Source organism: Sus scrofa, chromosome 13 (genome assembly GCF_054392235.1).
Source record: "Sus scrofa isolate SSC_HxYL_T2T_F1_AM1 chromosome 13, Sscrofa_HxYL_maternal_Yorkshire_Landrace_v2.0, whole genome shotgun sequence".
NCBI lineage: Eukaryota > Metazoa > Chordata > Mammalia > Artiodactyla > Suidae > Sus > Sus scrofa.
Window position 1 is genome coordinate 65,229,900 of NC_139395.1, and position 114,507 is coordinate 65,344,406.

Here is a 114,507-nt window from a genome sequence, read left to right on the forward strand (position 1 = left end):
CCCTGCTGTAAACAGCTTCTTCCATGCTAACAGTGCGCATGACATCTTTCGCCGTGCCCCAAAAAGCTAAAAGAGGTAGGTGATATTAAAGTGTCTGGCAATAGCCCTTGATCGGGAATAGGTTATTTTATTATATTTTCGGCTGCACCCAAGTTATGTGCAAGTTCTCAGGCCAGGGATTGAACCCTTGCCACAGCAGCTCCCCTAGACATGGCAGTGACAGTGCTGATCCTTAACCCCCTTCACCACAAAGCAACTCCTGGGAATAGGTTACCTTAACCACTGGTTCCTTCAAAGCAACTGTTGATTTGCTTCTGTACTCCTAATTTTGAAAAAGCTAGTGTATGCCAAATTCTCTCACCATTGACTATGCTTCAAAGAAAATAATATGTATTTTTTTCTTTTTAGGGCCACACCTGCAGCATATGGGAAGTTCCCAGGCTAGGGGTCGAATTGGAGCTGCAGCTGCTGGCCTACACCACAGCCCTGACACCACCAGATCCTTAACCCACCAATTGAGGCCAGGGATGGAACCCACATCCTCATAGATACTAGTCAGATTCTTAATCCACTGAGCCACGAGAATATCAAGAAAACTATATCGTAGCTGCAAGACAGGTCTTAACTCCAGGGCTATTTTCTCTCTTTTCTTCTCCCCCTAATCTCTCTCCTCTCTTTTCCAGTCTCCCTTCCCTCCCTCCTTCCTTCATTACCTTCCCTGTTTCAGTTCCTTTACAAAGAAAGCTCTATAGCCAATTCATCTGTTACTTACTGGCTGTGTGTGGCTTTGAGTTTAAATATCCCAGGAGTTCCCCTGTGGTTCAGTGGGTTAAGGATCCAGCATTGTTACTGCAGCAGCTTGAATCCCTGGTCCTGTAATTTCTGCCTGTTGCAGGCATGGCAAAAAAAAAAACAAAACAAAACAAAAAAACAAACAAACAAACAAAAAAAAAACACCCAAAGACTGGTTTTTACATTTTTAAAAGATTAGGCAGGGAGTTGGGTGGGGATGGGGGGCCAATATGTTTCAGAGAACACTTATGGCCCAGAGGGCTCACTCTAGCTTGCTATCACATAAATATCACCTCTAAGTAGTCTTTAAAACAAATAAAATTAGAATCTGACTTTCTTCATATTAAAAATGGAACAATTCTCTGTGGCACAATGGGATCAGTGGCATCTCTGCAGCACTGGGATGTAGGTTCAATCCGCCACCCAGCACGGTGGGTTAAAGGATCTGGTGTTGCCATAGCTGTGGTGTAGGTCACAACTGCAGCTCAGATCTAATCCCTGACCTGAGAACGCCATATGCTATAGGGCAAACAAAAAAGAAAAAACAGATAAACAAAAAATGCAAATGGGAAAAATTCTGGAGTTCCCTGGTGGCTCCATGCATTAAAGATCTGGTGTTGTCACTGCAGTGGCTCAGGTCACTGCTATGGCAGAGTTCCATCCCTAGCCCAGGAACTTCCACATGCCACGGGCACAGCCAAAAAAAAAAAAAAAAAAAAAAAAAAATTCTTACATCGTTTTTGTATAAATTATGCAATATAAACATTTATTAAAGCATCTTAAACTGCTAAATAACTGTAAGATACCATTTTTCCTTAAACAGAAATTTTCGTCAGTGAGCCACTCAATTTGTATAACCTCCAGCTACCAGACTGCCAGAAAAAGCTACTAACATTCAGACACAAAAAACCCTGAAAACAGCCCAGTGTTCAAATAAAATATAAAAAGATTTATTCCAAAGCCATATCCAACAGGTATAAATGGTGAAATGCATCTGTTTCAAAGACTTAATAAAAAGCACAATCATTACATTTTACATTTTCTAACAATTCCAATAAAGTGGCTAACGTATTTACTTGTTTCTATAAAACGTATTTTCTTTAAATGCAAAATAGGCAAATGCAAATGTAGTACTTTATTATGAAATTATCCTCAATGTGGGAAACTCTCACTCATGGACAGAATCACACTGCCACCTGCTTCTTAAAATGAGATAAGGAGATAAATGTTGAGACTGGTTTTTTCAGGCCACTTTCAGATGTTTATGCCTCTCTGACTAAAAGTACAACACAGCCTGGACAATTCCTTTCCAGTGAATTGTCTTCTTAGTGTTTACTCAGTATTCTGGACCAAGAAAAGCAGCAATACCACTCACTTCAAAATTCATCTGTTGGAGTTTACGTTGTGGCTCAGTGGAAATGAATATTACTAGCATCCATGAGAATGCAGGTTCGATCCCTTGCCTTGCTCAGTGAGTTAAGGATCCACCATTGCTGTGAGCTGTGGTGCAGTCTGCAGAGGCAGCTCAGATCTGGTGTTGCTGTGGCTATGGTGTAGGCCAGCAGCCACAGCTCTGATTGGACCTCTAGCCTGAGAACCCCTATGTGCTGCAGGTGTGGCCCTAAAAAGACAAAAAAAAAAATCTGTTATAAGTCTTTTTAAACAATATTAAGATCACAAATCAAAGCTATCACTACAGTAACTATTTCCTTTACAGGTATTTTAATAAAGATTCCTAAACTCTAGAAGACTTTTCATAATCCTTTAATGCAAAAGTCAGCAAACACGTTCTGTAAAGATCCAGATAATAAATATTTTAGGTTTTTTGGGTCACTTCTCTGTTGCATATTCTCCCTTTTTCATTTTTTTACAACTTTAAAATACATTAAAAAAATTAGCTCTGCTGTACACTGTTAGTCCTCTACTTAAAAAAAATAGGAGTCATTAGTCTCTAAATTAGACTACTCAAGTGTTAATAAAATGTAAACTTCATATTTTGCAGTAAAATAAATCCATGGTTGCCAACCACTAAATTGAAATTTCATAAACAGTAAGAAATGATTTCCATTCAAAGAGTGAGGCTGCATTTCAGATAGCCATTTTAATCACTGGCACTTTCTTATGGCTTCTTTTTTGTGTTGAATTAGATTATTTACGTGTGTCCTTACCCTTTTTTTTTTTTTCTTTTTGTCTTTTATAGGGAAAAATAATCTTCTGGCAGCTAATTTGATGTTTGCAAAATCAAAGATTAAAATACTTCCACGCTAAAAGAGGTAGACGCATACACACAGGCAAATACAGTTACAAATATGTGCGCAATGGAGCCACTATTTGAGATAATAAATGCTCTTCACAGCTAAGAAGGAACCAGCTAAAAGGTACATCAAACGGTCCTAAAGAACATTCTCATTTGTTTTTATCATATGTGGTTGTTACATTTGGGGAAAACATGATGTGCATATGAAATGTGTGAACAAGAATTAATGCAAGAGCATGGTTTATTCAGGTTCTTGATGCATATAACCTGGTGTTGACTAAAAAGATTATTGCAGAGATTTCAATGGAGGTTAGTTTGGACTCATCGAGTAAAAGAGATCTGTTTATAATACTGTTTGATCTATAACAAGGTCCTATAGCTTGGTACTGAGAACCACAACCGTGTGTGTGTGTGTGTGTGTGTGTGTGTGTGTGTGTGTGTGTGCATGTTTTCCTTTTCTACTATACACAGTGCTATGAACAAACCTTGGCAAATAAACAAGTTGTGAATTGACTCAAATACATCATCAAATACATCATTAATAAGTTGGAAGCCTCTAGAATGATGATCCCATGATTATTTGATTAAAAACATTTACAAATTGTAAAGCGAAGAAAGTTGCCAACTTTGGTATCCCCTAAGAAGGCTCCATTACATCTTGAGCTCACGCTCAATTTCTGAACTATATACAAATTACAGTTTTCAGTACAAAAATAGTATTTTGATAAATAGTAATGACACAAAAATCACATGAAACAGTTAAAGACTATAAAACACATAAGTAATATCCTGAAGGCATGTTTTGGTATTTAAAAAAAGGTAATTTGGGGCTAGGAAATAAAAGCCTGGTTTACTGATTTAACTGGAAGGTGAGTGGGGTCGGGGACCATTTAAATACTCCCTTTTGGCAAAAAGACTCAACACATTTAGAGCTCATCATGTTTGTTCTTAAAAGGCCACTTTGGGTGTTGCAATACATGGTCTGCAGCCTGAAGGACAAGGAACATAAATTCTTCTACATCAAAAGAGTAGTTGGTAAATTTTGGATGTTCCCCCAGAGTTGGGTGGTGACCCTGCAAAACCAAAGCAAAAGACAAATACATAAGCCATTAAGGACATAGTTTTCTGAACCAGAAGACAATTATTTTGCTTCAGGCAAAGCAACTATTTTAATTTATGCTCTATCTCGGAGGTTGACACATTTTTTCCGTTAATGGGCCAGAAAACGTGTATTTTCTGCTCTGCGGACCATATATATGGTCTTCACCACAGTTAGTCAACCCTGACACAGAAGTGCTCAAGCAGCCCCAGATAACACATAAAAAGAGCAGCAGGACTGTGTCCCAATAAAACTTTATTTATACAAACACATGGTGGGCCAGATTTAGCTCCCTCCTCTATGGTTTGCTGACCCCCTCCTCTAAATAATTTAATAGATCTCTCTAGGCTCAGATTTCACAATGTTGTCTTTTCCACGTAAAGATAGTAGTTAATTTCCGTTTTCCCCCGGTTTTCGAATAGAAAACATAACAATTCACAATTCCAGAGAAGACCAGTCTATCTTCCAAGTTCAAAGGCAGTTTGTCATGTTATCTCAATTAAAAAGCAAAACAATAGGGAGTTCCCGTTGTGGCTCAGGGGTAACAAACCCGACTATTACCCTTCAAGATACAGGTTCAATCCCTGGCGTCACTCAGTGGGTTAAGGCTCCTGCGTTGCCATGAGCTGTGGTGTAGGCTCAGATCCCACATTGCTGTGGCTGTGGCTGTGGCTGTGGCTGTGGCTGTGGTGTAGGCTGGCAGCTGCAGCTCCAATTCAACCCCTAGCCTGGGACCTCCGTATGCCATGGGTGCGGCCCTAAAAAGACAAAAAAAAAATGCAAAACAAGGTGAATTTTGTCATTGAACTTTACCTTATCTTGAGGAAAGACTTTGTTCTGCCTTCGCCAAGTGATGTAGTGGACACCTCTCAGCCTGGCCAGGTCCAAGTAACAGCGTTCGTCCCCACAGTTGTACCTAAGGATACAAGGGCATCCCCAGAGGGGGCTTTTGCCTGGGATTTCTGGCCAATCCATAGTTCTCTAGGGAAACAAATGCACCTCCCAAATATGTCCTTGCAAAAGGTATTATAAACAGTGAAGAAGAGCAAAGAGATTCACATTCATGGCAGCAGTGTTCACAAGAGCCAAAGGGTGGAAACAACCTGGATCTCCATCAACTGATGAATGGATAAATCAAGCATAGTATAGCCATTCAAGGAAGAACTGCTGACAATAAAAAGGAATGAGTCCTGGTTATGCTACAGCAAGGATGAACCTTGAAAACATGATGCTACGTGAAAGATGCCAGTCAGAAAAGCCATTATATTGTATGACCCCATTTACAGGAAATGTCCAATAGGCAAATCTACAGAGACAAAGTAGATGAGTGGTTTCCAGAGGCTACGGGGAGGATGGAATAAGAAATAACTCAGCGTACTGAGATTTTTGGTGGGTAATGAAAATATTATAAAACTGCGGTGGTTACACAACTCTATCAATATTCTAAAACCAATGAATTATACAATTTAAATGAATGAATTGTCTGATATGGTCATTATGTCTCCATAAAACTGTTTAGAGAAAAACACATTAAAAAAAAGACAGCAACATGGATGGAACTAGAGACTCTAATACTAAGTGAAGTAAGAAAGAGAAAGACAAATACCATTTGATATCACTTATATCTGGAATCTAATATATGGCACAAATGAACCTTTCCACAGAAAAGAAAATCATGGACTTGGAGAACAGACTTGTGGTTGCTAAGGGGGAGGGGGAGGGAGTGATATGGATTGGGAACTTGGGGTTAATAGATGCAAACTACTGCCTTTGGAATGGATAAGCAATGAGATCCTGCTGTATAGAAGTGGGAACTATAGTCACTCAGGATGGGGCATGATAATGTGAGTAAAAAGAATGTATACATGTATGTGTGACTGGGTCACCTTACTGTATAGTAGAAAATTGACAGATCACTGTAATCCAGCCATAATGGAAAAAATAAAAATCATTAAAAAAGAAAAAAAGTGAGAGGGAGTTCTTGTTGTGGCTCAGCAGGTTATGAATCTGACTGACTGGTATTCATGAGGTTGCAGGTTCAATCCCTCGCCTCACTGAGTGGGTTAAGGATCTGGCGTTGCCATGAACTATGGTGTATAGGTTACAGACACAGCTCGGATCCAGTGTTCCTGTGACTGTGAGGTAAGCTGGCAGCTGCAGCTCTGATTCAACCCCTAGCCTGGGAATTTCCATATGCCACAGGTGTGGCCCTAAAAAGCAAAAAAAAAAAAAAAAAGTGAGAGATTATTTTTTAAATAATACTGTAACTAGATTACCTTAACTTCCAAAAATTAGAAGAAGATCAAGGAAGGGAAGGGACCTTTATCAAGAGGCCTGTAACCTTGGTATTAGCTTCTAACACCCTGGTCTTTGTGCACATGGACATGGTCGTCTTGGGGCAGGTAACACATCCCGCAAAGACCTGACATTTTTCAATTACATTTCTTTCCTTCCCTCCTTCCCTCCTCCCCTCCTCCCCCTTCTCTCTGAGGAGAAAAGAGGAATTGAAAGAGAATCCACAAGTAATCCAGCTATTTCCCTAACATACATATTTTTTAAATGTTTTCTCAGGTTGTTGGAAGTTCTTGACAGTCTCCCATTTAAATGCCAAGTCAAAGAGTTCCCACTGTGGCACAGTGGGATTGGCAGTATCTCTGAAGTATTGGGATGCAGGTTCAATCACTGGCCTGGCATAGTGGGTTAAGGATCTGGCATTGCCACATCTGTGGTGTAGGTTGCAACTGCAGCTCAGATCTGATCCCTGGCTGGGGAACTTCATATGCCACAGGGCGGCCAAAAAAGAAAAAAAATAAAAAGTAAATGCCAAGTCAAATCATTTTTAAAGTGCAACCATAAAATCAAGATTTTTATTTTATTTTTGCTTTTTAGGGCCACACCTGAGGCATATGGAAGTTCCCAAGCTAGGGATTGAATCAGAGCTACAGCTGCTGGCCTATACCACAGCAACAGCAACAGGGGATCTGAGCCGTGTCTGCGAACTTCATCACAGCTCATGGCAATGCCAGATCCCTGACCCACTGAGTGAGTCCAAGGATCAAACCCACACCCTCATGGATACTAGTCGGATTCATTTCTGCTGAGCCATGATGGGAACTCCCAAAATCAAGATATTTAGATGCAAGGGGAAGAATCAGGTAACAGTAAACGCTCTTGGTCTTCAGAGCAGAATTATTATGGGAGAGAAGGCCCTGTCTCTAAAACGAACCACTGAGTTAAAGGAACACTAGGAAAGTCAGTTCGCCTGGAGGCCTCAGTTTCCCTGTGTATGGAATCAGAGATTCCTAGGCAAAGGGATCAGCTTATGTTCTGGAATGGTGTTCTCTACCTAATATGTACATTGTACATGTCCTCAAATTCCTTCCCTCTCTCTCTTTTTTTTTTTTTTTTTTTTTTTTTGGCCATGATCAAGACCAAAAACATTCCTGGAAGTTACCAGGCTAGGGATTGAACATATGCCACAGCAGCAACCCAAGCCACAGCAGTGACAACGTTGAATCCTTAACTCACTGAGCCACCAGAAACCTCCAAATTCTCTCTTTATTTCTTATTTTTTTTGAATTTTAAAATTATAGTTGATTTTCTTTTTAAATTGTGGTAGAAAACACATCACATAAACTTGACCATCTTAATGATTTGTTAAGAGTGCAGTGCAGCTATTGTGTAACCAATTTCCAGAACACTTTCATCTTACAAAAGTGAAACCATCCCCATTAAACACTAAGTTCCTGTTCAGGCCTTGCCAGTTGCCCGCCTACTTTCTTTCTCTATAAATCTGACTACTCTGCGTAGCTCATGTAAGTGAAAGCATACAGTATTTGTGCTTATGAGAATAGTTTATGTCACTTACCATAATGTCCTCAAGGGTCATTCCTTTCGTAGCATAAGACAGAATTTTTTCCTTTTTATTTTTTTATTTTATTTTTTTTTATTTTTTGCTTTTTAGGGCTGCATCCATGGCATCTGGAGGGTCCCAGGCTAGTGGTCAAATCAGAGCTACAACTGCCAGCCTATAGCACAGCCACAGCAATGCCAGATCCTTAACCCACTGAGTGAGACCAGGGATTAAACCCGCAACCTCAGGGTTCCTAGTGGGATTCGTTTCCGCTGTGCCATGACAGGAACTCCCAGAATTTTTTCCTTTGAAAGTCTGGGTGCGTGTTTGAGTGTGTGTGTGTGTGTGTGTGTGTGTGTGTGTGCATGCGCTCGCGTGTGTAACATGTTGCTTATCCATTCAGAGGTCAATGGACACCTGGGTTGCTTCTGCCTCGGCTACTGTGAATAACACTGCCATGAACATGGGTGTACAACACACAGCTCCTCTTTTAACATAATAATGACACTGACTGCAGGGAAATGCTTTCAGTTTGAGAGGCGCAAAGCAATGCACTCAGGAAGGAAACAACAGAGTCACATCTCCTGCATGATGCTGAGATGAGGGAGGAAGGGGATATTTGCTTGCTAAGTGCAATGGCAGGCTGCAGACTTCACATTTTTCAAGTCTCTTTTTCTTCCTAGACGCCTATACGATGTGACTTCTTTGTAATGATTAAATATTAAGCCTTCAGAGGCTCTGAACAAAAGTCTCAGCATGCATAAAATGCATTCTCAGCTGCCTCTGTGTAAAACTGTCCCCAAACACTTACAGTTCAAATACAGCAGCCCAATCTGGAAGGAAAAGTAAGTGGGTAAGGCCAGCTCCGTGCATTCCAATAAATATGTCCGTGTTATGTGTGATCCTTAGCTGATCTAAAAACGCAAGTTCTCTGGACACATAAAGAACAACAAAAGAAAGAAGGGGAGAAAAGTATTGAGTAAGCTTTTGACTCATGATGTCAACATTTATACAAGTGTCTTTCCCAACTTAAATCCCATTCCGCCATGGTTTTTTGCCAATTTCAAGCCTACGCCAGGAATTAACAACTTAATTGCTTAATAACTTAACAGACTTGTGGTTGCCAAGGGTTGGGATAGGTTTGGGAGAGGGATGGAGTGGGAGGTTGGGGTTAGCAGATGTAAGCGGTGATACACGGAGGGGATAAAAAACAAGGTCCTGTTGTATAGCACAGCTCACTCTACTCAGTGTCCTAGGATAAACCATAGTGGAAAAGAATACTTTAAAAAAGAACATATACATGTATAACTGAATCACTTTGCTATAGAGCAGAAATTAAGACGACAGTGTAAATCAAATATACTTCAATTTTTTAAAAAAGATACTCTGAAATAAATAAACAAATTTAACTAAATAAGACAATTTCTCCTAGGCCAAAAAAAAAAAAAAAAAGATAGTGTAGCAACATCAGTCCACCTACAACTAAAGGGCTTCTAGCCCCTGTGCCTGGGCTCCTCACCCACCCACTTCACTCACTGATGGCATCTCCTTGTCCCCTTTGGGGTCTATGACCACCAGCAACTCCCATTTGAAAAGCTCTTCCTCTCCCCCATTAACTCATCCAGCAAAAGATGACAGGGTCTGCCCAAGAGTAGGTTATTACTTACTTATATTTATAATCGACAATCCGGACCTCAAAGGTAGATACCGTCTTCAGTGCATTAACAAGCTGGCGGGGGGGAAAAAACAAAACAAAACAAAAAACAGAAACATTTAGAATTACTTTCCCTTCCTTCTCGTCTGTTTTACTTACCTTGGAGTTTCCAAATTTCTTATTTTTGATATAAAATATTTTTCACATGTGAAATATCCTTCCAGTCTATTGTTTTAACACTTAACTGAGTTCAAATGCTGGTTCCACCCCTACTTTTTTTTTTTTTTTTTTTTTTTGGTCTTTTTTTGCCTCTTCTTGGGCCGCTCCCGTGGCATATGGAGGTTCCCAGGCTAGGGGTCTAATCAGAGCTGTAGCCACCAGTCTACACCAGAGCCACAGCAATGTGGGATCCAAGCCGCATCTTCGACCTACACCACAGCTCACGGCAACACCGGATCCTTAACCCACTGAGCAAGGCCAGGGATCGAACCCACAACTTCATGGTTCCTAGTCAGATTTGTTAATCACTGAGCCATGACGGGAACTCCTCAACTTTCAACACATATTTGTTGGGCACCTATGTTGTTCCAGAATTTTCTTCGTACCCATTATCTCATTTCAGATAAACTCCTAGTGCTTTTCTTCACCAACTGAAGATCCTAAATTATTGGCAGAAAGACACTTTCAACATTTCTTCATAGGAAAACAACTATTCTTTTAGCAAAGAGACAGCAACTAAGCCTGATTAATACACCATAAATACATCGCCATGGTTCTCTATGTCCCTCACACCTAAGCTGTCTCAACCCAACACCATGGATCACTGTTTTTAGAAACATTCTGCGTTTGTATCCTATTGCCTCGAGACACACACTATTACTGCAACAGCAATAGTTTCAGAAGCGGCACTGAGTATACACATAAATTGTGTCAGCATTTCTAAGTGCTTTTGGTACATGCCACTTAATGCTCATAAAAATCCCATCAAGGAAGTATGATCATTGTGTGTATTTCACAGATGGTGTAATGAGATCTTAGAGAAGTTAAATAACTTTCCCAGGATCTCCAAGCTAACAAAAGGAAGAACCAAAATTAGGTCATCTGACCCCAGAACCTGTGTTCTTAACCAGCACATTCCATGCTCCTGCTTATAAAAAGCAACAGGCAAAAAAAGCAACAGGCAAAAAAAAAAAAAAAGGGAAAAGGCAATGGCCAAAATCCAGCCCCCTCCCCCTGTGTCTCTCTCTGTCTCTCTGTCTCTGTCTCCCTCTCCCTCACACACACACAGTCATAAAATGGAAGTTTCTCTCACTAGACAACCCCTGGAATTCCACAGGCACACTCCTCCTATCAATGAGTTGGAGTGAGATGTCTAGAATTCCATTTTCCAGGGGAGAATTAATCAGGGGGCATGAGCCTGGTCTTTCAATGAGATGGGCCCACAGAAAAGGAATCACGTGTCTCTGTGGGTCCCACAGGAAACACGCTCTTCTTCAGAATTTCTAGTCACACCTGAGAGGTGTGGCATGATTATTCTAGCCATGAGGTTGGGCAGGATGGCATGTCCCACCATTTAACAAGGGTACCTGAGTTTTGTTAGCTATTCACAAGCCAAGGGCAAGGTGCCTTCCTATCTGCTTGGGAGCAGCCGTTCCCAGGGATGCCAATCCAGGGATGCAAGCAGCCGAGTGGGCGCTCTTTGGCTCAGAGATGGAGCTGAATTACCAAATCCCACCAAGTGGGCAACCTGAAGGTGGGTCCAAAAACATCGATGGCTGCAGTGTTTCTTTTCTCTTTCTTTTTTTTTTTTTTTTTTTGCTTTTTAGGGCCATACTTGAGGCATATGGAGGTTCCCAGGCTAGGGGTCGAATAGGAGCTGTAGCCGCTGGCCTACATCACAGCCACAGCAATACCAGATCTGAGCTGTGTCTGTGACCTACACCACAGCTCATAGCAACACCAAATCCTTAACCTACTGAGTGAGGCCAGGGATCGAACCTGCATCCTCATGGATACTAGTCAGATTCCTTTCTGCTGAGCCACGATGGGAACTCCAGTTGCTACCTTTCTAATGGACTTCTTTCCAGAGGTCGATGCTGTTCCTTAGCCTGCCCCTTCCCGATGGCCTGGGAAGCAAGGTGGGTCAGCCTCCTCCAGGGTCCTCTTGTGTTAGAGCAATGGAGCACTCTGCTTAAGGAGGCTCAGAGAGCTCCCACTGTGGATCCAGCAACTAGCATCCAGGAGGACGCAGGTTTGATCCCCGGCCTCACTCAGTGAGTTAAGGATCCAGCATTGCCAAGAGCTACCATGGTGTAGGTCACAGATGTGGCTCAGATCCCACGTTGCTGTGGCTGTAGCACAGGCCAGCAGCTGAAGCTCCAACTTGACCCCTAGCCTAGGAACTTCCATGTACCATGGGTGCAGCCCCCAAAAGACCAAAAAAAAAAGAAGAAGAAGAAGCAGGCTCAGGAGTTCCCTGATGGTTAAGGATTCAATGTTGTCACCTCTGTGGCTCAAGTTCCATCGCTGGCCTGAGAACTTCTGCATGCCATGGGCATGGCCAAAAACAAAAGAGAGAGAAAGAGAAGCAGGCTCAGAGTCTGACTACCAGAGTCCACCCCCCATCACTCTGCTCACTAGCTAGGGGACCTTGGGCATGTTTTCTGTTTTTGTTTTTTCAATTTTATTTGCTTTTTGTTTTTTGTTTTTTGGTTTTTTTTTAATTTATTTTGTCTTTTTTAGGGCCATACCCTCAGCATATGGACTTCCCAGGCTAGGGGTCCAATCGGAGCTGTAGCCTCTGGCCTACATCAGAGCCACAGAAAAGTGGGATCTGAGCCACATCTGTGACCTACACCACAGCTCACGGCAATGCCAGATCATTAACCCATTGAGCATGGCCAGGGATCGAACCCAAGTCCTCATGGATGCCAGTCAGGTTCGTTAACTACTGTGCCACAACGGGAACTCCTTAATTTTTTTTTTTTTTAATTTTACGGCTGCACCTGCAACATATAGAACTTCCCAGGCCAGGGAATGAATCAGAGCTGCAACTGTGACCTATGCCACAGCTATGGCAATGACCTTGGGCATGTTTTTTAATCTCTAAGCTTCATTGTTCCTGTATAAAATAGAGAATAATAATAAAATACCTATATTCCAGGTTTTCTGGAAGAGTTGGAAGACATGTATGGGGGACACAGAGCAATACGCTTGGCCCACAATTGCACTCAATGAGTGTTACTTCTGCCAGTAAATACTGTTGATCGGCCTGCTAATGAGGCTTCCCATCCATATACCCCAACATTGTATTACTTGATATATTTTTATTTCCAGGTCTTTAAACCTCCCCCACCCCATCCCCCACACACACTGTTCATTTCTTCCAACCACACTGCCTGCAATCAGTGCCTCATTACACCATATGTCGAACTCCTCCATAATCCATATGGGTCTCAAGAAGAGATGCTAATTACATAATGTGGATCAGCCTGCTAGGCATCCAAACTAATTTATGTACATTTTACCCATCAAACCCCACCCCCACCTCCCTCCCACTAAGTTATTTCTGGCTCAAGTCCACTGAACTGCTCAAGCTAAAAGCCCAGGAGTTCACACTTGATTCTCAATATCTCTCCTGGTCTTACCTGACACGCTACCTGTAAGTAACACAGGCTTTATCTCCAAGACAGATCGTGAAACCATTTTTTTTTGGTCATTCCCACTGTCATCCCCTTCATCTCAACTCTGATCGAGGTGACAGCTCTTAATCAATCTCCCTGCTCCTACTCTTGCAGCCAGAGTAATTTAAAAATAAATAAGTCAGCTCATGCCTCTTTCTGTGTCTTCATCTTCTGTTTGCTGCTATGACAAATTACTACAAACTTAGCATCTTAAAACAACACGATTTATCCTCTTGCAATTCTGGGGGACAGCAGGCTGACACAGGGAGCTAGAAATCTCACTGGGATGTAATCAAGATGTAAGCAGCATTGCCCTCCTTCAGGAGTCTCTAGGTGAGATGTTTGCCTTTTCCAGCATCTAGGAGCCATCCCTGTTAGAATACATCTTTTTTTTTTTTTTTTTCCCTTTTTAGGGCCACACTAGCGGCATGTGTAGGTTCCTGGGCTAGGGGTCAAATCACAGCTACAGATGCCAGCCTATACCACAGCCACAGCAACACCAGATCCGAGCCTCGTCTGCGACCTACACCACAGCTCACGGCAATGCCAGATCCTTAACCCACTGAGTGAAGCCAGGGATTGAACCCGCAACCTCACGGTTCCTAGTTGGATTCATTTCTGATGCGCCATGACAGGAACTCCCAGAATAAATCTTAACTAATGCAAGGACATTGTTCAGCTATGCCGTCACAGGGAGGGGCCTTCCAAGATGATCTTATTGGGGTTAAGTATAATTTATGAATTGATAGTGTTGAAATGAGTCAGGGAGCCTAAGAGATGAACCACTTCTAAGATACATGAAAAGGATAGAGACTTTTCCAACTTAATCTGCTGTTGATGCCACCATATTACTGCACTTAACAATCTCCCAAAAGATACTCTCCCAATTGCTTGGCTGCTAGCTTGTCCAGAGACAAAGTGTTTGGCAATCCATGGCAGCAAAAGCAGGACTCAGAGGCAGTTTTTTCTGTTTCCACTCTGAGTTGGTGCAGATGAATGTCAACACTAAGCAAAGCTTGCTTAGCAGTGGGTGATTTGATGACTTCCAGGAGAAATCCAATTAAGTGAACTGGGCATAGCCATCACAGTTTTCAAAACATTAATAATTTCAAATCAATGCATTCAGAATGATGTGAAAAAATAAAACACTTCAGTCATAGGAAGTTAAATTCAATATGATGATATTGAAAATGCACACCAAACACTAACCTCATTTTGGTTGAGTATTTTCCGGTATTCTGTGCTCCGTGCAAGAATGGTGACTCGAATTTTTCCATCCTGTGGAAAAGGCAAAATAATGCTATGTATGCCTCAACAGATAAATGAAGACCTGAACTTAAAATGTGATTTTTACCAAGAGATGAAACTCAATAAGGGAGACTCATATTTTTTTAGCCCGATTTCTTCAGTTTTCTCAGGGAGTAAAAATGTATCCACCTTAGCTACAAAGGAAAACCTGTTCATTCCACTACATCTCTTTGGTTGGTTGGGTGGCTTTGGGGGCAGAGGTTATATGCGGGAGGTAGAGGGTTTGGGGAGGACAGGGAGATACAGAGAAAGGAGAAAAAAGGAAAATAAAAGGAGAAAAAAGCACATTCTTCCATTATCTCTTAGTTTATCGAAGTTTCCTAGGTTTCTGACATGATTTCAGATCACTCCAGGTGAGAAAACATTAACCCAGAAAACACTGTCTGCTGATGATCTCCCGTTTCTGAAGTGTTGGTAGTGATTTTTTTTTTTTTTTTTGGTCTTTTTTAGGGCAGCACCCGTGGGATATAGAGGTTCCCAGCCTAGGGGTTGAATTGGAGCTGTAGCTGCTGGCCACAGCCACAACCACAGCAGCTCAGGAGCTGAGTCGAGTCTGTGACCTATACCACAGCTCACAGCAACACTGGATCCTTAACCGACTGAGCAAGGCCAGGGATGGAACCTGCGTCCTCATGGGTGCTAGTCACATTCATTTCCGCTGAGCCACAACGGGAACGCCTGGTAGTGATTTTTATTTGGGGTGAAATGTCAAACCCACCTCAGAGCCAATAATGTATTCATTACCTTGGGACCCTGTTGTGTGATATTCAGTCTGTGTAATACATGCTGGGAAAATGCCCTGAATAATCCGGTATTTTGACAGCCAGATATCTAAAACAAAAAACAATTATTTCCTATTACAATGAATAATTTCCGCATTACTATTTAAGATGTTCTTAAGTTATATATGTTATCTTAAAATCTATCAAGAATAAAGTCTAAGAATATGAATGTAAATCACAGACAGACTTACCAGAGGGGTGTTATAAAACAGCCCATATCTCATCCGAGGAAGTAAGGAAAAAACAGCATCTTTAAAACATACCTAAGAATGAAGATATTTTAAAAGGTAAGAGAATACAATTTACACCCTTCATGCCAAAACATAAAAGAATGAATTAATATATTTTTCATTAAAATATTTTGAGAGTTCCCACTGTGGTGCAATGGGATTGGTGGCATCTTGGGAGTACTGGGACTCAGGTTCGATCCCCAACCTGGCATAGTTGTTTAAGGATCCAATGTTGCTGCAGCTGAAGCTTAGGTCACAACTATGGATCCAATCCCTGGTCTGATAACTCCATATGCCACAGGGTAGTCAAAAAAGAAAAAAATGAAATATTTTGAATGGCCAATTATTTCACTCAAGTGGCCTTCATATTTTTGGAAAAGCTATGGGAAAACGTTTTTAAATGCTACATGATTAACAAACAGGATGACTCTGGTTCTAAAAAAAAAGAAATATAATCAGAAATCAAAGGTAATAGCTCGTAGAAACTCAGATTAAAAATGGATTTGAGGAGTTCCTGTCATGGCTCAGCAGAAACAAATCTGACTAGTATCCATGAAGACTCGGGTTTGATCCCTGGCCTTGCTCAGTGGGTTGGGGATCCGGCATTGCCATTAGCTGTGGTGTATGTCACAGATGTGGCTCAGATCCTGCGTTGCCGTGGCCGTGATATAGGCTGGCAGCTATAGCTCAGATTCAACTCCTAGCTTGGGAACTTTCATATGTCATGAACGTAGCCCTTAAAAAAAAAAAAAAAATTGATTTGATGAGTAAGTCTTTCTGTAATGACAATTTTTTACAGACATTTCAGCAAAGTTTCCAGTACCCTTTTGGAATCATAAGTTTTCAAATGGATAACATCATAATCAGTAAATGCTTTCCATGTGTCGGAGAACAGGTCACCATATCCATAGGAGCTCTGAAAGCAGAAACAACATAAGTTAGGGAATTAAAAGGCTATGACATGGCTTTTCAAAAATGCATCGAAATACCTGAATTAGCTTGTTAGGGTTAAGAACCAATAAACCGAAACAAAGTCATAAAATCCACAGAAGAAAAATGGATTTTCAGCTTGGACCTGATCATGTCCCTAATTTCATGTAATATGAGAAATAATCTCCACAATTCTGGTCTGCTAAAAGCTTTTTGATTTTCCCTCCTAGCCTGTTTACTCTCATGTCTTTGAAACTGCAGTTGCTGTGGAAATTTTTGCCAGTGAATTTTCTAACCGAATCACAGCTACATACAACACACACATACTCTTCCTTTTGTACACACCGTGATACACTCAGGGAGCAAAACCCATCAAGGTAGACAGAACATATTTTTGGCAAGAAATGGGAGAGCAAGAAGATGCCTTGAGTTCCCATGGTGGCACAGTGGAAACAAATCTGATTAGGAACCATGAGGTTGCGGTTCGATCCCTGGCCTCACTCGGTTAAGGATCCAGCATTGCCATCAGCTGTGGTGTAGGTTGCAGACGTGACTCAGACATAGCATTACTGTGGCTGTGGTGTAAGCCAGTGGCTACAGCTCCAATTAGACCCCTAGCCTGGGAACCTGCATATGCTGCGAGTGCAGCTTTAAAAAGCAAAGTAAATAAGTAAATAAATAAATAAAATAAAATAAAATGCCTTGAAGGTTTTAACGCTAAAAATATAATGAATGTAACTCTAGGAAATGATCTCCCAATTGCCTAATGAGTAAGGTGATAGTTCCCCTTTAACATTAATAAGAGTAATAATGATAACAATAATAAAAATATCCTCTTACATACTTCCTATATCCCAGGCACTGGTCTAAAACCTTGACATTATCAACACATTAAAACACCCCCACCAACTTAGGGAGTTCCTCTAGTAGTGCAAAGGGATGGGCAGTGTCTCTGCAGCACCAGGACAAAGATTTAATCCCCAGCCCAGCACAGTGGGTTAAAGGATCCAGTGTTTCAGTAGCTGGCCAGATCTGATTGCTGGCCCAAGAACTTCCATATACCTCAGGGGAGGGCAAGGGGTTGGGGGCAAAAATGAAAATGAAACAAAACAAAAAGACAAGACCACCCCACTAAATTAATGAGCAAGGGAATATTATTATTCCCATTTTACAGATGAGGGAAACTGGAGGCAAAGTTTAAGTCATTTGCCTCAACTGTAGAGCTGGTTTGTTTGCAGGGCTGGGATTAAATTCAGTCTCTTTGGTCCCAGACTCCAGGCCTGTAACCTCTATATGGCAGTTCCCTTTCCATGGGGATTAGTTCTTTCTGGTACATTTACCTGATGCATTTCATTTTCGAAAAATAGAAATTAATTACACGCTCCTTCAGCTAAAGGAAGAAGGTCAATTTATGTTGAAATGGTAGAAGGTTGATGGGGAAACTCAACCAAAAAAAACAAGAAATACATATTTGTAGGGTTACACTCAAGGTCTGCAGTTAGTTATACATTGTGTTCATTATGCTCTTACCTTTTTATCTTTACAACATTCTTTTTTTCAGATTTTGAAAATTTTATGTTGCACATATTACTGTTATTTCAAAGTTACTGAGAACAGTTAGATGTGGTGATAAAAAATAAAAATTCTTTCCTTCAATGTTTCACCAGCACTGTTCTAATAAAGCTCCTTCTCAATACCATCGAAAATTAAATGTTCCTGTTCTGGTTCAATAATAAATAAAGAACAATTAAATGAAATGATCCTAGACAGTTTCCTGAGAAAAAATACTTGGATAAAATAAGATACCTTTGAAAGGAAATTTTAATGATAAAACACGGTAATCCTGACTGATCCCACTTGAGAAATTTTGTATTATTCAGTGATAACCACTTCTAGAAGCTTCTTTTTTTTCCATGTCCCTCAAACTCAAATTATCTGCCAAAAGGGAAGGAGGGATTTTTCTAGTCTTATGTAGAAGAATATTTGGATATTCTTAAAGACAACATAAAATTGTCTCCTGTGTATGTCTCAAACTTAAACATGCACATAACCTATGACAAAAATTCAACTGAGAGCAATGTGCCCTACGGAAATGCTAGGATGAGAGTTCCCTTCATGCTGCAGAGGATGTGGGTTCGATCCCTGGCCTTGCTCAATGGATCAGCAATCCAGTATTGCTATGAGCTGTAGTAGAGGTGGCAGACTCAGCCCAGATCCCCCATTGCTGTGGCTGCAGTGTAGGCCAGTAGCTGTAGCTCCAATTCGATCCCTTAGCCTGGGAACTTCCCTATGCTGCAGATGCAGCCCTAAAGAGCAAAAAAAAAAAAAAGAAAAGAAAAGAAAGAAAAGAAATACAGAATGACTGTGTGTAAAGACATATATATACAAAAAGCATGTTCAGGGTAGCATTTCTGTAAAGAGCAAATAATTAGAAACAAACTAAATCTGATTGGGATGGAAGCAGATAAATATGTGCCTTAAGGCATCCACCAAACATACATATGTGTGTGTGTGCTTGTGTGTGTGTGTATCCTTATACAAATCCTTATAAAAATATTATATGAGAATATATTTACATATTAAAATAAAGTCCTGCCGGGGACTCCTGTTAACTACAGTTACCCTAAAAGGAAATGGAATTGGAGAAGACAAAGGAGGTGACTGTTTTTTTGTTTGTTTGTTTTTTTTACTATATGCACTTCCGTGTTGTTGAATTCATTATAACCTGGTCTTACTTGTGTAATTAAAAACAGTAAGAGTAGGAGTTCCCTGGTGGCCTAGCGGTTAAGGATTTGGTGTTGTCACTGCTGTGGCTCAGGTTCCACCCCTGGCCCAGGAAACTTCTACATGCCACAGGCACAGTCAGAAAAAAACTAGTAATAATAAAGCTATATGACTTCTCTACTACCTCTCAGCATAACGAGGTGTGGAAACCCTGCAGGGCTTACTCTTTTTTTTTCTTGTTATGGCTGCACTTGCAGCATACAGAAGTTCCTGGGCCAGGGCTCAAATGGGAGCTGTAGCTGCCAGCCTGCACGACTGCCATTAGCAACACTGGATCTGAGCTGCACCTACAATCTATGCTGTAGCTCACAGCAATGCCAGATCCTTAACTGACTGAGCAGGACCAATGTTCATACCTGCAGCTTCATGGATACTAGTCAGTCTCTTAACCTACTGAGCCACAATGAGAACTCTGTGCCCTTCTGTTCCTTGTGTTAGTAAGAGCAGCCCTGCTGTGCCCAGAAGTGCGTCTACAGGAGCATCCCTCAAGGAATCTCTGCAAGTTGGTGGCCCTGTCCATCTCGCCAAGGAAGCCACGTGCTGGAAGGATGGCCAGACTGCTGAGCTTCTTAAGGACGAGAGGAACGGCCTCAGAGACTTTTTGTGGGGACAGTCTATAAAATGTCACTAGGGTCTGAACTGTAGCCACAGCCACTTCCCTGCTCTTCCCCTGGGCACAAGCTCGTCCGAGGCCTTCACAACAAGCTCTGTGGAAATACTGTCCACTGTGGGCAGTTCGAGTCACAGTCAGCCTTGGGGGCACAAGGTGCTTGATTCAAGGCTTTATCGGCAAGAGAGGACCAGTCAGCGGCCACACACACTTTGCCACTCTCCCCGTCCAACCTACAGGATTCTGTGGGCCTCGATTCCTATCCTGAGAGCCTGACTAAGCAACTAGCAAAGGCCTCTCTGACCAAGAACGCAGGATTTTTGTTTGTTTGTTTTTCTTTTTCTTTTTACAGCCACATCCACAGCATATGGAAGTTCTCAGGCCCGGGGTCAAATCAGAGCTGCAGCCTACACCACAGCCACAGCAACACTAGATCCTTAACCCACTGAGTGAGGCCAGAGATCAAACCTGCATCCTCATGGACACAATGTCAGGTTCTTCTCCTGATGAGCCACAACAGGAACTCTAAGAACGCAGGTTCAAAATGGACACAGAGAGAGGAGCAAAGGAAGAAGGTCATACCAGAGAAGCCAACCCACTCAGCTAAATCCATCCTGCCTGACCATGCAGGTTGAGGTCAAGCTGCACTGACGTCACGTGCCCAGTGAACCAAATAGCCACGGAGCCTCATAGGGGCCATGCATCCTACTTACTCCACCCCAGGCCACACAAAGAAGGGGAGGGTTATAGAAGTAGGCTCAGTTTAACTTAGTCTATTAGCAGAAGACATAGGAGCGTATGCAAGAAGATACAAGGAAGCTTCTGGAAGGTGTCTAGAGGTTTTTCCATCAGCTTAATGGGTTTTACAGGGAACTACAAGGAAGCCACACAGCACGGTAGTTTCAGGGCACAGGTCTGGGGGCAAGGTGCCTGCACGGGAACCCATGACACCACTCCTCGCTGACTGTGTCATCTTAGACACTGCCTGCCGCTCAGAGCCTGAGCTTCCTCATCTGTAAAACAGAATAATAAAAACACTCATTCACAGAGCGTTGTGAGCATTAACTCAGATAACATCAGGTGTCATTTTAAAAAAATAAGTTACAAAAGCACAACAACCCTGAGTTAATCATCTGGGGCTGCCGATAGCTAATAACATGGCCTTCAAGTCACAATCCTACAGAGAAGGATCCCTTTGCTGGAGAAACACTTCCAAGAAATAGAACTGTGGTGGCAGCAAAACTGGAACACAGATGGACAGGAAAATATGTGCAAAACCAAAAGCATCATTAACATGCCAGGAGTGTTATAACTAATTCCCATCAGACTTCAGTTCAAACTACAGGTCTGTGGAGACCCAATGATAAACCCTTTCCAGACAGCTCGGCCACCAGCCTTGTATCACGGAAAAAAGTGCTAGCAAAACTAGTTCCTCTTGGATTTCCATCGTGGCTCAGCAGTAATCAATCCAACTAGCATCCATGAGGGCACGGGTTTGATTCCTGGCCTCACTCAGTGGGTTAAGGATGTGGCATTGCTGTGGCTGTGGCTGTGGCTATGGTGTAGGCTGGCAGCTGCAGCTCTGATTCAACACCTAGCCTGGGAACTTCCAGATGCCACTGTGCTGCCCTAAAAAGGCAGAAAACAAAAAGAAAAAGAAAAGAAAACAAAAAAACAGCTGCTCTTCTGTACAAGAATCTGACCTTTGGTAAACCATCTAACTCTGCTCTCTGGAAATGAAACGGCCTGTCTCCACTATGTTCTAGGTGGCATTACTTATGATTTTACTTTATTTTTTAAAATTTTTATTGGAGCTGGAGTTTCCCATTGTGGCTCAGGAGTAAGAAACCCAACTAGTAACCATGAAGACGAGGGTTTGATCCCTGGCCTCGCTCAGCGGATTGGGGCTCCAGCATTGCTGAGAGCTGTGGTACAGGTCATAGACACAGCTCAGATCCTATGTTGCTGTGGCTATGGCGTAGGCCAGCAGCTGCAGCTCTGATTCAATCCCGAGCCTGGGAACTTCCATGTGTCACAGGTATGACCCTAAAAAGAAAAAAAAAATTATTAGAGTTGACTTACAATGTTGTATTAGTTTCAGGCATATGGCAAAATGAATCAGTTACGCATATACAAATATCTGTACTCTTTTTCCCAATGTAGGTTATTACAGAGAACAGGGAAAACTGATGCTTACGACTTTAAAGGACACCTGCTGGGTACATTGCACCTGGACTGGAAGGAGGACAAGGACTCTTGTAACTGGCTGTGTCTCCTGTGGGGATCCTGGGGGCATGGCCAGCACAGCTGTTCCAGAAGATACTGACCCCTGTGGGATATATACCTGCCCCAAGATCTCCTTGCACCTGAGCTATGCTGGCTAAGATAACCCCAAAAGCGATGCCTGATGCTGCTCTGCCAGCAAGCTGTGGTTCCCCTGCAATAGCCTTGACTCAGGACAAGAGGGGGGCCTTGGAGCATCCTATGAGATGGAATGTCTGCTGAACCTGGGTGTCCCCACGTCCCAAGTTGGGCAGCCTCTCTCGCATACACTACACACCACGTATCCTCCTTCCCGCTGTCACCGTCATGGGTAACATTCAGAGCACACGTGCTGTGGGCCAGGCACTATGACTGTTCATGCGTGATATGGTTCATCCTCAGGATGACACAGCAGCAGATACTATAATGATCCCATTTCACAGATGAGAGTTCCAGGGCAAACTCAGGGTTACCTTGGCCAGTGCAGGGGCCAGCAATGGGAAAACACGGAGGAAAGGCAGGCTAAGGAAGAGAAGGAAAGATAGCACTAAAAACAAATAAGCAAACAGTTGTGATTTGACATGTATATTTATGTGCAGGTGTAAGACTCAGATACAAACACCCCCACTTGGCATGAAGTGGGAAACAATAGGGAAGTTGTCACGAAGCAAAACTGATGGTAATTCCAAGAGGCCAAACTGTAGTCAGAGGCAAGCTCTCCCGCCCTGGGTCATGTGGAGGTCACAGAGGCTGAGTGAATGACAGTCCTTTATACCTGTCTCAGAGGAACCCTGAGCTCTACCTGCTCAAAGGCATTCTAAAATTCAAGGGCCAAAGGTATACACATACACGTGCATTTGCCTATATGTATTAACTACACCTAAATTCATCCACACAGACACATTCACACCCACCTGCACACGTATGGCTGTATATGTGTATGAATGTATATTCACTTATGTGCATCTTAGAAAATTCCATTACACAGGATCTGAGTCACACAGGTTTTGAGCAAGGCAAAGATGGCACTGAAGCAGAGAGCACTTTCTTACTTACGGTGTCCCACATGACGACATACACATCTGTGCTGAAGGAATTATTAACGTGCTGAGTAATATAAAGATTGACAAAATCGCAGAAGTGGTGATACATGTTAACACCTAAAAAAGAAATCTATGTTAATTAACCCCAAAGAACAAATGATTACACGATTTTGATTCTAGCCCATATGTTTATAGTAGGATAGACTTTCAGCTGAAATATATGGGAGGAAAAATAAGAACTTTTCTAAACATGAAACGATTAATACGCAGGTAGTCCACGGTTGACAGATTCTGTTCAAAAATTCATTTTCAGAGTTCCCATTGTGGTTCAGTAGGTTAAGAACCCGACTAGTATCCATGAGAATGTGAGTTCAATCCCTGACCTCGCTCAGTGGGTTAAGGATCCAACATTGCCGCAAGCTTCAGTGTAGGTTGCAGATGCGACTTGGATCTGGTGTTGCTGTGGCTGTGGTGTTGGTGGGAAGCTGTGGCTCTAATTCAACCCCTAGCCTGGGAACTTCCATATGCCACAAGTTGGCCATAAAAAAGAAAAAAAAAAGAAAGAAAAAAGGAAGGAAGGGAGGGAGGGAGGAAAGAAAGATTCATTTTTAAAATGACTATTAGGAAGTTAGGAATGCATTTTCCCAGATACACTAAGAAGCAAATGATGTTGATCTCCATATGAAGTTGTTTATTTTATATATTCATCTGTACTTGCCCATCAAAGTTCGAGGTTGCATTAATTAACTACTCCGTCGGTTTTCTAGGCCAGAGGGCACTGCTATATAGTAAAAGAAATCAGGAGAAAGCTCTCAGGCCAGGTGAGAACATTTCTCTGGTTTCTTTCAGGTACAGAAACCTGCATATCTTTGTGTGGGTGTGTGTGTGTGTGTGTGTCTGCGCCCTTGACATGTAGAAGTTCCTGTGCTAGGGATCAAACCCATGCCACAGCAGTGACAATGCCAGATCCTTAACCTGCTGAGCCACCAGGGAGCTTCTAAAACATGACGTAAAAGAAGAGAACATGTTAAGGGAAAAAAAAAGGTGACTCTCAAAAGCAGAAACCATAAAGTATTCCGACTTCATTCCCACAGTGAATAATAATGTGTGCCAGAAAAAAAAAAAAAAAAAGAGTAAAAAGGACTCCATTGATGAAAGTCAGGTCATTATGCTACACACCTTCAACTTACACAGGGCTGGATGTCAATTACATCTTAGAAAAGATAAGAAAAAGGAAAAAAATACTGCCTTATTTTTAGATGGGTATCTGAGCAAAATGTTTGGAGGGATTTTTTTTTTCTCGCCCAGAAAAATCTTGCCTAAGAGCATAGTTTCAAATCAACAAGGAAAAGAAAGTTCTATGACAACATATACCCTTTCCCCAGGTTAGCACACAGCACACATTAGCTCTCACATGAATCATTCAGCAAGTCCATAATGTTTACTGAGGGATGCCGAATGCACAAAACAGTACTTGGTGCCAGGAGGATTTATAAAAGGGAGAAAATGCAGGCTCCATCCCCAAGAAATGGGCCCCCAATGAGTCTTGTTCCTTGGAAAGCTCGTTCTCTCAAAGTAAGTGTTAATATGAAAAGAAATGCTGGATGACAGTATAAGTTAGCAGAAAAAGGTAGAGTTATGAATATAGGAAAGAAATGACACCTGTCTACCCTAACCTATTATTCCTAATTTACATACTTTATTGCCTAAGTAGCTGCATAAATTTAACCGTTCACACATGTTCAACCCTTTTCCAGGCAGATCTGTGTTTTCTTTACCCCTTTTTAATATGCATATTTTAAAAATGAGTCAGGACCTTGAATAAAGCATTTTTTTAACCTGCTCTTATTTCTGAAACCTAAATTTGCCTGATTTCTGAGCCCCATATTTTGTAAGAGAAGAATTACGACTCCAGAAAGCAGAGCATACTAAAGACATGATCAATCAATTAGAGGAATGCTGAAATACTTGTGAAAGGGGGCTCTCTGTGTTTCACTGTGAGCCCGGCCTCTGGTGAATTTGGATGTGATATGGCATAGAAGTTCCATCTGTTGTAATGAGAGAGATAATCTTTCTCCTCTCCAGGGCAATGAGTTCACAAAGGAAAATCTCTGCTTGTGGGTGGGGAGTTAGAAGCTATAAGCATAAATAGAAAAAAATAATTTTAATTTTAACTTTTTTTTTTTCAAGAATATATGGCAGAGCTGACTTTCCCAAGAATTTTTAAGTTCTCTTTTATTATGGAGAAAATATCAGAAAGTTTGCCAGAGGAAGTCATGGGCATTCCTTTCCCACCTATACTATACACATGGCTTTTAATTTTAAAAAGTTCCTCAGATGCACAATCTAAATCAAATGAATAGAGAAACCAGACGGGGTAAATGTAGTCACAGAAGGTGCACCCAGGCTTTCTCCTATCATCTTTTTTCTTTTTTTAATTTTTATTTATTTTTTTTTTAGGACCACACCTGAGGCATATGCAAATTCCCAGGCTAGGGGTCAAATCAGAGCTGCAGCTGCTGGCCTACAACACAGCCACGGCAACACCTGAGTCAAGCCGCATCTGTGACCTTCACTACAGTTCATACCAACGCCGGATCCTTAACCCACTGAGCGAGGCCAGGGTGGAACTTGCATCCTCATGGATACAAGTCGGTTTCATTACCTGTTGAGCCACAATGGGAACTCCTCTCCTATCATCTTTTGACTGTGATTGAATCATGTGATATATCAAGGTGAAAGTTTCTTCTAAAATGCCAAAAATGTAACATAGTGAGAAGTTCAAATCGGATCACTTCTTCCAGAGAAGAAAGCAAAAAGCAAATCTAATGTTTAATGTTACACTGCTTCCCCCAAAGTTATACAAATATATACCTCACAAAAGGAAACAAAGCCACATTAACCAATAAGTAAATAATGGACATATTAACTTCTCACCTGCATCTAATTTCATGAAGTAGGTTGGTTTTTCAATAACAATGTCACACGCAGCATCTTCTATAGGTCTGAAGTTGAGCTGAGTATAGCTTTGTAGCTCAGCAAACCTGGAATGAAGAATCCAGAGATGGGAATTCCCTTCTTGGCTCAACAGAAACTAATCTGAATAGCATCTATGAGGACACAGATTTGATCTCTGGTCTCAGTCAGCAGGCTAAGGATCCAGCATTAGCATGATCTGTGGTGTAGGTCGCAGACACCACTCGGATCTGGTGTTGCTGTGGCTGTGGCATAGGCTGGCAGCTACAGCTCAAATTTGACCCCTAGCCTGGGAACCTCCATATGTCATGGGTGCAGCCCTAAAAAGACAGGAAAAAAAAAAAGAATCCAGAGATGCTTTCAAAGAGATCCTGCTGGAATCCCTATTGCAATATTATAACTTAAGATCTGTTCATTAAGGGGATTTTATCTCTAGGAAAACTCTTATAAAATATGTGGAACTTCCTCAAACATATTACACTTACATAACTTGATATCGATTTTAATGTTGAGACCAGAGGAGTTTCCACTATGGCAACTGGTGACTGGTGGTGTCTCTGGAGCCCTGGGACACAGGTTCAATCCCCTGCCCAGCACAGTGGGTTAAAGGATCTGGCGTTGCTGTGATTGTGGTATAGGTCACAATGGCAGCTCCATCTGATCCCTGGCTTAGGAACTCCATATGCTGTAGGGTGGCCAAAAAAAGAAAAAAAAAATGTTGAGAGAGATAAGAAACAAAAAGATTTTAAATTTCAGCCTAATGTGCAAAACCAACAGGGAACTTTCCTGACAAAGAAGAAATTTACAGAGAGTTTGCTAAAAAATTTACCAGTAAAGTGGGAAGATTCAAAAAGGTTCTTGCAGTCTGATGAGCCTCAGACATGAACACTGACCCAGAGAGCTTTCTTGGATTCTGAGACAGATGGCATTCCAAGAATGATCGAGTATCTTGGAAAAAAACAGCAGACAGGTACGCTTCCCTGAGAAAAGGAAAATCTTTTTCTCAGCAAACAACTTTGGAAGCTCTTTGGTGCGATTTTCTTCCATACAAAAGAAGACAATCCCAAGCTAACGTAGGAGTTCCTGCTGTGGTACAATGGGTTAAGAATCTGACTGCAGAGGCTGGGGTTGCTGCAGAGACACAAGTTTGATCCCCAGTCCAGCACAGGGGGTAAAAAAGATATGACAGTGCCACAGCTGCAGCTTGGGTTCAATCCCCAACCCAAGAACTTCCATATGCTGCGGGTGCAGCCACTTAAAAAAGCACAAGTTAAAGATTGTTTGTAAATCTCCATATTTGAGACCACTTCTGAGGTAAAACAAATATCAGATATATCCTTTTAAAACATACATGAGGCTGTAATATTTATTGCAGTAATTTCAAAAATATGTCCACAAATTCTTTGGTACTTCTCTCTTCAAGAGGTGGGGGGTGAATTCCCTCCCCTAGAGTGTGGGCTGAATTTAGAGATCTACTTCTTTTTTTTTATTTTCAATTTAATTTTAATTTTCTAGTGGAATGTTCTTGATTTATAATGTTGTGTTCATATCAAGCGTACAGCAAAGTGATTCCATTATACACATACATACATCTATTCTTTTTAAAATTCTTTTCCCACATAGGTTATTACAGAATATTGAGTGGAGTTCCTCATGCTATACAGTAGGTCCGTGTTGATTAGTGATTCACTTCTAATGAACAGAATATGGTAGAAGCAATGGTTATCACTTCCTAGATTAGGGTATACAAAGACTGAGGCCTCCATCCTGGGACATGAGCTCATACATTCTCTTTCTCTCTCCTCCCCTTCTGTTCTCTCTCTCCATCTCTCTCTCTCTCTCTGACAATATGCTCTTGGGGAACCTGGCTGTGATGCTGTCAATAGCACTAGGGAGAAGCTCAGATGGTAAGAAATGTCACCTCTAGCCAATGGCCAGAGAAGAAAACCTGAGGATTACAATAACCAAAGTGAGCTCAGAAAGTTGATTCTGCAGGCCCAGGTGAGCCTAAAGATGGCTACAGCCCTTGAAAATAGCTTGACTGGGAGTTCTTGTTGTGGTTCAGTGGTAACAAACCCGACTACTATGCATGAGGACGTGGGTTTGATCCCTGGGCTCGCTCAGCGGATTAAGGATCTGCCTCTGGCATGAGCTGTGGTATACGTCACAGACGTGGCTTGGATCTGGCACCCATATGCCATGGGTGCAGCCCTAAAAAGACAGAAAAGAAAGGAAAGGAAAGGAAAGGAAAGGAAAGGAAAGGAAAGGAAAGGAAAGGAAAGGAAAGGAAAGGAAAGGAAAGGAAAGGGCTTGACTGCAACCTCCTCTAAGAGCCTGAATCACAACCATCCAGCTAAGCTGCCTCCAAATCCTGGCTCTCAGAAATTTTGTGAGATAAGAGGTGTTTATTGTTTTAAGCTGCTAAATGTTTGAGCAATTTATTATACAGCAATAAATAATTAAGACAAAATACCTTAGGAACTATCATATCAAAAAGTACTAGGAAGCAAATAGCAAATATTTGATTTTTGATCTCAGCTGTCAAAGGGTACCAGCAATTAAAATGCCCACTAGAAAATAGGAATTCCTATCTCAAAAGTCTTTTAAGTCAAGTAAGATCCTGTATTGTGTAATGTAAAATGCCATATAAGCATATGACAGAATGTTAACCTAAATAGTTTGCTTAGCATGAATGTATGACCTCAAAAAGGAACTCTTTGACATAAATCATACCAATATTTTTTGGATCTGTCTCCTACAGCAAAGGAAATAAAAGCAAAAATAAACAAATAGGACCTAATTAAAATCTAAACCTGTTGCACAGCAAGGGAAACTGTAACAAAAGGAAAAAAACCTACAGAATGGGAAAATATATTTGCAAATAATACGACCAATAAGGGGTTAATATCCAAAATATATAAACAGTTCATACAACTCAGTACTGAAAAACCAAACAATCCAGTTAAATATGGAGAGAAGATCTGAATAGGTGTTTTCCAAAGACAGCACAGAGATGGCCAACAAGCACATGAAAAGATGCTCAACACTGCTAATCATCAGGGATATGCAAATCAAAACCATAATGTGCTATCACCTCACAGCTGTCAGAATGGCTACCATCAAAGAGAACACAAGTAACAAAATGTTGGCAAGAATGTGGAGAAAGGAGAACACTTATCTGCTGTTAGTGGGAATGTAAATTGGTGCAGCCAGTATAGAAAACAGTATTGAAGTTTCTCAAAAAATTGAAAACAGAACTATTATATGACCCAGCAATTCCAGTCATGGGTATATATCCAAAAAAAAACCCCACTAATTTGAAAAGATACATGCACCCCAATGTTCATTGCAGCATATTTCACAATTGCCAAGGTACAAAAACAATCTAGGTGTCCATTAACAGATATGGATAAAGAAGACATGAGACACACGTGAGCACATTTGAACACACACACACACACACACACACACACACACAGGAATATTACTCAGCCATAAAAAAGAATGGGCCTGGAAGGTATTTATTTGAAGCAAATCAAACAGAAAAAGACAAATACCATATGATATCACCTATACATAGAATCTAAAAACTAGAACTAGTAAATGTAACAAAAGAGAAACAGACTCACAGATATAAAGAACAAACTAATGGTTACCAAGGGGGAGAGGGAAGTGGGAAAGGGCAAGATAGGGGTAGGGGATTAAGAGGTAAAAATTATTAGGTATAAAATAAATAATCTACAAGGATATGTTATACAACACAGGAAACAGCCAATATTTCATAATAACTGTGAATGGAATATAAACTTTAAAAATTATGAGTCACTATTCACAATCACCTGAATCTTATACAATATTGTACATCAACTATACCTCAATTAGAACAACGAACATTATATGAGCGACCTAAGTGACCATAAAGGGGTAGCATGACAGTTTCTAGGATAATAGAACAGCCCTGTATCCTGATTAGAGTAGTGTACCTGAAAATATGATATAAATTTTACAGAGACAGACATTCCCCCCAAAATGCAGGTGATTATTGATGAGATCCAAATGTTTAGTTAGTAATATTGTACCAATGTCAATTTTCTGGTTTTGATCACTGTGCTATAGTTATGTAAGATGTTATCATGAGAGGAAGCTGGGATAAGGGTACAATGGAAACTCCCTGTAATGTTTTTAAACTATTTTTAAATGTCTTCAAATCTCAAATTATTAAAAAAAAAAAGCTTTTTAAAGTATCCTAATTTCTTAATTTTCTAAGATGGCAAATTTCTTGATAGAACTAGTTTGATATTTAAAATGTTTTAAATCAAAATGTGTTCCCCAATTTTTACATAAAGTTCAAAAAGCTTACTAAAGGTACTGAAAGTCAACATAGTGTTTACCTCTAGAAAGGAACATGGGAGTTGTAATTGGGAGGGACCCTGGGGGGAAGATGGTCTGTTTTTGACACGGGCAAGAGTTAATCAAGTGGTTTCACTTTTTCATAAGCCAAATTGTACATGTCTTCTATATGCTTATTATGTACTTCAATAAATGTGTTTATGACAGTTCCTGTTGTGGCACAGAGGAAACAAATCCAACTAGTATCCATGAGGATGCAGGTTTGATCCCTGGCCTCACTCACTGGGTCAGGGATCAGGCATTGCCTTGAGTTGTGGTGTAGGTCACAGACATGGCTTAGATCCCGTGTCGCTGTGACATAGGCTGACAGTTGTAGCTCCAATTAGACCCCTAGCCTGAGACCTTCCAATATGCTGCAGGTGCGGCCCTAAAAAGCAATAAATAAATAAATAAATATGTGTTCTAATGTGTTCCCCAAAACACATGCAGCAATTATGAAGAGTTAATAAAAATTCTTTTACTTTTTTTTTGGCTGCATAAGTTCTCAGGCCAGGGAATGAACCCATGACACAGCAGCAACCTAAGCCACAGCAGTGACACCAGATCATTAACCTAATTAGCCACCAGGGAACTCCCTAAAAATTCATTTTTTCTCTTCATGAGCAGATAACACATACTATATCATACTTTCTAATATTTTATCAACATCTATTTAACTCATATATTTAATTCACTATGGAGCTACCATTCCCTGAAGGTTCATACCAAATTATCTACAAGTGAACTTAATATTTTCCATATGAGAGTCCTTACCAAAATCTTCAAGTACCAAAAGTAAAGAAAAAAATATTTCAGAAACATATTTTGCAAAAAAAATCTTACCAGGACTGCAAAGGGCTTTTGCGCTGACCTTCAGACATCAATGTACGAATGTCAAGTTTACAGTGCCCTCCAATTTCCCCACTCTGGAAAAAATCTTCCTTAAATCTGGTGGGTAACAAATTAAACTGAGTTCAGAAAATTTTTTCATGACCCATGTCACTTAAGATGTTACTAAAATGGTTTACCATTTTCCAAAATCAATTCATCATTAGAAGTTAACTCTATTTTATTTTTTATTTTTTGTCATTTTAGGGCTAAACCCATGGCATATGGAAGCTCAGGGTAGAAGGTAGAATCAGAACTGTAGCCGCAGGCTTACAGTACAGCCATAGCAACACAGGATCTGAGTCTCATCTGCAACCTATACCATAGCTCATGGCAATGCCGGATCCTTAACCCACTGAGCAAGGCCAGGGATCGAACCTGTGTCCTCATGGATACTAGTTGGATTCGTTACCACTGAGCCATGGTAGGAACGCCAGAAGTTAACTCTCTATAACAGAATATTTCAAACGTATACAAAAGTAGCAGATTAGTATAAGGAATCTGATGTACCCATGGCCCAGCTTCATAACAATCAACTCATTATGGCCAGTGTGGATCACCCATCCATCCCCCAACCTCACTGCCACATCACTAGGAAGCAAATTCAAGGTGTCTCCCTGGACTGGAAAATATTTCATGATCTCCCTGAGATTTTACCATCAACCACTGAAGTACCTGTCATGGTTTCTCTTGATGTTTCTCAAATCAAGGTAGATATTGGTCGCTCTGCAGTACTGAAGGTAACGGGAACACACCAAACTTGAGTCATTCTGAAAGAACGTTGAGAAACAAGAAAAAAATAATAATAACTCTGAGTATTAGCACTTCAAAGACACACCCAGACTTGCTAGACATCATGCTGATGGCATGTAGCCTTCAGGTTCCAACCGCACGATGTGATACAAATTGCTTCCCGATGACCTGGTTCTGTTTAAGGATTCTTCTTCCAGGGAGACCTTGGTCAAGCATCCTTTTGCAATTTGCACACTTGGAGGTTGCTGTGAAGAACTCCTAAACTTACTATCACCCTCAAACTTTACGAAACCAAGAGCTGAATATATGGTTCAGTTCATCCTCTTGGGGAAGAAAAAAATAGTACTCAGAACCTTCACTACCCCCACATCTATGAGAAAAAAACACTTTCCAAAGACCAGCCAAAGGAAACAAGGAAGAAGGCACAGGTCAGAGACATTCAATGCAAGGCAGGAAGGGCAATTTGCCAATTTGAGTAAGAGGTACTTTCTGCAGGCCTTAAAACTTGTGGGAGTCTCTGTTTCAATGGCAATGTGGGAGCAATGTTTTCTAAATCACTTATGTGAGTTTCAGAGTCAACTACCACAGTCAGTTTCTACTTCCCCCATTCTACTTTGTGCTGAGATAGCAGGGGCTTCAAACACTTTTATCTACCCTGGGCTGGATTTCTAGATTTAAATGCCATTTCGTTGCTTTTCCCATAACTCCCAATGACCCTTAAAGGCCATTAATCTTGACCGGCATGGTATTCTGGAATCTGTACTTGATAAGGCATCATACTCTGATGGCACAAAACCTATAGTGGTAGATCTCAGGGAGGAAAGCATTCTACAAAGCAAGGACCTTGGAAGAGGTGTGCAAGGTGGGGTTGTGAACTGGAGATCAACACTTGCCATCTGCCTCTATGGCTGATTGACTCACGAGCCACTACAGCTGCTGCCCCTCAACACCCCCTGAAAGAGCTCAGAGTGGAGATCAGGAGTGAGGTATGCTGTGCTCTGGGAAAAGTGGCAGAACAGGCCTTCAGAGGGTTAGATATATTCAGAAAAGATTTTATAAGCCCAGTTCTTGAATCTCCTATTATCTAGAAAAGCACTAAAATCCTTCATGGTGTTGTCTGCTTCTCATGACTAGCAGTAACCTTCATGAGACTAGCAGTAACCTTCTGTAAAATGCATGTTTGGTGGCATGTACCTCCCCCTTCACCCAAATCACACATACACTGACATTTTCCCCTGCCTCTTTGGAGCAGTATTTCAGAACTCTCTGAAATGCTGCCTCCCAGGCTATAGTACTCATTTTGCTCCAAATAAAACTTAACTCTTAGGAGTTCCTGTTGCGGCTCAGCAGTTCGCGAATCTGACTAGCATCTATGAGGATGAGGGTTCGATCTCTGGCCTCACTCAGTGGGTTAAGGATCTGGCATTTCCATGACCTGTGGTGTAGGTTACAGATACAGCTAGGATTCAACCCCTAGCCTGGGAACATCCATATGCTGTGGGTGTGGCCCTAAAAAAAAAAAAAAAGACGAAAAAACGAAAACAAACAAAAAACTTAACTCTTAACCTTTAGTTTGTGCATATTTTTTACATCGACAGTTTAAAGCGGAAGAAACTCACACTCACAAAGGTGGAGTACCCTGCTCCTGAGTTAAGATTTGAACCTTGCCATCTGGGACCTGCTCTTCTACTTACTCCCCCAAAACTGCCTCTGGAAAATGTGTTTGTCTTACACACTGAGTGCAATGTGCTATGGGTGAAAGCACACAGAAAAAGATCTGCATTATAATTCTAGGTGTATGTTCTCCTTAGTAGCTGTGTAGTCTTGGAAAGGTTGCTTAACTTCTCTGAGGATCCTGTTTTCCTCTCCAGTCAAGTGGCATTACTAATACCTCCCCCGTCTATCTGCTAGGGTAGAGAGCAGATCAGAATCAAACCAGCTAACATACAGAAAAGCTTTTTTGTAAACTAACAAAAAGTACTAGCAAACACAGAGCAGCATTGGGGGCGGGTATACTACCTGTCCCAAACTACTTGCAAGAGAGTTGATAAAGATGCACAGTAGATACAAACCATTCCATTTAGAATGGATAAACAATAAAGTCCTACTCTAGAGAAGAGGGAACTATATTCAGTCTCCTTGGATAGACCATGATGGAAAAAAATATTTAAAAGAACATATGTATGTGTATTACTAAGTCACTCTGCTATACAGCAGAAACTGGCACAGCATTGTAAATCAACTATACTTTCATTTTAAAACATTTAAAAAAAAATTTTTTTAGGGCCATACACTGCAGCTATGATAACACCTGATCCTTTAACCCACTGTGCTGGGCTGGGAATCAAACCCACACCTCCACAGCAACCTGAGCTGTCACAATCAGATTCTTTTTTTTTTTTTTCTTTCTTTCTTTTTTTCTTTTTTCGTCTTTTTAGGGTCGCACCTATGGCATATGGAGTTTCCCAGGCTAGGGGTCGAATCGGAGCTACAGCTGCTGGCTCACACCACAGCCACAGCAACGCCAGATCCGAGCCGCATCTGCAACCTATACCACAGCTCATGGCAATGCCAGATCTTTAACCCAATGAGCATGGCCAGGGACTGAACCTGTGTCCTCCTGGATGCTAGTAGATTCATTTCCATTGAGCCATGATGGGAACTCCCACAGTCAGATTCTCAATCCACTGTACTACAGAGGGAACTCCAAATTTTTTTCTTAAAAAGATGTAATTCATCAACTTACCTTCTTTAGCATATGTTGGGGGGAATAATTCTAAACCCAGAAACATTTTAACTGCCTCAAAATATGACCATCTGATGATATGTGTGAAAATGAGGACATGGCTTCCAACTGAACAGAACCTCTTGTTTTTGGAAGTTAAATAAAATGTTAAGCCATTCAATATATACGAGAGTAAAGGACTCCTCTCATTGTGCCAACTACCTTGTTTTTCATTATGATCTATCTGATGCATGTATTTTAAATAAACGTATTCACTGCTAAAGGGGCTAAACCCTCACCATCTCCTCCGCCTGGCAGAGCACATGGAGTTCCTCCAACCGCTCTCCAGCATATCCAAAGTCAGCCTGCTTCCAGAATATGTCCTCAGCGGATTCAAGAGTATCCGTCCTGTTGGCATATAAAAAATTCTGTGACATTCCTCTTTTTACTTCTTCTGGACCTGGAAATTCCTTTCTAAATGTTAAACTTCTAGAAATCAGTCAATGATTTTTTTCAAAGTAAACTATCATAATTTTTAAAAACTATCCCTCAGGACATAAAGTTAGCAAACTAAGTTAATAAATACCCTACCCCCTTATAATAAATTCACAATGGAAACATATGAAGTTAGGATCAACCTGGAAATGAAGACAATGAACTGTTAATTAATGTATTTTCTTTACTCTGTTAACCGTGAATATCTTGGAAATACTGATTATACTTAACATTCCCCTCCAGAATCAAGAGGAAATCATCCATTTATCTTTTTAGCATATGTTGGAGGAAAATATTTTGTTTTCTCCCTCTGTGGGAGGAAATGATAGATATTCCTGCCCCAGAGGGAGACAGTCAACTTGAACTCATGACTGTATAAGCAAATTTATATCTAAAGGAATTACTTTCTAATACTGCTGGGAATTGGGGCAGTAGCATACACTGCAGAGAAAGAAGATCAAGGACAGAGGAAGAGGAATTCCATCCAGAAACTTACCATCCCATGTCGACGTAGGTGCAAACAGGGTAACCAAACCTGAACTGTGGTTTGCAGGATTTCTCATAACCCCAGCAGTACTTTAAATTTTCTAAGTATTTCTGGAACATAAGAGATGTCTGTTTAGGCGGATTTACCTTCCTCTGACTTTTAGAGAGGACTCTTAGATTTTTCCCATGAAGAAAACAAATCTTTATAGAACTTTCACTTTTCCATTTTGCAATACATACCCATGTAATAGAAATAAGTAAATTCTAAGAAAAGCAGTTCTGGGATCCTTAACAATAATTACCCCTAATCACCATCCTTCCTCACCATGTCTGTCCACTAAACAAAAGTCTGGGTTTTAATGAGACGACCACAGACCACCTGAACTGGAATTACTTTTCCTTTTTTTTTTTTTTTTCTTTTTTATAGCTGCACCTGCAGCATTTGGAAGTTCCCAGGCTAGAGGTCAAATCAGAGCTGCAGCTGCAGACCTATGCCACATGCATGGCAATACTGGATCCTAGCCACATCTGTGACCCACACCACAGCTTGGAGCGACGCAGTGTCCTTAAGCCATGGAGAGAGGCCAGGGATCGAACCCTCATCCTCACAGACAGGATGTCAGATTCTTAACCCACTGATCCACAAGGGGAGCCCCTGATCTGGAATTTCTTGAAATAGCTTAATGAAATCAGTGAGTAAATGGATTCTAAAATCAGTCCTGAGAAAGTCATAAAGATTGGAATGTCTATCACCAGCAAGAATCAGAACTAAATTGAATGGCTCAGAACCTGATAATCAAGATCAACAGAGACTCCAGAAGATGTCACAGCTCTGCAGACCTCGGGGGATGCAGCAGTTGCCAGCCAGGGAGCCCAGAATGCTGTCTGCAAAGCCCCAGGAGCAGTGCTGGGAGGATTCCCAGTCTGCCCTCCCCATACACTTCCTGTGCCCGCACCATGGGAAAGGAAATGTCTCACATGGCCCAGCTTTGATCTCTGAGGCCGCTGAGATGTCTTAATGGGCTCCAATTTGCAACCTTTCCAACAACTCTAAAAACAGAAGGAAGGCCACAGTAACAGTCTTAATTCTAAGGAGGCAGAGGTGGCCGCATTAGTAACCAAATTAAGTTGCTAAGAGACCCCTTTGAGTGCAGTTTAAGAAAGAAGAGATGTAAGATTCATTAGTTACCTTTATTCTTCTCTGCATCAAATCTAATATACTTTATTTACAGAGTCTACAAATAGTATAGGCTGCCTATTTATTTTACTAGTGTCTTAGATTTTAAATCTCAGTCTTGGGACCACGACCTAATTCTAAGCCAGGTTGAGTTACTGAGAAGCATTAGATGAAATACAAACACTGACTGACCCACAGTTAACAACCAAGAGATAAAAGTAAACCTTCAGGTTCAAGTCATAGAGGAACTGGTAAGCCAGGCTAAATTGCATCTGTTTAAAAATATACAAGAAGAGAAGAAATCATATTTACCTTATAAGGACAACGTGAGTCCTTCTTACAGACTGTGGCAATGTGCCTGTTATTGTGCAAAAAGAAGGGAATATGCTCTTCCGGCAGGCGGAGGCTGGCATAGTTGAACAGAGGGGCACCCAGAATGCCATCAGCCTGGGGAGGAGCCTTGTCTTGGCCACTCAGGGGTACCTCATGAAGCAATGCTCCAAAGACAAGCAACATTAACATAGCAACCTCCAAACCTAAAGGTCAAATGGAAAACATCCTCGTTAAGACAGATCCTTTAAAAAAAAAAAAAAAAAGACATATCCTTCAAAATTCACAGAAATCAAGGACTAAGCACAATGACAATGAACTTCACTACCTCACTGAATAATGTTCCTTTACTCAACAAATACTGATTGTGTACTGGTTATAGGCCAGACACTGCATAGAGGGGTGAAGAGAATGGGAAAGGCCCCTATTCTCATCCAGTTTACAATCAAGTCAATGGACATAAAATAAACACTCAAATAAATAAATAACTTCAGGCGATGACAAGGGCTCTGAATCAAATAAACCAGAGGCCGGCAAACGTTTTCTGGAAAGGGCCAGGTAGTAAATGTCATTAGCTTTGCAGGCCAGAGAGTCTGCGTGACAACTCCTCAACAGGGCCTTTGTCAATAAAGCAGCCATGGCTATGCTAGAGGAATGTGGGGTAGGGTGTACTAATAAAACTTCATTGACAAAGATAGGAGGAGCATCTTGACAAGACCCTATTTGCTGATGCCTGAGTAAGGTATTATGGTAGACAACATCGTCTGCTGAGTGAGCACATGGGCTTTGAAGCTAGGCCACTGAGGCCGCTTCCTAAGCTGTATGACCTTGAGCAAGTTATTTAACCTTTCTGTGCCTCAGCTTCTCCAGCTGTAAAGCAGAAATCAGAGAGAATCTCCCTCATAGGGCTGTTGTGAGTTAAATATTGGTAACATGCCTAGATGTACCTGGCACACTAAATGCTATGCTAAGTGTTTATTAAATAAATATTTAAAGCTCCAGGGGATGAGGTGTGGTTGCTATGTAATCTCTGAGCTGACATCTGCAGGACGAACAGGGAAACATGCCAGGAAGAGAGAAGAAAGGAAGTGCAATTATTCTGAGCAAGTGTGTACCTGCTGAATAAAAACTAGCAGTCTCTACAGTACATGAGAGCATGCTACGTGCCAGGTACTTTTCTAGCTCCAAGGATGCATCGAGCAACATGCAGTTGAAAACCCTTGTGAAGCTTATATTCTGGTGGATATAATAACAATCTATGATATTAGCAACTAAGACTAAGAACTCTACTGGAATGAAATCCAGGCAATCTGCCTCAGAAGCTGTGCCCTTAAACTTACCCGGTCTGGCTTTAGTACTGTGAAAAGAGCCACTGGTCACAGACCTTACTGCATTTCTAACTAAACCCAGAAGGAATAAATCTTAAACCAGATTTTGCTTTTACTTCACAGATAATAATTGTGCCATTTTGGGTTCACTTTAGGTTTCTTTGCTCTATTTTTTTTAATGTGCTTTTTCTACCAGATGATAGAGCCCTAGTTCACATTAGCAACTCCCCACAGTGGGGCAAACTGGAAAACCCAGTGTTCAAAATCAGTCTTCATTGTCTATCAATGATAAAAATGAGGTCTTTAGAAATAGACTGCTATATTCAATCAGGCCTCAAGTTCCAACCAAGGGAATTGTAACTGAACAATGGGGAGACCAGGAAGAAATCCTTTTCCCCTCTGGAGTGGTAAACATACTGGCTTTTTCAGGTGACTCTGAAGAGTATATTGTTATCTGTTGTACAGGGGATCTGACTTAATATTTTTAATTAGGACTTTGACCCAAAAGTCAGTTGATAGCTACTTCACAAAACCTAAAAATACCTGTTGGAGTTCACGTTGTGGCACAGTGGGTTAAGAATCCAACTGCAGCTGCTTGGGTCACTGCAGACGTGCGTGTTTGATTCCAGCCTAGCTAGGTTAAAGGATTTGGAGTTGTTGAAGCTGTAGTGTAAGTTGAAGCTGTGGCTCGGAGTCAATCCCTGGCCAGGGAACTTTCACATGCTGCAGATTCAGCCATAAAATATTTCAAATTTTTTTTAATTTAAATTAGAAAGAACTGAAAAAAAAAATACATTTTAATGGTGACAGTGACTCTACTTTGTAATGAAAACATTTACCTCTTCAACCCGCAGAACCACCCAGAAGCTGTTGTGATGTTTCAGTTATCTAAATCCTGTCAGAAATGAAACATATTACCTTAAAAGGATGCAAAGGTAGACTTTCACAGACTAGACTTAACAGACCAGATTCTCACAGTGAGCAGGAACGAGACAGTTCACTTTATACAGGAACCAAGTGGTACAGACCAACAGGACACTCAGCAGATAAAATGTTCCTGGGAACAAATAATCTGCCTGGTTCTTACCTCAGCAGTCCCAATCTCACAATCACACTGCTCCCTGGGCCTTATTACCATTTGGGTCCTCCGGGGTAACAGACAGAATAGCCTATCCTTTAACACATACGTGCCAGAAATAAGGTCATTACTATGACCAAGTCCCGACCTTTGGTCCAAGTCCACTGTGGTAGACTGAGCTCTAGCCATAACTAAAACCCACTGATCCATGGAGAAGGAGCAAAGCTGATGGCAAGGGAAACATCTAAAGACTCAGATCAGACACCTGGTTTTGCAGAGGGCACGTACCCACTTGCACAAACTAGAAGGAGGAGGCTGCTGCTGCATGAAAGCACAACCCCAGGGCCTGGCCAACAGCCTTCCTGGTGTTGAATCCACTCGCAAGGAGAGCCCTCCAGGGAAGGGCAGCCGCAGTTCAGCAGACGGAAGCGTTAGAGGCTTAGCTACTTTTTCTTTCAACACAAAGCAGCTGGCTTCCTCCACTTCTGTATCCCTTGACTGGATTTCACAGGCCTAAGAAAGGGGGAAGAAAAAAACGAAAAAGCCTGAAAGATGATCAGAAGTGAAACCCCGTGGCTCACAGGGAGCACGGTGGGTGAGAGGAGGAGGTGCTCCGTGACAGAGCTTGGGAAACTTTAAAGAAGGCAGTGGACAGATGAAAAGTTAAATGCACCTGAGACCCAAAAGAACTGCGAAAGGGCTCCCCCCAACTAGTGCTAGAAGTCTCGCGGTCGGTACCAGGCAGGGGGTGAGAAAAGGCCTGGCTGCCTGAGATGCGCAGGTGAGGTCTATCAGCTGTCAGGGAGAACGTCCGCGGAACCCGGGCGGTGGGGTCAGCAGTGAGCGCCCTTCCGCGGTCAGGATGCAGCGCTGGGTTTCGGGGCACAGAGATTCCCGAAGGCCGCCCGCCACTCTGCACCACCCCCTCCCCAGTCCCCGGAGCGCCTGGGAGGGGCCTGGAGAGCGGCTCCGCCCCGGGCTGGGAAACCCGGTCAAGGGGGCGCGGGCCTGGAGACCCAACGTCCTCCCCCGTGCCCGGCGGGTCCCCCGGGATCCTGCGCGCCGCTGCAGGCACCGTGAAGGGACCGAGCGCTTGGGACCCTGAGGTCAGGGTAAGCTTCCCCACGCTCGCCACCTCGGCCCGCTGGCGATGCAAAGGCGCAGGCGAACCGGTGGAAAGGCGCCAGCCCGCCGGGGAGCCGCGCGGGGAGCGGACGGAAGCACCCACCACGCTCACAGCCAAGAGGTTGGCAGCGCGGCCGCGGCAGAAAAGTGGGCAGGTGAAGGCTCCGCGGATCGCGCTGCGAATCCCACCTGAAGCGAGAGAAGCCGGGGCTGCAGAGAAGGAGGCGGCGACGGCGGCAGCTGCTCCGAAGGAGGGAGTCGTCATAACCGGCGACTGCTGCTCACCGGAAACCTCGGGCGCCGGAGCCGGGCCAGGGGGCGCCCGGGAGCCGCCGGGACACCTAGGCCGGCCTGCTCCGGGAGGCGGGCCCCTCAGAGGGCGGTGGGGCAGGGGCCTGGGCACGGCAGCCGGGCGGGCGCTGAGCGCGCCGGGCCAGCTGTGGGGCTGAGGAGACTGGGCTCGAGAGGCACCGCCTACGGTTCCCTGCGCCTTCCCGCTGGGATCAGAACCTCTGAGCCAGCGGCCCCCGAAGAGCCGGAGAAGAGCGGACGGAGAAGAAGCAGGCCTGTCCTCTTGGGGAGAAAACGACAAGGCGCTTTAAGGACATTGGGACGAGTTGGGTTGAAAACCTGACTCTCCTTCCCTTCGTCATTATGAATTGCTTTGCTCTGAGGCAGATTTTTAATGGTTTTCTTAATTAAGGCAGAGGTTACCGCCCTAGCTTTCGTATTTGGGCCTAGACGTCATTGGCGGCACTTTATGGTGGTGGTGAGGATTCTTTGCAGTCCTTTCACTTTATGTTGTGGTTAGTAGTCTTGCTTCTCCGTCACTATCCGGAAACTCACCAAGCTCAAATGCCACTTGGTGGAATTTGGCTTTTATCATTTGAGTATTTTATAACGATTTGAATTGTAATTGCTTATTTTTATTTATTATTATTTTATTTATTTATTTATTTATTTGTCTTTTTGCCATTTCTTGGGCGGCTCCCGGGGCATATGGAGGTTCCCAGGCTAGGGGTCCAATCGGAGCTGTAGCCGCCGGCCTATGCCAGAGCCACAGCAACGCGGGATCCGAGCCGCGTCTGCGACTTACACCACAGCTCATGGCAACGCTGGATCCTTAACCCACTGAGCAAGGCCAGGGACCGAACCCTCAACCCCATGGTTCCTAGTCGGATTCGTTAACCACTGCGCCACGACAGGAACTCCTATTTTTATTTTTTATCATGATTTGAATGCCCATCTCCCACACTGCTACTCTTGGCACCCTTGGTTCCTGTAATATGCTGTGTAATATACAGAACAGTGGAGTTGACATTAAATGATGTCAACTTGAACTTGGGAAAAGTTAATACCATCAAAATAAATTTATGCTCAGACACATAAAATCACCAGTAGTATTAAGTACTGTGATCATAAGAAGACACAAGTTTGTTTCTAAAGGCTTACATACTCTTTAAATAATTCTTTTTAGATACTGTTATGAGAATTGTTACTAGTTCCATTAGCAACCTGATAAATGAGGAATATTATCTGGATGCTTTTTTTCCAAATAAGGATGCAAAAACACATGTGGTATTTGACATGTACCAGGCATTATTCTAAAGCACTTTAGAATATGAACTCATTCTTCATGTAAAAGACTTTTCCTCTAAAGGAACTACTACTCCATTTCATACTTGGCACACTCCTTGCCAATAAAGACAGTAATTTTTAAATGTGGTTTCTCAGCTTACTTGCCACCAACCTATTTTTGTCATGTATTGGAAATACAGATTTCCTGTTAGTTGATTCAAAGAGAATTGTAGTCATTTAAAAGTCTAGGAGTTCCTGTCCTGCGGAAACAAATCCAACTAGGAACCATGAGGTTTCAGGTTCGATCCCTGGCCTAGCTCAGTGGGTTAAGGATCCGGCATTGCTGTGAACTGTGGTATAAGTCGCAGACGCAGGTCAGATCTGGCATTGCTGTGGCTCTGGCAATGTAGACCAACAGCTCCGATTAGACCCCTAGCCTGGGAACCTCCATATGCTGTGGGTGCGGCCCTCAAAAGACGACAAAAAAAAAAATTAAAAAATTAAAATCTAAGCAAGCTGGTTTGCTGCTGAGTGATACACAATAAAGATATATGGATATATATAGTTTGGGTTTTTTTTAAGAACACATGAGAACAATATATGAGAGAAGCTCCTAAAAATAGTTTAGTCTCATAGCAAGGGCAGACAAACCAATCTAACTGTCGACAGGTGTGCATTCTTTTGTTTTTTGTTTTGTTTTGTTTTCTGTCAACACTGACATCACATGGAAGGTCCCAGGCCAGAGATGGAATCCAGGTCTCACTTCAACCTACAGCTCTGGCAACACTGGACCCCTAACCCACTGCGCTGGATAGGGATCAAACCCGAGCCTCAGCAGCTGCTGCAGAGACAATGCTGGATCCAAAACCCACTGTACCACAGTGGGAACTCCCATGTGGTGCTATCTTAAATGGCTAAATATTAATTCGTGGTCATTCAGACTCAGAGGAAACAAGATGTGACAGGGCTTTAAGAACACGAGGTTGAGTTCTATCATACTGTGAGAGCCATTCTTTTTTTTGTATTTTGAGGGCCGCACCTTCAGCATATGGAGGTTCCCAGGCTAGGGGTCTATTCCGAGCTGTAGCTGCTGGCCTATGCCACAGCCACAACCACAGCAACACCAGATCCAAGCCATATCTGCAACCTACACCACAGCTCATGGCAACCCTGGATCCTCAACCCACTGAGCGAGGCCAGGGATCGAACCCGCAACCCCATGGTTCCTAGTCGGATTTGTTTCCACTGCGCCACAACAGGACCTCCATGTGAGAGCCATTCTTAATGGAGAATTTCCTTCCCAAAATATCAATGTTAAAATTTAGTTTTAGGATTTCCCGGTGTGGTGCAGTGGAAATGAATCTGACTAGTACCCACGAGGATGTAGGTTCGATCTCTGGCCCCGTTTATTGGGTTAAGGATCCAGCATTGCCCGGAGCTGTGGTGTAGGCCTGCAGCTATAGCTCTGATTTGACCCCTAGCCTGGGAACTTCCATATGCCACAAGTGTAGCCCTAAAAAAAAAAAAAAAAAAATTTAGTTTGAAGAGTTCCATCGCCACTGTGGCTCAGCTCACAATTTAGCTTTAAACAATAAACTCAAAGAACTACCATTTGATCCAGCAATCCCACTCCTGGCATCTATCCAGAGAAAACCACAACTCGCAAAGACACATGTACTCCAATGTTCATTGCAGCACTATTTACAATAGCCAAGACATGGAGACAACCTAAATGTCCATTGACAGAGGAGTGGATCCAGAAGATGTGGTACATATACACAATGGAATATTACTCAGCAATCAAAAAGAACGAAATACCAGCATTTTTAGCAACATGGATGGACCTAGAAACTATCATGCTAAGTGAAGTCAGCCATACAATGAGACACCAACATCAAATGCTTTCACTGACATGTGGAATCTGAAAAAAGGACAGACTGAACTTTGAAGAACAGATGCTGACTCACAGACATTGAAAAACTTATGGTCTCCAGAGGAGACAGTTTGGGGGGTGGGGGGATATGCTTGGGCTGTGGGATGGAAATCCTGTGAAATCAGATTGTTATGATCATTATACAACTACAGATGTGATAAATTCATTTGAGTAATAAAAAAAAGAAAATAAATAAAGTATAGTTGATTTACAAAAAAACCCCCAAAAAACAATAAACTCAAATGTCTATTAACAGGAGACTGATGAATAGATTATATTTTCATGCAATGTAGAGCAATGCAGATATAAAAAAGGATTAAGAAATATCACTATATACTGCAGGATACATTATTGAGTGGAAAAAGCACAGTAGAAAAAAATGTACAATATGCTCTCTTTTATTGAAGAAAGGGTATATTTATTTATATATATAAATTATTATTTACAAATAGAACAACAATAAAATGATTACCTATGGGGGAAGGAGAGAATGTAAGGTAGGGGACAAAGAAGATAACTTCTAGAATATGCATTATATAGAGATGACTTTAATATCATAAATATTTTACAATATAAAACAAAATTAATTTTTAAAGAAGTAATCCCTGAAAATTGACAGAAAAATGAAACTAAATGAATCCAGATGCCATCCCAAGTGACTATTTTTGCTTTTTAGGGTGCACCACAGCACATGGAGGTTCCCAGGCTAGGGGTCAAATCGGAGCTGTAACTGCCAGCCTACGCCACAGCCACAGCAGTGCCAGGTCCAAGCTGAGTCTTCGACCTACACCACAGCTCAGGGCAATGCCAGATTCTTAACCTACTGAGCAAGGCCAGGGATCAAATCTGCATCCTCATGGATGTTAGATTCATTGCTGCTGAGCCACTACGGAAATTCCCCAAGAGACTTTGAAACAGTATTTGTAACCTCAGGACCAAGGGAATTACAATAAATTGTTTTCAGAAGGCAAACTGCTGGTGGCAATGTTGATTGGGATAAACCAAATAAAAGTAATCAAGATGGTATCTTTTAAGCTGAATTTTTCTTTTTCTTTTTTTTTTTTTTTTTTGGTCTTTTTAGGGCCACACTTCTGGCATATGGAAGGTCCCATGCTAGGGGTTGAATTAGAGCTGCAGCTGCTGGCCTAGGCCACAGCCACAGCAACACACAATCTGAGCTTCGTTCTGTGGCCTACACACACCACAGTTCACGGCAATGCCTGATCCTGAACAAGGCCAGGGATTGAACCTGCATCCTCATAGGTATTAGTCATTACCTCTGAGCCACAATGGGAACTTCTGAAGCTGAAATTTTTGAAATGCAACGTAGTCATAAGCCTGATAGTTACCTAAAAAGCCATAGTTTCAAACTGGAAATGGAAGTAACAGTGTGAATTAATACATTTTATCTTTAAACACAAATCTGTCCTCCGTTATCCACTGAAGAGGCCTAGAGACAACCAACATTACAGTAGAGGCACCCCTTGTGCCCAGACTGTGATCTCTGCAAGCTTTCCCATTTAAGGAACATGGGCTCCATAGAAAAATAGATAATTTGGGGTGCCCGAAGAAAAATGATCTTAGGTAGGGGGGAGGAAATGTACTAGAATCTGAAAGATCTTACATGAGTAAGAAGCAACCAAAGGCTTAGAGGATCATATCAAAAGGACTCAGGCATCAGTTCGAGATAGTTCCCTCTTGCCAAAGTTAGAATAATTTATTTATTTATTTATTTATTTTTTATTTTTTATTTTTTTTTGTCTTTTGACTTTTGGTTGTTGTTGTTGCTATTTCTTGGGCCGCTCCCGTGGCATATGGAGGTTCCCAGGCTAGGGGTTGAATCGGAGCTGTAGCCACCAGCCTACACCAGAGCCACAGCAACGCGGGATCTGAGCCGCATCTGCAACCTACACCACAGCTCACGGCAACGCTGGATCGTTAACCCACTGAGCAAGGGCAGGGACCGAACCCGCAACCTCATGGTTCCTAGTCGGATTCGTTAACCACTGCGCCACGACGGGAACTCCCCAAAGTTAGAATAATTTAAAGCATCAGTAGGGTAACTGTAATGAAGGACAAATACATTTAAATATTATATTCGAAAAATCCAACTGATCAACCAAATATACAAGCCAAAACCTCAATGTTCATCTTTGATGACAGAAAGGAGACAACTTTGTGAAAACTGGTAAATAAAGCATGTTTATCCTGTCTTTGCTATATGATTTATGATGCAAATAACCAAATAGCTGATGAGGTAAAATTAATTTTTACAGAAACATTTCAGACTTAAATAATCAAGTCCGCATATCTGAAATTGGCTTCAAAACAGTATGAGTTGAGAGGAAGCATAAATTAAGTATAAGTGAAACAAAATGGGCCATAAATTGTTGAACAGTTAGAGAGTAAATGTTAAGAAGTATATGGGGATTCATTATCTGTGGTCTATTTTATGTAACTTTGACATTTTGTATAATCATCATTTTTACATTGTGTTACTAGTTTGCTAAGTGTGTGGGAAGTTTGCTGCTCATATACCGGCATTTTATTTTTTTTTGTTTGTTTGTTTTTTGTTTGTTTTTTTTTTATATCGGCATTTTAGATAGCTCACAAAGAGTGTTAGAAAAATGATGAACTATTAGTAGATTATTGCTTATTGGTTCTCTGATATATTCAACTGCTTAAACCATAATTCAAAGGTATTAAAATTTTAAGCAAACAGATTTTGACTAAATTTGATCTTATGCTACAGTTGATCTATATATACTAGAAAAACAGTAAGAGAAGCAGCTTTATATAGTTAATAGTTCACAGCATGGGTTCTGGAGCCAAACTGCACAAATTAAATCCCAATTTTGCCACTTATTTGCCCTATGACCTTGAGCAATCATTTAACCTTTCTTCATTTTAAAAACAAAGATAATGGTATTGACTTTAAAAGTATACAATTTGAAGTTCCCATCATGGTGCAACGGAAATGAATCCGAGTAGGAACCATGAAGTTGTGGGTTTGATTCCTGGCCTCACTCAGTGGGTTAAGGATGTGGTGTAGGTCACAGATGCAGCTCAGATCTGGCGTTGCTGTGGCTGTGGCATAGGCCAGAGGCTACAGCTCCAATTTGACACCTAGCCTGGGAACCTCCACATACCGCATGCCTAAAAAGACTAAATAAATAAATAAATAAAAGTATACAATTCATTTTGTGAAAATCCTTGGGACCGTATGTGTTCCTGATTTTTTTTTTTTAAATAGAATAGGATATGCATACCATTTTACTACCTAACACCCTGATTGTGCTTTGGGTCAGCACCCCGTAATCTCACATAAAGTACAGCGAAATGTATGAATACTCTGAGGTTAAGCCTATTACAATAGCCAAGTACTAAGTTTCCTATTATGAGTTATGATCATAGATTTTAATAATATGTATCTGTAAAAATTAAAATTATAAATTTCAAGAGACAAATGGGCATGGCATTACATAAAACTGAAAGGAACACCTCCATCTACCATGCCCACTACCTGTAAAAGAAGAAGAGAATTTTAATGTTAAGCAAATGGAAAAACCTCCCATTAGCCCTTGCCTAGCATTATTTGAGGAATGAAAACAAAATTTAGCTTACTTGAGAGTAAGTCAGGATGAGGAATTCTTGCAGCACTAAGAGTAAATTCTCTTGAGTCACAAGAGAGAGCACTATTGAAGCATGAGTTTTAAGAAAAAGCATTGAAGTATTAAGAAGAAAGATACGTTTAATTCTTATTCTATCTTGTTAAAGGAACTTGATTTACTAAAAGTTAAATGGGTATGTGTAAAGGCAATAACTTAAAAGTACTTTAAAGGTCATTTCTATTGTGGCTCATCTCTGCGAGGCTGTGGATTCGATCCCTGCCCTCCCTCAGTGAGTTAAGGATCCAACATTCCTGCAAGCTGTGGCATAGGTTGCAGATGCGCTACTGATCTAGTGCTGTCATGGCTGTGATATAGACCAGCAGCTGCAGCTCTAACTCAGCCCCTAGCCTGGGCTCTTCCATGTGCTACAGGTGCAGTAGTAAAGAGAAAAAAAAAAGTACTTTAAAGGATAAAGATGCAGAGTTCAATAGTACAAGCAATATGAACTCAGGATAACTTATTTTATCTGTTATAATTTGAATATAGAAATGCTTTAAGACTTTCATTTTTTATTTATTATTATTTTTTGTCTTTTGAGGGCCGCACTCTCAGCATATATTGGTTCCCAGGCTAGGGGTCTAATCAGAGCTGTAGTCACCAACCTACGCCACAGCCACAGCAATGCCAGATCCGAATCACGTCTGTGACCTACACCACAGCTCACGGCAACACCGGATCTTTAACCCACTGAATGAGGCCAGGGATCGAACCAGCAACTCATGGTTCCTAGTCGGATTTATTTCCACTGAGCCACGACGGGAATTCCTGTTTTAAGACTTGTAGAAGAATAGCTTGATTCTGTTTAAGACTTTTTAAAGACACAAACCACCCTTACAGTAATTATACCAGTTAATTATAAGAAGTAAAGCCTTAGAATTATATTTTCCAAAAACCTATCTTCATTAGGAAAACTATTTTTAAGACTAATAAAATTCTTAGTAATATAACTCATAGAAAATCCAGGCCTATCCTCATATTCTTAAGAATTCCAAAGTTATACAAGTCAATATCTTCATAAAACAAAACTATTTTCACTCATTGGTACTGACCACTCTAAATCATGTTAAAAATGAAATACATTATTACTATTTTTAAATCTTTATTCAAATTAGATCCATGCTTATTATTTACATTATCTTTTATTTAGAATTAAAATATAATAGCCATTTGTAGTTTAAATATTTTTAGCCCTTTACAAAATATGAAATTAAAGTTGTTATAGTTTAAAACTGAATAGAATTATGAAAATTTGATTTTTAAATGAAAATGAATGATTATGATACATTAGAACATACAGGTATACATTCTAGAAAGTGGCAAAACAAGGTAAAATATCTAGTCATTTTCTACTTTTGTGTGGCTAATTTCTAAATATTATAAATCACATGTTTTCTCCCTTTTCTTTTTCAGCTGCACCCACGGCATATGAAGTTCCCAACAAAGGATCAAATCCGAGCCACAGCTGTGACTTATGCCACAGTTGCAGTAATGCTGGATCCTTAACCTGATGCACCAGAGTGGGAACTCCATAAATCACATACTTTTAATAAGCATTTAAATAAAATGTATAATTAATAAATCTAATGTCAATCGAAGGATTACAAGAAAAGAATTTTCCTAAACTTTTCTTTTCACTTAATCTACATGTTTTCCCAGGTCAGAAATCATCCAGGTTTACAGTCTCTTAAATCACAGTATAGATACATTTGATACATCCCCATACGCTAAACACTGTACAACTGGAAGTTCTTAAAAAAGAGGTAAACAGAAAGAAAGAAATGGTAGTCTCAATTTAGCTTCCCAAGAGTTGGAAGGATACCCATAGTCTGTGCTTACTTGGTTTCATATAAAACAACAATGTGCATACCTCTTTTACACCTTTTTAATATTCTTGACATTGCTACGATTTGTATTATCTATTTTCTTTCAAGAACGGAAACATCTCATTGCAAACTATTTCCTTATCTATTAAAATATAAATATTTAATTAGAACATGGATAGATAATCAGTTTTAATGATAAACACCAAAATGCAGCAACCAATATTCGATAGGTATTCTGCCATTTAGTGGAGTTTGTCAAGAAAGCAATTCAGTACACTTTCTCAACTTACAAATGTATTGAGAGATCTGAGCATATACTGAAATAAAATCAGTACAAACATCAGCTATTAATTTGTGGGTAAAGAACAGTATATAGTAATATACAGCCAAAGACTTAAATATTAAATAACTGCTTCTCGTTGTTAAATAAACTGAAAACACTTTAAAATTTTGAGTTGATTTACTAATGTTAATAAGGATTAAGAAAAGAGAATATTTAATATTATAAAATTGAAAGGTAAAGGAGTTTTATTTCAATCTTTTCTCATCAACTGAAGGTTCCCCCCCTTCTAATGGATATATTAAAAGAACAATTTCATAATTCCTAAACGTCTAGTTTCAAACACTTGACAGAATATTGTAACTTAAGTTTCCTACATCTTCTAATTCTGTACATTTCTTATTGCTATCAGTCTTGTCATTCTCTGTCAGCCCCTGAATATTAAAAAAAAAAAAAAATCCAACTGACAAAAAGCTATTATACTGCTTTTTTACCATTAAAATATAGAAAATTAGTTATAATGAATTTGGTTCACACCAAAAGACTGTTAATGCTACAAATCAGAATCCAATGACAGAAATACTGTCTTAAATACAAAAAGAACTAAAATGAGGTCACTTGAATTGCCCTGAAAAGCAGTCCAGAATCTTCAACATGGCTTACTTGTAGCCATACTCTAAAGATCTAGTGTTTAAAATTTAACTAAATATCAAGAGAGAGTTTTTATTTGCCAGTAAAGGGCAGCTAAATGACTTTCAGTAATAAAATGTATCAAAATATTTCACAAGTCTAAAACACAGCTGGGAAGAAGGCAAAGATATTTTTTCAGCTATTCCACACTATTTTTAAGTTTAAAGGTTCAAGAAAAAAATTAAATGATAAACTATAGAGAATTAAAAAATGCCAAATTTAACTCCTATAATTTCTCTATTTTGTTATGAATATACTGTAATATCAAACATTCATTTTTAATGTGCCAAAAATAAGGCTTTACAAAATGTGAACAATTAAATTATTTTTCTTTTTACAGCTACATCTATGGCCTATGAAAGTTCCCAGGCTAGGGGCTGAATTGGAGCTGCAGCTGCAGCCTACACCACAGCCACGGTAACACTTACAGCAATGCTGGCTCCTTAACCCACTGAGCAAGGCCAGGGATCAAACACTCATTCTAACAGAGACAACTCAGGTCCTTAACCCACTGAGCCACAACAGGAACTCCCATAAATTTTAAAAATAAAATTGTTGGTAATTTTATTACCTTCACTTCATTTTATAGGGTAGTAAGACAATACTTCAAAACCACTTTAATGTTAATGATACCATCACAAAATCATTCTAAGTAGATTTTTCCACTATCCAATCATGTCTAGATAACTTTAAATAGCTACAGTTTTCTCCAAATAGGTACCAAAATTTGTATAGACTTAATCATGAAATCTGGGTGAAATAAAATTTGAGACCACAAAAATTTTTAAGTTTAAATTATTTACCCTTTAAATTTCAAAGTGTCAGTGTGACTTCTACTTTAAAAGAAAAAGTACTTCAAAATTTAATAATCACAGGTTTAATAATTTTTTACTTGAACACCTGATGTCCACTTTCATGAGTAGGAATTAGAGACACTGAAGATTTAAATGTGAAAGATTTCAAAGTGTCAATATGTTAATTATCACTCTTTAAATGTTCTCAATATATACAAACACATATAAATTATAGATACAATTAGTTATATATCTACAATATGATATATGAACACCATTCTCCTTCCCTAACCATATTGATATGAAGATAAAGTAATAAATCTCTGTGCTATTCAAGGCCCCCCCCCAAAAAAAAGGCGCTTTAAAAAATAAACCTTTGAAGAAGTTTCAAAAATAAAGTTCAAATATTGCACAAAATAATTTAACTGCAAATATTACTACATACTATAAAACAATTCTTTTTCAATTTTTGAACTCTACAGTAATTTCCACTTTCTAATTCTATAAAAGAATTTATTGGAAGTCTGACTTAAATATTAAATGTTTACATTCAGTTTGATGGGAATGTAATTTTCAGAAGTTAACTGAGCCTTTGTCTTAAAAGTTCATCTATTTGAGTCTTATACATATTTTTTACATCTTCAAGATCTAATCGAAGTTCTTCTGCCTCTTCTGCTTTTTCTCCATACATCTGCAGAATAGTGTTGTATCTTTGATCCAAATCCTATAAAATATATTTGTTTATAATTTTATAAATAACTCTACAGAAAATCTCTAATATTATATTTTATTATCATAGGTGAGCCATCAAAAAACACATTACAATCTAAACAAAAGTGTACAGTCATCTCTCATAAAAATTAAAACTCATGCTTCAGTCTGTTGGAATAAATAACAAATAAAAGAATTAAAAAAACCCCTTAAGCCAGATGGGAATTAACCTTAACATATCTCTCCACTAAATCTACAATTCTACCCAAATATAGCTTAATCTGTCTTTTTCTCCCATTAATTTCAGCACATTTGATGAAATTTCAGTCTCTCTTGTTCACTGTGGTTTACATACTACTTGGCATTTACACCATAAGAAAAGTCAAAACATATTCTCACATATGGCTTAACAGCAATTCCCAATACCAAATATACTAATTGTGATGATACATATAACATCAATCAACAAAATACTATTAAGATCATGCAAAATTTCAGGATTATTAATGAGCCTTGGCTAAGTGACAAGCAAGATAAGATTCATCTTTAAAGTTTGAGTTCCCACTATGGCACAATGGGATCAGAAGCATCTCTGCAGCCCCAGGATGCAGATCCAATCCCTAAGCCCAGCACAGTGGGTGAAAGGATCTGGTGTTGCCACAGTTGAGGTATAGGTTGCAAGTGCAGCTCAAATCTAATCCCTGGCCCAGGAACTCCATGTGTCAAGGAGCAGCCAAAAAAGGGGAAAAAAAAAAAAAAAAAAAAAAAAACACCAAACAGTTTTTTACTCAAATATTAATACTCTAATTATCAAACAAAATCACTAACATGCACATAGGCATTTTATGTAAACTAAAAATAAGAGATTTAATGTAACTAAATTGAAGTATCTTAGACTCATCCTTAGGTGAAGAATACTTACTCTCAGCTGAGTTCGAAGTTTGGGTATCTCCTTCACTTTCTCTTCAAGTTCATCATTTTGATTTGTTAATTTAACTAGCTCTTCAGCCATTATTGAGCGTGTTTTTTCTAGATTGCCAATTTCTAGCTGAAAGATTAGCAGAAAGTAATTTAAATCAAACTATACCTTGTTAATATAACCCCACTTTAATAACCCCACCAATATAAACATATTTAATGGGTTATTTTCTAAGAAATAGGTATGTTGACATAGAACCATGAGCTAGCTCTTTTTTTTTTTTTTTTTTTTTTTTTTTTTTGTCTTTTTTAGGGCCACACCCACAGCATACGGAGGTTCCCAGATAAGGGCTCGAATCAGAGTTGTAGCCTCTGGCCTACACCACAGCCACAGCAACACCAGATCCAAGCTGCGTCTGCGACCTACACCACAGCTCATGGCAACGTCAGATCCTTAACCTACTGAGCAAGGCCAGGGATCAAACCTGCGTCCTCATGGATATAGTCAGATTAATTTCCACTGAGCCACAATGGGAACTCTGAGCTAGTCTTTTCTTAGAAGAAAACAGTGGCACAAAAAGGGTTTCAAAATTTCTCGGGGTATATCATTGTTAGGGTTTACTATCAAAGAGAGAAAAAGATTTGAAGAAAATCTAATCATCTATTTGAAACATGCAACTCTGTATTTTTCTCTGAGCTAAGGAAATGGTATACATTTCAGTTATTCTAAATTACAAGAACCCACAGAAATAAAAACATACTTTAATGTAGCATCGACTATGTAGGTCATACTGGTAGAATCTATCATCAACTACCAAAGAAATTCATTTGTGCCTTCAAGTATAACACTAGGCTACACACACTTAACAGGTGTTAAGAATTTTCTGATCTATTTTCTTCCATTTCAAGGACATCTTCTTTAATAGAGAAATGTTTTCAACTAAATAAAATCATAAATAAGAATAAAAAAGGAAAATTCTACTTTTGAGTGTTTCAAGTTTAGCAATGAAAATAGGTAAAATGCTTTACCATTTCTCACAGCATTAAGTTTTTAAAAAGCAAGAAAAGATGGGAGGATGCTCCCTCCTGCCCACTCATGATGTCTCGTTCACATGTATGATGTTGGAATTCTAATATCTCTTGTCACCTTTATTCCTTCCTCACAGGAGGAGTTGGAGCAACTTACTTATGTGGTGAATCTGGGAAGAATAAAATACTCAGCTCAGCAACCTCCTTTTTTTCATTTTTGGAAAAAGCTGTCTACAAGGAGCTGTCTGCTCCAAGACGCCTCTAAGTCCTAACTGAGCAGGCTACATATAGCATATGGGGAGGCCTATTCCAGCCCAGCACTTCCTGTGACAATCTCCCTAATTCTGGCACTTGTCAGCAGGCCCATTTGGCTTCCATCCTTCCAAATTTCTCCACCTATCCTTTATTGTGAATATACATGATTTATTTGGGGCTTCACATGCCACTATTTCATTTTATTTCTCAACTTGCTCAGAATTAAGGTGAAAATGAAGGGTGCTACCTATAGGGTCTCAAAATTCAATTTAATTTTTATAATACCTGTAAATGAGTAATTTCTCCTTCCTTTAGCTTTAGCTGAGACTGTAGATTTTCAATAATGCTTGATCCTGCTCCCATCCTTACAGCATCATAAAGATTGCTCCCATTTGCTGATACAGACATTGGTCCAAATGAGTGATCATGAGGCTCATCCTATGTTAATTAAAGAAAACACATATAGTTCTTCAGTTACTATAGTTTCATTATAAGGTTCAAATAAAATGGCTTGGTCAATTCTTACTTTAAAATGTCTGTGACTTTCTCAAAGGCAGAAAATCATCTATATTTCCTCAGAGCAATTAGTAGTGCCTTAAAAATATGCAGATGAACTGTCTACAGAATGGTAAGGTCACGGTGAGAACTGCTATCTGTATACTCCCTTTAATGTTATTCAGTTTAAGAACTAAATGCATATAAGAAATAAACATCACCTGAGAGAGAAAAGACGTCTGTAGCCCTGCCATATCAACTCCACTTATTGAACTTGAGCGTGACATTGTGGGAGTACTAGAAACAGAAAATGGCTTCCGTTCCTTAAAGTATTAAAAAAAATTTTTTTTCAGGTTAAAAAGTGAAATGATAGAAAAGCAAGAAACTTATCTAGGATTAGTCACAACAAAGATTCATTCCAGTTTCCTCCTAAATGTTACAGCTGCAATTTCTGAAGTCTTATCAAAGGCATAATATTTAGCAATTTAAAGGTATAGACAAACTTGTTGGTCAAATCATCACAGGACCCATTATATTACAACAACATAATTTGTTTATTCTTAATGGAATGAGAGTGTTTTCACTGAAATAATTATATGAACTACTTATTTCATATTACATAACATGCCACCAATTAAATCTATTTCTTTAGAATAAGATTATCAATGAAATTTATGAACCATAAAGTTTATGGCTTATTCATTTTATTTTTACTACATATTTCTTAAAGATTTTTATTTCTCACATTATCATCCATCATGTTTCATCACAAGTGACTTGATATAGTTCCCTGTGCTATACAGCAGGATCTTGCTGCTTACTATATTTTTTAAACTAAATAAACTCAAAAGGTAATTTTAATGTGTACACATAGGTATTTTTTTATATATTATCCTAACTACTGAGTCCACTCCAATCCTTTAAATACAGGAAACACAACTTCAGAAAAATTACCTTCATTAATCAAAAAGAAAGTGAACAAACAGTTCGCTTGTGAGTTTTACTCGCAAGGTGCCTATGGGGCCAAATGAGGTGGATTAGTGTCAATAGGAGACCACAGAATTCATTTAAAAAGGGGCAAGTACTTCCATAATTCAAATCCTAGAAATCACAGATCTTTTTGGATACAATTATATTGTTCTGCAGCCATTCTGATTTAACAACTAGACTTCATCACTATTGACTTTGGACATAAGAAAAGTTATTTATAAAGTAGAGCTAAAATTATAAAATAATAATGATTAATCACAACAGCTACTAAATGGATACATCAAAAAGAGGGCAAAATGAAATTTAATACCTTTTCTTTTACTGCTTCTTGGGTGAAAATTGCTTTCTTCCTTTCTTGTTCAACTTTCATTTTCTCAATTTCTAACTGGCTATTCAACAGTGTCTAATGGAGAGAGATAAAGTTAGATAATTTCTGTGGTACTAAATCATCACCAAAAGTCAACCTCAAAGTTAGGAAGGAACATAAGGTATATACTCCTTTTTGTTTTATTACTAAAGACCAGGTTCCAAAAGCAGAAACGTCACCCATGTCATCTTGTCGTCTCATTAGTTTGCTACTAATCCCCAGCCTTTCTCTAATGGAAGCCCTAAGAGGTGAGCGAACATTAATAGAAATACCTTTTCTTTCCTTGTCTCTTCAAGTGTTCTTACATATTCATCTTTTAGGTTTTCTAATTCAACCTGGTACCTATTAAGCAGAGGGAATTAAAACAAAAAAGATGATAGTACATACTATTAAAAACTCACTACTTATTAACTCCAGTTATATATTTAGTAGTCATTTTTATTACCAGCTTGATTTTCCAACTGAATTTTCCAGATGACTCGGTTTTTATGTAGAAGCTGCACTACTGCTTTTGTGTATTTCATTTATCGGTGCTCTATGTTAAGATTTCAGTTAAAAAGAGACTTTTTGAAAATAATTTTGAATACCACCATTCTATAATATGTTCAGATTCTACAAAAGCTTATTAGGGAGTTCTATGAAAATGTCTGCAAAAGTTCATATATTATTTTATAAATCATTTTTGCTGGACTACTTTTTTAAAAGTAAAATTTTCAAGGAAGAACTCAGAGGGTAAAAACACTAATCATAGCCTTAATATAACATAAGATAGATGGATTCTATAGCTTGTGGTTTCCACAGAGCCCAGACATTTATTTAAAAAGACTGAAACAGGAGTTCCTGTTGTGATGCAGCAGAAACGAATCTGACTAGGAACCATGAGGTTGCAGGTTCGATCCCTGGCCTCACTCAGTGGGTTAAGGATCCGGCGTTGCCATGAGCTGTGGTGTAGGTTGCAGATGTGGCTCGGATCCTGCATTGCTGTGGCTGTGGCGTAGGCCAGCAGCTACAGCTCCGATTGGACCCCTAGCCTGGGAACCTCCATATGCCTCAGATGCGACCCTAAAAAAGACAAAAGACATAAAATAAAATAAAAAGACTGAAACAATGTTTAAATCCGTATAATATTAAAATAACTACAGTGAGAGGTCTTCAACTATTTTGTGGTAATAGATTTCTTTAAAAAAATCTGATTAAAGCAATGAATCCTTTCCCTGGAAAATGCAAATATATTCAGAACGTGCCACACAATTTCAAAAGCTTATGCAAGGTTCAATGAATCCCAGTCCTATCTTGCTATAATATCCTATTAGAAATGACTCTGGCTTCAAACACTAAAAGTATGCATTTTTAGTTCTTAGTGCTATGAAGCTAAAAATAAACAATATATTTTTTAAACTGCTTTTAAAATTCCATGAACTATAAAGAATAATATTCAAGAAACACACCCACCTATTATTTTCATCCTCTAGTTTCCTTAGTCTATTTTTCTCTGATTCAAGCTGGGCCTGAAATCTACTGTTTTCTTGTCTTAAGAGAGAATTCTGTGACTCCATAGAAGACATTTGAACTTTGTTGGCAAGAAGTTCTTCTGTAGCTGCACGTTCTCTCTCAACTGCTGCTGCCAACAAGGTCTGGGATTCACCTGATGATAGATAAAAAAGAAAAATCATATAGATGTATATTCCAGAGGCCAAGATACCAAGTAGATTCTGACTTCAAACTTTTAATGAGGCAAGTAGCCACATTTAAAACTTTTTAGGTACTCACTGACTAAGGCAGGACTACCTACAGAGACAAAAAATAATAATAATAATTTATACATGCTTTATCATTTTTTTTGACCAAAATATTTTAATTTGGAAGTGGAGTCATGTGTTAACAGAGCAGTGAATCAACCAACAGTACTGGATCAAATGGTTATTGAAAGGCAAAGAAAAAGAACCTTAAGCTAAAATTGACACTGCAAAAGAAAATCTACTCAAAATGGACCATACACTTAAATGTAAAACAAAATATACCAAGGGGAGGAGTAAATGGTTGAGGGGGATTAAGAGGTAAAAACTACCAGGTATAAAATAGATAAGTTACAAGAATGTATTTTCTTGGCACAGGAAACATAGCCAATATTTTTATCATAACTGTATATGAAGTATAATCTATAAAATATCAAATTACTATGTTGTATACCTGAAACTAACATAATATTGTAAATCAACTACAGTTCAATTAAAAAAGAAGCCATGAAACTTTCAGGGAAAAAAAAAAGAAGAAATCTTCAGGATCTAGGGTTATGCAAAGAGTGCTTAGGTTTAACACAAGAAGCATGAGCCATAAAAAGGAAAATTGATAAACTGGACTTCAAGAAAATTTTAAACTTAAAAGAAAAAAAGAAAATTTTAAACTTTTGAGTTATGTGAAAAAGATGAAAAGACAAGTTATAGACTTGGAGAAATAAATGTAAGCCATATTATATACGACTAGTTATATAACCTATATAACTAGGTTATACAAAGAAGTCTCAAAACTCAACTGTGAAAATACAAACAATTCAATTAGAAAATGAGCAAAAGATATCAACAGACATTTCACCAAAAAGGATTTACAAATGGAAAGTAAGCACACAAAATGATGTTCACCATCATTCATGAGGAAAATGAAAATCATAATAAGCTATCACTGCACACCTATCTAAATGACTAAAAGAAAAAAAAGGACAACACTAAAAGAAAATGTAGGCAAGGATATAGAGAAACTGGATTACTCTCATATGTACAGCCACAATGGGAAACAGTTTGGTATCTTCTTCAAAAACTAAACATGCAACTATCCATACAACCCAGTCATTGCACACTTGGGCATTGATCTCAAGAAATGAAAACTTAAATGCACACTAAAACAAGTACATGAATGTTCATAGTGGCTTTGTCTGTACAGACAAAAATCTAGATCCAGCCCAGACATCCTCTGTCAAGTAGACGGTTAAACAAGAGGTACTACATACACAGAAAAACGCAGCAATAAATATTAAATCGTAGACACACAAGAATGTAAATGAGGAGTTCCCTTTGTGGCTCAGTGGTTAACGAACCCGACTAGGAACCATGAGGATGCGGGTTCAATCCTTGGCTCCTCACTCAGTAGGTCAGGGATCCAGCATTGCTGTGGCTGTGGCGTAGGCTGGCAGCTGTTGCTCTGATTCGACCCCTGGGCTGGGAACTTCGACATGCTGAGGGTGCGCCCCTAAAAAAAAAAAAAAAAAAGGGCAATAGAAGCCAATTCCAAAAATGTCATATATTATACAATTCTATTATGTAACGTTTTGAAACTCCAAAATTTTAGAGATGGAGGATAGTGGTTGCCAGGGATTTGGGACAGGAAGGGAGGGCCATGAGGGTAGTTAAGTGTAGTTATGAAAGGGCAAAATAAGGGATATTTGTGGTGTTGAAACTATTCAATATCTTGACTGCAGTAATGGATAAATGAACCTACATCAGGGGCAAAATTGTACAAAACTCAATACACACATAGACACACACATACATAAAAAAGAGGACCAGTAGAGCTAGGAAAATCGGAATAAAATCAGAATAATGTCCATATGATAATCAACTATAATTTTGCAAAATGTTAATATGTGGATATTGCGGAAAGTGTGCAAGGGATCATTCTGTATTATTTCTTATAACTGCATATGAATCTCAACTGAAAATTACAATTAAAAAAAAAGACGAGTGGATAAGGTTCTGAGATTTAACCAATGCAAGAATTCTGTTTTTCCCTCACCAAAGTAGACCTAATAACATCTCTATTTTACATTTTATATTCTGTTCTATACTGCATCTATGCTCTTATTTACAGCATTCATTTCATAGTATGTTTGTCCTGGGGCTTTGCTTATATTCCAGTACAATACCATGTATCCCTGAGGATATGGAGGCTCCAATTTTATTATTATAAAAATAATAGCATCTAGTTTTCATTTATTGCTTAAATAAATATTCATTTCAGGAGGTGTCACTTTCAGATATCTCCTAACAAATGAGCCTCAAAAAGTTATTTCAGATAAACAATAGACCTTTTTTTTTTTTTCTTTTTCCTGGCCACACTCATGGCATGCAGAGGTTTCTATGGCAGGGATCAAACCCATGCCACAGCAGTGACCTGAGCTACAGCAGGGACAATGCTGGACCCTTAATCTGCTGAGCCACCAAGAAACTCCAGACCTAAAATTTATACCTAGAAATTAAACAATATTTGAAGGTTCCTCTGTTCAGTGATTTTTTTTTTTAAGCAGATGAATCTATTTATAGACGAAGTGTTACACAGACCTACAAAAAAATATATATAGACAGGAATTCCCTCATGGCCCATTGGGTTAAGGATCTGGTGTTGTCAAGGATCTGGTGTTATCACTGCTATAGCTCTAGTTACAGCTGTGGCAGATCAATCCCTGGCCCAGGATGTGGATGTGGACAAAAAAAAAAAAAAAAGATAGACAAAAGGAGGCATTACTTTCATTTCATCAAAGCAGCCTGGAGAGAGCCCAGCACCTTACTTATTGAGCTTTCCTCTCCCCATGAAGCTAGCCCTAAGACATCCAAAGGATCTTCTGAATACTGTTTGAAAGCCACTAATCTAGTTCACCCTTCATGACTGACAAGGAATAGTCCAGAGAAGGTAAGTGGCTTGCTCCATACTGTCTGGCTGGATGATTCAAAACTAAACATTAAAACCCTAGGTCCAAGTCTCCTAACACTCGTTCAGGTCTGCTTTTTATCACACCATAATGTCTCTCAAATTAGAGCTAATTTTAGGAAGAGAATGAACATAGGAATTTTTTCACTATTTGCTAGCTTCAGGGATATCTAATATATACTTATACTACCTGTCTGTGCTTGAATAAGCATATTGAAAGAATAATTTTCTGTTTATTAATAGCACAAAAGGGCAACCTAGGGTGTTCCTGTAAAGGAGAATATGGAATCTTATGGTTCCATAGTACTGTTTGCTAGAATTTGATCTTGATCCAACTTAGAATCTCTGTTCTTGGAATTCCACCACTGTCTAGAATCATATCTGACTCTACTTCCTATGCTACTGTGGACAAGCTAGAAAGAGGTCAGATTTAGGAATGGACAAGAAAACAACTGAGTGTAACAATTTGTGAAAATAAACAAAAGAATGACATGGAAGTATTTTGGACAGTTCCTGACACATCATGTAAGGAATGGTTTGAAAGAGTCAATTAAGATATTAGAAAATAACTGTAAAAGAGGAGAAGAGATAAAAATCTACAAGTTAGACACAAGATAAACCATGAGATCAAGTGAATTTCAATTTTATACCATTACCCTAATTCTACAAAGAAGATGGAAGGGCTTCTGCATTAAGCTTAAGAACTAAAGCAATTACCAAGTCTATCAGAAAGATTCTTCTCTAACTTCTCCCATGACGACGTCTGGGACCCTAGTGTTGCTTGCAAATTTTCTATCTGTCGAAGCAATGGTCTTGTTGTTGATGAAACACTTTGACTCAGTTCTTGGTTTCGATTCTCTGCTTCCTGGAGTCTCTGAATCATGACATTCTTAAGTTATTACTACTGACAATGATAAAAACACTAAAAATGCTAGCAAACCTTATAGAGATGTCTACAAAAAAAAAAATTTCTCCAAGACAGAACTATTTGTTTTTTATTAAATTATTTTCTAACTATCCAATCCTTAAGTTACAGTTAAGCTACATAACAAAGTAACTAAATAAGTGCTTCTTTACAAAGCATTTCTACAATAAAGACAGCCTTTGATTACATTAAAGTAATAAAGAGTATCATTCAAACCTCCCAGTAGTTGCCTCCTCATCCAAATATTTCAAAGTATTTATAAAAACAGAAAGATCATTCAGAGTTGCACTTTCTCTCCCATCTCCTATATATGTTCATGGACTGAAACTAACAGAGTAGTGGCATGGAAACTGGATATTGCTTATCTGCCCCACAGTAATCAAAGACTGATAATAATAAATTAGCCATTACAAATGAAAGAACGATACTGAATATATAATACATCTATCATGATAAAATTATTTCCTAGAAAGCCAAATTTGGGCTTTTCTTATACATTTTTAAGCTGCCCATTCTGATTTTATTCACAAAAGCCACAAAAATACAGAAAATAAGTACGGTAGTAATCTTCTCAACTCTAAGAACATTACCCCCACTGAGTCATTTTTTTATTCTTAGAAAAATACATCTCAGACTTGCGTTTAAGAAAACTCTCACAATACCTGCTGGAGTTCACTGATCTCATGGCGCAAATAATCCTCTTTTCTGGCAGCTGCTTGTTCCGCACGTTGCAATGCCAGCCTAAGGTCACCCACCTGTATGAGGAGAACCAACACACTATCAACAACAAATATCAGGATATTGTCTATAACTTCCTGCTAACTGCACATTTTGTGTTGACTTAGCATTCATGTATAACACTCTATACCACACAATTAGCTTCTATGTATGATTACCACGCATCTCACTCATTAGTCAATCCCAAAACCATATGTATTCAATTATGTACTTAGGAAAGTACTATTAGGTACACACACTTACATACAAAAAGCATATAAATTTATCCAAGGCCCAACTTCTGGAACACAATACAGGAGGAAAGACAATGCATCTGTTTGCAGTGTAAGGCAGAATGTGATAGGAGATATATTAGCTATAAAAACTTGCTGCTATATTTACATGCAGCTGCACATGTTGTAAATTGCTATTGCCTTTTTGGAAAGCATTATGGCAACAGGTTGAAAGAATAATCATCAAACTTTTTACATTCTTTCACCTGATAATCCTAGTCCTGAGAATTTACTCTATGGAAGCAGATCTATAAACAAACAAAGATGTTCTCTACACTGTTAGCTAGACTAGCAAATACAAACAAAACAAGAAATATTGTAAACATCCATGAGCAGTAATAATCTATTTTTGCAAATGTTAATACAACATGGATATACCCAATAAAAATTAAAATACACATACAAATATGTAGAAACGTACAAATGAATCTTAAATGAAAAACTATAAAGTTATCTGTATGATATCAAGTATAAAAAATACGTACATGAAGGAGTTCCCTTGTGGCACAGCTGGTTAAGGATCTAGCATCATCACTGCAGTAGCTCGGGTTGCTGCTGTGGCTAGGGTTCCTGGCCCAGGAACTTTCACATGCCACAGGCACAGCCAAAAAAAAAAAAAAAAAAAAAAAAATGTACATGGAGATAAGAACAAGAAGGTGATACATAAAACTGAGAGTACTTGTAAAAGGTGATGCCTTTTTGAATGGTAGTCCCATACACTCCCATTCCCTCAGTTTTTCTTTATTATTATTCTACTGTATTTTTAATTTAAAATATTAATGTTTTATCTATCTATCTAGTATGGGAATGGAAGATACAAGGGGCAAATGGACCATGGTGTGATTTGCAAGAGCAAAGTATTGGAAACAACCAAATATCCATCAATAAGAACCATAAAAAGGAATTTTTTTTTAAAGGAACTTTTTAAAATGCTCTATGTTCTACCATACAATGATCACCATATTTTATTAAGTATATAAAACAAGCTGTAAAACAGTATAAATAGTAAACTATATTTTATGTAGGAAGGATGAGAGCACTACAAATAAATATGTGTATAAGTGCATGTGTGTATATATACCTGGGAGTATATAAATAAAAGTAGATATGTATATTTTCTTGCATTTCCAAATAGAAACACTGTCAAAATGAACCAAACACTAATAAAGTGGTTGTATATAGGCAAATAAAGGGAATGGAGAGGGCCTCAGTTAGAAGCAAATATTGGCTTAGTATATTTTGTAATATAGCTCTCACTTTGGAATCATGTAAATTTTTATATATTCATGTGAAATTAATACAAAAGTGTATTGAGGTCAATAAAGAATGAATAGTCTTTTCAACAAACAGTGCTGGTACAACTTAATGTTTACATGCAAAAGACCTAAATATGAGAACTAAGACTATAAAACTCTTAGAAAGAAAGAAGACCTGCATGATAGTGAATTAGGTAACCGTTTCTTCTCTTTTCTTTTCTTTTTTCTTTTTGCCTTTTGTCTTTTTAGGGCCACACTAGCAGCATATGGAGGTTCCCAGGCTAGGGGTGGAATCGGAACTGTAGCCGCTAGCCTACACCACAGCCACAGCAATGCCAGATCTGAGCAGTGTCTGCAACCTACACCACAGCTCACGGCAACGCCAGATCCTTAACCCATTGAGCAAGGGCAGGGATCCAACCCGCAACCTCATGATTCCTAGTCGGATTCGTTTTCGGCTGTGCCACGATGGGAACTCCAGCTAACAGTTTCTTAAATACAATGCCCAAAGGAATAGCAACAAAAGAAAAAAATAGCTAAGTCAGACTTCATTAAAATTAAAAAACTTTAATTTTGTATCAAACAGCACTATGAAAAAAGTGAAAGAGAACCTATAGAGTGGGAGAAAATATTTGCAATTCCTACATTTGACAAGGGTCTAATAAGCAAAATATATAAAGAACTCTTCCAAATAAACAATAAAAAGATAATCTAAAAATGGGCAAAGGATTTAAATATTTCAATAAATTTCTCCAAAGATACATAAATGGCCAATAAGCAGATAAAAAGATGTTCAACATCATTAAACACTAAGAAAATATAAATCAACATCACAATCAGATACCATTTTACATCTCTTAAAGGGCTAAAATGAAAAAAAAATATATTGGCAAGAATGTAGAGAAACTGAAACCCTTATATATTGCTGGTGGGAATGTGAGATGGTGCAGCCACTAGGGAAAATTTGGTACTTCCTGAAAAGGTTAAACATAGGATTACCATATGATCCAAAGGTGTATATATAAAAGAATTTACACAGAAACTTGTAAATCAATGTTTAGAGCAGCATTATTCATAATGATCAAAAAGTATAAAGACTCTTAGGTATATATCCAAAGGAAATTTGAAAAAAAACACATGCACCCAAATGTTCATAGCTGTATTATTTACAATAACCAAGATATGGAAGAACCTATGTGTCCATCAACAGAGGAATGGATAAAGAAGATTGATATACATATACACTAGAATGTTATTCAGCCACAGAAAAGAGCTGAATTTTGCCATGTGCAGCAACACGGATAAAGGGTACTATGATTAGTGAAATAAGTCAGAGAAAGACAAATATTGTATCATATCTGTTATATGGGGAATCTAGAAAAATAAAACACACTAGTGAATATAACAAAAAAGAATAAGACTGACAGATTTAGAGAACAAACTAGTGATTATCACTGGAGAGAGAGAAGGTGGAAGGGGCAAGATGGGGGAGAGGATTAAGAGATATAAACTACCATTTATAAAATAAATAAATAAGCTACAAGTATATGTTGTAGGAGTTCTCACTGTGGCTCAGCAGAAACAAATCTGACTAGTATCCATGAGGACACAGGTTTGATCCCTGGCCTTGTTCAGTGGGGTTAAGGATCTGGCATTTCCATGAGCTGCGGTATAGGTAGCAGATGAGGCTGGATCTGACATTGCTGTGGCTGTGACGTAGGCCAGCAGCTACAGCTCCGATTTGACCCCTAGCCTGGGAACCTCCATATGATGCAAGTATGACCCTAAAAAAGGATATGTTGTACAACAAAGGGAATATAGCCAGGCTTTTGTTTGTTTGTTTGTTTTTTGGCTGAGCCCACAACATGGAGAAGTTCCAGGGCTAGGGATCAAACCTGCACCACAGCAGTGACCAGAACCACAGTAGTGACAATGCCAGGTCCTTAACTCACCAACCCACCAGAGAACTCCTTGCCAATATTTTCTAATAACTAGAAATGGAGTAGAACCTTTAAAAATTGTGAATCACTGTTGTACACCTAAAGCTTATACAATACTATACATAACTCAATAAAAATACACAAATAAAATTTAAGTGTAAATAAACTAAATATCTATCAATTGATGATTTTATAAGACAAAGCCTGACAAATGTTGGTTTTCTTCCTTCATTTGAAGGCCATAGATTCTCACAGATGTTATGAATGAGGTCAGGAGTTACAAAGATTCTCCTGAAATCATATATAATGTTTAGCATTTATCTGCATGTGCATTTCTCTGCTAAGAAGGTCTTTAGTTTTCATAATATTCTCAAAAAACTCTGAAATTCACACAAAAAAATAAGCAATACTGGTATAACGTAAGCATCACTTTAACAACAGTTTTTAAAAAACACAATTGATTAAGTTTGGCACGATCCCGTACTTTTAGAAAAGAACTCAATAGGATCATAAAGGAAATGCAACACATGTGCCAAGTCATAAGTTTAATTCAAACTAACTAATGGATTCTTTACTTTGCAGAAGCACAAACAAAGATTTTAAAGACTAATTTATCATCCATGGCTTACTTGAATTGCTAATGTTTCTTGCTGCTGACGGGCTTCTTCTTGGGCCTTCTCCAGTGCTGCAGAAAGTTCTTCTTTAGCTCTCATTTCACGACTCAGAGCAGCTTCCTGGGCTTCACTATCCTTTGCAGCATTGGCTTTGTGGAGATCAGTAAGTTCCCTTAAAAAAATTAAACAGATAATTTTCTATTTAAAATAATATACAGTTAACTACATGACCAACAACAAAGTTTCCTTCAGATTTATAGAATAAGGAGTTTACCACACAATAAACACTAACTACAGTAAGGACTTTCTGTTGAACTTGCTTTAACTAGTTTTAAGTTCATATATAGGTAAGTTTATAAATGATCAGATAATAGAAACAGTGTTTCTTCAACAACCTGCTCTAATAACTGATGAGTTGCATATTTGTTCATTTTCTTACTTATATGCACTGTCAAGAGCAGCCTGAATACTTCGGTTCTTTTCTTCAAGTTCATTCATGTCTAATTGAAGTCGGCCAAGATCCTTCTCTTGGCGTTCTACCACAGAATTAAGTTTCTTAATATTGTCTCTGTGTTGCTTCTCAACCTCTTCTTTGCCATCAAGGACCTATATTATAAAAACGGAAAAAACATCACGGTAAATCATTGTATTCCAGGAATTTCAAGTGCTACAATAATGAAGAAAGATCTTAGATTTTCCTATTAAATTGCTTGAAAAATTCTTCCCAAATGATATACCTTTATAAACGATTTCAAATGTTTTATAAATCATGGTCAATTGTTCAGAGTGAAGGTAATAACAATATATACATGTAGGGAATGGTTAATATTCACCTGTTTTAAGTGTTGTAACTCTTCTTCTAGCTCTTTAACTTTTTTGTTCAGCTTTGCAATAATATTTTCATTTTCTTTGTCTTTAGCTCTTAATTTCTTAATGATGTTAGAATTATGCAGCTGCTGTTTTGAAAGTTTTTCTCCTGGCAATGGCAAAAATGGCATAAATTCAAATAATAATGATTCTCTAAGAATGTGAATAGAATGTTTTATCAAACCAATGACATAAAATAATAGAACATTTTTAAAATCACAATGCTGTAGTACTCAATGTTAAACTGATTTGGACAGAAATCATCCATGAATGCTAAAATTACTAGATAGAAGGATGGTGTGGGACAGGATAATTACAGTCTTAAAAAAATCATTCCCACATATAATGAATTACAAAGGGAAATAAAGTGCTTTCACAACAAAGAAATATGGAAATCACCATTTTAACCAAACATTTGGTTTTGGCATCTCCGCTTCTTCTAGAGCCTGACATTATATGTCCAGTGATATGATACAGTGAAAGATGCACAATATCATGTATTATAATTCTTACTAGAAATCTCATCTGAATTTAATCTTGAAGAAAGCAACAAATTCCAGAACATGGGGCATTCAATAAGGCAAGTGGACTTTACAAAATCTGTTATGTCATGAAAAAGATATCCTAGATTGGTGGAAGACTAAACAAATGAAATGACCAAATGCAATGAACAAACTTTGATTGGATCCTGGGGCATAACAAATAACCAGATAAAAGAATCATTTTTAGGCATTCATGGCACAGTGGAAACGAATCCAACTAGGAACCATGAGGTTGCAGGTTCCATTCCTGGCCTCACTCAGTGGGTTAAGGATCTGGCATTGCCATGAGCTGTGGTGTAGGCCGCATATGTGGCTCAGATCTGGCGTTCCTGTGGCTCTGGGGTAGGCTGGCAGCTGTAGCTCTGATTCAATGCCTAGCCTGGGAACCTCCATATTGTGTGGGTGCAGCCCTAAAAAGCAAAAAAAAAAGAGTCATTTTTAGAGACAATTGAGGTAAATGATGAAATATATGCTGGAATACACTTCTGAATTACTGCTGATTTTCTTAGGTGTAATTATGATGTGCTTGTCAAGAAAAATGTACTTGCCCTTGGGAGATGAAGACTGAAGAACTAAGGAGTGGACTACAGATTCAATGCAATTCCCAACAAAATTCCAGTGGCGTTTTTCACAAACATAGAAAAAATTACCCTAAGATTCATATGGAACCACAAAGACCTCAAATAGAAAAAGTAATTCTGAGCAAGAAAAAAGGCGCAGGTATTATATTTTCTAATTTCAAAACATATTACAAAGCTATAGTAATCAAAAAAGTATGGTACTAGCATATAGACCAGACACATAGAGTAATGGAACAAAGTAGAGAGCCTAGAAAAAATCCACACTTTTACAAGGATTTTGTGTGCCAAAAATACACACTGGGAAAAGGATAGTCTCATCAATAAATAGTACCCTCTCACAATCCAAATACAATAAACAACTCAAAATAGATTAAAGAATTAAACATAAGACAAGAAACTGTAAAACTACTAGAAGAAAACATAGGGGAAAAGCTTCGGGCATTAGTCTTGGGAATAAGTTTTTGGACATGATCCCAAAACAAGGGATACAAAAGCAAAAAAAGACATGTGAAATTGCATCAAACTAAAAAACTGCCACACAAGCAAAGGAAACAAGACACTGAAGAGACAATCTGCAGAATGGAAGAAAATATCTGCAAACCATACATAAGGGATTAATATCTAAAACATATATAACTCACAGAACTCAACAGCAAAAAACCTAATCAGCCAATTCTGAAAACAGGCTAAAGGCATGAATAGACATTTCTCAAAAAAAGACATACAAATGGTTGCAGGTTTATGAAAAGGTGCTAAACATCACCAGTCATCAGGGAAATGCAAATCAAAACTACAATGAGATGTCACTTCACACCTGTTGGGACAGCCATTATCAAAATGACAAAAGATAAATACTGTAAAGGATATAAAGAAAAGACAACCCTGTGTACAAGTGGTGGCCATGTAAATCAGTCCAGCCACTACAGAAAACAGTATGAAGATTCCTCAGAAAATTAAAAATATAGCTACCACATGATCCAGAAATCTCACTCCTGAGTACATATCCAAAAGAAATGAAATCAGTATCACTAAGAGATATCTGCACCACCTTTAATTATGATAGCCCAGATATGGAAACAACCCAAGTTTCTGTCAACAGATAAATGGATAAAGAAAATGTGATATTGATAGATCATTAGAGATATACAAAGAGATATAAATAAAATATTTATTTAGCTTAAAAAAAAAAAAGTCTTGCCCATTTGTGAAAACATGGATGAACCTAGAGGAAGAAGTAAACCAGACACAGATATAGCATGATCTCACTTATATGTGGAATATTAAATAGTTGCATTTGTAGGAGTTCCTGCTGAAGCTCAGTGGGTTAAGGATCCAGCATTGTCTCTGGCAGTGGAGGTTCGATCCCTGGCCTGGCACAGTGGATTAAGGACCCAGCATTGCCGCAGCTGCAGTGTTGCAGCTATGCTTCGACTTGATACCCAGCCTGGGAAATTCTATATGCCATGGGTGTGGCCAAAAAAAAAAATAAATAAATAAATAAAAGTTGCATTTGTAGAAAAAGAAAACAGAAAGGCAGTTCTCAAGGGCTAGAGGGTGAAATGGGGAGATGGTCAAGGGGTAGGAAGTTTCAACTATGCAAGATGATTAAGTTCAAGAGATCTAATAGATGGCATGGTGACTAAAATTACTAATACTGAATTATACACTTGTAATTTGCTAAGAAGAGTAGATCTTCAGTGTTTTCATCACACACACAAAAACAGTAACCACATGAAGTGAGGAATGCATTAATCAACTTGATTATGGTAATCATTTCACAACGTATAGTATATAAAAAATCATACTGTACACCTTAAACATACACACCTTTATTCATCAATTATACCTCAATAAAGCTGGGTTAAAAAAAAGAAATTAGGAGTAGAAGTATACAATATGTATTACCTATTTTCAAATGATTTGGCAAAAGGGTAATATATGCATGTGCAAAAAGATATGAAGGGGGTATAGCTAGACGTTAACAGTTGATGAATCTAGGTAATGAGGTAATCAGTTACCCATTTTAGTGCACTTTCAGCTTTGAGACTTTCAGCTCTGAGTTTAAAAATAAATTCTGGGGTAAATAGAAACAGTATGTGAATATACCCATATACAATCATTCTATTTCTTCTATAAAGAAATTCATTAAGCAAAAGAAATCAGCACACCCTGATTAAATTACTAAATTCCAATATAGAGAAATTTGATATTAATATTCTTAATAATTTTTGAAAATTATGAAACCATGCACTTACGCTTCCCCTCGCTCTCTAATGTTGTACACAAGACAGCAACTGACTGTAGGATGTCTTCAATATAATTATGCATTTTATCAACTCTTCCTTCATTCTATGTTGGGGCTTAGTTTGTTTTTTCATTATCTATGTACCTATATTTCCCTCTTATCAAACTATAAGATCCTAAAGGACAGGGAGTGTGTCATATTAATTGCTGTATCAGGAGTTCCCGTTGTGGTTCAGTGGTTAACAGATCTGACTAGGAACCATGAGGTTGTGGGTTCAATCCCTGGCCTCGATCAGTGGGTTAAGGATCTGGCATTGCAGTGAGCTGTGGTGTAGGTCGCAGATGCATCTCAGATCTGGCATTGCTGTGGCTGTGGCACAGGCCTACGGCTACAGCTCCAATTAGACCCCTAGCCTGGGAACCTCCATATGCCACAGGGCGGCCCTCAAAAGACAAAAGACAAAAGAAAAAATTGCTGTATCAAACATAATATTTTATACATTAACTGGTAAATGCTAGCTGTATAAATGAAAAAGAAAATTGGATAAAACTAACTTTTTTCCTTTTCTTCTTTTTTTTACTTTTTAGGGCCACTCTTGTGGCACATGGAAGTTCCCAGGCTAGGAGTCAAACCAAAGCTACACCTGCCAGCCTACATCACAGCTACAGCAATGTGGGATCTGAGCCATGTCTACGACCTACACCACAGCTCACAGCAACACCGGATCCTTAACCCACTGAGCAAGGCCAGGGATCCAACCTGCATCCTCATCGTTCCTAGTCAGGTTCATTAACCACTGAGCCATGGAGGGAACTCCAAAACTAACTTTTTCAAAAGGGATTTTGTTTCCAATTGTTCTCAAAAATTCTAGAACTTCAATTACGTTTCAGAAATAAATGTGTAACATTAGAATAAAACAAATTATAGTTAATCCACATATACTTTAGTACAGCCATTAATAATGGTATCAAAGCATTTAATGGCATAGAGAAATGTAAAGAAGACTACAAATTATATATATAATCTTAATTATGTTTAAAAATGTATTAAGGGACTAGAAAAAATTAACAGTTCCTTATAAAATTGGATTATGATCTATTCTTCCTTTCTTCATATACTTTCTATAAGTTCAACATTTTCCGCCAGTAGCAAGCATTATTTACTTTTACTTTTATTTTTATTTTTACAGCGATACCTGCAGCATATGGTTAGAGGCTAGAATTGGAGATGCAGCTAAGACCTACACCACAACACCGGATCTAAGCTGCATCTTCAACCTATGCTGCACGTTGCAGCAATACCTGATCCTTAACTCACAGAGTGAGGCCAGGGATTGAATTTGCATGCTCACAGAGACAACATTGGTTCCTTAACCTTCCAAGCCACAACATGAACTCTGGAAGCATTATTCTTTTAACTAAATAAACTTTAAAATAGAAAAAGAAAAATTCACTTAACTATCTTTTCCAAAATTTCCCTCTTTCCTATGATATTATGGAGAGAAATTAATTCGATGTTCAATTAGAATGTTTTCTCTCATGAAAAACCTTTAATTTCCATAAACCTGCTAATTAAAATCTTTTCATATACAAAGTGCCTAACAACTGAAAAATTAAAACATGAATATAAGAAAAAATTCACTAACAAACACCAGAACAATACAATGATATCATACAGTGCCTGAACTAGAGATTCAGATACTACATAAACTCTGGAATTATAACCTTTAAATACCTTGGTTTAAATGTGGGCTCTAAAACCTGTTACATGCTTTCTTAGGGAAGCACAAAATTCCATTTCTCAGGGAGTTATTTTCTACCCTCTAGAAACAAAAGGCTACACACACACATCTCTACCCCTCTACAACCTTGCTGGGCCCCATTCTTCCATATATTGTCACCTACGATTTCTGAGGTTTAAGTCCAAGACTTTTTTGTTTCCAAAACTTTTTTTTTTATTATGAAGCAGCAGCTAGTCACACGGCAAGTATCTTTCCTATACTCACAACATTTTTCATAACTAACTAAATACTTTACGCACCTTCTTCCATTAACCCTCGGATCTGCTCATCTTTCTCTTTCAAAAGGTCTGATGTTTCACTACTATTTAATCTAGTAGCAAGTTCTTCTTTCATACTTTTGATTTCCTGATTAAAAAAGAAAGAATTGATTATCATAAAGAATTACTCTCATTCTGGGCATATTTTTCAATTTTTTTTCCATATCCAAATGATCCCATTTTCTACAAGCATCTGTAACTTTTGTTCTATTAACCTGACTTTCTATTACATTGGTTAATTAAGAGTAAGTGAACAGCTTTGAAAATGACACAGAAAACTTGAATTCAGATAGAAACAGGTTTTAACATGGAAATGTAAATGAGAGTAATTTAATTTTCAATGACTTTTCTGAGTATCTCTACACACATTTTCTATAGGCTAAGCATTATTTTTGGAACATTCAAATAGTATGTCTCCATTTTTAACTGTATTTCTTTTTCTCATTGGAAACTCACCACACATAGAGGTATGTTATGAAATGAGAGGAAAAACATAATTTCAAAAGCTTCAATCTACTTTAATAAAGCAGAGATTCAGCAGAAACATGTTAAGACATTTAATCTTTCAAAACTACAATGGTAAGTACAGAGATATGAAAAGTGTTCTATGATTTAAAATTTAGTTTTTACAATGCTCTGAAACTAAACAGTAGCTAAAATCAACTAAAATTTATTAGGTATTTAAACCATGCTTTGTATCCATTATCATTTAATCCTTACAACAACCCTATGAGGGAGGCACCTGTATTATTCAACTACACAAATAACAAAGTTAAGACTAAGAAAACCTGAGTGAACTTAGAAGGTCAGAGCTATAAAGTGTAGAATAACAATGTGAACTCAGTTCTGTGAATCCCTAAAGCCCATGCTCTAAACCAGCCACAACATTTCTTTCCATTTCCAACTGTCAAAATTCCATCCACCAAGGTCCAGGGAGAATGTCATATCTCCATGAAACCTTCAATTCCTCTTATCAGAACTCATCCTCTATGATACTATTTCAAAGAGCTTATTCATCTCCATGTATAACTTACTTCATTCTGCCTACTACCATATATTTGTTGGCATTTATCTGTCTTCCAACATCCTAGGCAAACTCTTCACTTAAGGTAATTATATGCTTTAAATTTCCTATGGACCTAAGCAGGGGTTCATATGTCAGTACACAAAAAAATGTGTTAAAACCTAGGATCCAAGTTTTTTCCACCTGTAATTAATGGTTTAGATCTACTTTAGATCCACAATTCAAAGTGCATAATAGGAGTTCCCATTGTGGCTCAGCGGAAATGAACCTGAATAGGACCCATGAGAATGCGGGTTTAATCCCTGTCCCTGTTTAGTGGGTTAAGGATCCAAGATTGCCATGAGCTGTGGTGTAGGTCGCATATGCAGCTCAGATCCCAAGTGGCTGTGGCTATGGCTTTGGCTGTGGTGTAGGCCAGTAGCTGCAGCTCCAATTCAACCCTTAGCCTGTGAATATCCATATGCCTCAGTTGAGGACTTAAAAAGCAAAGTGCATCACAGAAGACAAAATTACTTAATATCTATTTTCTTTATTGTATTCAGATGGAATAGAGCAAGAACAAGAAGTAAGTTGGTTAGATAATCTCAGGTTATTTTTAGCATCTGAAATGATACTAATTAAAGCAAGCAGAAAGAAGTATACCTTTTTGATAAGAGTATACACAGAAAAATTATAAATATTAACATTTGTCAAGAAGGGGGAAAACAACCTCAGAAGGGCAAATACTGAGAAATGTTATTATTAATAGTTGGGATATTAGCAATAATTACTAACTATAATTGCTTACCAATTTCTGAAATAGCTAACTCTTCCAAATTATAAGAATTAGAATAATGGTTCCTAATCAGAAGCAATTTTGCTCCCAAGCGGACATTTAGCAATGTCTGACAACATTTTCAATTACCATATCTGAGGAGGGGATTGGGACAGGCAGGAGAGGGTGACACTGGCATTCTTATAGGTAGGGAGCCAAGGATGCTAGTAAATAACCACAATGTCCATGATAGTTCCAAACAACATAAAATTATTCAGCCCAAAATGTCAATAGTGCTGAGACTGAGATTTCCTACATTGGAATAAATCAATATAATTAATATAAGTGATTATATTCAGTATCACTAATCATTAGAAATTTTTATTTTAAAATTACTTTGACTTGAAGGATTGGGACAGGCAGGAAAGGGTGTGTACATACATGTGTATGTGTGTATAGATGTGATGGAAGGGAAAATAACAAGTGAGAATAATGATTAAAAATTATATAGTACATTTAGATTTGTTATTTTGACAGAATTATCATTTACAAAAATTGTTCTAAAGATCCTTGCTATATATCTTGAAAGGATTTAAACACAAATTATACAAATATTTGCTTAGTTTTTTTTTAAGAATCAAAAATCTGTAATTCTAAAGGTACTGAAAAACCTAAAATCTAAGTATTAATATACTATATCGTATCGTTTTAATCTTAATTTTTCCCCAATACCAAAATATTATTTAATGCATTCCTTAAAAATCTATGTTTCTGTAAAGTTTAATTAACATTATTTTAAACTTCCATTACCTTTTTAGCAGCATCTCTCTCTTTGCAGGCTAGCTGAACTTTCTTTTCTGCTTCTGCAATTCTTTGAGTAAACTCATCTTTCAAGGAAGAAATGCTGCTGCTTTCTTCTTTCACTCTGAACATTTCACTAAATTTAAAATGATACTGAGACTGAAAATACTTATTTATATATTCCAACATTAATGAGTTCAGTTTTCAAAAGGAAAATAACATTCTCTGCAACATACACCTTACTAAAATAAACTAATTTTAAGTCTATTAAGAGAAAAATTATCCTGCTTAATTTATTTTAAAATGCCTCAAAGAAAATCCATTAGAAATTGAAAATGTCACCAATATTTGATGTGTAAAAATAAGAAAAAGGTAAATAGAAGTTTTCATTTTTTAATCTATTATATCACATTTTAGTAATCACTTCCTTAAAGCAAACCAATATTCAGTATTTTTTAAACTGTAATCTCATCGTTTTTTTAAAAAAAAACATACTTTAAATCTCTAATACTAAAAGATTATTAATAGTAAAGGGGGAGAAGATTTTTGGTCTTGCAAAACACCTTTCTTCAGTGCCAAAAGTAACGGAGTAAGATAATTTGAAGAGAAAAGTAATGTCTAAGGGTAGAACTGAAATGCTATTCAATTTTCAATAAACAAATTAAATTATAAAATACTTTAATTATAAAATATCTTAAATGACAACTAAGTGTATGGGCCACCACAAAATGTGTAAATATACTCACATGTGTACAGTACTTACTCTTTCAGATTATCATAAGCTTCTTCTAGAAGTGCTTTTTCTTTACTAAGAGATAATAACTGAGCTTCCCTTTTATCCAGTTTCTCATTCAGAAATTCAACTGTCTGGATAAGGAGATACACAAAGTCCACATTTAACTTTAAAAGACCATTTCTACATGAAAAGTTATAAAAAGATAACCTAATCACTATAATAAAATAAAACAGCATTATCTCACAAAAATAATTAAACACAAAACTAGGAACACAGTAGACACAGATCAAAAAGAACTCACACAGTGAGTAGGAGAGTATAAATTAGAATTACGGGAGTTCCTATTGTGGTGCAGCAATAATGAACCTAACCAGTACTCATGAGGATGCAGGTTTGATCCCTGGCCTCACTCAGTGAGTTGAGGATTTGGCATTGCCATGAGCTGTGGTATACGTCGAAGAAGGGACTTCGATGCCACGTTGCTGCAGCTGTGGTGTAGGCTGGCAGCAGTAGCTGTGATTTGACCCCTAGTTGAGAACTTCCATGTGCCCCGGGCATGGCCCTAAAAAAAAAAGACAATTAAGGAGTTCCTGCCATGGCCCAGTGGAAACAAAACTGACTAGGAACCATGAGGCTGCAGGTTTGATCCCTGACCTCATTCAGTGGGTTAAGGAGCCGGCATTGCCGTGAGCCGTGGTGTAGGTCACAGATGCAGCTCAGATCTGATGTTGCTGTGGCTGTGGTGTAGGCCAGCAGCTGTAGCTCCAATTCAACCCCTAGCCTGGGAACCTCCATATGCCGTGGTCATGGCCCTAAAAAGCAAAAACAAACAAATAAACAAAAAGACAATTTAAAAAGTAAATAAAAGTAAAAATAATTTTTAGGAGTTCCCATAGTGTCACAGTGGAAACGAATCCGATTAGGAACCATGAAGTTGCGGGTTTGATCACTGGCCTTGCTCAGTGGGTTAAGGATCTGGTGTTGCTGTGGCTGTAGTGAAAGTCAAAGACACAGCTCGGATCCCGCATTGTTGTGGCTGTGGCATAGGCCAGCAGCTGTAGCTCTGATTCCACCCCTAGCTTGGGAACCTCCAGGTACCAGGAATGCGGCCCTAAAAAAAAGAAAAAAGAAGGAAAGAAAGAAAAAAAAAAAGAGTCCTTTCCAAATAAAAAATTAATAGAATTAATAAGTATAACAAAAGAGAATTTTAAGGTGATATGGACTCAACAGAAAGGCCTAAGATGAAAAGTTTTTTATGCTTAGTTAAATAAATGAAGTGAAATATCAACTCGTGCTACCACTGTTGCCCTGGAGAATTTTCAAATAATTTAGTATCAATAATTCTTCAACTTAAAGGTTCTTAACACCACACTTAAATGGCAAAATGCCCGTCTTTATTAACTAGTTCAAATAAATCATTAGGCATCACAGAATATTAAAAATAAACCAGTTATAATAAAAAATAAACATTATATTAAAAAAATTAAACTTGTGATTTAATGTCTGAAAAAAAATATTTAAAAATCTCCTTTCACTTCCTGGAGTTACCTTGCATACATCTTCCTTCTCAGAAAGTGCTTCCGGCTGACTTTCAGGAGCTTCACACAACTCAGCAACCTTGTCTGAGACAGTATGTCCTTCATTTATTGGTGTAGAAGAAACCAAGCTATCTGGCTGTTCACAATTAACAGGAGTTGCACTTCGTCCACTTTCTTCCATTTCTGTTTCCTCAGTGGGCATAATTAATGCTTCCTTTACTTCTTCAGATTTTCCTTCAACAGATTCAACTATTTTAGTCTTTGGAGTTGAAGCATTAAGTATAATAGGTGCTAAAGCATATCCCTTGCCTGACAGTTCATCATCTGAATTGATTTCGCTTACACTACGGCTATCTAATGACTGTACACTAAATGAGTCTATTCTTTCAAAAGCATCAGATGAGCAGCCACTCTCAGTGAGTTTTTGGAAATCATCTAAACGATTATATTCAGGACAAGCAGATGCTGAGAGAAGCTGAAAGGATGTCTGCATCAAGTGCAGACTTGATTTTGCATCTGTAGTCTCTTGTCTCGAACTTGCTGAGCTCTCACTTATTACACTTTCATGATCTAAAACTTCAATATCACTAGTGGTAGAAGTACCCGATGAGAAGGTACTAACAGGAGGAGAAGGTGTATTGCTCTGTCTGTCTTCATGTTTTTGTTCCTTAGGTTCCAAGGCCAAATCCTTTGTTTCTGCTGTGAGAGGCTGTGTAGATACATTTGAAACATTTTCCCTAGTTGTCTTTACATTAATTACACTTTCAGATACTTTCAAACTCACAGTTGACACCTTTGTATCAGATTCCTTATTAACAGTTTCTTCATGCTTGCCTTCAGCTGTAGGTGGCAGAGTACCTACTGCCAGAGTTTCCTCTTGTACACATGGAGCAGAATCTTTTACTTTTGACTCAGTTGTTTCAGCTGTTCTTGACTGTTCAATGTCCAAGGACTCCTGTAAGGTGCTTTTCACTTCTTCTTCTGGTCGCTGTGATTTAGCTGGTGGTTTTGATACCACGGGACTCTTCTGAATGGTCTGGACATCGTTGGGAGAAAGAAAGGCACTGAAGAAATTTTCAGACTCATCTACCACAGTTCTCCGAACTGGCTTTGTAATTGCTTTAGGAGAGGCTACAGGTTGACTCTGAGGTTCAGTGTTTGATTTTAACCCCCAGGTTGAAGTATCCCATCCTCCACTGACAGGAGGACTTATTCCTTTGACAAAAAAAAAAAAAAAAAAAAAAAGAAAAGAAAAAAAAGAAAAAGAAAAAAAACGAAAGAAAAATTATATACATATATATTATATTTATATTACAATCGTTATTATAAGTCAATATAAATATGTTTTTAAAAAACCTACAGAAAGAACCTGTAATTTGTACATGTTTAAATTCCTTGCCTACTACATAAGTAATTAGTTCATAGGTTAACTTCAGGCCTTAAAGAGGAAAACTGGTGTGGATCTGCCCAAGAGGAACTAGAAGCAAAAATGAAAAACTAGACAGGAGAGGCCTACCTGAACCAAGTATGCTATTTCTGACTATGACAAATCCATAAAGTAATGGTATATGTTAATAATCCATGTAAGTTCAAAACACATATGATGTACCTCATAATAATAAGCAATGTCTTCACTTACAGGTCATGTGTTATCATGGCAAACAGAACCTACCTTCTATTCAGTTCGTTCCTTTTTTATTTTATTCTTGTAATATCAATGCTAAAACATAGTGAATGCTAGACAGATGGCAACACTCGAAAAATGAACCCAAAATACTAGTGACAAATGTCCTTTTCCAAAGATCAAAATAAATTGATAGGAACAGTAACTTCTAAGGAGAAATTCATTTTCAGCCACTTAATGACAAGCTCATTCTCCTAGTCCCACTCTCCAAATCCACTCTCTAAGAAAGTTTTGTTCTCTTGCTAAATTCCAAATTATGTTAGCAATCAGTAAAAGGTCATATGAATTTCAGAAATGTGTATTTTTTTAGAATTATTGCTTTTTGATAAAGATGATAGTAGTTTACACTAGGATTTTTTTAAAAAAAAACTAGGGAGAAAAAAACCATCTTCTGGACAAAAAAAGGTAATTGCATTAATCATACAAATAATATGTTACTGAAAAACTCGATGATAAACAAAAACGGCATATTTGCTAAAATATTTAAAGTATTTCTTTAAAAAATATCTTTCATTTCTGGAGTTCCCGTCGTGGCTCAGTGGTTAAGGAATCCGACTAGGAACCATGAGGTTGTGGGTTCCATCCCTGGCCTTGCTCAGTGGGTTAAGGATCCGGCTGTGAGCTGTGGTGTAGGTCACAGACGCGGCTACGATCCCGCGTTGTTGTGGCTCTGGTGTAGGCGGGTGGCTACAGCTTCCATTGGACCCCTAGCCTGGGAACCTCCATATGCCCCGGGAGCGGCCCAAGAAATGGCAAAAAGACACACACACACACACACACACACACACAAAATTTCTTTCATTTCTAAATTCAAAAGTAGCTGAGCAGAATTATCACAAACCCTGAACAATTAGAAGCTGGTGGGCAGAGCACAAGCACCTAAAACCTCTAAAAACTATCGAGCCCTATATAAAAGTCTATCCTTTACGATGACCTCGGAAGTATGTGCAACACTTTAATTTGAGGACATAGATTTATATATCCATCTGTTCAGTATATTAGAACAGTGAAAAAAGAAAAGCAAAATTAAAGACACAAAAGAAAGGAATAAACAAGATTAAATCTGATTAGTTTAATAGTTTCATCTCAACGAATGACATGAGTGTCAAATTTGCCGCTTAGAGAAAGTCATATATAAACTGCAGGGTTATGTGATATCCACTTGAATTACTCTATCCTGAAGACTGGTCAACTTTGAGTAATGGCGATGTAAGTCGTGATCGATAAATACGGCATTTTACTAAAATTTGAATCTATTCTAGATAACCTATTTTTAAAAAATGAACTATAGATCAGGATTCAAAGCACAGGTTTCATAAAAGGTTGTAACCTTATATTTACAACTTATACTCTGTCTCCTTTAAAGTTTAGTAATTCAAAATGTGAAGTAGCCTGGGGGAGGCGGGGGAGGAAGAAGTTGAGCTACTCCAACAAGGTCCAATCCATCTCATAAAAAGTCATAGGATTCACACACATGAGCCAAAATGTCTTAAAATAAGATACCCTAAATTTAGGTACTGAGTTTTCAACGATATGAAATGAAAAACGAACCAGAAAGGAGTAGAAAAACATTCTTCTTCCCAGAGGTCCACACCCCCAAAGTTAGGCCAATCTTTACCCCACACAGCAAAATGCTAAAGTGTTTCTTAGGCTTGGAGTCCAGAAAGATGAAGCCAAAGGGCTCTTACAAAGAGAGACAGGGCTATAGGAACTACAATGCGGTACAACCCAAAATCGCGGGCCGCGTCCCAACGATCCTCCCTCCAGCGGAGCGGCCTGGAGGAAGGGGCCGCGCCATCTCAGCCTGCTGTCCCTTACTGTCCCACACGGAGGGCAGTCAGCCATAGCAGAACACAGTACGCGCTTTCAAGCGCGCAGTGCTCACGAAGTGTTCGTGACTGTCTTTCCCAGCCCTGTGGACAGATTCCCACGTCGGCTCCAACCGCGTCCCGAGAGCGTAGCGGATTTGGTTTCCCGGGGGCCGCGAGGCCAAGACCACCGATGCCGGCCCCTGTCAGTGCCCACAACCGGAACCACAGACAAGGAGGGCCCCGGGGGGTGGGTCTTCCCTGAGGAAAACGGCGAAGATCCACCTGAGAGGCAAAAGCGGTGTTGGGCTGGGGGCAGTGATGTGGTCGGAGGTCCGTCGCTCAACGAGTCAGGAGCCCCCATCCCCGGTTCACCTGTTGGCCTCAGAAAAGACGCCCGCGGGAAGGCAGGAACGCCCTGCTCCCGCTCTTACCCGGCTCTCCGTACGGAATGGTCTCGGCCCAGGCGCTCGGCTCCTCTTCCTGGATGTCCAAGACCCTGTCGATGGACTTCTGGGCCTGAGACAGGGCCTGCTTGGCGAAGCTGGACAGCTGGGAGGCATTGAACCAGCTCATCTCCCCTCTTCAGCCGGCGGCGGCAGCGGCGCCAGCACCGAGCGGGAAGGCAGACGAACGCAGGCTCCGGGCAGAGCGCACGGAGAGCCTCGCCCCCTTCTCCGCTCCGCAAGCCTTGTCACCAGGATGCCATAACCCGGATCGGCCCCCGGGAGCCGGGGATGTTTCCCTTAGTGCTTCCAGCACAGCTGAGACGAAAGGCTCGGACTGCGCAGGCGCCGGCTGCTTCCACGTACACAACTAGTAGGTCCGGGAGCCCAGTGTTCCGTCGATACACGGAAGAACCCGAGAGGAACGTGACGTCACTTCCGGGAGCCTAGGCTTGCCACTAGTTACCGAGGAACAAGGAACGAGGAACGTGGAACGCTTTCTGTTGAAACTAATTACAGGAGTAGTGCAGAAATTCTCAGCCACCGAAGAAATTTGTGGCTACCATCAGGGATGTTTCTCCAGGAGAAACATGTGAGTTTTTTTGTGGGTTCCCTCCTGGAAAAGAGCTCTAGTATTACGAGATACCGCCTTGCTAACAGTAATTGCAAAGGTTAAGTTTGGGTCCCGCATTTCTCTCAGCGCTTAGTCTCAAATATTTAATAAATTGTCTCAACTTGGCCTTAAGGAGGAGCGCTGGGTCTGAGTCTGTGTCAAAATTGTTGGCCTTAAGGAGGAACCCTGGGTATGAGTTTGTAGAAAAGACCTGAACCACCGCACCTGATGGAAGCGAGTAAAAAGCCGTCTTCCACAGCGAGTAACAAGTTAGACCAAGCGTATAGAAGGCACAATTTTCCCCTAACGAAACAGGTTCAGTTTTCGCCCCAGTGAAAATAAACCTGGGAAGCATTAAAACTGTTACTCTTAATGTGTATGTACCTATTATTTAAAATACTTTTTATTTGCATGCACTCTTCAAACAAATCAAATTGGTGGCCTTCCTAATCTAGTCAGCAGCTGTTTTGTTTGCGCAGACCACCCCCCAGTGTTAAAGATAAAATTCTACCAACATTTAAAAGCCAGATTCCATTCAAAAATCCAGATTCCCAACTGATTTTACAAATTTGGGTACCGACATGCAACCGCCAGATGGAGCAGTTGACATTTTCACTCCAATATACCACAGACCCCAATGATTACATCCTTTTATTGCAGCCTCCGTGCAGTGGTTTGTCTATATTATTTTATGCCACAGCAAGGAACTATGCCATAAAGGAATTGTTATTTTTAACCAGATTTAAAGTCTACCCTTGAGAAGTTATGATCTGATAATTTTATCTAACACCTGTAAAAATATGCATATTGACTCTAACAATTTAGTAATGTACACAAGTAGTACTAAATAACTTAGGTCATTTCAGACAGCTTAGCTAATTAGCCTGAGAAGATCAAGTTAGGGTTGGAATCCCTCCCTGTTCTAAGACTTCTAATTGTACAGTCTGAGGTAAATGACCTAAACTTTATAAAACTATTCAACTCTCAGATGGAGACAGTATCACCTTCTCACAAGGCTACTTTGAGAATTATTGTAGCATCATATAAATATATCTCATGATTCTATAATTATACACAATTTGTCAATATAGAGCTAGAAAGAATAAAAATAAATAAAAATTTAACCCAGTGACATGTAACTTCAAAGCTTTTAAATAGAAAACTGCCATCTAAGTCAAAAACAGAATGAAAACATGTACTATGTGTTCCCACACTAAGATACTAAAACTCATTTTCAGAACTTAGCTTAATTTTGTTTTAAGCCTTACTCTTTGAGGAGGGGGGAAAAACATTTAAGAGGACTTAATATAAAAATAAGAGCCATTCCATTTCATTATGTTAGAGCAAATTAAATTAAATCAGTAGATATTAATTGTGGCTAAAGTATTAACTCCAGCACCATAAATTTTTTTTTCCCCCATTTTTTGGCTGCCTCAAAGCATATGGAGCTCCCAGGCCAGGGATCAAATCCAAGCCACTGAAACTGCAGCAAGGACGGATCCTTAACCCAATGTGCTGGATTGGGGATGGAACTCATGTCCCAGCGCTCCCAAGAGGCTGCCAGTCCTGTTGCAGGAGCTCCAGGCACCATAAAATTTTTACATTAGTAAATCTGCCTCACATTTAAAAATTATTTCTACATTACTATGGACCTACTTACCATCCTTAATATATACTTCAAAACATTTCAGTGAGAAAAGTAGACAATATATGATTTTATTAATAAATAGTGTGAAAGCATCAGTGATAACTGTTTAAACATTAAATTCTTTTAAACATCCATGTCTTGGCTTTAATGTTATGCATATTGGCCTTTATGGCACTGCAAGTAAACACACGAAAATATTTCCCATTTCCATGCACAGGTATTTAGCTATAACACCATTTATAAATTATTATGGACAAGGTAACTTTTGCAGTAATTTTCATTTGGACAGCCACAATTAAATGAATATTAAATCAGGCAAGAAGGAGGCTATGTTCAGTATGATCTAGATGTCAGGTTGTCATATTTAATGTTATTTAAATTTAATTTTCTTATTTTCTTTAAAGAGACATCTTTTGTATATGTGGGCGCTCAAATGAAAACTGAAGAATCCGTTCTTTGACCAAAACAAAATTCACACATACAACAGTATTTGCTTCCTCCTCTAAAAGAAGCAATAGATTTGCTCAGAGTCTCTCTCTCCAGGCACAATTTTTCATATTACTAATGAAAACACTGACAAGCACCAACCCCAAAAGTCTGTCTTCAAGGGAAAGTTATAAAGATAAAAAAGAGTGGCTCATTATATATAAAAAAATTCAAATCCCAGCAACACTAATGCTAAAAATGACATCAATTAAATTTCTTAGCATCCATGAAGTACAGTATTTCCATGAGTTTTCTATTATGTACAGATTTATTTTCCTTAAGAAGTAAAATGAAGTTTGAATAGTACAGTCTGTGGTGTGGTAACATCAGCAACTGCCAATTCTTGCCCATCAACGAGTCCCAATTCTAAAATGAAAAAAAGTACAATTAACCCAAGCAAAAAATCTCAACAAAATGGATAACAACACACATATACACAAACTAAGGGGTATTATGGTCTAGATAAACAACAAATTCCAATTCTATTTAATCAAGGTAATATTATATTTCCTAGAGATTTTTCTGTGTTTCTTAAGATATAAGTAATTATGATGATATTACCATTTAAAGGCATTCAGAGTGAATCTAGAGAAAGCATTTTTACCAAAAGAAGAGTAAGAAATTGACTAGTATTAGTAAATATACTCATTTAAAATACTTTTAGGAGTTCCCGTCGTGGCGCTGCATAAATGAATCCAACCAGGAACCACAAGGTTGTGGGTTCGATCCCTGGTCTCACTCATCAGGTTAAGGATCCAGCATTGCTGTGAGCTGTGGTACAAGTCACAGACATGTCTCGGATCTGGTGTGGCTGTGGCTGTGGCGAAGGCTGGCAGCTACAGCTCCAATTAGACCCCTAGCCTAGGAACCTCCATATGCTGCAGGTGAAGCCCTATAAAGACAAAAGACAAAAAAATAGATAAATAAAATAAAATACCTTTCAATGTCTTGGAGAGATTTGGCCTTGTGCGTTCTTCAATAGAGGTTACTGACTAGAAGACAATAATGTAAAGCACATTGAATGAAATTAAACTTGTAATAGAAATGTGGAAAAAAATAAAAACCGAACACTGATCACCTGTAAGTAAAGTGTTCTATTTTTTCCCTCTAATGTGGCTGTGATGGCTGGAGATTTCATTTGCCTAAATTATGAGGGGAAAAAAATTCAAGTTCACTTTTTAAAATGCAATTTTAGTTTTTAAAGTTTTAAACTCACAAAATTTTTTCTACAACGTAAGTCCAGAACACTTACAGAGAAGCACTATTGGTTAGATAATCCAAAACTTCCTGCAGTTTAGCTGATGGAGAGAACTGAATGTTTTGCGGAAGCTGGCTACAAGCTGGGCAGTTTTCCTAGATACAATATAAAATAGAAATCACATGAACCAATAACCGTCTCTTTATAATGATGAAATTAAAATCAAGTTGTTTTATAATCACACATATTTCTATGAACAAATTTTTATGCCTTATAGGCCATTTCTCCTAAATATTTTATAATGTAGTATTTATTCCAGGCTATACTATAAAGGATATAATGTAAGTAGTATTCTGCAAGTTAGAAAATACTTAGAAAAGGTGTGGGAAACTTCATATACATTTCCAACCAATAATTAATATTTAAAAATCAAAGTATGCATGGTCAAAAAAGTTTTCATTAGTATACTACTACTAACCTTTCTCTCTGCTTCAAATGTGTATGTGTACAGTCCATCTACATCATTGAATACCAAGTAATTATTAAGGGGAATATATGCACTGTAATGAAAAAATATTCATATTTATATAACTGAACCAGATCAAAACAAAGATTTACAAATAAAAAAATGAAATCCATTACCTTGTGGCTATTTTGAAAACCTCAGTGGCACATACAGCTGAAGGGGAGAGAAAATAAAAGCATGTTAACTCAATGAAAATTAAACATTTAAAATTAGAAGTTTTTTTAGTCAGTTATAAATCAGAACAGATAATTTTACAGGGCTCTTGATTACAAAATAAACATAAATATACATATATACACACTTTTGTTAAAAAACTGAGAAAATAACAAATTTTATATTTGTTTTGTATAATCCAAGTAATACAGTAAAATTACAAAAGTTTATCTTCCTTTTCTTCAGATTAATGAGCACCCTGTTAAATTGATTAAAAGGAAATGATACTGGAGTTCCTGTCATGGCGTAGCAGAAATGAATCCGACTAGGAACCATGAGGTTGCGGGATCCCTGTCCTTGCTCAGTGGGTTAAGGATCCTGCTTGTGTTGCTGTGGCTGTGGTTTAGGCCGGCAGCTGTAGCTCCAATTCGACCCCTAGCCTGGGAACTTCCATATGCTGTGGGTGCAGCCCTAAAAAAGTAAAAAAAAAAAAAGTAAGAAAAGAAATGATATTAAAATGTCCCCTTACCTCAGAGCATTTTATCTATAATATAATGTAAGACAAAATATATACAATGTCCAATAGCTTTTTTGTGGCTTTTTTAAAGGTAGCTTAATTATATCACCCACCCAAGAAGATTATCAAATTCCTAGAATAACCAGTTTTTTGAGATTAAGTAGCTGTAGAAATGTCAGTTTAGGTATCAAATCAAACCTAAAAAGAAATCAAAATTAAGTAGTGGCCATTTTTCCTCACCTGCAATGACTGCATTTGTGGAAGCTACTGCAGGAATGATTCGTTTTACCACCCCTGAAAAAATATATTAAAGTATGGTCATTTCTTTTAAAAAGTAGGTATCTTAAATTAGACAATATAATCATTACATATTTTCCATAACTTGATTTTTCAGGTTTTCAGGTCGGAAATTAGACTTAAGTTTTTAACCGTGAAACAATCTTCTTCCACATTCACATCATTCTGCAGCATGTTCAGAATCTTAAGTTATGGGAGGAAAGAAAAGTAAATTCTTCCAAGTTTCACATAAAAATGAGACAATAATATATTGATAACTGCTAATAATCAAGAGTGCTTATTTTGTTTCAGGAATAGTATGAAGTTTAAATATTACTGAATTTTCATTAATGCCATATGTTAGTCTTATTACTCTGATTTTAAAGACAAGGAAAATGAGGTTGAGAGACACTAACATCCACAGCTATACACTTCATAATTAATGGGTGGTTTATGAAGTCAGCTCTGCTCTAAGGTACATAATCTTAACTGATACATTATATCATGCTTTACTCAGCAAGGGTTAAGTATGGAAAATAAGACATTCTATTCACAAAAATGTAAAACGAACAGAAAATCTGCCCCTCATCATCTTTGTTCACTCTTCAACTTGGACTACACAAAATGTTAAACACAGTTCTGTTTCTACCCCAATTTTTTGCTATCAGTATCCACAGATAGGAATGAAAAAAGCCCCACCTTAAACCATTTCTTGAAGTACAAAATAAATATTCCATAACTATTTGTATTGGTCTCTTTAGAAAACAAAAATTCAGAGAAAAGTAGCCATATTATCTTGAGTATGAGAGAGCATTGAAAAGATGTGTTCCCAGACTTAAGGTATAGACAAGTTTCTAAAACTTCAGAACAAAGGGAAGTATCCAAGACAACACGAAAGGAAGACAAAGAAGTTAGAGAAGCAGTTTTACAAAGTCAATTCTGACCCTTAGATTAGGTACAATTTCAAAGAAGAGAAAATACAGGGGAGCTAACCACATAATGACCACTAGAAGCTCTCTAGTGAACCAAAGAGAACAGGATGGACTGAAAGAAAGAATAGACAGTCACAACAGTGAGGAGTTAAAGAGATATTGACCAATAAAAACAATGCCAAAAAGAGAAAGACTCGCCCCTGTCCCCTTCCCTCAAAAAAACCTGAACTGCACCTCCAATTTGGCTTCTGTACTCCGTGTGAAGGCCTGCAGTCATCAGGCTGAGAAGTAGACACCACCAAGCCTTGCTAAAAGGCATAGAAGGATAAATGAGACTACACACTGAAATGAGTTTACAATTCCTGATCAGAACAAACTGAATTGATTTGTTAATTCAATCAATTAGCAAATAAATGTGCACTATATGCCAAATACTGTTCTAGGTATTGTACAGAGGAGCAGTAAAACAAAACAAAACTAAACAAAACAAGTCTATTCTTACAGTGATGGAGGAGGCCATTAGACTGGATGGTCAGGAGCTGAAACCTAAACCATGAGAAAGACCCAGCTATGCAATGACCTGGGGAAAGTTGGAGCAAGTCTATAAACAGCAAGGGCAAAGGCCTCAGAACAGGGATGAATCAGAGTGTAAATATGAAACATTCTTCATGTAGAAAAACAAGGCTACCATGAGGACAGAGCAATTATAAAAAGGTAAAATAGTGAATGGCTTAGAAATCATTTTTGGCTGAAGGATAAGGAAAACTGGTTGAAACCAGAGGGGCAAGTAGCCACTTTGAAGGGGTCCAAGGAAGAGCATTCCAGGCATAAGGATCAGAAGTATTAAAGCTCTGAGGTGGGACTATGCTTGGTATATCCCAGTGACACAGAGCAGGTCAAAATATGGGAAGTAAAGGGAACAACAAGGAGTATATAAGAATGAAATTTTCAAAAAACATTACATCAGTTAAAAAAAAAAAAATCACAGGAGAGAAATGGCAGATTTTCAAAAAGACAAAGCTCCTTCTGGTGAACTTGATGATCCTGGACAAAATTCTAAGAACAAACTGTGAGTGTCTACATCAGGAAACAATGACCACTAAAATTGAGCATTATGATTGTTCAGAGACAAGTCACAAGACTACTTCATATTTAGTTACTGGGACTAGCTTGGTAACCAGGGAAATGTGGAAAATAGTATATCCAGGCTTCAGCAGAGACTCTAAAAAGGTCTTTCATGACATCCTTGTGAAGAGAGCAAAGAAATATGAAGTACTCAAGAGGTATATATAGATCACTAGAATGAGACAAATCTAAAAGTGCCTGACCAGAGGTATGATTCAGATGTCTATTCTCAGCTAGTTTAGTCTTGTCAAAATGTTTAACTAGTTATTTGGAAAAGAGATACAGAATATGATTATTAAAACAATATGCGATATGTAGCTGAAAAGTATATACTAACTTTATGTGGCTTGGGCATAAAAGAATACACATATATAAAGAGAGAACAGTAGGTTGAATTGAAGAATAAAATCATAAGGACCTACACTTGAGATAAAACAAAACTACCACCCCTTAAAACTGCCAAATCTATAATAGAAAGATGTGACTTAGCAATTGCATATATGGAGAAAACCTCCAGATTTTAGAAGATAGTAACCTGAAAGAATTAAAAGCATAGCATCAACGTAAGCTACAAACAATTAGAAAAAAAAAAAAAAAAAACCCTGCTCCTCCTCTAAGACTGCATTGATGATCGGAAGTGTCTTATCAGACACATCCCAGAACAACGCATTCTCACCTAGACAGTTAAGAGAAGTATGGATAACTAAAATATGGTTAGAAAAAACCAACATTATGGAGTATTGAGTCATGAAACATGCCAAAGGGTTAAAGGAACTAGTAAGGTTGGTGGGAATGCTAATGATTTGGAGGGTTCAATACTTTAACAGCTATTACTTTTTTTTTTTTTTAAGGGCTGCACCTGTGGCATATGGATGTTCCCAGATAGGGGTCAGATAAGAGCTGCAGCTGCTAGCCTATGCCACAGCCATAACAATGCTGGATCCTTAACCCACTGAGCAAGGCCAGGGATCAAATACGCAACCTCATAGATATTAGTCAGGTTCTTTACTGCTGAACCATAACAGGAATTCCTAAGGGCTATTATTTAAAAGAGAATTAAATTTATATATGGCAAATCTTGGGAAAATATTCAGACCTTATACAATACGGAGATTTCTGTTCAATATATAGAAATGTCTTAACAATAATGACCAAATGTGAAATAGACTGCCCCAGGAAGGGATGAATTGCTCTTCAGCCGAAGATAAAGTAAATGATTTGACCTAGATGAGTTAGGCCCTCTTCCAATCCTAAGTAAATACGATTCAATGATTTCACTAAATTCCTCCTGGTTAAGAAGTAGTATGGATTCTGGTGAACTCAGTTCCCTCCTACCAAATTTGGGACACCTGGAAACTATTATTTCCATGGTAGCTTTACTAAACCTCAAATGGACAGTACTATCCAAAATCACTTATCAGTTATTTCCTTGAAAGCATTCCAATCCCTGAAAAGGGGATCATTCTAAGAACATAATTCACGACTATTCACTAACTTACCTTGAGTGAGTCTATACGTAACACCTCTAATATTATATTGTGATGCTCTCTCTAGGGATTTTTGGAAAATCCACTGAATATGGTCAGGATCATCTCCATCTAATGGAACCCCTTCTGTTAGGGGAAGGAAAAAAAGGAAAGGAAGACAGAAACATGTAAACAAAGACCAACTTATTTTTAATGTAATTTTCCAAATAAATAACATAGACAAATATCTTACGTAAATCTGGATTGTGAAATTAGGTTTATTACCTCCAAAAGGCTGCTCCTTAGGCCACTGCAATATCCTTACATACTCAATACAGTGCTCTGGTAGCCTGGGCATAGATGCAATGGTGCACATGGGAAAATTAACCTAAAACCACAGTTTTCCTTTTTTAGTGGATTTAAACAATAAATTATTTTAAAATGTAACTTCCGGTTGTGATCTAGTTTGTAACCATTTTCAATAACTCATCTTAGCCCTCTATTTACAGAAACAAAACATTTTATACCATGAAAATGCCATTTAGGAGTTCCTGCTGTGACACAGTGGGTTAAGAATCCGACTGCAATGGCATGGGTTGCTACTGAGTTTGATCCTCAGCCAGGCACTGTGGGTTAAAGCATCCGGAGTTGCCACAGCTGCATCCAGGGATTCAATCCCTGGCCCTGAGAACTTCCACATGCTGCGGGTGTGGCCAATAAATAAATAAATAAATAAAATGAATTTGAAAATAACAGATCTTCTGAGTCACTCCCCTTAGCTTGATCTGCCTAAAAAATAGGTCTGCTCTCCATTTACAAAATACATATAAATTTAAGCTTTGTTAGAGGAAAGGGCTGAATAAAATCTCGAATTGCTATGTTTACCTAATATTTATATCTGAAGGTATAAAATCAACCAAAACAAAAGAAAATTCACAGTGTTAAAATCTGGAGTTCCCGTCGTGGCTCAGCAGAAACAAATCTATTATCCATGAGGACATAGGTTCAATCCCCGGCCTTGCTCAGTGGGTTAAGGATCTAGTGTCACTGTGAGCTGTGGTATAGGTCGCAGATGCGGCTTGGATCTGGCATTGCTGTGCCTGTGGCGTAGGCCAACAGCTATAGCTCCGACTGGACCCCTAGCCTGGGAAGCTCCATATGCGGTTGGGGCAGCCCTAAAAAGACAAATAAATAATAAATAAAATCACTTTCAAGTAAATACTAATAATTATAAATCAAAATTTCAAATGTCCTTAAGTGAGTATGTAAAGAGCCCCATCTTTGGAAATCATTCTCATTCCTGGTATCTTTACCTCCTTGAAAAGACAAAAACCAAAGAAAATAGATTACAGCTATACAATATATAACTTTGTAATTGATCCTTTGATCCCTACTCTCCAAATAAAAAAAATACAAACGAATTATGAAAACAAAACAGTATCAAAATGACGTTATTCTGTCTGTATCTTTCCTCAAACAGAGCAAAATTTCATGCTTTATCATCTTTCTTCTTGGGATGATTTTTTAAATATGGTACCCCATATCTAGAAATTGTAAATATTGACTAGTCTTTCTTAATAATTCAACCCTCATTCCACCCCGAGATACTATAAAATAGATACAAGTGTTTTTATGATTACCTGCGGTGGGTACAGTTCCAGTGTGCATTCAATACAAGCAGTCATTCCTGGGAGAATTACTCGGGCATTTCCTTTAAAACCTTCTGTCCCCCCATCTATCAAAGGGACAATGGAGCTTGGATCTAATACACCATCTTCATAATTTAGAAGAGATATCTAGAAAAATTATTTGAAGGATTTATAAGGAGAACGGGATAAGAATTCAAAAATAAAGAAAATGCTATCAAGTAATTCTATGAGTCAATCACACTGTTGAGTACTAATATATCAAATCAAGGGACTATTTTCTTAGCAATTTATGTCCTCACCTGAAAATTAATGACTGGCAATATAATCACTGGACTATGTCTATCATTAAAAATTAAACTGTGATTTCTCAAAAATATGTCATGAAAGTCTCATTTTCAGTCTGTTAAAAGCAGCACCAAGAACCTTAGAGAATCGTAACAACACTAAGTCTTTACCAGCATGCCATTTATCCATCTTCTGGCTATGATAGAGTCCAGTCCACATACAATTATATGAAATTCTACAAGAAAAAAACACAAATTTAGTTTTTTAAAGTATCACAGCACAAAATAATTCAATTTCTAAGAAACAAACAAACCCATTTTTCACTGTAATACACACACAGCTTCTAATCCTTGAGTAATCTTTACTCAAGACAGAATACAAATATGTGGCTAACAATGCCAACTAGAAATTCAAACAGTGGCATTCCCTTTCCGATCAATTGACAACCTCCTGAAAAGTCAACACCAAGAAATGAAGGCAAAGAAAGAAACAGCCTTCAAAAAGCTACCAATCTTCAGGAGTTCCCATTGTGGCTCAGCAATAACGAACCCGACTAGTACCCATGAGGATGTGGGCTTGATCCCTGGCCTCGCTCAGTGGGTTAAGGATCCAACATTGCCATGAGCTGCTGTGTAGGCTGCAGAAGTGGCTTGGATCTGGCATGGCTGTGGCTGTGGTTTAGGCAGGCAGCTGCAGCTCCAATCTGACCTCTAGCCTGGGAACTTCCATATGCCACGGGTGTGGCCCTAAAAAAGACAAAAAAAGAAAAAAAAAGCTACCAATCTTCAAATAAACAGCAACTAAAAACAGTAAGAATTTAGGGAGAATTTAACTTCAAGTGGAAAACTTACGTCGATAGAAAGTGTCGTTAAAATCCTGAATCTTGTTGAAATGTCTGAATACAAGTAAAGGAACTTAGGCTGAGTTTTTATCTTATAAAGTGAATTTGACAATGCCATAAGGATCACATTATAAATGTATATTTAAAACAAGACATAAGTCATCAATGTTCAAAGCAATGGAATTCAAGGAATCTGACAAAAAGAACACAACCCTAGCTCTCAGAAAAGCTTTTTCCTAAACACTCTTCCCCTAACTACTTAGCTTCTCTCATCTCCAAATCCCCATCATTATAATTCTGTCTCTGCTATACTTTCTATTCTGCTTCAGTTTTTATATAAAACTGTAAGCCCCAGGAAAGCAGAATGCACATCTTCAACCACCAGGACCAAGCTAAGCAGCAATTAACATTTGTTTAGTAAAGGAAACAGACATTGTATTTCCCATTTTAGAAAGGTGATTTTAGGAGTCAATATACTACACAAAATAACAAATTGCACACCTTAAAATTATACAATGTTATATGTCAGATAAGATCAAGTAGAAAAAAAAAAGCTACCACAAAGCTAATTTTAAAAAAACAGAGGAGTTCCTGTTGTGGTGGTAACGAGTGGTAACGAACCCGACTAGAATTCATGAGGACATGTGTGTGTTCGATCCCTGGCCCTGCTCAGTGGGTTAAGGATCCAGCATTGCCATGAGCTTCAGTGTAATTTGCAGATGTGGCTCGGATCTGGCATTGCCACGCTGTGGTATAAGCCAGCAGCTGCAACTCTGATTAGATCCCTAGTCTGAGAACATTCATATGCCACAGGTACAGACCTTAAAGTGAAAATATAAAAATTTTTTAAATAAACATAATTTTTAAAAATAGATGTTTTAAAAGCTTTTTCAAGTACTTACTGGTCATTGGGTTTTGTTTTGTTTTGTTTGGGGGTGGTCAATGAATTCTTTCTCCCTCTCTTGTTTAACTCAGTATTCCAAATCTCTCTCTCCTTACCCAGCCCACACCCTATCAGCAGTCTTCCCCAGTCTGGAGGGTGCCAAGGGAACCCCATCCAAATTGGTGGGGAATGTGAATCACAGTACGTAGCATTTGAACAGAATATCTACAACAAAATTTTTTTTTTTTTTTTCTGTTAGGAGCAACAAGGACAATATACGTTTGCTCTAGATTTTTTTATTCTAGCCTAAAAATAAAGTTATGAAAATTCTAGTTCTCACCCACTCAGACCTCTATTCCTCTGGAATGCCAGACAAACAAGAGACAAAAACTACAGCTAGAAAAGGGAGGTCAACGATGGAGAACAGTATAGAGGTACCTTAGAAATCTATACATAGAACTACCATATAACCCACTATTATTGCTATCCCACTCTTGGGCATATATCTGGACAAACCTTGCCTTAAAAAAGACACAGGCACCCACATGTTCATTGCAGCACTATTCACAATAGCCAAGACATGGAAACAACCCAAATGTCCATCGACAGATGATTGGATTAGGAAATGTGGTATATATACACAATGGAATACTACTCAGCCATAAAAAAGAATGACATAATGCCATTTGCAGCATCATGGATGGAACTAGAGACTCTCACACTGAGTGAAGGAAATTCGAAAGATAAAGACAAATACCATATATCACTTATATCTAGAATCTAATACATGGCAAAAATGAACCTTTCCACAGAAAAGAAAATCATGGACTTGGAGAACATACTTGTGGTTGCCAAGGGGGAGTGGGAGGGAGTGGGGTGGATGGGGAGCTTGGGGTTAATAGATGCAAACTATTGCCTTTGGAATGGATTAGCAATGAGATCCTGCTGTGTAGTGCTGAGAACTATTTATAGTCACTTATGATGGAGCATGATAATCTGAGAAAATAGAATGTGTACATGTATGTGTAACTGGGTCACCATGCTGTTCAGTAGAAAAAAAAATGTATTGGGGAAATATCAATTAAAACATAAAATAAAATAAAATAAAATGTTAGGTAGGCTAGGAAAAAAAAAAGAAAGAAAGAAAAGGCAGGTCAAAAGAGAACCAGAGCAAACAATGAAGGAACAATAGGAGATAGAGGAGCAAGGCCAAGAAATCCCATCTCCTAGAGTTCTACAAAACACCCAAATTTTCACAGATCTAAATAATGGGGATGGACAAAGAATGTGAACACTTGGGAAAAAAAAAAAAAAAAAAAAAAACCCTCTGTTTCTCCCTATAGAGATCTGTATTCACATTATTGAACTTTTTTATTTTTATTAAGATAGTACAGAGGGGTCCCACATTTCCTTCACTCAAGTTTCCCCCCAATGGTTACATCATATACCTACAGCACAATATCAAACCCACAAACACAACATGGGTACAATGTGTGTAAGGTTGTCATTCAACCACATGTAAAACTGTGTGACCACAATAAAGATACACAACTATTCATCACCACAAAGATCTCCCTCCAGCTACCCCTTTTACAGTCACACCTATCCCCTCAACCATCCCTGATCCCTGGCAATCACTAATTTGTTCTCTATCTAGATAACTGTCATTTGAAGAAGGTTATATAAATGTAATCATACAATATATGACTTTTATAGACACTGGCATTTTTCATTCAGTATCATGTTCTTGATATCCATCCAAGTCATATTTCATTAATTGTACTTCATTCTTTTTTATTGCTCAGTATTATTACAAGGTGTGGCTGTTATCACAGTTTAACAATTCACCTAGTGATGGATATTTGGGTGGTTTCCAGTTAGAGGGTACTGCAAATAAAGCTGCTGTGAACATTTGAGAATAAGTTTGTACGTGGACATAGTATTCATTTCTCTGGGGTAAATACCCAGGAATGAAATTTAGTCATATGGATGGTACCTGTTCAGATTTTTAAGAAACAGCCAAATTATTTTCCTGATGGCTATATCATTTTACATTTCCCATCAGCAATGTACGAGTAATCCAGTTTTTCTATACTTTTGCCAAAACTTACTGATATTTTTTATTTCAGCTATCCTAATAGGTGAATAGTAATACCTCACTGTGATCATAATTTCAATTTCTTATACCTCATGATTCTGAAAATCTTTTCAAGTGATTTTTGCTATCTTCAGTGAAATATCCCTTAATATTTGTTGTCTATTTTCTAACTGCATCGTAATTTTTTACTGTTGGGTTTTCAGAGTTCTTTATATGTTCTTGATTGAGTCCTTTGTCAGAAACCTACTTCGTAAGTATTTTGCAGTCTGCAGCTTAGCTCTTCACCCTCTTTACAAGATCCTTTACAGGGCAGAAGTTTTTACTTTTGATCAAAATCAATTTAACATACTTTTTTCTTTAATGGCATGTTTCTAATGTGGTCTGAAGACTCTTCATCAAGCCCTATGTCTCAAAGATTTTTCTTATATGTTACCTTCCAAAGTGTTATATTTTATGCTTAAAACTATGATGCAATTTGAGTTGTTTTGTTATTTTGAGGTTTGAGATTCACTTTTTTGCCTAGTGACATCTGATGGCTTGACCACAATTTATCAAGAGATAGTCTTCCTCCCTTGAACTGGCTTTGTACCTTTTGTGACTATAAACTGGCCACACCTGCAGGAGCCTACTTCTGGTTTCTCCAATCTGTTCTGCTAATCTCTCTCTGGCAATACCACACAGTCTTGATGATTGTGGCTATAGAGTAAGTCTTAAAATTGGATAGTGACTCCTTCCACTTCGATCTTTCTCAGCATTGTTTTAGGTGTTCCTTACCCTTTCTATCAATTTTAGAATAATCTTGTCTGTAGCAACAACAAAAAAATGCAGGCACTTTGATAGAAATTGTGTTAAACTTATACACAAATTTGGGGAAAAATAACATCTTTAGTATGTTGAATTATCCAATTTTTGAAAATAGAATATTTTCCCATTATTTAAATCTTCTTTGATTTCTTTCTTCAGCATTGTGCAATATCAACATACAAGTCCCATACTTATTTTGTTACATTTACACCTAAGTGTTGTTCCTCCTTTTCTTTTGAGTGGTTGTAAGTGGCACAGTGTTTTAAGTTTCAGTTTCCATGTGTTCACTGCTAGTATATAGAAATACAAATGATCTTTGTATGTTGATTTTTGAATCCTTCATAGTAAATCCCATTTCCTGAATTTCCATGATATACTAAAAGTTCCCCATATCCAAAGGTATAGGAATTAATAAAGTGTGTATACTCCTTTTTTAAAACATATTTCTTGTAAAAATAAATTTACTCCAACATGTCTTCCACATTTGGCTAATAATAACGCTGACTCTTTGCTGTAGTAAGACACAAAGATTAACAGGATCCAGCCTGTGAATTTAGAATCTAGTAGAGGAGACATACCATTGAAACTAAAATTAAGGGCAATAATGCAAAACAGAAGATGGCACTGGCTACATAAGCTAGATTTTAAAATTACAGCCAGGAGTTCTCGTCGTGGCTCAATGGTTAATGAATCCGACTAGGAACCATGAGGTTGTGGGTTTGATCCCTGGCCTCGCTCAGTGGGTTAAGGATCCGGCGTTGCCGTGAGCTGTGCTGTAGGTCACAGACTGGGCTCAGATCCGGCATTGTTATGGTTGTGGCGTAGGCCAGGCAGCTATAGCTTTGATTAGTCCCCTAGCCTGGGAACCTCCATATGCCGCGGGTTCAGCCATAGAAACAGACCAAAAAAAAAAGCATATAACTTTAAAAAGAAAAGATTGGAAGGACATAAAGCAAAGTGTTATCAGCAGTTATCTCAGTAATAATAAGCTCACTGCTGCTGATTTTCCTCTTCTTTTTGCTGATCTGTATTCTCTATGCTACAACTCTTTTACAATAATTTTTTTTAAAGCTTCAAAAAATTAAGTATTAAGTAACTTATTTTTCAAAAGGATACGGAACTACATTGCAATTAGGAACTCTGTCATTTAGAAATTCTGCAGCAACTTCAGCCTTAGGTCTTCCAACATCTTTAGGCCTACAGGAAAAATTATATTTCAATTATCATTCATGATACAAATCTACATGATCTACATAATCTACTTTCAAACATAAAAATATCCATGGTGAGTTTATCTGGAGGATATTGAGAAGGAATATTTTTACCTAAGTATTTCTGATGAATAATTAGCCATTCAACACTAAATGTCAACCCCTGGTGCTGTTTTAAACTAAGTATTTACAAGTATTGACAAATCTAAGTATTTAAGTGAAAATATGAACAACAGTGGTTTTTTTTTTTTTTTTTTAAGGTAAAGCATAACAGCATGTTCCCTGGCTACTTCTCACTATTGCATTTCCCAATGCAAGAAATTATCCCAGGAGTTCCCGTCGTGGCTCAGCAGAAACGAATCTGACTAGTATCCATGGGGATACAGGTTCGATCCCTGGCCTCGATCAGTGGGTTAAGGATCCAGCGTTGCCGTGAGCTGTGGTGTAAGTCGCAGATACAGCTTGGATCTGGTGTTGATGTGGCTGTGGTGTAGGCCAGCGGCTACAGCTCTGACTAGACTCCTAGCCTGGGAACCTCCATATGCCATGGGTGTGGCCCTAAAAAGACAAAAAAAAAAAAAAAAAAAAAAAATTATCCCAGATCCAGAGATTTCCAAGTATCTGCCCTGAATCCCAGATCTTTAAGGTGTTACTATGCAAGTCTTGGTTGAAATAAACTTAGGGATATTAGGGATGTAAGAATGTTCACTTATCCCCTTCTTCCAGTGTGTGCTGATTAAGAAGTACATTTTGTGTCCCAGAAGAAGCCATAACCACGTTTTTGAAGGAATAATTCCAGATGCATTATCTGAAATTGCAAATGTTACCAATATTTTCAGCAAGGCAAAAATTAAAGACCTCAAAAAGTCACTCCTAGATAAAAACCATAGCTACAGACAGGAAAAGGCATAAATTCTCGCTCTTCTACAGCTCAATACAAATGATATTTTCTTTCCTGGTATTTCACTCTCCTCACAGAAATAAACTATCCCCTCATGTATATATAGTTCAGTGCTTCATTAGCACTTTTTCACAACATATTTTTGGTTCATATAGAGGTCTATCAAACTACTAGACTATGAACGACTGGAAGAAAGTTACCATATTCTTATCTCTTTGTATTCCTTCCCATTTAAGCACATTTAATAATAAGTGAAAATAAAAAATCATTGTGCTCGATAGAATTCATATTTTATTTAAAATTGGAATTTAAAAGAAAAATGCTCTACCAAGTCAATTTTCTTCCCTCCACTAGAGCAGTATTCTTTTTTGACTGAAAACTTCGGACAAGAGTTTTATTCTGCCTTTGTCCTGAGTTGCAATAGAAATGACTCTGGTAAGTCAAGGAACTTGATTTCAGCCCTGCATTCAACTACCCTGGAGAGTGTTCTTTATATATGTAAAGGAGATCAAACAGGATTTCAGGAATCTTTTAGGTTGTGCATTTTATGTGCTTTTACAGTAGAACTCAAATGAAAGAACTCCTAGATAGTTTCTGTGGGGACTGTACTTTATCATTCCCCAATTTGGGAATAAGACTGCTCCATTTAAAACTACACTTGGAACAAAATGGCCTCTCACACACATCATCATTGCAGGACACCTTGGCCTAATTACCTAACCTGAAAAACAAGTACCTACCACCCTGGGGTTTGCTCTGAGATTAAATGAGGTAATACAGATAAAGAGCTTAGAAAGTACTCACACTTGCTAAGCACTCTACAAACGATCTTTCATCATGTTAGCTTCAAATTAAAGGACGTGGTCTGGTATCAGTAACCGATTAATTCAATGGATGTCCTTTTTTTAAACTGGTTATACAGGAGTTCCTGGCCATGACTTAGAAGTAACGAACCCAACTAGTATCCACGAGGATGCAGGTTCAATCCCTGGCCTCCCTCAGTGGGTTAAGAATAGCGTTGCTGTTAGATGGGGTATAGATTGAAGATATGGCTCCGATATGACGTTGCCTGTGGCTGTGGCTCAGGCTGGCAGCTGTAGCTTCAATTCAACCCCTGGCCTGGAAACCTGCATACGTGCAGCCCTAAAAAGACAAAAAAATTTTAAAAATAAAGTGGTTATACACTAAAACTGTGTCTGACTGGAAAGGGCCCACAAGCTTTTTCTTTTTTTGCTTTTTAGGGCTGCACCCATGGCATATAGAGGTTCCCAGGCTAGGGGTCTAATTGGAGCTACAGCTGCTGGCCTGAGCCACAGCCACAGGCAATGTCAGATCCGAGCCACATCTTCGATCTATACCCCAGCTCACCACAACGTCGGATCCTTAACCCACTGAGCAAGGCCAGGGATTGAACCTGCAACCTCATGGCCTCAAATCAGATTATTTCTGCTGTGCCACAATGCGAACTCCAGCTTTTTCTAAGAGAAGAATAAACAAAAAAATAAACCTTAAAAGAAGGATTCACACTGCAATTACAATACTTCATTAACTTGACTTAGTTAACCCATCCTTTAATCTCTTTTAGATCTTTCAAAGATAAAATAGGTTTTATGCCTACCCAGTAATTTAATCCTTTCTGCTAACCTTACCTCATCCTGCAAACCTAACACTATCTGAGCACTTTGTCAGTACTCTAATCACCAGAGAGAGCGAGAGCAAGAGCCAGAGAGCAAGAGCCAGAGCAGAGCGCGCGCACGCCCTGATATCTCCATATCTATAATTTTTTGATTTACAAAGACACTTTTATCTAAGCCATTCAAGACCATAAATACCACATACTAATATCCATTAACAAACTTTTCCTCAGGTCTGCATATATGGCCTACTTTCAGTTTTTAAAGTCATTTCTAACAAGCCACTTTTAGATGCTTTCTGTGTTACCTGTACGTCTAAGGTAATTATCCCTCTTTGTGCCATTTATATTGCTTCTGGCTTTTCTCTCCTTAACTCACCATTTTCTTTCCTTTTCTAGAAAAAGCTTTTCACAACTTCATTGCCCCAGAGTTGCCATTCAAATCTTGGCTCACAAGTCTCCACTAATGTATCTCAGCAGGTCCTAACATACAGTTACTATTCTCATGAAATCACCAGGAAGAAAAGAGCTGCACTGAGTGTTTTCAGGGCATAATCACCCCAAAATCACAAACACCTTTTGGAAATTTCTTTAAAAACAACAAAAACATGTATTTGCTTACAAAACTTTTACCAGAGTACTCAAAATTTTCCTGCAAAATTTTACCTGAGCTGGGAGTGGTAGTTATTTTCTTAATCAAATTAGTGTTAGCCTCTCACTAGTTTTTTAAATTAGCAAACTACAATATACTCAACTTCAAATGATAACCACAATTTTTAAGTAAGATGTTAAAACTTACCTAAATAAAAACTGCCTATTTAGATTGGAAACATCTATAGTGTCCATGTCTATAACATGAATCTGTCTAAAACCAGACAATGCCTGTGGGAATAAAAAGAGTCCAATTAAGCAGAGGTTTTCACACACTTGAATTTTAAAATTTCTTTCCAATTGCCTTAAATCTACAAATTCTAAATAATAAATTCTACACAATAGTATTCATTAAAGAGTCCTACAAAGGTACATAAAATTCAAGGTTCTTGTAAAGTTCAAAAAAGTATGACTCAGTTTTAAATCGTCTATAACCAAAAAACAGTAACTCAGAATTTCTATAGTTGCTTTATAAGCCTATCAACACATTTGTGAAATTTACTGCTTTGCTGCTACAAAATATTTTAATTTTATTAGTTTTACCACTTAACTATATTTGCTATTCTTTCTTGGAATACTGTTCAAAGTAATTTCTATAAGCATTATCTTAGTTTATGTAACATTAAGCATACCGCCATTGAGAAATAACTCTAAGATTATATTATAAACACATATACACTGTACATGTAAAAGAAATACCTTAAAAGTACTGACTCAAGAGCAATCAAAAAGCTGTGGAAAAGGAACAAACTCTTTTGTTTCAATGATAATGCCATATATTTTAACAGTAAAACCACTGTTCAAATTTACTAGCAAAAGCAAAAGATTAAAAAAAAAATAGGTCTCAATAATCAATTATGCTTTTCTGGTCTTGGTCAGCTTCCTTAAGTAATCAAATTGAATCACAAGGCAATAGTTTCCCCATTTTTCTGCCCTTCTTTACAGTAAGAGATTCTCAAAAAGTTGTCCATACTTGCTTTCTCAAATTCCTCTCTTGACAAACAAGATTTGCTCACACCAGGCCATCAAAAACTGCACTTGTCAAGGTCACCAGTGACTCCACATTGCTACCTCTGATGACCAACTCTCCAGCCCCATCTGCCTACAAAGTGAGGGGTTTGGACACAGGACTGGGGCCTCAGCTCCTTTCGCAACCATCTCTCCCCACCAGCCCCAGCTCAACTTTACGCAGAGTCTGGTAGGCTTTTATAGTGACAGCTTTCCTGTCACTATAGCGATGGGTGGGGCAAGAAAGCAAAGCCTGCTATCTCAAGTATTTGACAGGGTGTGGATCAATTCCCCTCCTTAAAACGCATTATTCCCCTGGTCACACCACTCATGAGAATCTGAATATTTTTAAAAACTGGTTTCCCATTCACCACACTCACAAGTTTTCCTGGCCAGGTTTTAGAATTTCTTTATGTTTACTAGTTCTGGTTAGTTCTCGTGACTTCCGACAATCTCCTACAATAAAGCATCATCTAACATATATCTCAACAATTTTCAAAACCAAAGCCATTCTTGCTCACCAACACCACTAAATATGTTCTTTTTCCATCCCCTTTCCATTTCAGTGAGTGCCAACTCCACCCTTCCAGCAGGCTCAGGACAAAAATCTTATTGTGTCATCTATGACTCCTCTCCTACTCTCATGGCCCACACCAATCCATCAGGAAATCCAGCTAACTCCATCTTCAAAACATATCCATAAGCCAACCATCTCTCACCACCTCCAATACTACCACCCCATTCTGAGTCACCTCTTGCCCAGATGACTTAACAACCTTCTAAACAGCCTCCCAGCTTCCTCCTCTCTTCTTAGTCTTTTCTCAAAACACCAGCCACAGTGATTCAAGTTAAAGTCAGATCAAGGAAACTCACCTGCTTAAATGTCTCCAAGGACTTCCTGACTCAGAGTAAAAGGCAAAGTTCTTACAGAAGCCCGCTTGGTGACGTTCACTCCTAGCCCCTCCACTTCCCATTATCTCTGATAGCCTCCTAGAAAATGCTCTCCCTTACCCACTTCTGCTTCAGCTATAGTGCCTCCTTCCACTCCCTGGGACATTAACAGTCATGCTCCCACTTCACAGCTTTTTGCACTTAATGTTCCCTTTGCCTAAAATGTCCTTGCTCATCTTTTTGCCCAAATAGCACCTTTTTGTGAACACTTTTCCTGCCAGCCAGGCTATCCTTTCTTTCTCCAGAGCATATATTACCATCTGACATACCACGTAATTTACTTGTCTTTTTTTCCCCACTGAAACATAAACCCCAGAAATACTGTCTTGTTCAATGCTGTACCTTTAGCATCTAATAAAACAATGCCTGGCCTATGAAGGAAGGGGCTTAATAAACATTTACTCAATAATATTAATGTCATAGCTTTTTTTTTTTTTTTTTTAGAATGAGCCTTTGGGAGTTTACAATCAATTGAAAAAGTATATATGTATATCTCTTAGAACTCATGTCTAAAACAAACAAGATAACAAATCGTAAAGTTGAAAATCCTTAGGTTTCTTTTGTGTAAGAGGTTATTACAATGCAATAAATAAATAACAAGGCCATTCCTAAAGTTGCTTGATGACTACTCCTCAGATCTTATCTCCAATTATTTAACATTTAAAACTGCTATGTGTCACATTTGTAAATAACAGCTTCGAAATGGAAAAAGTTAATTATATTTAGAAGAGTGTGTGCACACAATGCCTACCAAAAACACTGCTCATCCTCCATAATGTTTTAGTTCTCACACTGCAAGGATATTTATGTCTGATAAGGTACAGTATTTTGGCACCCTATCACAGAGCATAGCATACATACTGCTGTTTATTTTGTGTGAAATCTGTTTTCCCAATATTTCAAATTCATTAAGGACATTGACAATGATGACCTACAGTCCCCTTGGACCCCAGGAGAGCACTAAGTACCATGAATTGTATTAAATTTTTAGTTTCACTAGGAGTGATGTTAGTATTTCCTGGAAAAATTAATGTGGCTGTTTCTATATAAAGTTTAGTCCCAGGGCTGACTTTTAAAGTCTTTCATCTGGCTGTTAACATGCTTCATTTTCTAAGGAGCCTACTCTAGCATTTCCAATTTTCTATAGAATAATGAGAAGGCTCTCTTTCATAAAACAGCTCTAAATTAATTCTTCTTCTAATCCATTTTTTTGTTATAAACAGCTACTTTGTAGTTATCAGACATCAATGAAACTAATTCATTAAGTCACAAATTATGGATATCCAGCCAGAATATGGAAATAACTTCACTAAAGAGTACCCTCTCTTCAGAGGATATTCATTTAAAACAGACTGAAAAAAAAGAAAAAGGTTTAGTTTTCCCAAATTTTATGGGTCTACTACCATATAGTCATCAAAAATTACTGTCTGATCAGAGAATGTAATGACCTAATGCTTCAGTGAAAAAAATACTTGACTAAGAAATGACGATCAGGATTAGATTCCAGGCACATGACCATAATCCAGAGAAACCTGTCATTTAACATCCCTGACATTTTTATCTCCATCTATATAAAATAAGACATCCTCCTATACACAGAACTAGGTTATTTTGAGGAACAAAATGATAAATTTTTTTAAATTACATGTTAAATATGAATTACCAGTTCTGTTATAACTTCACTGAAATAATGAGCACTTTGCAAGAGGAAGCACAAAGATTAGTTTTACAAAAAGCAGAGAAGAAAACAGAAGTAAGAATTTCAATCAATGACTACATAGTTGAGGACTTTAAGGTTTAAAAAGTTACATCATTATTGTAATTTTTGTAATTTGACTGGCTAAATTTAGCAAACAAAGGCTCAAAAAAAAAGGTTAACGATCATAATAAAATTTCTAAATATGACAAAAGGAAAAAGGTTTAATTACCATAAAGGAGAAAAAATACATATTTATATAGATATTACCAGATTTTTCAGGAGCTCACATCCTAAGCCGCCAGCTCCAATGACTAGAACTTTACATGTTTCTAACAAAAACTGGAGAGACTGTAAAGAATGAAAAAGCATATTAAAATCTGGTTGACAAAAACCTTACGTACCATCAATAAAGCAACAAGCCATAAAATAGTTTCTGATGTTTCCATGAAAAACATAATTGATGATTAAGAGCAAACTTTGTATTTAATAAATTATTTTAACCCTATGAACCAAGTAGAACCAGAAATTGTATACCCCTAATGATTACAGAGTGTTACAATTTCAGTATTTTTAAATTGACTTTTATTGTATGAAATTAAAAGGCTTTTTTTTTTGAATGGCTGCACTCAAAGCATATAGAAGTTTCAGAGCCACGGCTCCATAGCAGCGGCTGCAGCAACACAGGATCCTTTGACCCACTGCACTGGGATGGGCATGGAACCCACACCTCCACCAGTACCCACGCTGCTGCAGTCAGATTCTTAACCCACTGTGCAAGGAACTCCTAAAGGCTATTCCTAAAAAGGAAAACTACGCCTATTTAAGAGTTGTCTTTTTTTTTGAAACTTTCAAAGGGATGGAAAGCATCAAATTCAGTTATTTAACTGACGTCCTAAAAACAGAAAAGTGTAAAAATCATAAGAACTGAAGATCAAGCCCTGCACAAGGTGTTTAGAGGTCTTAAAAAAACAGGGGGAGAGGAGTTTTCAAACAATAATAGGTGCTTTTGAATACACTCAGTTAAACTTAGAAGACATGAGATGACAGGAAGAAAAAAACAGAGAAAACTCTTAGAAAACTGCCTATCAGCAGAAATAATTTTGAAACAATCACTTAATAGAAGTATATTAAGTTATTAGGCCAAAATAACAATTTAGAAGTACAATATGATGGATTATCCAAAAAAGGAAATTAATGTCAATTTCTACCCAAGATCAAAGGACAGAATAGTGTAGTTCCCATTGTGGCTCAGCAGTAACAAACCCTGACTAGTATCCATGAGGATGTGAGTTCAATCCCTGGCCCTGCTCAGTGGGTTAAGGATCCGGCGTTGCTCTGAGCTGCACTGTAGGTCACAGACGTGGCTCAGAACCCTCATGGCTATGGCGCAGGCCAACAGCTATAGCTCCGATTCGACCCCTAGCCTGGAAACTTTCATATGCCATGGTGCAACCCTAAAAAAAAAAAATAAGAAAAAAAGAAAGGAAAGAAAAGTTATTCAGATAATACATTGAATTAAACCCAAGAGTCTGCACCTTAATTTTAAGATCAGCCCAATTCATCTATTTCAAAACATTTCCTCATAAATACAAAAAGACATAAAAATTTACTGTAAAGAAATACTTTCTACTTTGTAATAAAAAATAAGTTGTATTTAATTGAACATTTGCTTTAAGCCTGATACCACCAGCCCCAAATTCTATTCCTCTGTCATACAGCAGTCACATACTTTTTAACATGCAATTAATTATCTCTAATTCCAAGTGAAGATACTCATTTCAATCACATTTCAAAATATAAACAAGAATATCTATATTCCCATGAAAATTAAATTTCTCATAGCAGGACTAAAAAGGTGTGTCTCAAAAGCCATTTTAAACTGGAATTTTAAGTAAAGTATAACTTAGAATTTTGAATGAGGCTATGAAGTTATTTTACTCTTGAAAAATTTCAACCCATTACATGAGAAATGTGAAAGTAACAACTCAAATATTAGTCACTCAAATATAATCAGTTGCAAATATTCCATTTAGTATTTTAAGGTAAACAATTTTATTAGTATTTTGATTATAAGAGCAAATTGATAAGCATTTTATACTTTTGAAACATAAAACTATTACAGGAGTTATTTAAAAATAAACGTTTCTCACTTCAGTGCTCGGTTCGAAATCAGGGTGTGTGAAGGGTCCAGATCGCTCGAGGAACTTCTTTACATGGTTCCAGCGACCTTCCCAGTCTCCAGTGTCCCCACACCCACCATCAACAGCCATTCTGCACAGAACACAGTAAATTCAGCTGCAAGATGAGTATGAAAAAGGCACACCTACAACTACTCTGGTTTCCCCAAATGAAAAGGTAAACCACACCAGACCTGCTAATAAAAACGGAAATATTCAATGTGGTTATGCTTATTATACAGTTCATTTAAAGGTAAGCACTGTGCATGTTTGCTGAAATAAATCAGTCAATCCATTTCTGGGTTCCACAAAAACCACTAAGATCAAACTTGGGATACTGGTCAATCAGTGAGAAATGGGCTTTGAAATTTACTAAAGAATACTGCAAACTGCCCCAATCTGTTCTATCAACACACCTGCATCAGGAAATAACAATTGCAAGAAAAAACGAAAACAAAAAACCCCTACACTTTCAGAATCTTGATTCTTTAAACTGAACACAACTTATGTGTCCTTTCAAGTTTGAAAGGTGTGATTTTAAGGTTATTTTTGATGAGAGGCATTTTCACACATTTTTCCCTGGGAGGTGCTAATTTTCAAAAAAGAATCTCTTAGGACTACGAGGTGGTTTCTATTGCTACTAAACACAAAAGAAGTTACAGGTAATAATTACGCCACATATAAAAATTACTATCTAGAAATCTTTTAGAACATACAACTGAGTAATGTGAGACTACTCTAACAAAATACATTCCAAGATTCAGGTTTAGTAGTGATTATATTTAATTTTCAAATTTCCTATAATCCCACAATTTCTACTTTCAAATATATTGGTCAATATCCAGTTTTTACACAAGGGACCAAGTATTGCCTAGCACTAAAGATCAAAGGTTTAAGCATCACAGCTGAGTGTGGCTCCACAATTAATAGATTGTGACCTTGAGCAGATTACTGAACAGCCATAAACCTCATCTGTTGTTTGTTGTCACTTCTTAACGTTAGCACGAGGACAAAGCATAATCCACATAGAGGCCTTAATATAACACTTGGTATATCGTAAACACTCAAACTGTAGCTGTCATTTTAAGCAAAAGGGGAAAGATGGGGAAAAATGTGAAATTAAACGTGTTCCAGTCCTCTTGCAAATGAAATTCAACTATTTGAGGGAGATAGCTAAAGACTAAGGCACTGCTGCTGGGAATTGGCACAGAAATTACTAACTCACCACGCCCACTGGAAGAGTACTTTCTTTTCCCTCCCATGTAAGGAGGAAGAAAAATCATGTGGTGCTGCCCAAGTTGGAAAACACTTCGTTTAAACCTGTCTCACCGGAACAAAACTAAGCATCTGATAAGAAAAAGGGTATGTAGTAAACGGGGGAAATAAGCTCTAGGAGTCAGCGCTCTCCTTCAGGAGCCAATGATTTTGCAAAAATGACTGAAGTGCTTAGTACAATACCTGACACAGTTCACATAAAAAGTTTGCAATTAATACTACTGTCTCAGTGTTTACACAGGCCAAAACGGCCTACTGTCCGTTTCATGTGTTTCAGTAAGATTCCCTTTTCACCATGTCACGGCTCTGACAATTTGGATGGGGAGGGGGCGCAAGGGTCCTTCGGCAAGACCTTTAGGTCAAGCACTCCGGCGGACCGGCGCGGGACCTGTGCGCAGCACCCAGCTCGGCACCCGCCGTAGGTAGAGACCAGACGGGCCCGCCGGGCCCCTGGGGCTGCGGGTGGGGGTCAGGGGATGAGGCCGCTAGGCCTGCGCTCCGGGTGCCCCCCTCCCAGCCCCCCGGGCCCGCTGCGGCTGGTCCCCTAGGCCTGGGGTGGGGGGAGGCAGGGGTCCCCGGAGAGGGCCCCGGCCTCCCGGCAGCACTAACTTCTCAGCCAGCAGCTCCTCTATTCTCCTTCTTTTCTTCTCCCTAAAAGAAAGAGAGAATAAAAGAAGGGTCAGCATCACGCTACGCACTGGGCGCCGCGAGGGGATGGGGGGCGAGGGGACCGGGCGGGGGGTGGAGGGGCCCCGGTGGAGGCGGCGACCGCCCACCGCCGCGCTCTCTCACAACCCAGCCCGATCCGGGGCGCCTGCAGAGGCCGGGTACTTACGGCTCCTCGCCATCCGCCATATTGTTCTCCGCCTCTTCCCAGGAGCCCCCACGGCGGGCGGAGCGAAGGGGTAGGGCGGGGCCATCTGGGAGAGGGCGGGGGGCTGCCGAGGAGGAGATGTGGTCCTCACAGGGGCGGGGCCAGTGACGAGAGGCGGGGTCGGCCGGGAGGAGGCGGGGCTGGTAGTGCTGACTGAGCAAGGCTCCCTTGGGTTCAACGACTTCTTTGTAATTAAAATCTTGATTAAATGCACTTAATTAGGGAAATCTTACCCAGTGTATAATGTCGTTATGCTGTGTGAAAATAAAGATGTAATACATTATTTGTTTATACAATTTATGTATATGCAAACATATCACCTAAAGACGATAAAATTTTGGACTATTTTCTTCCAGAGCCAGAGATAGACAGGAAGATATGTAGACAGATGGGGGTGTGTGTGTGTGTGTGTGTGTGTGTGTGTACTTCTGTCTAGATGGCTGAATACAGAAAAACAAGCATATTCCAAATACACATGCTAACACACAACCTTTCTTGGTGTGGGACAAATGAGATTTAGAGTCAGAAAGAACAGTTAAATCCTTAACATTCCATCTATTGACTACAAGACCTTGGGTATGTCTCTGTCTTCATTTGTAAACTGGGGATAATAATGTGTACTCTCTAAGACTAGAATTAAGTGAAATCCACAGGAGTTCTCAAAATACAGTCCCTAATCAGCTGCCTCAGCATCATTAGGGGCCTTGTTACAAACACAAATGTTCAGGCCCCACCCTCAACCTTCTGCAAAGCCCTGGATGATTCTGTGCAAAATAAAGCTTCAGAACCACTGAAATGGAATACACAAAGCCTAATGGGCACTCAATAAAAGAAGCTGCTATTAATAAATTATGATATTTAATCTCTTCTTTGTCCTTTATTATCCCCCTCAATAGCACTCATTGAGCTGAAAGTCAGTGCCAGGCAGTAAACGGCGGGATAGGGTTCACAGTCTGTAGCAGGAGACACCAGCCTCTCTCCAGGTCACATGTCTCAATATCAACCCAAAAACTCTTTTTCTTGCCCACACAACTCTGAAGGTGGAAACTACTAAGGTTAAATACTTCTTTTTCAAAATGGGCTCATATGCACTGGGTCCCTAGCAATGCAACTTTTTGGAGACCTTTCCATTAGCGGCAATGAGCATTACAACACCCTTAGGTGGTAAAAAACCAGCAGGCACTTTGGAGATCATATAGTCCAAACCCACACATTTATTAAGAAGGAAGCTGAGGCCCAAGAACAAAAAGCTGCTGGCCTAGGAAGGATGTCTGCAAAGGCATCTGGCCCTGCAGTTGCCTTGGAACTGACACCCTGACTCACTGTGGTGGCATTTTGATAGATGACACCAGGCACTCCCACTGGTTCAAAAGACTGATAAGAAACAGCCACCTGTCCTTGCAGGTAGTGAAAGTAACAGTGACATGCAAGCAAAATCTACACAGACTTATTTCATTTCAAATGAAAAACATCAAAAACTATTAGGCTAATCACTATGGTTTACATACAGACAGATAAATATTCTGGGTGTTCCTATCTAGAAGCACAGTTTTGGACAGAAGAGCCCCAGAAAATCCTCTCCATTGCATCTGATCCCATTGAATGAATAGTGACAAAGAGCTGTTACTAAGAGCATTTCAAACATAGTCCGAAGTAAAGTAAGGATTCCACATGAGTTCGTTTTATTTCAGATGATTTTATGATAAAGGTCGAAATGTTTAGTAGAGAAAAAAGTCATAATCAAACGACAGAGAAGCATGGTTCACAATTTAGGAGAGAGGAAGAAAGGAATCATCTATATACAGCTTTTTTCATGTCTTTATTTTTAAACCTCTCGAGAGTTTTCAACAAATTAATTTTAAAAAGACTTGAACAGGAGTTTCCGTTGTGTCTCAGTGGTAACTAACCCGACTAGTAACCATGAGGATGTGGGTTCGATCCCTGGCCTCGCTCGGTGGGCTAAGGATCTAGCATTGCCGAGAGCTGTGGTGTAGGTCGAAGACATGGCTTGGATCCCAAGTTTCTGGGGCTATGGCCTAGGCTGGAAGCTGCAGCTCTGATTTGACCCTTAGCATGGGAACTTCCATATGGAGTGGGTGTGTCCCTAAAAAGCAAAACAAAAACAAAAACAAAAAAAAAAAGGAAAAAAGACATGAACAAATGTTTACTGAATATCAGTTATGATCAATGACTAATCATATTATTATTAATATGACAGCTTAGTATCATGCAGTCAGGAGCAACTGGAAGGTAGAAGTTTGTGGTCACAGCGTCTAATGCTCACTGATCTCTCTAACAGGTGTGGAAGCCTACTGAGGCTCCCATACAGTCTTGATCAAGGTCATTTACTCAGCTTGCCCACAGTGCTACTTCCTGGATTTCTTAAGCCCCAGGGAATTCTTCCACACCATCTGTTTCTGCAATTGAGCACCAAGGCCTGGCACACCTCTATCTAGTATTTTGTATTTAAGTTTAGGTTTCTACTGCATTGCAAGATTCTTGAAGGCATAGCAACACTGCCTTCTTTTCACCTTTTTCACCTGGAAAGGATTCAAAATATCTGTTGACATCAATCTTTTTTCTTTTCTTCTTCTTCTTCTTTTTTTTTTTTTTTTTTTTTTTGCTTGACTACAACCACAGCAATAAAATTACAAAAAGCTAGAGAAAGTTCAATGAATGTTCACTATAGCACCATAGAAAATAACTCAGGTTAAAGCACTACAATACCATACAGATGAGTCATGTCCTGTAGTAATAAAAGTAACAATAATATCTAACTGTAAGCCATTACTATACACTAAGCTCCTCCCATTCACTGTTTTCTTTGTCTCCGTCTATATGGTGGAAGTTCCTATTTTACCCACTTTTCACATGAAGAAAGTGAGGCTGAAGGAGATTATGCAAATTCTCCAGTCACTCACCAGCAGTGAAGGAGCTAGGACTCTAATTTTGCTCTCTCTGACTTTAAACCTTCTGATCTTTCCAGGATCAAGAAAATATGATGGAGTTCTCATTGTGACTCAGCTGTTAAGAACCCAACATAGCGTCCATGAGGATGCAGGTTTGATCCCTGGCCTCAATCAATGGGTTAAGGATCCTGTGCTGCTGCAAGCTGAAGCTGCACGTAGGTCACAGATGCAGCTCCTCTTTGGTGTTGATGCAGTTGTGGCATAGGCTGGGAGCTATAGTTCCAGTTAGACCCCTAGCCTGGGAACTTCCATATGCTGCAGGTGTGGTCCATTGAACTAACGGAAAGAAAAGAAAGAAAGAAAGAAAGAAAGAAAGAAAGAAAGAAAGAGAAGAGAAGGATGGAAGGGACAGGAAGAGAGGGAGGGAGGGAAGAAAGAAGGGAGTTAGGGAAAATATGAGAGCTCAGGAACATTTTCACATTTCAAACTTTGTTCAGAAAGCATCAGCTATCATATGCCTTAGCACTGACTGAATTCAATTACCAAGCTTTCTTAAACACTGGTGGCAAGAGTAATTTCTTAGAATCATTGAAAGTTATTTAACTACCTTCTGAATCATCATCAAGGGAAATCAAACTATGTCTTCCACATGTTGTATTAGGTATTTTTTTTTTGCTTTCCAATTTTTTGAAAACTGGTAATCTGAGGAGAGTGAATTGAGTTTTGTTTGTCTCTTTGTTTTTGGCCACACCTTCTGCATATGGAAGTTCCCAGACCACGCCAGAGTAGTGACCTTAGCTGCTGCAGTGACAATGCCAGATCCTTAACCCACTGCACCACAAGGAAATTCCAATTTCAATTTTTTAAAAACAGCTCCACTTGCAGGTTTAGAGACTTTGTTATCTTAAAAACTAATATCTTAGAAATCTGCCTACCACACAATTAACCTACAATTAACCAAAATACTTATGCATTTTGGTAAAAGGAGGCTTACTGTATCAACCAGCTCCTTATTGGAAAGAAAAGAAAAAGATGACTCTTTGGAACCCCTAGAAGGAAATTTACAAGTAATACACCTCTTGGCAGTTTTTTGGGCAGGGATACAAAGCTATCACATTATCTATTAAGATACTATCCTCCCTTAGAATTGTCCCCAGATATTAGGATAATACTAAGATTTTCTGGAGTGGAATCCATGTTTCTGCCCAGAAAACACTGAATGCGGAACAATTAGTTCATTGCAGATCACTGTTTACTTTCAAATATAAACATGCTCAGCTCGGGTCTGAAGTGACCAGAGTGCCCACTTTCTCCAAACAGCACAGTAGTTGTATAATTTTGTCCCAAGAGAATAGAGGATGGAGAACAAAGAAGAGAAGTGAAAGAACAAACCAGCCCTATCGTTCTTCAGTCCCTCTTTCCCATTTTGCCGATCTGATTTCACTCATAGTGACTCACGGTGAGAAAGAAAACAGGAGAATTGCATTCGGATGTGCAAGAGTTAGTAACCACTTAATTTTCAAAACCAGCTCATCCTCCAGTAACACTATAGTTGTTCCACTCCATTTCACTTAGATGGGCATACGAACAGCTGCAAAAATTGTCCCTAAAGTCCAGAAC

General features: G+C 38.5%; 3 protein-coding genes across 10 annotated transcripts; all 3 read right to left on the reverse strand.

Annotated features, from left to right (window-relative positions):
* Positions 1 to 1,720: 1,720 nt before the first annotated feature.
* On the reverse strand, positions 1,721 to 41,330 carry EOGT (EGF domain specific O-linked N-acetylglucosamine transferase). Of its 4 annotated transcripts, none has more exons than XM_084986575.1 (18): positions 41,227 to 41,330; positions 40,205 to 40,425; positions 39,674 to 39,729; positions 37,489 to 37,712; positions 36,010 to 36,110; positions 35,318 to 35,426; positions 32,216 to 32,310; positions 31,496 to 31,600; positions 26,225 to 26,331; positions 23,301 to 23,404; positions 16,482 to 16,574; positions 15,620 to 15,691; positions 15,391 to 15,477; positions 14,548 to 14,616; positions 9,669 to 9,730; positions 8,813 to 8,932; positions 4,962 to 5,064; positions 1,721 to 4,122 (listed from the first exon to the last, which is right to left on the reverse strand). In XM_084986575.1, the coding sequence occupies exons 4-18, from the start codon at positions 37,696 to 37,698 to the stop codon at positions 3,976 to 3,978; spliced, it is 1,584 nt and encodes a 527-aa protein (XP_084842701.1). In that variant the 5' UTR covers positions 37,699 to 37,712; positions 39,674 to 39,729; positions 40,205 to 40,425; positions 41,227 to 41,330; the 3' UTR covers positions 1,721 to 3,975.
* Positions 41,331 to 49,301: 7,971 nt separating this feature from the next.
* TMF1 (TATA element modulatory factor 1) lies at positions 49,302 to 82,432 on the reverse strand. Its single transcript, XM_021069200.2, has 17 exons — positions 82,087 to 82,432; positions 78,171 to 79,375; positions 76,650 to 76,753; positions 75,896 to 76,022; positions 73,290 to 73,395; positions 67,848 to 67,990; positions 67,454 to 67,620; positions 67,030 to 67,186; positions 62,857 to 62,949; positions 61,987 to 62,143; positions 58,024 to 58,216; positions 56,844 to 56,913; positions 56,515 to 56,607; positions 55,436 to 55,537; positions 55,005 to 55,157; positions 53,440 to 53,565; positions 49,302 to 52,530 (listed from the first exon to the last, which is right to left on the reverse strand). The coding sequence occupies exons 1-17, from the start codon at positions 82,226 to 82,228 to the stop codon at positions 52,387 to 52,389; spliced, it is 3,282 nt and encodes a 1,093-aa protein (XP_020924859.2). The 5' UTR covers positions 82,229 to 82,432; the 3' UTR covers positions 49,302 to 52,386.
* A 1,979-nt stretch (positions 82,433 to 84,411) lies between these two features.
* UBA3 (ubiquitin like modifier activating enzyme 3) lies at positions 84,412 to 109,969 on the reverse strand. Of its 5 annotated transcripts, XM_013981879.2 has the most exons (19): positions 109,940 to 109,969; positions 109,714 to 109,755; positions 109,055 to 109,176; positions 107,803 to 107,923; positions 105,920 to 106,000; positions 102,143 to 102,225; positions 98,715 to 98,795; positions 93,824 to 93,867; positions 93,143 to 93,207; positions 92,679 to 92,834; positions 91,324 to 91,426; positions 91,072 to 91,185; positions 87,480 to 87,533; positions 86,686 to 86,722; positions 86,522 to 86,603; positions 86,098 to 86,198; positions 85,924 to 85,987; positions 85,783 to 85,837; positions 84,412 to 85,211 (listed from the first exon to the last, which is right to left on the reverse strand). In XM_013981879.2, the coding sequence occupies exons 4-19, from the start codon at positions 107,920 to 107,922 to the stop codon at positions 85,123 to 85,125; spliced, it is 1,329 nt and encodes a 442-aa protein (XP_013837333.1). In that variant the 5' UTR covers position 107,923; positions 109,055 to 109,176; positions 109,714 to 109,755; positions 109,940 to 109,969; the 3' UTR covers positions 84,412 to 85,122. The 5 variants fall into 5 exon arrangements, with proteins under 5 accessions (XP_013837333.1, XP_001924412.2, XP_003358544.1 ...); XM_001924377.7 differs by lacking the exon at positions 109,055 to 109,176; XM_003358496.5 differs by lacking the exons at positions 109,055 to 109,176; positions 109,714 to 109,755.
* Between the last annotated feature and the right edge of the window lie 4,538 nt (positions 109,970 to 114,507).

Excerpts from the sequence above, each read along its gene's own strand:
- EOGT (XM_084986575.1), bottom strand. The coding sequence starts at position 37,698 with ATGTTAATGTTGCTTGTCTTTGGAGCATTGCTTCATGAGGTACCCCTG. Across the intron at positions 9,731-14,547 it reads AAATACTCAACCAAAATGAG|CTTGTTAATGCACTGAAGAC; the intron begins GTTAGTGTTTGG and ends CCCCCCCGCCAG. Across the intron at positions 5,065-8,812 it reads TGGGCTGCTGTATTTGAACT|GTACAACTGTGGGGACGAAC; the intron begins GTAAGTGTTTGG and ends TTGTATCCTTAG.
- TMF1 (XM_021069200.2), bottom strand. The coding sequence starts at position 82,228 with ATGAGCTGGTTCAATGCCTCCCAGCTGTCCAGCTTCGCCAAGCAGGCC. Across the intron at positions 76,023-76,649 it reads GCTTATGATAATCTGAAAGA|TGAAATGTTCAGAGTGAAAG; the intron begins GTAAGTACTGTA and ends TTTTAAATTTAG. Across the intron at positions 56,914-58,023 it reads CTAGAGGATGAAAATAATAG|GTACCAGGTTGAATTAGAAA; the intron begins GTGGGTGTGTTT and ends TCTGCTTAATAG.
- UBA3 (XM_001924377.7), bottom strand. The coding sequence starts at position 109,959 with ATGGCGGATGGCGAGGAGCC. Across the intron at positions 87,534-91,071 it reads TACGTATAGACTCACTCAAG|GGGTGGTAAAACGAATCATT; the intron begins GTAAGTTAGTGA and ends ATATTTTTTCAG. Across the intron at positions 86,199-86,521 it reads CATTTGAAGCAGAGAGAAAG|GAAAACTGCCCAGCTTGTAG; the intron begins GTTAGTAGTAGT and ends TATTGTATCTAG.